The sequence below is a fragment of the Cucurbita pepo genome, chromosome LG03 (genome assembly GCF_002806865.2).
Source record: "Cucurbita pepo subsp. pepo cultivar mu-cu-16 chromosome LG03, ASM280686v2, whole genome shotgun sequence".
NCBI lineage: Eukaryota > Viridiplantae > Streptophyta > Magnoliopsida > Cucurbitales > Cucurbitaceae > Cucurbita > Cucurbita pepo.
The window spans coordinates 11670077-11774331 of NC_036640.1; the positions used below are offsets into that span (position 1 = coordinate 11670077).

The following is a 104255-nucleotide window of genomic DNA, read 5'->3' on the forward strand; positions in this document are numbered from 1 at the left end:
GGGGGGGGGGAGAAGTTGAGGTATATGAGATTTAGGCTGGCTGACTCTGAAGAATGTGGAAATGCGAGGATAAGGCAATATTCTTCTTAATTCCTTATGAGCTGAAAGGAAGACTGATTTTTGCAGCCCCTTTTTTGAAAATAGAGATGGTTCAAACATTAGTCAAGGCCAAGTAAAACCATTAGCCAGGGGTAATATTGCCTTTTGCCTGTAAAACCATTAGCCAAGTACTTGACGGGAGTTGTTAGGTGGCAGTACTAGGAAGGAGCGACGTGTGGGGATGAGACAAGCAAATCTTTAGCTGAGGATCAAACAGACTCTAGTGTTTTTGGGTAGCCCAAGCTTCTCAAATATTTGGAGATCATTCTGCTTCAGTCCTGTTATTCTCCAGTTCACTTTTGCGAACTAGTGTAGAAGTTTATGTTGTCTTATTTTCGCACCTCATTTGCATTTAATTATGCAACTATGTTCGCAAGTTGTCATGATGTCGATAACTGGATGATATTCATTCTTTCCTTTGGTTGCAGGAAGTGGATATTTGGTCGTTTGGATGTCTGTTATTGGAACTGTTGACCTTGCGAATTCCATACTTGGGACTTACAGAATTGCAAATCTTCGATCAACTTCAGGTTTCTTCTATTCTTGATTTAGATTCCCATGTCCCAGGACCATTTAAAAAGAATTTGGCACAGCATGCTTGAATCTCTCACCTTTTTTTGAAAGTGAAGTTGTCATTTAGATTCAATATTTAAAGGTGTAGGATGTTCCCTGATCAATAATTGTTTTCTCAATCTGAGCAGATGGGCAAACGACCAGAATTGATAGGTGAGCTTGAGGCATTGGCCCCAGAATAGTTAGGCTCACAGATTGATTTAGGATACAGTGGCCAAGTAATCAGATAGAATATCTAATTGTAATGTATTTAAAATCCACCATGGCTCAAGAGAAATTTAACTCCGTCCAATCTATTGATGGGAGCTTTCTCCAAACCTCCGAAAAAAGCATGAAAAAAAAAAAGCTCGATTAGTATGATCCCTCCATAACCTCAGGATGAAAGGGACGATCTCGTAGCTCTTGGTCTATGAAGATAATCATTAGGTGTTTTGTCTTATTAGACTCCAGAATGAAAGAGACGATCTCGTAGTTCTTGGTATGTGAATATATATTGTTAGGTGCTTTGCCTTATTAACCTTATTAGACAAGAAGGAAGAATCACAATATTGTGATGTTGATAGAACTTGAGGTTGCTTGAAATCTTCATTAGTTGTACCTCATCATTATCAATTATTTTGACCATGCTTTCTTCGACTGTCCTTGAAAAGGCGAGTTGCATTGACATGCTTTCTTCAACTGTCCATGAGAAGCGAGTTGCATTGACATTTTAGCTTTATGTAGGTTCCTTGAAGTCCATGCGGATATGTTCATATCATAACATTCATGTTCCCTCATTCAGTCCTCTTATCTCCCTTCATTTGGTAGGTCTCCAAGTGTTGTACAATTAAGTAGGAGTAGCCTGAGATTGTTTATTCAAATCATTACCTTCTCATCTCTCATAAGATGATGCTAGGACATAGTTGGGTTATGGATCGAGATGGATATGGATTAAATAACCCAACGAGTTCAAACAAACTTGAAACTTGATAAGCATTGGCATTGGCATTGGCATTGTTAAATTAGAGTTTAAAGCACTTGGGATCACATGGAGTTGGCAGGCAGGCTCCATCACTGTGGTGTAATGCCAATCCACATCAAAACATTTGGCTGAAAAAAGAGAAAGGTGGCCGACTTTTCTTTACAACAAGCATTAAACTGACACACAGAGAGTATTCTGAATAGGAATCTTGAGGCTGAGGGTACCCTAAATGTTAGGTAGGACTGAAGGCCTCAAATTGTTTAATAAAAGGCTATGATAATAGTGCATCATTATTCTATGTGTAAGAAAAAAAAAAAAAAAAAAAAAAAGGCTTGGGTTTTGCCATTGCCTCCTCGAAGCACACAGTCCAGTCTGTTGACAAGGGAAAGGACCACTGTATTTGCGTACAAAAAAAAACCCCTTATTCCTGCGACACCCAGCATTAAGAAAATGACCCTCTACGTCCTAGCCTCCATAGGTTTTGTTGGGAATCCCCTTTCATTTTTATTCCTTCATTCTGATTCCCTTTCTCCTTTCACACTCCCTTAAAGTTCACAATAACTTTTATGTCCAAAATGCCACTAATCAAACCACTTCATCATTTATTGTCTCTACAAATGGTTGGTACAATGTCTTGTAAGCTTCCATATTTTGGATCAACTTTTTGCTATTTTTAAAACCTATTTATTAAGCATTTTAATCTCATAATTCCTTTTATTTTAATCTAATTATTGTACTGAAAAAGAAACATGCTTTTATTTTTAATCATCAACTTTTACTTTAATCATCATACAATCAAATTGATTACACTAATTTCATAAAAGAAAAATATATTGACTTTGTTCAATTCTTGAGTTTTTTACTTTTTATCTTTTGAAAAATGTAAATTTTTTTAAATCTTAGTATTTACATAGTAAAAAATGGTATAGAGAGATAGTGGAATAAAATAGTAAAGGGTGTAAGTTGTAGGTGTGGCTATTAAAGGTAAAGGGATCTGTGAGATCCATTGTTCCGATTTGGCGTGCCTATGCATCAAAATATGTACCCAAGATATAAAGAAATTGGGAAATATTGGGATCTTGAACCTCTTCTATTTCGTATTCTGGAAACTCGTAATGGGCCCAGGCCCACAATCAAATAACTTATGCTACCCCCTCACTTGCACTTCACTAGTTTTTCTTTTTTTCTTTATTTTTATGAAAATTAAAATTAAGTGACACAAAATCAATAATACTGTGCTCGAGGGGGAGGTGTTGGATGAATGTGTCCCACATCAATTAATTTATGAAATGGTTGTGGGTTTATAATCAAATAATACACCCTCCATTGGTGTGAGGCCTTTTGGAGAAGCTCAAAGCAAATCCATGAGAGCCTATGCTCAAAGTGGACAATATCATACAATTGTGGAGAGTCGTGTTCGAAATTTTTATAAAATTGAGACCGGGACATGGCAACGGCTTGTCTTTTAAGATTGCCCATTATTGAATGCCTCCTTTTTGAAACAAATCATGATAGGAATCCTTCCCCCAAAAAGTAAGGGTTATGAGCTATGGTTTAATATACAATAATAGCCTTTACAAGTTTATCTTCATATTATTAATTCTTTAAAATAGTTTTTTTTTTTAAACAAAAGTAAAAAAACCAATCCTCTTTACTACAAAAGAATATGAATCAGAATAAAAATTTCCATTCCCTTTAATGCTATTTTTTTTAAAATATTAATACTTAAAAGCTTTCTTAACTTTCTCAAATAATGCTCAGCATCTCATTGAGGTATCTTCGTTAGAAGTATGCAAGCAAGTCTCTCGACACCTTGTCGACAGGTGGACCCTATGACAGCAAGAAAAGACGATCTTGTACTATACTCCAGTGATCTCTTTCCTATTGAGGCACGCAAACTCTCATCGTATCCCTAATTACATTTCAAAAATTAAAAGGGGAAGTCTATTCATTCATCAGCTCCTTTCGTAGATCGGTCAATTATTAATAATGCTCTGGTCTTATCTTTTCCTAGCTTGAGTTTAGAATGTCCCATAATTCTTAATCTAATTTTTGATTAACAGTTTATAATAAACATTAATGATAATTACATTTTGATTTGGATTAATTTTCATTTAAGATATAGACTGAAAAGAAGAAGGTAGGTTCTAGAGTAGTGCATGCAGTAACAGTTACTATTAAAGTAATTGCATTAATTACTTCCCACATCACCTTTCCCCTTGATCTTTAAATAAAAACCCCTCTTTTGCTTTTACATCCTAATTTTACCATGATTGTGACTCTGTTTATGAATATATGTGTATATATATATATATATATATATATTATATAAAAAGATGCATTATCCTTCTACCCTACAAATTTACTACAAAAATAATAAACATATTCTTAAAGCTACTCTTTCATAAACCTTTTCTATCTATAACTTATGCTTTCCATTTATATTCGCGTGGGATTAAAAAATTCAAAAAATAAATCAAACGTCTTTAATTAATTAAAATATTGTATGTTTTGGCTCGTTATGTATCACCATCAACCTTACGGTTTTAAAATGAGCCTAGTGAGAGGTTTCCACACTCTTATAACAAATGATCTAATGTGCGATTTCACAATCCACCCCTTGGAGGCTAGCGTCTTGTCTGACTCTGATACCATTTGTAATAGCTCAAACTCATCGCTAACGATTTTAAAATACGCCTACTAAAGGAAGGTGTTATTGGCATGGTGAAAGGGTGGTATCTGTATTGTTTTTGGTGTTTGGATTGTTGTGTGAAAGAAGGTTTGGTTAATGGTGAATTAGTGTAATTAATCAGTTGCTCAGTCTGTGTGTGAAAGCTAGAGAGAGAAAGAGTAAAAGAGGCAAAATAGGGTTGAAAGGCTAATTAATGCAGAAACGCCCACTAAGCCCTTCTGCAAAAGAGCTGACCTGCATGAGGTGTAGTCTTGGCGTGATAATATTCAATTTACACCCACTTGGGGTTACAAACTTTCAACAAGGGACCACCCTTTTTTATTAATTTTTTTTTTTTTGTTTTATTTTATTTTATTTTATTTTATTTTATTTTATTTTATTTTTCTTCTTCTATTTATACCCATTTTCTTCCACCTCTTGCTTCTCCATCCCAAACCCTAGAATTAATCTGGGTTTTCTCATTTCGCCCGCCCTTCCAATTATGGTGAACCACTACCAGTTGAAGCTGCCAGCATGATCTTAACTTTTCTCTCCTTTTTTTTGTTTTGTTTTCATGGTTGAGGAAAGATCAGATCATATGGCAGTTTCACCTGTTGTTGCTTTGCCTTCTCATCCACAACGGAACCCGCAATCCCTAAAAATTAGCCCTAATTTTCACCTCATTGACCTTCCGTTTGGTTCGATCCCCTTCATAATTGAGGTATGTGATCCTTTTTCTTGTTTCTTTCTAGTCGATTATGATTAAAATTCCTTTTCACTGTTGGATTCATCTGTATTCTTTGTATATCTGGCAGAAATTAGGGTTTGTGATTCCTCCAAAGCTTCTGATCATGGCGGCGGGTTTATCTTTAAGCTCTTTCCAGCTAGGTCTGATATGAGTAAGATTTAACTTCGCCATAAGCATTTTCTCTTTTTCCTTCTCATTATTGGATTTTGATTCGGTCTGAGTTGGTTGAAGAAAAAGAAAGGGTGTTTTTCTGAAGGAAAGATTCTGCAAGAGTGACCCTAATTATTAAGATTTCTGGAGTTGCTATTTGTCTGTTTCATATTGTTTTTGGGATTGATGCCCTCCAGTATTTTCACATGTTCTGAATTTCTCTCTTTGGTCTCTTTAAGAGAGAGAGAGAGAGAGAGAAACAGAAGAAATTGAGCATTAACTATCCTTCTGCAAAGAACTGGATGATAAGTCATAATATAGCACCAGTTTTAACGGCTTTAAAACAACTGTTCACCAAACTCATGATCCCGGCATATCTCAATACATAAAGGTAAGCCTAAAGCCTGTGATTAAGAAGATGACAGACACCTTTTGGATTGGATTTCATTACCATCTTAATTAATTACCTTAATCCTTTTCAATTAGTGTCCTAAATCCTAATGATCGATCCATTTACTCTCTTATTTTTGGTATGAGTCTGTAAGGGGGTTGAACGAGGATTTGTCCATGCAGAGAAGTTTGATAGTGATGAGTAGTAGGCACAGGGTTTTGTAGATGCCATTTCAGGCTGCCTACGAAAAGTAGCCCTCTGAAGCAAAACTTGATTCTTCTTTTTGCACCCTTAGGTTTCACAAAAGAGAGGTATATTGGTGAATAGTGTGAGCAGGACAAGGGTTGTTTTTATTTACCACTTTTTTCCTTCCCTTCCTTGGTACTGTTTGGAAGTCCATGTTGCATAGTGTATGTACTTCTACAAAAATATCTTACTTGGGAACATGAATGGAGTACAATTTCTTACAATTTCTTCAACTTTCATAGTCAAAAATCCATTGCAGAGGCCATTTGCCATTTAATGAACCATCTCAAACTTGAAAACTCTCTATTTAGTTGAATTCACAAAATGAATAGACATATTGAATCAGCTATGAAAGTCAATTCTCACTTGAAAATCGTGAGTTTAGGATTAAACAAACTCATGTGTACAATTAAGATGGACTTTCTAGAGGAGTTAAAAAGTTCAAGCAAACTGAAGTTATGTGCTCTTGATCGTGTTGGTGGTGACGAGTCCATATATACTACCTCTCCATTAAGTGTCCATGAAAATATCAAATATCATACACATTTTTAGAAGAAAAAAAAAAGACTGAAACCAAAAAAAGTTGATAAAAATTAAGAAAATATATGTATTTCATATTCCTTGAATAAGGTACAATATATCATCCTGTGTATATATATATGATATCTAAAAGTGTGCATGATATTTTATAATATGTTGAAGATTAATACCAAATACTACAACTTATGAATTTATGAATGCGTCTATAAATAATTTGTTTTAGTTCCTGAATTCCACTAGCTGATTTAAGTTTGGTTTAAGTAGAGTCCAAATAGTACTTAATACCTTTAATAAGTCTTAAAGTCAATATCAAATGTTAGTTTATGATTAATTTTTCCCATAAGAAGTTTCCTCTCTTTAGCTTTCTTGTCATGAATTTGAAAACCTCTAAACTTGCACCACTTATTGGACTTATTGATATTGTAACTCTAGTCTCTTAAATATAAGAGTCCTCGTAAACGCTTTGGATATGTAAGCTCCTAGGATAGGTAAGCTCCTAATTCACAAATGTTAAAACTGTCTAATCAATGCAACGGTTGGAAATTTGATATATTGATATAACAACCTTAATGAGAATAAGACTGATCATAACAACCTTAATGAGAATAAGACTTCTAGATCTAAGTAAATCCAACTCAAAGGTTTGAATTACTTGGGCAATCTAATTACTTACGCAATCTAAGTAAATCTAACAATAAGAAATCACCCAAGGTTTGAATTATTTAGTTGTTAGAAATCACCCAAAGGTTTGAATTATTTAGGCAANTTCAGAATAATTATTATGTAAAATGTAAAAAGTAAATAAAAAATCTTAATATACATTATTGAAACATTATAATTCTAAATTATCTTCTATCCAAATATGTAACCATTTAATTTTAATTCTAAATTATCTTCTATCCAATCATATTGGGTTCATAACATTTTCTCTTACCAAGTTTTCTATAATTATTTTCTCCAAAGTGTGGTTAATTGCAATACAAACTAGGTGTAGCATTGATAACTTTTGTTTGAGTTGGTTAACTTGTGGGTGAGTGTGAATGTCGTTATAATTACTTCATGAGTTTTTATAATAGTACAAGTCCAGTTTTTGTAATAGTGGAAAAGTCCACTACAAGCAGATATTATTTCTTTTTTTTACTTTTCCTTTTATACTTTCTCTCAATGTTTTTAAAACGTGTCTTTTATGGAGAGGTTTCCACATCCTTATAAACAATGTCAAGTTCTCCTCCCCAACTGAAGTGGGACCTCACAAGTTCTCCTCCCCAACTGATGAGGTGGGACCTCACAATTCACCCTCTCAAAGCCCAACATCTTCGCTAGCACTCATTTCCTTCTCCAATCCATGTGGGCCCCTCCTCTCCAAATCCACCTCATTTCAGGTCCCAACGTCTTTGCTAGTACACCATCTTGTGTCCGCCCCCCTTCAAGCCTCAGCCTCCTCACTGACACATCGCTACCGCTGGCAGATATTATCTTATTTAAGCTTCCCCTCAAAAATTTTAAAACGTATTAAAAAGCTCGAGGGAAAATTCAAAAGAAAATCTCAAGGAAAACAATATTTATTAGCTATGAACAGTCGACTTCAAAGTATTTGGAAAATCAGAGAGCAATCGTTGTTCCTGATGGCAGTCCCAGACAACGTTAAGTTCTTGAAGAGATATCAAAGCAAAAATAAGTAGATGTGGGCGTCTAGACAGGTTAGATGTCTAAAAGTTGATGACGGGATTGCGACCGTAGAGCTCAACTTTTAGCCGGAAATGTTGAACGGTTCATGTTTACACATCGAGGGGGTATAATTCGGGCACTCAGCCAAGTTTGTGAGACAGAAATTTCTAACACATCTATACTGATTCATTATGGAAAAAAACAGCTCTTTACAAATGTGGGTGAGAAGAGAACCTGTCATCTATGGCTTGATTTTGACACTTAGTGCAGCACTAAACCCAAGTAAAACTCTTCACCAACTAACCAACTCTACATTTACTCCACAACTAAAATCATCAACCTATATTTGTAACACATGTGAACCCACACATTGATGATGATGATGATTCATTTACAAAGGAACATAATGCAGAGCAACAGGAAGAGTCAAGTTTCCTGTCATAGCTCGAGCTCTGACTACGACCCTCTCCTTTGTTGCTGGTTCCGATTTCTAGCAGTAAAACATTACTCTTTTCACATTTTCCTTCAGAGCTGGCAAAGGTCGAACCCCAGTCTCTCCAGTAGCGCGTGTGCTCTTGGAAGAACGACCAGCTGAGCCATTCTCCTGCATCTCTGGCTCCATGTAGAATCGAGCTCGGAATGCAGCTAAATGTGCATAGTATGCTGGAGGAACTGTATGAATGCCAAAACTAGCAACTTCAGAACATCGAATATGTATCAATAAAATCTGAGTCGAAATCATGAACAGAAAAACTAATAAAATAAAGCTGGCTTACCAACAGAAACCGAACGTGTACACCTTGCATACGTGTAGCAAAGATTGTTCGTTAATGACTGAATTCCATCAGGAGTAAAATTGTTTTCATCCCAAAGAACATGATAATGTGCTGGCCGACTTGTCCCCTGCAACAAAATGAAAGAACAAAATGAGCTTTGTCTGAATCAAGACTATGAACTAATAGTTCAATTCAAAATACCAGGAGGGACGAGGTCAATACCTGAATTCCAGCATGGCTACAGAGATAGAAATCAAATTCTGTTGGGTGACATATTTTGGAGTCAACTACGGTGCCTGAAACACGATGAAAAACGAAGAAACGAAACTACGAGATTAACAACTCAACTCCCACATCAGAGACAGGATAAGTGATCGAGTAACACGGATAGAACAGTACCAGGTAAAATGTTCCCACTCTTGTCTGTGCTACTTCTATCCCGATAGTTGTTGGCAAACAATCGTGTGTGGTGTCGTTTTTGAACGACAATGAACGTTACGGGTGGTTGGTAATTCGGTTCTAAAGAAGCGCATGCCTATAACAAAAGGGTGCTAATTATTAAAAACATGGTCACAAACAAAAACAAAGAGGCTGAGAATTCATCAACTCTTACCTTCCTGATTGCATCCAACTCATAAAGTAATACTTGGTAGAATTGTCCTTCACTTACGCCATCCCTGGAAAGACAGCTAGCATGTGTAAACTTCACAAATAATGGGTACAAATGGAAGCAAAACACTAATTTAGGTATCCATGCCGTCAAAATTACATGAAAGATGGAAGTGGTTACCTGTAAAATATTATTCTGAGAGGCTTCTGCCCTGTTGCTTTCCTAAAGGAAACCAGAAGATCCCTGTGACAACAATCGGCACTGTATACGTTAATATTCGACTCGACGAAGAGTTTACGCTCGATGTATAAGTTAACATAATCTAGAACGAACAAGATCTCACCTGATCATGCCACCACTGACAGTACCACGGACAGGATCCTGCCAAGTTTTGTACAAATCTTGTATAAGTTCTTGTCTATGAGCCTGAGCACATACTAGTCCAGCATATTTAGTCACTTCAGGCCAATCCTGGGAGGCTACTACCTGCGCATTGGATTCAACTTCCATTAGTAAGACAACCAGAAATGTGGAATGAAGACGAGTTCGATTTTATCAGTAACTAGGAGACTGTACAGCAGCTATTGAAGGGCTGGAATCTTCGCCGTTCTCTGGATGGGTCACGTCGGCTCCAAATATTATTGTTGGTATGTCACTCACAAGCGGTATCCTGCAGCTGATAGCATCTAGAAGAACAGTGTTTCTACCACCCATCTGGAAAGCAAACAGCATACGTTAGAATCCTAAGTGATTGGATGGTTTTCGTAATTGGATAAGTAAAGCGCGATCGAGTCCTTCAGACCAGACAAGCAGTTCCCCGATATTACAGGAGTGTCGGTTCCACTTTCATCCAAAAGATGGAGAAGATAAGACTCATATTTGTACAAGATTATGGAGCAGAATCATACCTTGACATTGATCTTCAGTGACACATTAGCAAGGTACTGCTTACTAATCTTGAAAACGTGTTTCGTAAGACAGCATTGTGATATTAAACCAAGATCGGTTTCACAAATTCGCTTAAGGTCACCTACAAATCAGAGAAAAATATCACTACTGACGGTCTACTTCATTTTCTGATCGATTTATTAGAAAAATAAGGGTATCAGCTCACCGTAAAGTGACCCGTTATTGTCAGGTAAAATAGCTAATAAAAGCTCTAACTCTTTCCCTTTAGTCTTGTTCATGGAGGCATGATAAACATGCTTCAAAGCTTTCTCTACCTGGTCTGGCCTGGCATTGTATATTGGAATAACAGGTTCTGGATTGAATTCCTATAATATAATCACATTGTGAGTCAATGAAATAAAACATCTTAATCTTGAAGAATCAAGAATGAACCAGCGCCAATATACCATTCCCGACACTTGACACATTTGAGCAAGTTCGGAACAAAACCCACGAGCAACACTTTCTTGTACACTCCTAGAGAAGTTGATGCACGCCCACCGATTAACAGTCATTCCATTAATCATTTTCTGCATTAAAACAAACTCATATAATAAGCTGGTGTTCAAGTAAATTAATGAACTGAGATATATCTAATAAGGCCATACCTTGTTCATCATATTCCATTGGCCAACTTGAGGCAAGCAATCCTTCTCTTTTCCAGTATCATGATATTTGAGCTGCATGGGTTCATCGTGAAATTGATGTCAGGGTAAGCAAGACAAGACTATTCATTAACTTAGTGAATAACATGGAATTTGAAGGGGAAATGCATACCCAGGGAGGAGGGAGGATTCTAGCTTCAACAGAAGCCAGCTTTTCACTGATTTTAATCCCGAACTCCTTGGCATAAGGATCCATATCATAAGCATTATGTTGAACAGTCTACCAAAGTTTGAAGGGACAAGACAAGAAACTGTTATTCAGACAATCAGATAAAGATCCAAGACATAATGTAACGAATTTATTGCAATATACTTTGTGTAAACTAACTAATGGACATGCTTTCTTTCAGACATCAATCACTAGACCGTTTTATAGTAATAGCCAACAATAAAATTCAAGTTACTAGCTCTCAAAAAGATTCGAATAATACCTGCAAAATGTCATTTTCTCGATCCCTCGGTCTTTGACACGTGACTTTTAGAAGTGCAGTTATTTGCTTCTCATTCAATCTCTTTGTATATCTTTGCCCCCCAACAATTTTGCAGGCCTGCAAACGCAAGTGTTCAACAAGATTTGACCCGAACTTCAGTGTTTAAATGTCATTTAGAGGGATTCAATAAGGCCTAGAATGATTTTTACTATAATCATAACAGGGGAAGGATTAAAAAGTACCTCCATTGGCAAGTAATTCGCCTTCTTCTGGTTTCCTACTTGAAGGCAAGGGAGATGTGCGTGTTGAATGGTGAAGCCATACATCTCTTGGAAGTATTCAACAACTGATTTCATGGTTGAGTTGTCATCAACAGGAAATCTGACAAAGGAGTGTATCATTAGCAATGCACACATGAACAACAGGTAGATATTGCAAGCACATATTTACGAATTTACAAGCTTACACTAATTCTCGTGTAGGTTGTGAAGTCAGACCCGAAACCCGATATTTCCGCCTTACATTTCCCCGGTGTGTTACTTCAACTTTCACCCCCCTAAGAGCCTTTTTAATCTGTTTTGTGTTCCAAGTTAAATTACACTCAAGAACGACGATGAGACAGGAAAATCACACAATTAGATAAAGATACGCACCTTTACTCGATCAGCGTCAGACAATGGCCGGGACAATACATCTTTCCCTAGTAGCTGAGCAACGAACTCAAGGACAGGGAGAGGCTCAATGAATGCAGCTGAAGCCATATCTATTAACAAAAGAATGAAAAGAATACTAAGATAAATCTCTTCAAGTAAAATAGATAAAAATTGCAGTACAAAGCTTCAATAGTAAGTTTCTATGTACCAATATTCAGAGACAGTCCCATTTGAGTGGGTCTTATACTTTGGTAAAACCCACACCATGACTCTAGCCCATCACCGAGCCGCTGAGGTGATCTAATATCAGGAGAAAAGAAGGATCTCCCTATAGGACAGTACCTACACGATATACAACTACGATGAGCAAAACAGAACTTCAAGTATGAGCATGTCGTTATACGAAAATCATAACAAATAAACACGATCGATTTTGAACCTTTTGGATGACAACTCTCTCAATACAATATCCAGTATTTGAAGAGCTTCTTGTGGAGCATCGGCACGCTTACCCGCCAGAAACTGACCCAAATGGTGTAAATTTGCACGAGCAACAAACCTAAGAATCACTTTATATTCCCTCTCCCTCCTGAATTTTTGTTTAAAGTTCACAATTGTATTAGTTGAATGAGATGAAAACAAAGCCCATAAGTTGAAAGCTTTAGGTTGGATAAGTTTGATAATGAAGAGATACAATACAAGAAATTGACAAGACAGGAAGTAAAAGTAATGAAATTGAAGAGGGAGCAGAGAAAAAACAAAGGCAGTGTTAGAAGCGTAAATTCTTACTTGGGACCACTGACTCCATCTTCTTCATCCACAAGCTTGACGTTAAACTCTTTCCATACAAAAGGAAGCTCACCAGCTGTATACAGACTCTTTCTGCCATCATAAGCTGGTAATCTTTTACCCAGCTCAGAATCTCTGTATAATCTCACCAATTCAGCCATGATGGCTCTGTTCACAGTTCTTGATGCCACTTCAGGAGTAATTGTGACCTGTAGAACCCCACACCCAACGGCGGGAAAACAAAAATCAATAAATAAATGAAAAAGGGGAAGAAAAGTAACAAGTCAAGCAGACAAAAAGAACAAAAATGAAGCTATTTACGTTGAGAAAAGGACATGACGAAAAGAGAAAATTATTCATTTTCATCTGCGATACAACAGCAAATAGCCCCCCCTCCCCAGTTGTTAAGGAACAAATAAAACATATGTCTGCTGCTGTAAGCACATGGAACTAGAACGCAGAGGGGAAAATAAACACTGTTAAGCTCATCGTTTGCTTACATCATATTGATTCAAATCTTTGTCTGGTAACTCTGCGAAGAAATGGTTTGCTTTCACAATACATTTTGTCCCAACTTGTCCGAATCCAGGCCTTGGGGCAAAACTCAAGGACTTGCTTGAATTTCGATAACCCATTTCCATTCCACAAATGTTACCACCATTTGGATTAGTACTTGCCACCAGAGCTCCGGCGTTAAATTCCGGTTCATCTGGTTTACGCGCCACTGTGCAGGGCCGAGAACTGGGTCTCATGTAAACTTCCCCCTGATCGGATTTCCGGCCGCCTCTGCTTCTTCTCCTGCCTCTGTTTTTGCTCGGAGGAGAAGATGGGTTTCGACATTTGATGGTTTGATGTTCCAGATTCGGCGGGCCTTTGCCATTTTGGGTTGATTTTTGAGGTTTTTGAACAGAGTTCTGCAAGTGGGTTTTGATTACAAGGTGCTGCTCGGAGCTCTCTTTCATTTGCCGTACTGGCATGGTGGGTTTCTTTTACCGTCTGAAAAATCCACTCGCAATGTCACAAGAACTCGTTTAGAATGAGCTAAAAGCTTCACGAAATGGTGAACATGAAGTTTCTTCACAGTCACGTTTACTATGAACTCATCTTCCCTCTTCTTCACGGATTGAAGACGTCATCCCACTGCGGAGGGGAAAAAAAAGAACCCAGAAGAGGAAAATTGCATGTCAGCAAAAATATGACGAAAAATTCTTCAAAAGGTTAAAACAACAGAGACAATGATACAGAGAAATACATTCATTGTTTCATACGCAAAGTAAAGTTGAAAGCGGGATAAAACTTTGGCCGTTTCTTCTGCATTTTCAAGGATTACTATTCCTTTGATTAAAAAACAAAACCCCCCAAATTGTAAAACCATTGTTTCAGCATATATATATATATCCCTGAAGAAAACATGTTCAAAGCAATTCAACCAAACAAACGTTTCATTTTAAACACACCCAGAAAAAACCCCATCCTAAATGCAAGGAGAAGAGTTCAAAAAATGTAAACGAAATTTCAAAACCCAGATCTTGTTTGGCAGCCCAGCGTCCAAACCTGGAACGAAATTTCCATTAAGGCAAGACAAAAAATAAACCGTGTGGAAACCCAGAGCGGGAATACCCATAAGACAAACCCAGTTTCCATAGTCCTGTCTGTCTATTAGAAACGAAAATCTCGATAGGGATGATGAGTAAACCCAAGCAGATACAAACGCAAGAGGAGTATATATAAAAGAAACACGAAATGGTATTAAAAGGAAGAGGAAGATATGGAAGTCGGGGAAGTGGCAGAGACAGAATACAAACATCCAGAAGAAAACAAAAATCAAGAACAAATCCAAAGACAAGGAATAAACATTGAAAAGGGTAGTAAAATCACTATCCATCCGATACCCAAAGATTTAATGATGTAAAAAAGGGCAGGCCCCATTCAATGCCCGCGAGAAGAACCAGTGAAGAAGAGGCAGAAACCCAGAATTTCAGAACACAAAAACACTAAGAAAAAAACTCACCCAACATCAATCCAATCCAATCCACTCAAATCCAATCAAGCAGCGAGGTTTCAAAAGTCGAAGAACCCAAAAACAAGACAGAAAAACAGAGGGAAATGGGGTTAATGTGAAAGAAGAAGAAGAAGAAGAAGAAGAAGAGAAAGGGCGTGGAGAAAGAGAGATGATGATGAAGAAGAAGCTTTATACACGCATGCAAGGAGGCTTTTGGTGTTTTCTTTATCACGTGTAAAAGGGTTAAGAGGCCCCTGCCCCCCCACACCATCCATCCTTTCTCTTTCCCTTAAAAAAAATTACTCTGTTTCTCTATCCTCCAATTCGGTTCTGTTCTGATCGCGCAGCCTCGGGGACGTACCACATACCATAAATTAAAGGGCATTAGAGAGAGAAAGAGAGAGTCCAAAAGAGACTACTGAGTATTTATAAAAGCAATCATACACAGAAGAAGAATAATTCGAACTTGCAGTCCTCTCTCCTGCTCTGCTTCCTCTTCTCTCTCCTTCTCTCTCTCTTTTCAATTTTGTTGAGACCCTTTTCCCTATGCAATTGTTAATTGGTAAAGCCCCCCTAAAAAATCAATCTTTTTAAGGTAGCTAACTACACTCTCATGGCGTCTACCTCAATTCCCCAACTCTCCACCACCCCTTCCCCTGCCGTTTCTTCCCCCCCTTGTAACGCTCCCTTCCCATGCTCTTCTTTCTTTCCCTCTACTTTCTCCCCCTTTTCTGTTTTTACCTTCACCAGATTCCTATTTCATTAGAATCCACGTTTCTTTATGATTTTTCAACAATCCATCTCAATTCAATGCTCTATTAAGTAGAGATTTAGTTGTCTGAATGAATGACAGCAAAGGACGATTAGATTGTGTTGTTGAATTCTAGTCAAATTCACGTTGAGGTAATTAATTGTATAGCTAAACATGCTCATACCAATATTGCACGGTGCCCCCACACACTCAATGTTGAAGCTAGTGCTTGAATTAAAATGGTTTCGAGCCGAGTTAAGCTAGGATAGTATCATCCTTCATCTATTGTCATTACCCGTTAATTGAACAAGATTGAGACACCCGTTAATTGAACAAGATTGCATGTCTCAATCTGATTACGCTACCCTCTTTAGAGGTCTCACCGACACCTAGTTCTACGAGTAGTCTAACATAATTGAAATTGCAAATTCTAGTTTTCTTTTTCAATACCATTACCATCTATTCATAATATTGAAGTTGAACAACGTGGAGTTAAGTATTATTTTGTTCAATCAACGGGTAGAAAGAAACGGGAGCAGAACGAGGAAAATGGAACGGGAAGTAGGAGATTACGTCTGTGGATGAGGTGGACAAAGAAGACGGGGTGGCGGTGTAGGAAGAGGAGTAGTGATTGTGTANGGGGGGGGGGGGGGGGTGAAGAAGGGGTCCTACAGGCCACGTGTCCAGATTATGCAATGAGCACTCATTAAATTTTGGAGGGTTGTGATTGCTTGTGGGATGGTAGATGAGATGATTACTACGGTTGACGATTTGATAGCCATTCATTCGCAGTGCAGCGCTGCGCTTGGGTGTATGCAAGCTCACACGCAATCATTCGTATCCATTAGGTTCCATAAGCCTGCCACGTCATACCCTATTTTCCTTTTCAAATTTACCATCTGTCTAGCCGTTATTGTATAAAATTTTAAATTTATGTACACAAAATTAACTTAAAAAAAGGGTTTATACAATACAAATTTAACATAAAAGGGTTTAGGACCACAAAAGAAAACGGCTTTAAATGCTTTAGTCACACGAATCTACTTTGAATCCAAACCTCACCCCACGCCATCTATTTAAAAAAAGTGGATCCAAAGCTTCAAATCAACCCCAAAAGAGACAAAAGGTGATGACTAGGATATGGATTAGGGGATAGCCTCTTCCTTCAAATTCATTCCAGTTTATTTTCTAGTGGAGCAAACTATAATAGAGAGATTCAAACATTTGACCTTACTTGCACAGAACCACTAGGATATGCAATAAATGCGGGAAATGATGAACCCACGGTCGAAAAAAGAAAGAGGAGAGAAGAGGGGGTTGGGTGGGAGAGGGATGGGGTTGTTTTGTTGTAGTTTGTGTTGGTTTTTGTTTGTGGGTATATTGGATTGGGGGGAGGAAGGAAGGAGGATGGGCAATATTTGTTTGGTTTTGGGGTTGGGATTTGTTATTCTCCTCCATCATCCAAGTTAATCAAATCAATACCTTATTTGGTTGTTTGTTTAGCACAAAAAAGAAGGAATAATAAGGGTGGGTGGGGGGAGAAAGAGTGAGAGTTTCCCAAGTAAAGTGTGGAGTTTTGAAGCATTTGGTGCTCAAAAGGAAACACATAATTAAAGGTGTGTGCGTGTGGTGTGGGGCCTAAGTTCCCACGTCCATTTCTTTTCTTTTCTTTTCTTGGGTGCTACTCCCACACAATGCATTGTGTTCCTCCCCCCTACCCAAACTAAACATTACACTCTCCTACTCTACTGCATTGGGTTTGGGTTCGACTCCTCCCCACTTCCATAAACAACTTACAATTTTCTTTTTTTTAGGGTTCAATTAAAAACAAAGCCTCCGTGGTTTCTGGTAAGAAAGTGGTGGAGTGGATTTGTTTTTATTTTATTTTATTATTATTTATTTATTTTTTGGAGGGTCAAAGGGGGAAATATAAAAGAAAATGAAGGTAAAAGCGTAAAGGAATGGCCCAAGGAATTAAATAAGAATGTGGCGAAGCTCCATATAATATCCCACACATGACCCCAATTAATTCCTTGTTTTCGNTTTAAAAAAAGTGGATCCAAAGCTTCAAATCAACCCCAAAAGAGACAAAAGGTGATGACTAGGATATGGATTAGGGGATAGCCTCTTCCTTCAAATTCATTCCAGTTTATTTTCTAGTGGAGCAAACTATAATAGAGAGATTCAAACATTTGACCTTACTTGCACAGAACCACTAGGATATGCAATAAATGCGGGAAATGATGAACCCACGGTCGAAAAAAGAAAGAGGAGAGAAGAGGGGGTTGGGTGGGAGAGGGATGGGGTTGTTTTGTTGTAGTTTGTGTTGGTTTTTGTTTGTGGGTATATTGGATTGGGGGGAGGAAGGAAGGAGGATGGGCAATATTTGTTTGGTTTTGGGGTTGGGATTTGTTATTCTCCTCCATCATCCAAGTTAATCAAATCAATACCTTATTTGGTTGTTTGTTTAGCACAAAAAAGAAGGAATAATAAGGGTGGGTGGGGGGAGAAAGAGTGAGAGTTTCCCAAGTAAAGTGTGGAGTTTTGAAGCATTTGGTGCTCAAAAGGAAACACATAATTAAAGGTGTGTGCGTGTGGTGTGGGGCCTAAGTTCCCACGTCCATTTCTTTTCTTTTCTTTTCTTGGGTGCTACTCCCACACAATGCATTGTGTTCCTCCCCCCTACCCAAACTAAACATTACACTCTCCTACTCTACTGCATTGGGTTTGGGTTCGACTCCTCCCCACTTCCATAAACAACTTACAATTTTCTTTTTTTTAGGGTTCAATTAAAAACAAAGCCTCCGTGGTTTCTGGTAAGAAAGTGGTGGAGTGGATTTGTTTTTATTTTATTTTATTATTATTTATTTATTTTTTGGAGGGTCAAAGGGGGAAATATAAAAGAAAATGAAGGTAAAAGCGTAAAGGAATGGCCCAAGGAATTAAATAAGAATGTGGCGAAGCTCCATATAATATCCCACACATGACCCCAATTAATTCCTTGTTTTCGATTTCTTTAAGATTTTTATTTTTTATTTTTTTATTTTCTTTTATTTTAATGCTTGAGCGAGGTGGTGCACGCGTGTGATATATCCTCTTTTACCGAGCCATTTCAGTTCTCTCTCTCTCTCATGTTTTAAAACTTCTCCCTAATAACTCAATTATCCCGTCCAACCAACCTAATATCAAACTTATTATGGCTTACCAACTCACTGTTAGTAGATATTGTCCTCTTACGTGTTTGTTAAGAAAAAAAATTTCATACCTTTATAAAAAATGTTTTGATTCCTTTCTCCAATCGATGTGAAATCTCACAATCGACCCCCTTTGACACATTGCCCAACGTCAACGCTGGCACACTGCCCAATCTCCACTCCCCTATGGGAGTTATTGTTCTCGCTAGCACACCGCATGGTGTCTGTCTCTAATACCCAAACTGTTACAACCCAAGCCACGGCTAATTTGAGCTTTTCACTTTTGGACTTCACCTCAAGATTTTTTAACACATGTATGCTATTCCACACTCTTGTAAAAAAATGTTTCGTTCTCATCTCAAACTAATGTGAGATCTCACAATCTCCCATTTTGAAGCTCAACGTTCTTGTTGGTACTTGTTTCCCTTTCCAATCAATGTGTGATCTTTTAGTATCATGTTAACTGTACAATCACCCGACATTAGTTAGAAAGAGAAAATAGCATAGAAAAATAAGTAAAATGAGTACATAAAAGTCCATTATATTATGGATTTTAGTTACGGGAGTATTAACAAGGGATAAAAGTTATTATGTTATATAACAATTTAATATTGAAATGTAAAGTATGAAAAGGTATTAGAAAGATAATTGGTTTATGAAAAGTAAAGTAAATATTGAACGTGAAAGCTGAAAAGGAAACAAGAATTGATTAAGTTAAATGGGAGTGAATAAAGATTAAAGGGGGTAAAAAAAGGAAGGATAAAAAGCCCTAACCTTTTATAATTATTAATTAACCACCCACTCACCCACCCTGCAAAGTGCAAAGCCCCCCTCCTTTTCTTCTTACTTTAAAATTACTCTCTAAAATTACAATTTTACTGTAACTCAACATTAAAATATCTTCCCTTTACTTTAACGTCAGTTGGTGTATAATTTCGACACGTGGATGCATGGATTATGGTAATTTTAAAGTGAATTGTTGGATTAAAATGGATAATTATTATTTAATAAAAATGAAATGTAATTTAAAAAAAAAAAGAAAAAAAAAAGGAATTAGTAAAATAGGGTGATAGGGCTGTTTAGAATTGTACCATAAATAAAGCAAACTAGAATCTTTCCTTCAGTTTCATGCCCTACTCTGAGTCTGTACAAATTACCCCCCAACGCATTAAAACGACGCCGTTTCACTTACTCCTGAATTCTGTCAGTCCTCTTTTTCTTTTCTTTTTTAATATATTACCCATTACTAACGGTGAAAAATAAATTATTTTCTCAATATTTCAAGCTTGTAGTTTAATTTAACAAATTAATTAAAATTAAAAAAAAGTTAATGGAATTGAAAAACAGTGAAAAAAAATGATTGAGATACAAGGTTTGGTCAGTTTTATTGTGTGTTANAAAAAAAAAAAAAAAAAAAAAGAGAGAAGGGCTTCCTTTTTTGACTGCCTCTGTCTCCTCTTTAGACCATTCTTTTCTTTTTTGATTCTCTATCATTATTCAACCCACTCCTCTCCTACCATTTTCTATCTCTTCTTTCTTCTTATTACTTTCAAACCGTTCACGTTGTATTCGTACGAGGATCAAAACTTAGTATTGAATAATTTGTTTGAGGATCAAAACTTAGTATTGAATAATTTGTTTAATTAAGTGTGTAAATGTGAGATCCTACTTCGGTTCGAGAGTGGAACAAAACATTCTTTATAACAGTGTGAAAACATTCATACACAAACCTTTTGGGAAAGCCTAAAGAGAATAATATTTGCTACCGGTCGACTTAAGTTGATACAAATGGACTGAGCCATGTGTTAGTGAAGACGCTGGACCCTGAAGGGGGTGGATTGTGAGATCACACATCGATTGTAGAAAAAATTAAGTGGTAGCGAGAATGCTAGGTGGGATTGTGAAATCTCACATCAATTGGAGAGTTAGCGAGGATGTTGAGTGGGATTGTGAGATCGCACATTAGTTGAAGGGAGGAGCGAAACATTGTTTATAAAGGTGTGTAATTCTTTTCATAACAAATGCATTTTAAAAACCTTGAAAAAAAGTCTGAAAGTGAAAGGCAAAAAGTTAATATCTGACAGTGATAGATTTAGACTTTCCTTGAATTCCCAGATTTAGAATGAATTGCAGTTAAAACATGGTTGAGTGGTAACTGTCACTCAAAAAGTAAAAAGAGCATTTGACAATCTCCCAAAGATGTGGTGCATTATAAGCGATATGGGAAACATATAANAAAGAAAATAAAAAAAGTTGTCAATAATTAAAAAAAAATAAAAATAAAGGTGTCTCACTATTGCCATCTTTTTGTCATAGTATTTGGATTTGCCACTTTTTAAAAATCACCTTTTTAAATCTCTTTTTATCCACATTTTCTTGTTTCTCATCAACTAAATTCTTAATATAAACATGTTTAAGCTGCTTAAAATATTTTAACATTTTCAATTATTTTGAATCATTTATTTATAATATGATTAAAAATAAATTTGTTTTATTTTTTTGAAGAGAGAGAGAAAGGGAGAGAATAGAAACAATCACTATTCCATTGAAAAGAAAAGGGGAAAATTCCGAAAAATTTATAAAATAATAATTAAAAACACATTAAATTTTTTTGAGGATGATGATGATAATGAAAATGATATTTGACCAAAAAAGAAAAATGGAGGGGCATTGATTGAAGGGCATTTATGTCTTTTAGGACATTATTTGAGCTCTTTTTCAAAACTTTGGGCATGTTGCCATCAAAAGGCACCAAAACACTTTAATCCTTCACCCGAAAAGCAAAACGGTCAGAACTCCCAAAAAATATATATATATATATATATATAAATAGAAAAAGAGAATGGCCAACATGAACAAAGTACTTTGCCATCCTTCCCTTTAATCATCACTCATCCAAACCCCACATAAAATGTGGACCATCCCCAACAAAAGATAAATTAAACAACAACAAGTGTAGGGGTACTTTCGTCTTTTCATCTTCCAAGAAAGTTCCCATAAAAATAAAAATAAAAATAAAATTTGTCTTTTATTGTCTTCTTGTTGTTGGGCCCCATTCCAAACTCCATGTGGACCCCATGTAATCTCCCGAACTTCCTTCCTATCCGTACGATTTTGAAAATAAATAAAACCACTAAAATAATTACAATAATAATAATAAGAGCAAAAAATAAAAAAGTAATGATAAAGTTTAATTTTTTATGGGGGGGAAAAAAAATATGTAACATGATTATGTTAAAAAGTGGATAAAACTTAGAAAGGGGGGATTTATTGGTATTGATATTGGGGTATGAGCTTATGACTTTAACTTTAAGGAGAAAAAAAAAAAAAAAAAAAAAAAAAGAGAGAAGGGCTTCCTTTTTTGACTGCCTCTGTCTCCTCTTTAGACCATTCTTTTCTTTTTTGATTCTCTATCATTATTCAACCCACTCCTCTCCTACCATTTTCTATCTCTTCTTTCTTCTTATTACTTTCAAACCGTTCACGTTGTATTCGTACGAGGATCAAAACTTAGTATTGAATAATTTGTTTGAGGATCAAAACTTAGTATTGAATAATTTGTTTAATTAAGTGTGTAAATGTGAGATCCTACTTCGGTTCGAGAGTGGAACAAAACATTCTTTATAACAGTGTGAAAACATTCATACACAAACCTTTTGGGAAAGCCTAAAGAGAATAATATTTGCTACCGGTCGACTTAAGTTGATACAAATGGACTGAGCCATGTGTTAGTGAAGACGCTGGACCCTGAAGGGGGTGGATTGTGAGATCACACATCGATTGTAGAAAAAATTAAGTGGTAGCGAGAATGCTAGGTGGGATTGTGAAATCTCACATCAATTGGAGAGTTAGCGAGGATGTTGAGTGGGATTGTGAGATCGCACATTAGTTGAAGGGAGGAGCGAAACATTGTTTATAAAGGTGTGTAATTCTTTTCATAACAAATGCATTTTAAAAACCTTGAAAAAAAGTCTGAAAGTGAAAGGCAAAAAGTTAATATCTGACAGTGATAGATTTAGACTTTCCTTGAATTCCCAGATTTAGAATGAATTGCAGTTAAAACATGGTTGAGTGGTAACTGTCACTCAAAAAGTAAAAAGAGCATTTGACAATCTCCCAAAGATGTGGTGCATTATAAGCGATATGGGAAACATATAAGGAACATTAATTATAAATAATTGTATATTAAAAAAATAAAATAAGCACATGTATTACTAATTATTTTGTGGACCTAAGAAAAATGATGCAACTTAGCAACTACTATGATCGTGAATCAAAAATTGACCATAATAACATCATTCACACGCATCCAAACCACTCATATTAATCATTTCACAACTCACCTCTTTTGGGGGCTACCATTCTCGTTGGCACACCACCATGTATCTAACTTTGATACCATTTGTAACCGCGCATCCTTCAACCAATGTGATCTCACAATCCACCTCTTTTATGAGCCAGCGTCATCGCTGACACATCGTCTGGTGCCTAGCTCTGATACCATTTGTAACACCCCAATATGATATCACAATCCACCTCCCTTGAGGGCAAGTGTCATCGATGGTATATCGTTTGGTGCCTAGCTCTAATATCATTTGCAGCAGTCTAAGCTTACCACTAGCATATATTATCCACTTTGGCCCTTTACGTATCAATTAGCATATATTGTTCGCTTTTATCCATTACGTATTGCTATCAGCCTCATAGTTTTAAAACGTGCCTACTAGGAAAATGTTTCCACACTTTTATAGCGAATGCTTCGTTTTTTCTCTCCAACTAATACAAGATCTACAAATTTGTTTGTATCAATTTTTGTTTATAATATTAAGAGCAAAGAAAGGATCACATATAAAAGGTCCTATAAGGTCGTGGACATCATTATTAAAAAAAAAAATTGAAAAATGTATGATGACAAGGGATTGGGTTTGATAATTACAAATAAAAATATTTTGGTGGCACTCGATTTTCACAAAAAGAAAGGATCGGATCGACAAGAATTATAAAATAATAATAAAAAAACAATCGAGTAAAAAGATTTTCCCATAACGAATGATCATGGTGCAAAATTTTTTTCATAAGATTGTAAGACGGCATATCATGAATCGAACAAAAAGATCTTTCTCAAAATACTACTCGTTTTTTTTTTCAACACAATTAATGCCCTTATAATTACGTTCCTCCCAACTAGATGCTTCATGTTAACAAAATTTTCTCAGAGTAGTCGAGTGATTCCCTTTTCTACGTTACTCGGGTAAATGGTACCATCAAGAATCCTCCTCTATTTGGATACACTAATATCTTGTTTAATGTGAACCGTTAGCACATGACCTTATCAATATTGTTTTATTTTATTTGTTTTAGTAGTTTTACATTTGGAAACCATCAATCCATCAAGTCGTGATACTGCATCCCTACGAACTCGAGAATCAATTGCAGACCCTTTTCATCCTAGCATGAAAAATATGAAATGTTTATTCGTTGAACAAAGATAAGCATGTTCATTGCGATTTCACCCTTCCTCATTCTATTCCACAGACGATCAGTGAAAGAAATAGGTAACTTTGACGTACATGTCATCTAATGCAACCAAACAATTGTGTTGTGAAAATGATTGATGCTCGTGATCGTATAACTAGTAAATATCTAAATTATGTATACCACAAACCAGATAAGACAACTAATGGCCTAATTTGATGTGAAAAGCAAGATAATTAGTGTTCTATCCTAAGATGATAGTTAAATAATAATTCTAACCAGAATAGTGTTTGATATTGGGAGGGAGTAGTGACTATCAATATGTCTATTAGATTGTGGTTTTCGATAGAAGCTTCAACAACAAATTTGTTTTTTTCTTGAGAAATTAAAAAAAATAATTAAATGAAAACAAATTAGATAAGCTTTTTCGGGGGGGTTTTTATTGATTGAATGGAATATTGAAGTAAATCCCTAATAAAAATTGGAAAAGAAACATGATGGGCCTGGCCCAAAGTATTGATGGGCTTTGACTCAAACTCCATAAGGAAAGAATCTGCAACAGTCTTGAAGCCCATGTCCTGGTTTGGAGTTGGATATCAACCCAACCCAATCCAATCCAATAAATATTAAGCGTGGGGCTGCAGGCTTTTTGATTCGGACCAATTTTACGAAATTGTGTAAATATTAAGCGCAAGATTTGCTATAAACAAAAAAGAATAAAAAACAAGGTGTTTTTTAGGTTAATGGATTTCGAATTTAGCCAACAAAAACAAGTTCAATTTGAAAAAAAAAAAAAAATTCTAATAAAAAATTTCGATTTAGTGCTTAATAATTTCCTCTATTACCAATTTTGTATATTAATTTTTTTAAATATTCAAAATTTATAAATAATTATAGATACCTATCTCTTATCATTTAACTTACATGTATTAATGTAACAGTTCAAGCGTACTACTAACAAATATTGTATTTGTATACCTTAGCCTATTACGTATTGTTCTCTGTCTCACGATTTTAAAACGTATCTACTATGAAGAGATTTTCACATCTTTATAAAAAATGTTTCGTTCATCTGTCCAATTGATGTGTGATCTCACAATCTACCCCTCTGAGGCCTAGTGTTACCCCTTTGAGGCCCAGCGTCGTTGCTGTATGAATCTAATACCACTTAATAACATAAACCCGCAATTAATAGATATTATCTACCTTGGCACGATATATATTGCCGTCAACCTTACTGTTTTAGAATGCGTATATTAAAAAAAGTTTCGACATCATTAGAAGGAATATTTAGTTCCTCTCTATAGAGTGAAATCTAAAAGATAAGAACTACCATGAGACTTTCTGCCCACGGCAGAGAACAAGAGGGATGAGTGATGATCGATCTACCTCCTCAGTATTGCATCAGTATTGCATCGGTGGACCAATTTGGGAAACTTGAAACCAAAAATTCCGAAGAAACGAAGATGTCCAGGTTCATCCTCCCAACCAAAAGAGGGAGAATATTTACTAGGAATCTTCATCATCCCCCTTTTGTATCTTTTGTTGGTTGGATCATTATAAATTCATATCCCATCGTACCAATTCAAAAAACATTGCAGAATCCTCCTCTGATTCCCCTTTTTGTTTCTTTTTCTCTCCCACTTTCTACCCCCTCAGCTTAATCTTCTCCTATTTCAGCTGAATTTTCATTAATCTCGCTTTGAAGCCTTCGTCTCCATCTCTAACGGCGTCCATGGCGACTGGTTTCATCAAAACCCCATCTCCATTTCATTTTATTCAGAGAACTTCCTACACCCATTTGGGCGCTCCGATTACAGTCTCCATTGCTGGCAGCTCCAAGGCGAAGAAGACCCATCTCCCGCTCCGGGTTTCGATGGGTTTGATTGAACCGGACGGCGGAAGGCTGGTGGAGCTTCTGGTTGAGGAGCCTCTGCGGGATCTGAAGAAGAAGGAAGCCTTATCCTTGCCCGCGATCCAGCTTACGAGCATCGACATTCAGTGGGTTCATGTGCTCAGCGAAGGATGGGCCAGTCCTCTTACTGGATTCATGAGAGAATCCGAGTTCCTCCAAACGCTTCATTTCAATTCCCTCAGGCTTCCAGATGGGTCTGTGGCGAACATGTCAGTGCCCATTGTTCTCGCCATTGACGATGCCCAAAAGCACCGCATCGGGGACTCCACCAGTGTGGCTCTCATTGACGCCAAGAACAACAACCCCATTGCTATTCTGAAGGAGTAAGATTTTCTCCACTTTTGTTCAGTGTTCATTCTGGAAAATTTTATGGTTCCGATGAATCTCTCTGGCATTGGTAAACCCATCGTGTGGTTTTTAATTTTATGTTTGGATGATAAAAAAAAAAAATTCTAATAAAAAATTTCGATTTAGTGCTTAATAATTTCCTCTATTACCAATTTTGTATATTAATTTTTTTAAATATTCAAAATTTATAAATAATTATAGATACCTATCTCTTATCATTTAACTTACATGTATTAATGTAACAGTTCAAGCGTACTACTAACAAATATTGTATTTGTATACCTTAGCCTATTACGTATTGTTCTCTGTCTCACGATTTTAAAACGTATCTACTATGAAGAGATTTTCACATCTTTATAAAAAATGTTTCGTTCATCTGTCCAATTGATGTGTGATCTCACAATCTACCCCTCTGAGGCCTAGTGTTACCCCTTTGAGGCCCAGCGTCGTTGCTGTATGAATCTAATACCACTTAATAACATAAACCCGCAATTAATAGATATTATCTACCTTGGCACGATATATATTGCCGTCAACCTTACTGTTTTAGAATGCGTATATTAAAAAAAGTTTCGACATCATTAGAAGGAATATTTAGTTCCTCTCTATAGAGTGAAATCTAAAAGATAAGAACTACCATGAGACTTTCTGCCCACGGCAGAGAACAAGAGGGATGAGTGATGATCGATCTACCTCCTCAGTATTGCATCAGTATTGCATCGGTGGACCAATTTGGGAAACTTGAAACCAAAAATTCCGAAGAAACGAAGATGTCCAGGTTCATCCTCCCAACCAAAAGAGGGAGAATATTTACTAGGAATCTTCATCATCCCCCTTTTGTATCTTTTGTTGGTTGGATCATTATAAATTCATATCCCATCGTACCAATTCAAAAAACATTGCAGAATCCTCCTCTGATTCCCCTTTTTGTTTCTTTTTCTCTCCCACTTTCTACCCCCTCAGCTTAATCTTCTCCTATTTCAGCTGAATTTTCATTAATCTCGCTTTGAAGCCTTCGTCTCCATCTCTAACGGCGTCCATGGCGACTGGTTTCATCAAAACCCCATCTCCATTTCATTTTATTCAGAGAACTTCCTACACCCATTTGGGCGCTCCGATTACAGTCTCCATTGCTGGCAGCTCCAAGGCGAAGAAGACCCATCTCCCGCTCCGGGTTTCGATGGGTTTGATTGAACCGGACGGCGGAAGGCTGGTGGAGCTTCTGGTTGAGGAGCCTCTGCGGGATCTGAAGAAGAAGGAAGCCTTATCCTTGCCCGCGATCCAGCTTACGAGCATCGACATTCAGTGGGTTCATGTGCTCAGCGAAGGATGGGCCAGTCCTCTTACTGGATTCATGAGAGAATCCGAGTTCCTCCAAACGCTTCATTTCAATTCCCTCAGGCTTCCAGATGGGTCTGTGGCGAACATGTCAGTGCCCATTGTTCTCGCCATTGACGATGCCCAAAAGCACCGCATCGGGGACTCCACCAGTGTGGCTCTCATTGACGCCAAGAACAACAACCCCATTGCTATTCTGAAGGAGTAAGATTTTCTCCACTTTTGTTCAGTGTTCATTCTGGAAAATTTTATGGTTCCGATGAATCTCTCTGGCATTGGTAAACCCATCGTGTGGTTTTTAATTTTATGTTTGGATGAATCAGTATTGAGATCTACAAGCACCCTAAAGAAGAAAGGATAGCAAGAACCTGGGGCACCACAGCCCCTGGGCTCCCTTATGTTGATCGTGCTATAACCAATGTTGGTAATTGGCTGATAGGAGGTGACTTAGAGGTTATAGAGCCAATCAAGTACCACGATGGCCTCGATCGATTCCGACAGTCGCCTGCAGAACTACGGGAGGAATTCACCCGGCGAAATGCAGATGCAGTGTTTGCTTTCCAACTGCGAAACCCAGTACATAATGGGCATGCATTACTAATGACTGATACTCGCCGTCGACTGCTTGATATGGGATACAAGAACCCCATTTTGTTGCTTCATCCTTTGGGTGGCTACACCAAGGCCGATGATGTTCCACTTAGTTGGCGAATGAAGCAACACGAGAAGGTACCTAATTGTAAACCATCTTTCCTAGGCTTTTTGTTGATTGGATATGGAAAGATCTAAACTTTAAGAACTGGGTCTATTTTACTACCAGGTGCTGGAGGATGGTGTTCTTGATCCAGAGACAACAGTGGTCTCCATATTTCCATCTCCAATGCACTATGCAGGGCCAACAGAGGTGCAGTGGCATGCAAAGGCAAGGATCAACGCAGGAGCCAACTTTTACATTGTTGGACGTGACCCAGCTGGAATGGGTCATCCTACGGAGAAAAGAGATTTGTATGATGCAGAGCATGGGAAGAAAGTGTTGAGCATGGCACCTGGACTAGAGCGGCTAAACATCCTTCCTTTCAGAGTAATAAGCTTTATTTAGAATGCCATGCCATCAACTCACTTAGATAGAGGAGTTACTAATCTATCTATTATGTTACACATTCAGGTTGCTGCTTATGATAAAACTCAGGGCAAGATGGCCTTCTTTGACCCCTCTAGAGCTCAGGATTTCCTTTTCATATCCGGCACCAAGGTAATTGCCTGCGCATATCTATAGTGATTTGTTTTATAATGAAAAACAAGAAAAAGAAAACCAATGTTTGGATGGTGCAGATGAGAGGACTAGCAAAGAATAAAGAGAGCCCACCTGAAGGATTTATGTGCCCAGGTGGATGGAAGGTGCTGGTTGAATACTATGAAAGTTTGGTACCTGCTAGCAGCAATGGCAGACTTCCTGAACCTGAACCTGTTCTGGCGTAGGCTTAGGCTGTTGTGCCCGTCACATGATTTGCCTCGCTTTGTAAATTCAGATGCCCTCATTACATCTTTAGATTTGTACAACACAGCATATTGTATAGAGTTTGCTTGAGATGGGTTTACCGAATGTTGTCCTTATATTATTCTGATCCTTTACAGGTTTTGTTTCAAGTAGATGAAAAGTTCATGGATAATTACAAGGTTGTGGATGAAAACTTTATTAACGAGGAAAAAGCAGAACAGTCCAATGATTCGACTTTTAAAGCTGTAATAGACAGGTAGAGAACTACATGCAAAATTACTAAGATATTATGAACTCCGCCTCCCAAATGATGGAGTTCAGTTCAGCCACCTTCCATCAGCCTAAGGATTAAAGCTCAAGAAATCTTGATCAATACAATAATATAGCAATTGCAGTTCTAGTTAGGCGACCCATTCACCTTTAAATATAGAGAATATGATGAAAAGTACATGTGGCGAATTGAATTTGTTAATGAAAAACGCAGCAAGAAGGCGCTTTACCCAAGAAATCGCAGCTCCAGTTATGTCCAGTTTGGATATACCCCTGCTTTCAGGTTGCCGCTACCCCAGCCTACAAACAATACTTAAAAAACAGTATAAATTTTAGTTGCAAAAGCACAATCATGATGACAGATCGTTCATGTGCTCATATGAGTAGCAGACTGTTGAACTTTATGTGCTAAACAAAATCTTGAAGGCTATAAGGTTGACGATCACTAAGTACCAGTGTCAGAGAGGAATAATAGAATTTGAACATCTCTGTTGTAGACAACTTCTAGTATTCTAGAGTCTTATTCAGCGTACTTTCCCATTCCTTGCATTAGATGAGCAGAAACTTGTAAAGACTACGGAGTTAAAGAGTAATCAGCATGAGTTGCTCCACATTACAGCTGAATCACTAGTAGAAGATAGCAACAAATCCCCAGTAGAAGATAGCAACAAATCCCCAGAGGACTGCAAGGATGCTTTGGAATTGAGTTTGAACAACACTTACGATTCAGCAGATTCTACCATGGAAGATTCAGAGGAAACCAGCAATATGGATCAAGTTATTGATACAGGCCGAGATACTAATACGGAAAATGATGGAGATAAGGGAAAGGATGCCATTGTCCTAATGGACAAAGAAAAATCAACTGATGCGGATTGTAATGGTTCAGAGCCAGACACAGACGTGGAGAAGAAAAATGGTGATCTAATAGAGCCAAGGCCATGCCATGAATATACAATGCCAGATGCCAAAAAAGTTGATACTAAAGATAAAGAACCTGCGACCGAATTGATACGTCATAATTTTTCGTGTTTACCACCGGAAGAATCTATGCAAGTTCCTGAGAGTGAAGACAGATTCACGGATCCCAATTAAGAGAAGAATATTTGGGAACTGAAACAGTCATTGAAGACAATATTGCAACTCAATTTAAGATTTCAAATGCGATCCAAGTGGAATGTACCACGATTGGATCACACTCCAGGAGCAATGCAGAAGAAACTGAAGTTTCTACTGGATTTGTAGCCAAGAACAAGAACCAGAACGAGGCTCCTGGAGAGGATTGCGAGGATCCAGATGGAGAATATTTGGAAATTTCTGAACAAGGTATGGACACTTTATATTTATCTATTGGAGATTGCAAGCATAAGAATGAGGAGATAGGAAAGACGACGGGAATTTCAACAAACAATGAACATGAAGCGGAAAGACAAGAACCAGATGAAAGCCTATTTGAATCACCAGTTCCATTCCCCACATTCGGAGGAGAAAATCAAGAATCACCAAGAAGAACGAGCAAGGAATGAAATTCCGACAGTTCAATTGGTGATATCGAGACGCGTAAATCACCTCGCTTCAATACAGATATCCAAAGCGAAGGAAAGACAGGAGAAACAGAGAAAAGTTCATTGCTATTCCAAATGAATACAGTCGAAGACTCGCCAAACTTGCATAAGATTAGCTTCACAAAGCCAATGGAGAAACGAATAGGGAAGTTGGGAAGAAGCGATTCAGAGAAACTGAGACCTTCTTTTCCAGGGCTCGCGAAAGAAAAAGAAGAATCGAGGATGGAATTAAAAGCCATGGATCAAAATAACTTAGCAGCAATGTCTCTAAGGTAGCGAAAGACTTACCACCGCCATTGCCGATTCGTAAAGGGAAGCGTAGAACCAAATCCCTAATTTTTGGGACCCGCATCTGCTGTGCTACTGCAATCAATCGAATGGATTTTGTCGACAAGATTCACAACCAGCATTCGAGTTTCTGAATTGTTTACTTCCCATGATTTCTTCTTCTTCTTCTTCTTCTTCTTCTTCTTCTTTTCTTTTTCAGTTGCGTTTCAGGCGCGAACGACGGCATGATACACTTGTACTTCATTCTTGCACTTGTTAGTCGTTAGTTGAGATTGTTGATTATAAAACTAAAAAAAAATAAAAAAATTAAAAAAAAAACTGTTTCGAAGGCTGATGGGAGGATGAGAGTCTCACGTACTAATTTAGGGAGTGATCATGTTTTTATCATCATCAAGAAATACTTTATTTATGCTCAAATATCCTATGCTGGACATTTTTAATGTAGACGGAGTGAAAAGAGTTTAATAAAAATAAATTGTTTTAAACATATAAGAGGGATTAAAGCAAGATGAACAGTAAAAAAATTGTTACTAAGAATAAAGAGGGGATTACATTGATGAACAAGTGGGCTAAAAGGGGCAAAAAGTACAAATTAATAACTATGCAAGGAGCAGGAAATTAATGAAATTATATGAAAATAAATGAATTTTAGAAATCCCTTTGTTTTTCTTGGGACCGTTGATTAAAAAAGGCTACTTGAATCTATCATCCAACGGTCATCATCATCTTGACGAATTCTTCAAAATTGACCTGACCATCACCGTCCAGATCGGCTTCTTTGATCATCTGCTCCACTTCATCATCGGTCAGCTTCTCCCCGAGGTTGATCATCACGTGCCTCAGCTGCAGTTCATTGACAAAATTAAATTAAAAAAAAAAAAAGCAAAAAAGCATCAATATTTTTTTCCAGCCGTTAGATTCTTCACACCCCCAAAAGTCAACGAATAATCCCACCATTTAATTTTTTATATTACCCATCTTCTTTAATCCAGTGCGGACAGGTACATGGTACACAACGTACTACACATACGGTACACTGTACTCCCATTTCACAAATATTTTATAATTTATCACAAGAAATTTATTTATTAAATATTAAATAATATTACAACTTTTGACCAAATATAGATATTTTTCGAGTATTTATTATATTTTAATCAATTATAAACAAATTTGAAAAAAAAAAAAAAAAAAAAAAAAAATGTACCTCCGTAGCTGAGATGTATCCGTTTTGATCTTTGTCGAACACTTTGAAAGCCTCTTTCAGCTCTTCTTCCGCATCAGTNAAGATTCAAACATTTTGACTTCGAAATTGTCGGAACGACATGTCGTGAATTCGTTAGTTTGGTCGTGTGGTCTCAAACCTTGATTTTCTTGGCCATCAAATTGAGAAACTCAGCGAATTCGATTGTTCCATTGCCGTCGGCGTCGACCTCATTAATCATGTCCTGAAGCTCCTCCTCCGTCGGATTCTGATCCAACGACCGGATCACCGTCGCCAATTCCTCGATAGTAATGCACCCTACAAAATTTCAAATTCCTGTTCAGTTTCAAAACGCTCTGTAAACGGAATCAGAAAAGGGGGGCTCACCATCGCCGTCCTTGTCGAAGAGACAAAAGGCTTCCTTAAACTCCACGATCTGTTCTTCACTCAGTACTTCCGCCATGTTTTTTTTTTTCCTTCGACAGAAAATTTTCTCGGGAAACAAACAGAAAGAGAGGGAAAGGGAGAAGAAACAGAGGAGGAGGGTTGGGAAAATTTGGGGAATGGCGGAATGTGAGCTGGGTTTATGTAGAATTCCGAGGCTGTGAATTGAGAAAATAATAATTATTTTTTTTTTATATATTAGAAAAATAAAACATTCCAATTTAATAATAACAAAGCTAATATTAAGAGTCAAATTTAGCTGAAGAATTCCGTCATTCATCACCACCTTTACAAAAAGGAAATTTTTAAATAATTTCTTAATATCAAATTGCTCTAAAATAATATAAAACCTCCCCTAAATTTGTAAATTTTGTATTTTTAAAATAAATGACAAAATTTAAGAACAGAATTTTTACGTGTTTTTAAATTATAATTTTTTTTTAAAAAAAATGGTGAGATATTTTGAAAAGTAAAATAATATAATATTTAATTATATTAGGGTTAGTTAAAGGGTGGAGGGAAGGTTGGAGAGAAAAAAAATGACAGCTGTGAGGGTTGAAGGAGAGGGGACAAATGGAAAGGCCAACATTGAAAAAGGAGAAAACTTGTGCATTGGAAGATGTGCAGTGAGCAGCAGAATCCTTCAACCCCACCCAACACGCTGCATTGCCTTGCCTTGCCTTCCCCTGCCCCTTTGCTTGCTTCCCACACACACATTTTCATATAATCTATACCATCAAAATCTTCGATTCCATTTTCATTTGACTTATTCAAAAAAAAATTCTCCACAATAGTATGATATTGTCCACTTTAATCATAAGTTCTCATGGCTTTGCGAAAGCTAAAAAAAATAATTAAAAAATAGAGTTGAATCGTACATGTACTTAATTTGGATAATCACACAAATAAAAAGAAAAGATGTATAATGAGTGTGATTCATGGAATCATAGGGATTGGAGGAGACAGATCAGGGCAGGAAGAAAATTAAATTTTTAAAAAAAAAAATTAATTCAAAAAATGAAAAACATTAAATGAGAGTATGGCTGGAGACGCGGTTTCTGGGTGTACGAAATTGGATAATTTGTATATATATATATATTTTTTTTTTTAATATGAAGTGGGAGGAATTAACACGTGTACACGTGACAGACTTTTGGCGCAGTTCAAAGTTTGGACTTTGAAGGTTCAAAAGAGGAAGACGGAAAACACACGACGCGGTAATGGGAATTTAATTTCCAATTGACTAAAATTCAAACCCCTAAATTAATTAATATTTTTTTTGTTGGGACGTTGACTATTTGACTCTCCCTCCAATTGGGCTTCACAATAATATAGGCCCAAAGTAAGGCCCAAAATAAGGATACTGTGGCTGCCGGCGGCGCAACGTGTGGCAAGATCATCGTATAATTTTAGGTTACTTTTGTGGGGGGTACTGTTGCGTCTCATGCTTTACTCACTTTTTCATTTAATCATTTTTTTCTCACTTTTACCTCCTTCAAATCATTACCAATAATACTAATCTATTATTTTTATTATTATTTTTTTGTCTTTTTAGCATTTTAAATAAAACTACAACACTGTCAAGCGTGCTAATAAAACCATTAACTTTATTATTACTGTTTTTTTAAACATCAACTTTATTGACTATTCAACAAAAGAATCTTTAATTATAATAAGATTACACCAACTATTCACAAATCATGATATCAAAGATGAGCGATTATTAATAATATTTTGGGTGAATTCTATATTTTTTTCGAAACACAGTCCCAAAGTCACAATGTCACCTTGGCTAGAGTCGACTAGGTCGAGACTTTGGTGGTGAGCATGTAACACTCGAGTAAATGAGAAGTAGATGAATGAATCAATGTAGGGCGATCTTGATGATTAAGAAAGTTAGAATGATGGGTGTCTTTCCTTTCTTCTTAATGAGACTTGAGATGAATTGTATAGTTGTTTGAACAAACTGAGACCGGTAGCTGGTGGAGGAGTGTTGAGGAACAAACAAGAACACAACAAAACTATGTTTTGAATTCATATAAATTAGGATCTGGCACTAGTTTAGAACAAAATTATAGAGAATTTATGGTTGAAGGAATGATATAATATAGTGATTCAGATATTTATTTGTTGATCACGATTCATTCAAAGGAGTAAAGCGTGGGTGGGGTTCACTGTAATTCGGCGAAATCCCAATAGAAGTGAGACAAAGCAGACAGCCTACGAGAATCATGAAAAAGCAGACAAACTTTTGTTCTTAAAACAACCACACACATCCATTTGAACAATTTCACCTTCTTTTTCCTCTTTCAACCCTCACGCACAAGAAGCCAAAATCAAGATATAAAGCACACAAAAACCCCAGCTCCGTCCTTCTCCCCTCTTTCACTTCCATTATTCAGATCCTTCTTTTCCTTGATTTATGGGGTACCCATGGAAATTTCTGGGTCTATCTTCTTTTCTTCTTTAATTCTCTCTTTTCTCATTCATTCCTCTGTTTTTCTCTGCTACTACTAGAATCTTAGGGTTTTGGGTTTGAGTTGTTAAATTAGTCATGGCGGAGGCTGCTGTTCCCATTGCCCACCGGATTCAGTCGTTATCCGCTGTGGATGCCGTCGGAAAACATAGGTTGCTGGCGGAAATGAAGCGGCTCGAGCAAGAGGCTAGGTTTCTAGAGGTGGTGATTCTTTTTTACTTTTTGTTCTTTCTCTGTTCTGTTTTTACATGTTTGGTTGCTTCCAAGAACTTTTAATTTCAATTGAAGTAGGACATTAGTGAGATAATTTGATGGGTTTGGCTCAAAATGGTCGATTTTTGTTTCTGGGGAGGGGAGGATTTTGCTGGGACAATGATGAACAAACAAAGGAACAGAATGAAACTGGTATTTCTCTGTTGCAGGAAGAGCTGGAGCAGCTGGAAAAATTGGACAAGGCGTCGGCATCCTGTAAAGAGTAAGTTGAATTTGGTAATGAATTTTTCATTCTTTGTTCCATGAAAAATGCCAACTTTTTGAAGGCTTTGTTTATACATTGAATCTGAATATAATATAATACCAGGCTGTTGGGCTGTGTAGAAATGAGATCAGACCCTCTACTTCCAGAGTATGCTTCTTCTTACTCTATAAACATTTCCTGATTCATTTCCCATCTTTAAAATCATGATCTGATTCATTTTGGTTTGGTTTTTTGCCAGAACTCTTGCCCCGGTGAATCCAGCTTGGGATCGATGGTTCGAAGGCCCGAAAGACTCGAATCGATGCCATTGTCGATGCAGATGCTGGATTTTGTAACCATTCTGGTTTCCACAGAGTGAATTTGAATTTGAAAGCTCTCATGAGAAGACGATGTTTGGCAAGCTCAAGACTCACCCATTTCTCCTTAACAGAGCTTTCACATTACACATTAATGTTGGGTTTGCCAATTGGTATAGAATCCAAAAAGTACTTTCAGAATGAACATATGAAGTATTTAAAAATATTATTTTCTAAATCTTCGTGACGTTCAAGTACTGCAGCAGGTTGAATAGTTTTTTTCTTTTTGAAATTTTCGAAAAATAAATAATTGAACCTATTATCACCAGAACTTTTCGCAATCTCTTTTGCTGCACACAATCCACGGCAATTTTAAATGTATTATAATCTTATCGACAACATTTTAAGGGCAGAAAAACAGGTAATCTTTTAACAAAATCCATATGAACCCTTCCGTCTCATTTGGAATGACACTAGGCAATTCTTTTATATGGCTCCATTTTTCAAAAAATTTAATACAACCCTTAAATCAAAATGGAATTAAACAGGATATATAAACTGCTCGACTTGTATAAGAAGAGATAAAGGGCGAGGAGTTTAACCACAAGATTACAAGAATGAATCTCACAAGCTGTGAGTTTTTCGTATCAACTAGTCGCTTTGCCGGTAACGTGCTGTGCAATCCATCCAAGACCATCGTATAGACCGTCTCCAGTGAGGGCAGAGCAGGCTTGAATGTGCCAGTCGTGATTCTTAATGCTGTGGAGTGAAAGAGCATCGGTGATTTCAACGGGAGTCATGGCATCCTTAAGATCCTGTTTGTTTGCAAAGACCAGCACCACAGATTGCTGAAGATCTTCATGACCGAGTAGTCTGAACAGCTCCTCCTTCATGATGGTGATTCTTGCTCTATCTGTGCTGTCTATCACAACAATCACTGCATGCGTTCCGCGGTAATATGTTGCCCATGATGTCCTAAGCCTGTCTTGCCCACCAAGATCCCATACCTAGAGAAAAAAAATTGCCAAATGGAACATGTTTAGTTGAGGGAAAAGCTCAGTTTCACATTCCATAAAAGGAACAAAGACGGGTTTTGTGCAAAGTTCCCTATGTAAATGGATTATCTAAATATCTACTTTTCCAACACGTACTCTGGTTTCTACTATCCTAATAAACCAGCCCAATTTCTGAGGAAACCACACGCAGATCACAAACATCAACCCAATATTTCCCTTCAGAAAGACTGCAAATTGTGGGGGGGTTTTGGGAAGTTCCCAGTTAAACGCTCATAAAAAGCCAGGATAAATCTCATGCTTCGGCTGGGCTTTTCACAGGACTAGACTTCCCGAAGATAAAAAAAGGGAATACGTTGCTTTATTCAAGAACTACTTTGGGACTTCACACGCAAGGTATCAGGTTTACAGACAACACACGAATTCCCATATCTTGCATCACATTTTCTTTTCTAGGTCAATCTTTTGCATCAACCAAATACACAAACTCGCAATTTCACGTGACAACTAAACATTCAACTAGCCGGAGGATTCAAAGATCACAGTGCGAAACTATACAAAACCAATACTCAAATAGAATACTACAGTGAAATTGATGGAGGAGAAGAATCCCCAATGGGTGGAATATAATGAACAACAAACAGGGAGCATCCATAAAAAAATAGAATAATAAGAAGGCAAAGTAAAAGTAAATTGATATAGATTGACTGCACCTCGAATCGAATGTTCTTGTACACAAGCTCTTCAACATTGCTTCCCACGGTAGGATGGGTAGTAACAACCTCTCCCAAGTGCAATTTGTAAAGAGTCGTCGTCTTTCCCGCATTATCCAACCCAACCACCACGATCTTGTATTCTTTTGCCGGAAATAACATGAACCAGAATCTCGACATGAAAGCCCCCATCGAATCCCACAGGAAAAGACCGACAAATCGCCTAAATATCCAAACAAAGAAAAACATAAATTCCTCATCAACAAAAACATAGAAGTCAAATACATGGAATTTGTTGGCGAAAACGATTGGAATCGCCTAGAAATTAAAACTAGACGAGAAGACCCGGAGGGATGGAAAAATTGCAGATCCAGATCAGAATTGCTTCAGAAAACAAAAAGGGCAGAAATTGAAAAGACAGTAACCGAACCTGATTAAATCGATACGGGAAATCCGATATGGAAGAGTGAAGTGCAGGAGCTTTACAGAAGGAACCGATGTAGAAGCCAAAGAGAAAACCCTAATCCGCGATTCAGAGATGAAATTTCTAGCTTCCGAAATAAAATGATAATATTCTTCCGCGCTAAGTTAAATGAGCTTTAAGCGAAGGTGGTGGACAGCAAGGATCATTTGATCCATTGTGGCGGCTGACGTGTCCATCTTTATGAGGGTAACGCCGTGTTTAGTTGGGTATAATATCCACAATCGGAAAACCACTCCATTAAGTTAGTTGTGTTCACCAAAAATCTGCAAGAAAATTATAATTTTATTTTAAAAAAATGAAGACTTAAATTTTGTTTTTTGTTTGGGCCTGAGTGGTTGGGCTGTTAAACTCGATCTTACATATTGGACCTAGATTATGTGGCCGAAGCCCAGCCCAACAAAAGAGAACCCGACCCGACTCCTTTATTCCGGAATAACTTAATGATTAAACCTAAACTTTTTTAAATAGTTAAATCATGATTAAGAAAGTATAAAACCTTATTAATCAGGAATAGCTTAATAATGGTAAACAATCAATGTTGTACATAATGGATTAATGATTTAGACCATAATAATTATTGTTTTCTTTTTGTTTTAAAATTTTATTCCACATTTAAAAAATAAAAAGAAAAAGAAAAGGAGATTCTTTTTCCAAGAGGAAAATGAAAATAAAATAAAATAAAGTGGGATTTATTTTGGATTGTTAGAGGAATAGAGCAACCAAACTCTGCTGGTTATATAAAGAACACAATTTATAATAAAAGAAAAAGAAAAAAGACAAACCCTAGGACAAAACAATCGCATCGTCTCATATGCACTAGACCAAGCTTAAGTTGTGGGGATCTCGAGTGAAAAAAACATTCAAACCCCACTATTTCAAGTCTCATGATCTGTTCTTATATCTTGAATTTGATTCGAACTATTCATCTTTTAGATGATAATTAATCTATTTATCTACTGAGCTATGTTCAAATTGATATTATCTCATCTCTTTTTTATCCTTCTAAAGTAATTAATACCTCTACTCCGACGTAATTAATCTATTTTTTAAAAACCTATTTTAATTTTTTTTTAAAAAAAAAAAATTAACACATTAAGTAGATTTCCTCATCAAACAACTTTATGTCTTCATCATTCATCATCACCCTCTCTTTTTCTCTCTTTTTTCGCATTTGATCATGTAAGCTTTTTGTTTGCTTCCACACCCAATTCTTACCTTGACACGACATAAATGATTTTCTAAATATTATATTTTATATCCTTCTTATAATATTACACGTTTGAGATAAGATTTCGCTAATTTTATTTTCTCGATTTGTAGACGATTGTATCACTTTGACCTCTAATTTCTTTTTGGTAATATATGACATGATTAGGTCCGAAAATATTAACATAAATAATAAATAATAGAATATGGTAGGATATAATTAAAGAATGTTGTGTTTTAGAACCATGATAGATGTGCTTAAAAAAATAGGGCTATTTAACAATCTTCATTAACCCTAAACCTAATTAAATTAAATCCATTAAATCATTATCATTTTAATCCTTTTGGTTAGAGTGGGCCCATCACCCATGTGGGTTAGGCCTAATAAAATATTTTGGATTTGTTTTTGAGAAATTAATCAATAAAATTAAGCATACACGAATTTACTTAAACAAGTATTTTTCAATTCTATGATTAAGAATGGATGGACTTTAGTAATCATAATTAACCATTTAAGCTAAATACTCTTAAAATCATACCCAAAAAAAAAAAACAAATTTAAACATAATTGAATTAATTTAGAGTTAAAAAATGTACATCCATAATTTTAAAAATAAATTAAAATGATGGAAAAAGGTAAAGGGGTATGGTAGGCCAACAGATTGAGAATAAAGTTGTAATAATATTAACCAATTGGGACTTTAATTTGGTTTTGGTGGTTGCAAGGAAAATGACTTTGTTTACTATATTTGGGGGTAGCTTCCATAGTGGGTAATCGGATCCTCAGCAACGTCGACGTTTTGAACTTTATGTCATTTTCAAATTTTATGTTCTTATAATCTTATATATTATCTCTTTATTTATTTCAACCTTATGATTGGTGGATTGGGTTTGAATTTTTCATAAAAATTAAAAATTAAATTTTATTAGGGTTTGATTTGATTTTGTCCAGTTTGAGCATAAGCTCTGTATTCTTTGTTTATAATCCAATACCTCCCCTCGAACCAAGTACGCCCGTTTCTGGCTTCCCAAAAGGTCTCGTACCAATGAAGATAGCATTACTTGTTTATAAACTCATGATCATTCCCTAAATTAGCCGATGTGGGCATCATCCAACATAGCAAAATAAGTAAGATTTAAAAAAAAAAAATATTTATAATTCGATAGGTGTGGTTTGATTTTTTGTTAATTAATGTTATTTATCAAAATTTGAGAAACTTGAAACACAATTCTCATAATAAAATCCACACATTACGAATGAATTCATCTTAAAAATGGAAATAAACCTAATTATGTTGCTCCACTCAAGTAGTTGGAATAGTTGAGTATAATAAAATAACCACAATGTTCTTTGCATACACAAGTATTATATAATTATTGAGGAAGTGTCTCCTACCACGAAAACTAGACATCTGTAGGCCCATTGGGCCCAATACTGAATTTGACAAAAGAAAAGAAAATTAATTAATGAATTAATTTCCTCCAACTGCGATGACTTCGATGGAAAATGACACTCATCTACTTGAAATAATGAATTAAATGAGCCACAATATTCGTGTGGATATGATATTTGTTACAAAAGATATGAAACAAAATACCCAGGTTTTATTTATTTGGAATTTATTTATTTATTTATTTATTGGGGGGGTTTTAAAAGAAATAAATAAAAAAAAAGAAAATAGAATGTGAAATAGAAGGCATCTGAAAGTGTCCAAAAGCTAATGACAAGGCCATGTTCCCAAAAGCTTTAAAAAGAGAGAATGATGAGTTTCAGAAAAAGAGTGAGAATTCAATAATTTCATTGCCCATCATCAAAACAACTTCACTAAAGTCGCATCCAAGCCTCTCTCCCCCTATTACACCCAAAATTCACCAATTTTCANAAAAAAAAAAAAAAAAAAAAAAAAAAAAAAAAAAAAAACATTCATTTAATTAGGTTTTATACCTTATTTTTGTGGAACCGGACCACGTACGGACCCATGTCTGGCGGTCCATGGTCATTAGGAACGTTGACCGCCACCTGGCTCTATACCCTACGTCCACCCATTTTCTTTAATAATTCCATTTTATTTTAACCATTATTTACCCCACCCATACCAAAACCATTATTTAAATGATTGGAATTTTTATAATTATAATTAAAAGGTTGATGGGGGTAGACCAACCGATAAATTTCCTCCTGGATCAGAGTTTTAAAATATTTGAATTTCTGTACTTATTTCATGATGAAAATGACTTTTCAACTGAATATTAAGAAAAACTTTATAAAATTTATTCAAAAATAAAATACCAATTTATTTATTAAAAAAATCTGTTTAAATATCTGAAGCTTTTATTTTTTTATTTTTTATTTTGTTATTTGTTACGATACACGAGATTGAATCCAGAATTTAATTTTTTTATTCGATAAAAAAAATTAATAGGAAGTTTATTTTCGAGATGGTAAATATTTTTGCGAACACCGTAAACTTTGCCCCGCTCTCGTCCCCCACTTCCTAAAAAAGAGAAAACTAAAATATATTAAGTTAAAATAAAAATAAAAAAGTGGGAAATTGCACATTTGCCACGATTGCTTTCGATATCCCCGGAAAACGAGGGGCATCTACCCGGTATTCCATATTAGTGGAGGGGTGTTTTTGGAATTTCACGTCGTTTTTCACCTCGGCTAGATTAATTAATTTAAAACAAATAAAAGAAAAAACTACCCACCACTTCATCCACGCGACACGTCTCGCCATCTGGCCCATGTCCATGTACCCAAACTGGGTGAAAGTGCAATAATTGTCACGCTAGCAAACTGCCAATTTCAGGATAATTACTGCCATGTAGGACTCCACGTGGCAAATATTATGTCCACTCAGCAACCCATCTTCTTCTATTTCCTTATAAAACCCCCGGCCCGGTTTTCTCCCACTCCATTACTCGCCCCCCTTTCAGGACCACCACTCTCCTTCACAAACCCACTCTCTCCGACCTTTCTCGAATCTCATCTTCTCCGGCGACCTCCTCATCGGAAGATGAATTTTCCGATCGCACTCCCATTCAGATCAGGACTTGCCGTTTTCTTCTGCAATCATCGTCGCCATGTTTTTTACGAAAAATCTCTGAGATAACCCTCCTCCCTTTTCCTTTCCCTATTTTCTCTACTTCCTTCTTGCTCCAGCATTTTTCCAGAAGTGTCTTCTCTTTCGGCCTTCGTATGTACATTTTTGCGGTGGTTTTTTCCCTTTCGATCGCTTCACGGCTATTCTGTGCGTGGAGTAGCTGACCAGTGGGCGTGGAGCGATTAGTGGAAGCGTGTCATTGATTCCGTTTTGTTCTTCATTTTTTGAGTCTAAAGTTTTAGAGTGGGAGATTCTGAATGTACATGCAACTATCTGGAGTTCATTTCTCTGATTTTTCTCTGTGATTTCGGTTTTGTGAATTTCAATGAACTCGAGCTGCACAGAGTAGAGATTTAGTAGGTGTAGTTTGGGAATTTCAGACCGGAGCAAATCTGTATTGCAATTTTTTTTCTCTTTTAAATTTCGGAACTTTCTCGACGGAGCAGAAAATTTTCTGTTTGTTTCTTTTCGGTAATGAAGATCCAACCGATTGATATCGATGTTCAGACGGTGAGAGAACAGGTTCGTCCTGAATCGGCCAAGCCTCTGTTAAAATCGCGACTGAGGCGGCTTTTCGATCGGCCGTTTCCGAGCGTTCTGAGAAGCTCTGCGGTTGAGAAACCGATTATTGTTGGTGAACCAGCTCAGTTTAGCAGCAAAGATGGAGGAGGAGGGACCGAGTTCGAGCCGAGCTCGGTTTGCTTAGATAAGATGGTGCAGAATTTCATCGAGGAGAGCAACGAGAAGCAACCGGCAGCTGTCAAGTATGGCCGCAATCCCTGCAATTGCTTCAACGGCAATAGCAATGACAGCTCCGACGATGAATTCGATGTATTTGCGTGTTTTGGTGAATCGATCACCTCCGGATCATCCGGTGGCGATGTATGTGATATCCTCAAGGTAATTTCTGAGCCGAAACTCCAAATTTCGGGATTCGAGCTTTTTCATAGTTTATTTGACAATCGACATTTTGTTGCAGGGTTTAATCCCTTGCACGAGCGTTACGGAGAGAAATCTCTTGGCAGATGCTTCGAAAATCATCGAAAAGCATAACAAAATTTATAAACGGAAAGACGATTTACGCAGAATCGTAACCGATTCCCTCTCATCTCTTGGTTACAGTTCTTCCATCTGCAAATCCAAATGGGAGAAATCCCCCTCCTTCCCAGCTGGTACAGAAAACTTCCCCCCTGTGCCCTAATTTTCTTTCTTCCCCAATTCTTAAATTCGATTTCGTTTCTGTTTGATTTTAGGTGAATACGAATACGTGGATGTGATTCTGAATGGAGAACGATTGCTGATAGACATCGATTTTAGATCCGAATTCGAGATTGCTCGTTCGACGGGAACATATAAAGCGATTCTTCAGACGCTACCGTACGTCTTCGTCGGGCAATCAGAACGTCTCAGACAAATTGTATCCATCGTATCGGAAGCCGCGAGCCAGAGCCTGAAGAAGAAAGGAATGCATTTTCCGCCATGGAGGAAAGCCGAGTACATGCTTGCTAAATGGCTCTCTCCTCCGATCAAAACCACTGACTCTCTCCCCAACGCTCCTCCGAGGGCCGAACCCGAAGAATCCAAAAACGACCCGCTGGCAACCGACACCGATTGCGGTGAATTCGAGTTGATTTTCGGCGAGGAATCGGTGTCAATCGAGTCCGCAACCACCAGCGATCCCGAATCGCTATCGCAGACGTTAATCTCCGGCGAAAATGAACCGGCAACGGGGAGCGGTTCTCCGTGGCAACCCCCTGCGATCAAGCCAAAGAGAATAGATAAAGGAGCTAAGATAGTCACCGGATTAGCTTCCCTTCTCAAAGAGAAATCTTGAGAACGAAAAAAAAATAAAAAAGTTTTGGTTTTTTTTTTTTTTTATTTCTGAAAAAAAAAAGTGTATAAATGAACATAAAAAAATATAATATAAATACCTTGATAATTATCTTCTTATTATTGGGTGATTTCTGAAATAAAATAATGAAAAGAAAAAAGAAACGAATATTTTAATAGAAGGAAATAGTTTGGTTTCCTGGGTGGGAAACAAACAATATCCCATTTTGTAGTGTAGAAAAGAAAATTAAGAATTTTGAAGGGGAGGTTTGGGAATAAAGGGAAAAATTGGGGGTATAAATGCAAAGAGAGAGAAATAGAATTGGTGAAGTCTGGAAGGGTGTGACGGTAAATGAACTCATAACAATTGCGTGATATTCTCTTCCCTCTTAGCCCCTCGCGTTTAAGCTTATTTCAAATTTAAAAAATTATGAAACTAATAATTGCAAATAATAATAATAATAATAATTAAAAAAAGGGAAACAAAGAAGGGTAATAATGTCATATGATTGTATGTGTGATGGTTTAAAGAAGGCGTGGGTTCGTTTCCTTTTTTCTTTAAATAAAAGAAAAGAAAAATGTTTTCGTCTTGAATAATTATAATAATAATTATTATTATTGTACGCAGTTGAAAGCAACCTTTCACCTACTTATTTTTTTATTATTTATTTATTTTTTATTTTTTTGGAGGTTGCTTGGGAAGGTGTAAACTTCATTTTTATCTATTATTCTCCTCACCCACACGATATCAGAATTTTATTTTTAAAATATAAAAAAAAAAAAATGAGAAAAAGGGAGTGAGAGATAAGGTGCGGGTGTTCTTTTTTTATTGTCCTGGTCTCTCACTTTTTCTCCTTTTTATTTTTTATTTCGTTTTGGATTATTTATTCCTTAGAATATGCTTTCTTCTTACTTTTATTTTTTTATTTTCGTATATTATATATATTTTTCTAATTTTTATAGATATTCATAGAACCTATATTAAATAAAATAATAATAGTAAATGTCCGAGGATTTGGGTAGCTTCCCATTCTCATCATTTTGGGCCGACTACAAAAGCATGTTGAGAAATGGGCTTATGAATTGGGCCTATATTTCTCGGACCTTACCAGTTTATTTCATTTGATTTGGTGGGTGAATTCACTCGCCAATTTAGTGCGCCCTAATTCGATTTCCAGCTCCCGATTCTCACAGGGTCGGACCGGATCGCTATCGCTGAATCACACCAAATTCACAGAGATCGGTATAGGCCATGCAGAAGAGAGAGCAGAACAAGTTGGGTGGCAATGTTGGTAGCGCATCTGCTCCTCCGGCTAAGCGAGGCCGTCCATTCGGCAGTGTAAACAGCAACGCTGCTGCTGCAGCCGCTGCGGCGGAGACCTTGGCTCCATCGGCACTTCTTGGCCCTTCTCTTCATATTCATACTTCCTTCGCGGGTCAGTTAATTGAAACCCCTTTCGTTTTCTCTTTTAGTTTCCTACTGGAAAATCAGCTCAAAGTTCATTAATTCTTCGAGTTTGTTGTCTAAGTTGAGATGTTTCTTTGATTAAGTCCCGTTTTTATCCTCAAATTTAATTGCTGGAGCAGATCAAAACAATAAAAGGATAGTGTTGGCTCTACAGAGTGGATTGAAGAGTGAATTGACATGGGCACTTAACACTCTCACTCTTCTCTCCTTCAAAGAGAAGGATGATATGCGTAGAGACTCCACTCCTCTGGCTAAAATTCCAGGCTTGCTCGATGCTCTTCTTCAAGTTGTATGTATTACATAACCTCTCAGTCATCTTCTCGCGCTTTCTTTTGTGATGAATAAATATGATGTCTAGCTTCCTATGGGGAATTTCATTGTCCTTCCGTATTCCATTTTTATCATGGATAGAAATTTGAAAGTGGCAAAATTAAAACTGCGAGTTCAAATAAATATCGTGATAAAGGGTATTATGATGTTATGTTACATCTTCCAGATTGATGATTGGCGTGATATAGCACTTCCAAAGGATCATGTAAAGAAGCAAAGGGTCAGAACATTAGGTGCTAATTCTTATATAACGGGATTTGGGAATGAATTTGAGGCTCTGGGCTCAAATGGGTATGCATAAAAGGATTGTTTGCCATCATTTCTTTATGGTTGCCCGGTTTACTGAATATTTATTCTAAAATAACTAATGCCTGGCAGCCTGAGACCTGGTTCTTCAGCTTCAGAGGCAACGGGTCATGCTCCCAAACCATCTCCTCGACATTGGTGGCTCGATGAAGATGGTCTATTTAATCGGGATGATGAAGGACGAGCAGAAAGACAGCAATGTGCTGTTTCCGCTTCAAATATCCTCCGAAATTTTTCTTTCATGCCAGAGAATGAATCCATTATGGCTCAACATCGACATACTCTGGAAACAGTGTTTCAATGTGTAGAAGATCATATTACAGGTGGGAAGTTCATGACCCTAATGACCAGTGCTTTTAGAATTTGATGGCATGACCCTCTCTAATGGAATAACTGATTTAAAGCGTTTCTTGTGTAGTAGTTGAAGTTTAAAGTGCTGAATATGTGTATGTTTGTCTGAATTACATCTGAAGGCTTTAATTGTTGACAGAGGATGAAGAGCTTGTCACAAATGCACTAGAGACAATTGTGAATTTAGCCCCGCTCCTTGATCTTCGTATCTTTAGCTCATCAAAGCCGTCCTACATCAAAATAACGTTAGACTTCGATCTACGACTGATCTTTTAGGCTCACCTGAATGATGATTTCTTGCTAACAAGTTTGCTTCATACTTTTCTACAGAGAAAAACGTGCAGTTGAAGCTATCATGGGAATGCTGGGATCTGCAGTCAAAGTTTGGCACTGTGCTGCTGCAGAATTACTTGGACGATTGATAATAAATCCCGATAATGAGCCGTTCCTTCTCCCCTTCGCCCCCCAGGTTTGTTTCTGATAAACCTATTATGTAGCTCCCTGTCTTCTGTTGTGTTATGCATGATAGACCGTAAAATGTTTTTGTTGAATTTTATTAGATTCACAAGCGCTTAGTTGACCTTATGAGCATCCCAGCTTTGGACGCACAAGCAGCAGCTGTTGGTGCTCTGTATAACCTTGTCGAAGTTAATATGGACTGCAGAATAAAGCTGGCAAGCGAACGATGGTAATTATTTTCCTTGGCCTTTCTAGAGATAACCATTTGAGCTGCATTAGATACTGAAACATTTTTCTGTTTTTCCCTCGAAGGGCAATCGATCGACTTCTTAAAGTTATCAAGACCCCTCATCCAGTTCCAGAAATATGCAGGAAAGCAGCAATGATATTGGAGAGTCTTGTATCTGAGCCACAGAACAGGGGTTTGCTCCTAGCATATGAAAACGCATTTGCAGAAATACTATTCTCAGATGGAAGATATTCAGATACATTCGCTAGGATATTGTATGAACTAACATCCAGACCAAACAATAAAGTTGCTGCTGCACAAGGTGTATGGGGCATGTGATCACAAGTATCATTCATTCGCTCGGGATTACTCAACTAGTACTCGTAATCGATCAAGCTAAGGACACACGACCACATCGTTGCTGCATGTAAATATATCAGCATATTGGCTTATCAGCGATTAAAAGTCGACTAATTTTCGATCATCGAAGTCTGTATTTCTCAGTCTGTACTGCTTATGTAGAACAACTAATGGCATCCAATATGAACAATGGGTATTTGAGAAGGTTACAAGAAAAGACACAAAGTCATCCGGAAATAAAATACATTAAATTTAAAATTTAAAAGAAAAGAAAAGAATTTGTTCTTGTTTTTCAAGCTTTATGGATGTGGGCCACTCTGGGCACCTCCACTGGGAACTCGTGAATCTCATCCATCCAAGGGTTCTTCTCCTTGGAGGGATCGACGGTCCTCAACGCCCGCCAAACCGCGCTGTTGCACTTGAAACCCGACCCGAATGCGATCTGCCACGTCCGATCCCCTTTCCGGATCCTCCCCTTCGCTTCACAGTAAGCCAACTCGTACCACAGCGAACTGCTCGAAGTGTTCCCGAATCTATTCAGCGTCATTCTCGACGGCTCCATATGCCACTCGCTCAAATCCAGATTCTTCTCCAGTTCATCCAGCACCGCCCGCCCTCCGGCGTGGATGCAGAAATGCTCGAACGCCAGCTTGAAATCCGGGATGTACGGCTTGATTTTCATTTTAAAGATCTTTTTCGCCACCAGCGTTGCGAAGAACAGGAGCTGCTCTGACATTGGAAGCACCAAAGGACCGAGAGTGGTGATGTTCGTCTTTAGGGCTTCGCCAGCCACAGCCATTAGGTCTTTCGACAGGCGGACACCGACGCGGCCGGTGTCATCTTCTTGCTGGAAAACGCAATTGTAGCATTTGTCGTCAGAGCCCTTGTGCGTTCGTACGGTGTGAATGAGTTGGTACTTTGAACGGCGGCGGTCGGCAGGGCGGTTAGAGAGCAAGATGGCGGCGCCGCCCATCCGGAAGAGGCAATTTGATACCAGCATGGATCGATCGTTGCCGAAGTACCAATTTAGCGTGATGTTCTCCATGCTCACCACCAGAGCGTACGAATTTGGGTGCGCCTGTTCAAGAAATCATAATTTAATCTCAAATTCAAGACAAATTTGTTATGGATTAGATTAAATTTATTTTTATATAGAAATTACAATAAAATATATACAAAAACCCTAAATAGCAAGTGCCCTAACCTTATTCAATTTTGGACACAACTTTGACTTTACCACATTAATTACATTACACTAAATAAATTCATACAATTTTCTTTCATTTTATATATAGAAATTCACAAAAGCATTATTTAGATTTAAGGGGGGGAAAAACCTGCAAGAGATGTTTGGCAAGATCAATGGAGATGAGTCCAGCGCTGCAGCCCATGCCACCAAGATTATAGCTCAAAATGTTACCTCTAAGCTTATAGTGATTAACAATCATGGCGGACAAAGAGGGTGTGGGATTAAACAAGCTACAATTCACCACCAGAATCCCAATGTCCTTAGCCTTCACACCCGTCTTCTCCAAAAGCTCATCAATGGCACCAAACATAACCGCCTCCGCCTCCTTCCTGGCCTCCTCCATGCACGGATTCGGCGGCACCCTCATCACGGCCTCGGGCAAGTAAGTCTTCTCCCCTAAACCAGACCGCTCGAGGATCTTCTTCTGGAACCCCAAATTCTCCTCTGTAAAACTCCCAGTGAGCTCTGATTTCTGCAGAAACATGCCTCTGTCACACGTCCTGTCCGGGTGGGGCTTGTAGCAGGCGAAATTGAGGAGGTAAACCTTTCTGGGTCGGGTCATGACATAAAGGGTAGCCAGAAAAACCATGAGAGAAGAACAGAGTGTTACAGAGAGGAGATTTGAGTTCAAGTGGTTCCAGAGATGGAGTAAGTCGTGGAGTTGGAAGGTGGAGAGATGGGCGGAGGCGGCGGCGAGTAAGGGGAGCAAGAGAAGGTACATGGCGTTGGAGATTAGGTAATGGTAGCCGAGTTTGACATATTTGAGGCGGACGGATAAGAGGAAATTGGGGAGCCTCCGGTCAGCCATTGATGAAGATTGAAGAAAGCAATTGAGTTTTGAAAGGAAAGCGTGGGGGGAAATGGGAAGGGAAAGGGGGGATTTAAAAGGGAAGGGAATGAACAGAGAGAAGTTGGAGGATGCAACCACCCCAACGAACTTTTAATTGTGAACCAGGCCGGGCATTCAATTTGCCAACTCGCAAACCACTGGCTCACTCTTTCACAACTTTACCCCATCTTTCCAAAATCATAATCATAACCATTACGTCTCCCGTTTCGTGTTTCATATCCACTCTTTCGAATGTGAATGTTACCGTCTAATTTCACCACCCACAAATATTATCCTCTTTATACTATCAACTTTCTCCCAAAGTTCTAAAGGGAGGTTTCCGCTTCGTTTTTCTCACCTATCAATGTGGGATCTCAGTAAAATTCGAAGAGACTCACTTATCACTTAAAGCTTTGTGTTTTATTATTACTTAGAGTCCTTCAAATCAAATTCTTGCAATAGAACATGTTGAGGATCATTATAAGACAAGAGTTTATGTTCAAAGTATTGGAGTGAACAATATCATACCATTCGTTGTTACTAATAAGACATGTTTTAGGACAATGACGTAATGGTTAAGACCTTCAATCTAGAAGCTCTGCTTGCAAAAATTTCGCACGAGGAATAGAAAAAGTAATACCTTTCTAATATTTGACGTATATCATTGTGGTGTTACAATTACCATCTTTAAAATTTTTACTTTTTTGTACGGACAATATTGAATAATAATAGAGTTTCAAATTTATGAAATTACTATAATTGAACTCTATTATTATAACTTTGATTTCGTCATCAGTTAAGTTTATTCAACGTTAAAAAGTTGGTGACAAATGTATTTGGAACAAAACGAAAATAAATAATATTCAAGACATAAATTATAATTAAAATTGAGGCTCTATTTTTGTCCAACTGTGTATAAATGACGTGGCGAAAATCTAATGGCCAAAACACTACGCGTCGCCCATCGGACGGTAAACGTGGAAGTGGGTTGCCAATCCGAGAGATTTAATTCGCAAGCAATTACTATTTTTTTAAAAAAACATTTCATTCATTTTATACTTAAATCATTATTTTTGTTAATGTAATATTAAAAATACAATATTTACTCTATAAGATAAGCCCCGAAGTAAATAAAGTAATAATCATAAAATAAAATCATTTTAATTCATTTAAAAAAGTCTAAGATATTTCCTTCGACAATTATGATTTAGAACCTAACTTTACTGATTGGAACATATATTATATTTATCTGAACTAAAAATGAATTAATTTACTATAATTAAGACATGCAAATTAAAATCCACCTAAAATTAATAGATATAGGGTTGATAGTAATTAAAATGGGTATGACTTTTTAGAATGAGTAGCCAACCCATTTACTTAGGGTAGGGTGGGAAAATATTTATGGTACTACGAGTGTGATTATGGAAGATTTAAACAGAGCGTGGAATCCCATACAACATAAAGGCAGTTGGGTTAGAGTTGCCGAATCAAATACGTAGACTTTGTTCCATAACATATTTACGTGTCATAGTAATAAGTTGTAAGTAAGTACAACCCCCGTTTCATTGCTACTTCCTACTCTTATTATTAATTCATCTAAACTTCCAACTAATACCCTCACGTATTTATTATTCTTCCATACTCAATCTTCTCGTTTTGACTTCCACTAATTTGTCTACTTACTCAACAACATTTAGTTGATGAGGTTTAAGACGACCCAATAAATTTATAAAATTTATAGAGAAATAATTTAAAAAAAAAAAAGTTGGATAAGTTGGAGAAGAATTACAAAGTACACGAAATTTGTGTTTGTTCACACTATTTTATTATCTTCTAGAACTTTACTTACATGATTGTGAAGTTCCAACTACAATATTAGTATATATTTAAGGCCAACAAAAACATAGACTTTCAATTTTTTTTGGGATTTATGTTTACATTGGTATATATTAAACTTGGTTATCAATGGGTGTGTCGTTAATTTTTTTTGTAATTATTTATTTTATATTTTATTTAAATTGAATCGTTAATATTATCGAACAGATCACCATATAAATTATTATAATTTAACTTGTTTAAACACTTAATTGTCAATATTTGCTTTATTAGAATAATCAAACTTAACCTAAAATTGACGGACTAAGGAATAATTGGGTTTGACGGACTAATAACAGTAAATTTTGAATTTTTCCATTTCTATTTTCCTACGTTGTATTAATCGATACAAATATATATTTCTTAGTTTTTTTTTTTTTTTAGAGAAAAAAATTTATCATTTGAACTAATTTTACATAGAATTAAATCAAAATAGCTATAAATTATTATAGTCTATATTTTAAATATTTCTATCAATAGAGGAACATGAATTGTTTAATTTTATAAAAGGCTATTTAAAAAAAAGAAAAAAGAAAATAAGAGAATTAATTGACTGCCCAACACAACATTTACCTACTTTATAATTAATTTAAAATTAATGCAATATAAATAAAAATAGACGTATACCAGTTATCTTCCATCCACGTTATAATATAAGAAAATGAATGCTTAAAATTATAATTTGATATATTAGTTCGTGTATTATTAAATTATTCGGTTTGTAAAAAAATATTATTTAAGATTTAGTAAAATTAATTTTTTTTTTTACTATTTTAGTATTTCAAAGAGCCCATAGCTCAAAAATAAAATTATAATTAATTTTGAATTACTCGAATTAAATCCAAGATTTGGAAGCAAAATGACGTGGCACATGAAATAATCAAAAAGTGACACGTGGCATGACTGATTTTTCTTCTCCTCTTTTTTAGCTGTTTTTCCTTATTTATTTTAAAATTTAATCTCCACCATTCATTCTCTTAACCTTCATCTAATTGTCATTTTTTAATCCAACCTTTAATTTTTTTTTCTCATCCAATCAATCCCTACCGTCCATTCATTTTTACCCTAAATCCAATAGTTTAATTTCAATAATTTGACATTATTAAAGAAAAAACATAATTTAACACAATTTAAAAGTGTATTGGGCCTGCTCCAGTAATCGTCAATTTAGACCCAATTCAGTAATTAATTAATTATTCGTATTAATATATCAAACCGGACCCACAAAAACAATATATAATGAAATAAAATGTCTAAATAAAGTAGTGAATAAAATCCATAAATTAATATTCATATTTAAAAGACCGAAACAATTTTTTAGTCAAAAGTCAAGATCGCCCCCTCTAAATCGCAAACTCCATAAAACACGGCCATTAAATTAATAGTAAATTAAAATAATATCAAAACAATATTTTAACATTAATTAGGCAATAAAATTAATGGTTTGGCTTGAATTTTTCATTTGTCTCGTGTGAAAAATATTATATGAAACTGTCGAATATATAAATTAACTTATGTACACGTGGCAGAGGTCGTTGTGGCAATCAACGCCAAATCTAAAACTAATTAGGTAGAGGTTAACAAAACATCTAAGCATCATCTGCCACGTCCCTTATTTGTACAGCAAGGAAATGATTGGCTTTTCAATAATGACAAGTGGAATTTGTTGAAATTAGGGTGTTACTATTATTAACAAATACCCCACCTATTTTTAAATCTTATTTTTCTTGAATGTGACAATTAAAATCCTTTTAAAACCATGGTTTTGGCTGTGAATATGATATGCTTTTTTATATTTAATTATAATTATATGTGGTTGCTAGATGGGGACAACATTCACAATTCTTAGTTTAAACAAAATATCTTTCATTTTTTAAAAATCATAATTGTGACTAAATTAATTTTAAGACGACAAAAGAAATGTAAGATTATACAAAACTTAGTAAATAATAATTATATTTGTATTATTATTAATTTTAATGTACCTTTCGGATGGTATGAAAGAGCGTATATGTTTAAAAGACCCTCTGCCTCGCTCTGATTTGGCAAGTAGGTCAGCTCTTGCAATTTGCCAAATTGTCACCTAATTGCCAGCTTGGCAAGCTTCTGTTGCTGACGTGTAATTGTATTTACGCGCCCATTGGATCTCATTAAATTACTAAATTACTAAATTACTAATACGCCCTTCTCAGACTCTGATTTTGCTTTGTTCAGATATTTCTGTCATTTCAACTTTAATAAAATATTATGTTACTTTCAAAAAGTTAGTTATAAATAAATTATTGGACAATTTTTTAATAAAAATTAATTTAAAAAATTAGTTTTTTTTTTAAATCTTGAAAATAATATTTATCTTTGTATTTTATAATGATTTAGTTTATTTATTTTTAAATTTCGAATAACTTCTCCAATTTTAGTATACTTCATATATAAACTTTTAAATTTATAATAATTTATCTACCATTAAAAATATTGTTAAGATTTAGTTCAATATTTAGTTCTTATAGTATCTACCGTTAATTTAAAATATTGTTAAGATTTAGTTTAATAATATTTACCTTAGATTTAATGAAATTTCTAAATATTTTTATAAGTTATTAAAATGAAATTGTTATAAGATAAAAATTTGAAATAAAATATTTACAGGAAAGAAAGTGAATCAAATCAAAGATATTTTTATTTTTGAAATAAAGGAAGACAGCTAATCCCACAACCATTACGGAATATACATTATAGAAAGCTATTATAAAAGGCTAATCGTGCGTTCATTAAAACAAATACAATTCTTGATTTTCAAGGACTTTCGGCGGACAGTTCCGCCATGAAACCAGGGCTCCGGCCCACTCCGGCTGCAGTTCCGCGATCTGCCGGCACCACCCTTCTCGGGAAGTACGGCTTAGGCCGTCTTCTCGGCCGTGGAAGCTTCGCCAAAGTCTACCAAGCAGTTTCCTTAGCCGATAATTCCATCGTCGCCGTCAAAATTATCGACAAATCCAAAACCGTCGGCGCAACCCTTGAACGATGTATAGTCCGGGAGATCGCCGCCATGCGCCGACTCGATCACCACCCAAACATTCTGAAAATCCACGAAGTCATGGCCACCAAGTCCAAAATCTACCTGGTGGTCGAATTCGCCGCCGGAGGCGAACTCTTGGCGAAAATCTCCCGACGTGGACGTTTCACGGAAACCGTTGCTCGCCGGTACTTTCAACAACTCGTCTCGGCCCTGAAATTCTGCCATGAAAATGGCGTTGTTCACCGCGATGTGAAACCGCAGAATCTTTTGCTAGACGAACAGGGCAATTTGAAAATCTCCGATTTTGGACTCTCTGCTTTACCCGAAAAACTCAAAGATGAATTGCTTCACACGGCTTGCGGAACTCCGGCATACTCAGCGCCGGAGGTCATGATCCGACGCGGAAACAGGGGATATGACGGAGGAAAGGCGGACGCCTGGTCTTGTGGAGTGATTTTATTCGTAATGCTCTCTGGGTTTCTCCCTTTCGAGGAAAGTAACCTTGCGGCAATGTACAAGAAGATCCACCGTCGAGAATTTCAAATCCCTAAATGGATTTCGAAACCGGTCCGATTCTTAATTTATCACCTCCTCGATCCGAATCCCGAAACGAGGATGAGCATTGAGGCGCTAATGCAAAACCCTTGGTTCAAGAAATCGCTACCACGGAAACAGAGTAACGAGAGCCTGATGCAGTCGATGAAGAATTATCGATTGGGGAAAGAGAGGGGAATAGGGGAAATGAACGCGTTCGATATAATTTCGATGTCATCGGGGTTGGATTTATCGGGGCTGTTTGAAACGACGGAGAAGAGGGCGGAGAGGAGGTTTACGTCGAGGGCGACGGTGAGGGAGGTGGAAGAGAGGGTGAGGGAGATCGGCGGGGTGTTGGGGTATGAGGTGGAGGCGGTGGCTGTGGCGAAGGGAGGGGCGATCGGAATGGGGAAGGGGAGGGTGGTGGTGGTGGTGGAAGTGGTGGAGATGGCGGTGGCGCCGGTGACATTGACGATGGTGGAGGTGAGGGTGATAAAAGGAGGGGAGGAATTTGAAGAACTCCATTGGAGATGCTTTGAAGCTAAACTTGAAGGATTTGCTGTTCCATGGCAGATGAAATGTAATCTGTGAATCACCCCTTTAATTTTGTAAAGCTTTTTTGATCGTTGTTTTGTTAGTGTGTAAATTGGTTCACACTCAATATTTAAACAATCATATTAACGAATATTTCTTCCCAGAATTTCAAAAAACTTATTAATCATCCTTCCTCGCACTCATATCAATTAGAAACCTTAAAACATTTTTGTGTGATTCGATATCAATTGAAGAGTAGAACGACTTCGGAAATGAAGTGTCATCCAGTTATTTGTGTCCAAAAATCAGTTTGAAATTGAAAAAATTGTTCAAATTGTTCATGAGGGAGACTGTAACAACCTCCCTGAAGCATTTAAGAGGCCAAATAGTATAACATCTGTAGGGTTTTAAAATGCCAAATAGTACAATACCTGGGTAGTTAGGTTACAATTTTATCTGGGTAAATTAGGTTGTTAGAATGTTGTAATTTTAGTGTTTTCAAAAATAGGGTTGGGTTGTTGTAAGTATATAAAAATGTGAATCACGACCAATAAAAAAAAATATTGAGAATAAAATTTTCCTACAAATAAAGAAGTATTGAAAATAAAATAAAATATAAAAAAATAATATTAAGATATAATATCTAAAATATATTTAAAGAGTATTTAACACAGATTTTCATAAATCAATGGCATAAATGGGAAAGGGACAAGTTGATGAGAGGGACAGGCCTCGGAAAACGTTTGCAGACTCCAATAATAACATTTAACACAACTTTTTCTTTTTTTATTTTTTTATTTTTTTATGACATGACAATTAAACCAAATTTTGGCTGGTAATACTTTACCAACTTGGCAATGGAAATATTATTTTAAAACAGTCCAAATAAGACTTAAGCAGCAGGTTTGGAGGTACGTGGCAATTCCTAATTGGTCATGGTGCTATACGAGGTGTATCGACGACAACTCCAAAAAAATGGCGCTCTGCCTCTGTTCTTCTTCTTCTTCCCTCCCCGTTTTGGACTTCATTGACGGAGAAACTATGAACACTTGGGGGTTGACTTGACTTGACTTGACTTAACACGCACTCAAATTAATGGGGCATGGGTATGAATGGGAAGAAATTTTGCTGCAAAATTTCCAATGTTACTGTTTATATTAAGTGGATTGGAGAAACGTTTCCTCCACGGGAGAAAAATGAAAATCATTTTGATTATAAATACACATTGCAAATCAACCAAAACAATCTACAACAAAAATGGAACCACCCCCAATCCGCCATACCCTTACCTCCTCTCTACTCTTCTCCTTCTTCATCTTCCTCTTCCATCACTCTGCCGCTCAACCCCCCGACGCCGACGGCTACACCTGCTCCACCAATCAGACTGCCGACCCATGTCAGGCCTACGTCTTCTACCGCGCCGCCGCCCCCGGTTTTCTCGACTTGGCTACCATTGCTGACCTCTTCTGGGTTAGCCGCCTCCAAATTTCCCGCCCAAGCAATATCTCTGACTCCAACGCCACTTTCCCTCTCCTCTCCGGCCAGCCACTCTTCATTCCTATCAACTGCTCTTGCAAGTCCGTTAATGCTTCTGTCAGCATCTCTTATGCTAATCTCTCCTACAAAATCAACCATGGCGATAACTTCTGGCAAGTCTCCACCTTTAAGTTTCAGAATCTTACCACTTACCAATCAGTCGAAGTCGTCAATCCCACTCTCGTCGCGGTCGATCTCCCCATCGGTGTCGACGTCGTTTTCCCCATCTTTTGCAAGTGTCCCACTCACACGCAATCCCAAAATCGTGTTAATTTCATGGTCTCTTACGTGATTCAGCCCACCGATTCTCTGCCTTCGATAGCTTCGAGATTTGGGGTAGAGACGTCGGATATCACAGACGCGAATCGGCCCAACCCGGAGCCGTTCGAGACGATTTTCATCCCGGTGAGTCGTCTGCCCAATTTGACGCAGCCCATTGTGGTGTCGCCGTCTCCAGAGCAGGCCCCGGTCCCAGTGGTGGAGGGGAGAAACAGAGCAGTGACAGGGCTGACCATTGGGATTGGGATTGTGGGGTTTCTGCTGATCGTGGTGGTGGGTTTGTGGGTTTGTGGAGTGGGGAAGAGGAGGAGTAAGGAAAGGGAAATGGAGGAGGGAGTTGAGAAACAGAGAGTGCAGGACATTGGGGTTTGGATGGGGAAGGAGAAAGGGAAGCAAATGGAGGTGGATTTAATGGCGGATGTGTCGGATTGTTTGGATAAATACAGAGTGTTCAAAATTGAGGAGCTGAATGAGGCGACAGATGGGTTCAGCGAGAGTAGCTTGATCCAAGGGTCGGTTTATAAGGGGAGCATCGACGGAGTTGAGTACGCTATCAAGAAGATGAAGTGGAATGCCTATGAACAGCTCAAGATCTTGCAGAAGGTAACATTAGTAACATTATCACCATTTCAGACGTGAAAAAGTGGACCCTTAACTTTAGCTAATTGTTTGAATTTGGTTATTTTGATTGAAGATAAACCATGGTAATCTAGTGAAGCTCGAAGGGTTTTGCATTGACCCTGAAGATGCTACCTGCTACCTAATTTATGAACATGTAGAGAATGGTTCTCTTTATTCATGGCTACACGGAAGCCAAAGGCAGAAGCTGAACTGGAGAACGAGATTGAGGATTGTCATTGATGTCGCTAACGGGCTACTTTACATCCACGAGCACACGAGGCCGCAAGTCGTGCACAAAGACATAAAAAGCAGCAACATTCTGTTGGATGCAAGCATGAGGGCTAAGATAGCCAACTTTGGGCTGGCAAAGTCGGGGTACAATGCCATAACCATGCACATTGTTGGAACTCAAGGCTATATAGCACCCGAATACATAGCGGATGGAGTGGTGTCGACAAAGATGGACATCTTCTCATTCGGAGTTATTCTGCTCGAGCTGATCTCTGGGAAGGAGGCCATTGACGACGAAGGAGGGGTTCTATGGATGAGAGCGAGTACTGGATTTTCGGAAGGAAAGGAGAAGTTGGAAAGGTTGAGGAGTTGGGTTGATGAAGCGCTTTTCGAGCAATCGTGTCCAATGGAGAGTGTGATGGATGTGATGAATGTGGCTGTTAGTTGCTTGCAGAAGGACCCTACGAAGAGGCCGAGCATGGTCGAGGTGGTTTATGCGCTAAGCAAGAGCGACGATGCTGTGTTCGAGTTCTCTGATGATACTTTATCAGATCCTCCCTTAGCTGCTAGGTAGCCAAAGCCGTTGCCTACTATACAAAGGGACAAGCATATGCAATATACACAATATTAGAAGCTTTAAGAGTACAAGTTTTTTTTATCTGCCTCCCTTGAATGAAGGCAGTTTGAGAGTGAGATAAGATAGATGGCATGTAGATTAGTAAAGGAGTGACACCAAAATCATCCGGCTTAATAAGCGGCAATAAAATGGCTAAAGCACCACAACTTTAGAACCATTACGTTTCACTTCTTCAACCTAGAATAGTTCATCTTCATACGGATTCTTGACCATAACCAATATTGATGAAGGCAAATCCACGAACACGAACTGCATAGAGGATTGTTGAGAGTAATCACCTTGGCTAATTAAAAAGAAGATCAAAGTTTATTGAGAAGCCCAAAAACAAAGTCATAAGAGCTCGTACTCAAATGGGACAATATCATACAATTGTGGAAAATCGTTATTTCTATCATGGGTCATAGCCATGTGATAGTGTTGATGGTACCATTGCCAACCAATAGCCATAATAGATGAGTGGCGATTGAACCTCTCTATGACCCTTTTTCCAAAATGCTCCAAAAGAAAAGAAGACGAGGTATGTGTTAGAGGTCCCTCTTATCAGAAAAGAAGGAATAAATATTGTTCTCACCGGGAGGGAACAACCTAGGATCCACAAATCACCTGACCCTACATTCANGGGAGCAACCAAACCAACACGAGCAGGGGCTCCAACCTGCACAAGAACAGAAAACAAAAGAACAAAAAACGTACGGTAAAGCAGCGATCAGATTCTCTAAATTTAATATGCGAATCAACCGGCCATTTTCCATTTTCCTGTCTTCAGTCGTCCATCTTCCCTCCTTCAATTCCACCCTTCTCCAACACCCTTCTTCCATTACGAAGAATTTCACAAGAGCCAGATGTCTCTGAGTCAACGTCAATGCTCGTACTTCCGCCTTTCGCCGTCGCAACTGCCTCGATTCCGTCGGAGATTTTCGTTTTCGACTTCCAGGTACTTTCTATCCTATTTTCGCTTCTTTTCTTCTCTCCATTCTAACTTCCTTCACCGCGAGCTATCTCTGACTAACATGAACGCCATTCCACTTAATCGCTTGACTTTCCCGCGTAATTTGTGTACCGGTCGAACTGCTACCATTTTACTACCGATTGAAATTTAGTGTGTATTGGAAACTCCGCCCGACCTGTGATCATATAATCTTGGAGTGTAGAAGATGTGTTTGTCAAAAGTATTCCAATGGAGACTTTCTTTTCCTTTCTGTTTAATTTATTGCGTGATTATTTCTGTTTAACAGTTTCGCATCATTTTCCAACAGAACCTTGCCTTCTCACTTTTCGTGGACCGACCATTCCAATTTTAATGCTTGTCCTCTCGTGGTTTGTGGAGGTGAGTCTGTTGTAGATGGATATTGCGAAATGAATATCAATGCACAGTGAAGTTGCCTTTACGAGTACATATTCCATTTTAGGCTTTGAATAATTCGAGTTTTCAAGACAATCTGGTTTATTTCCCGCCATCAGTTTAACGGAAACGGTTATGTTTTTGATTTCATCGTTTCTTTCCATGTACTACATGGACTCCTGTGGAATAAATTGGTTAAGCTACCGTAAGACAACTACTTTTATTCATGTTGTGTACGAACCGGCATTGATCTATTGTTTTGCTTCTTATGCATTGAATACTGTAGATCCATCGCTTTTATTCTCCTGATGACGTTGATTCTATGGCAGGGACATGGGAGGTCTGTTCTCAAAGGAAACATGAGCGGGTACAGACTTCAATGTGTACAAGCAGCTCAAATGATCAGAATGCCAGTGTATATAGAATTAACCCACATAATTTTCCTCAGGTGACTGTTGGATGATAGGTTGAAAATTTGTTTTATCTTTTTGCTTGTGCATTAAGCGTACGATTGCCAACTTGCTTGATCTTACAAAATAACTGAGACGCAACAACCTTATGTAGTCTTGCCTTATACATCTAGATTGTGCTATATTATATCTGGAGAAATCAAATTTGGGCACATAATGGCCAATATTTGTGTGATCTGTACTGTCAGGTCTCCCTTTTCAACCATACATTACGGTTCGTTATATGCAAGCATCTGTATGTCTCGAGAGTTTTAAGAAACATTGCTGGGAGAGCAAGTTTGTGAATTTTGATACATTAGGAACTTTGATTTTTGAATGGTAAGCAATAATTACTATATGGCATAAGGGGCCAACAGTGACGATAAATTCCTAAAAACTTCAATAATTAGGGATGTTGGGCCGGTTTGGAATGACTTTCCAAGTGGTTTAAAAAGTGTTTTTGTGGGAAGAAAAAAAAATGTTTTTAAGTAGTTGGAAAGTCATTCCAAACTGGTCTGACATGTTAAACATCAAAGCTGTTTTTTCTCTTTTGTCATCTTGCTATGAGGCGAGTAGGGTATTCCTGTTAGAAGTTCTTTGAGGTAGACAGAGAAATTGTGAAATGAGGAAAGTAAGATGCATTGACTATTTACTACAACTGTCTATCTATTTCTAATATTCAATTTTTTTTTTTCTATGGAGATTTGCTTCTTAATTTTGTTCTTGGGGTCATGTTAAATGCTTAACTAATTTTCTTGTAAGCTTTGAATGAGTTTCCCCTTTGGGCATTTGTTGCCCGCTAATAGGATAAACTAAAAATCATTATTTTTTTTCCCTTTTTATCTCTTGCAATATAGAGAACTTGCTTATTACCTATGCCTTTAGTTCACAAAACTTGCTGATTTTCTGATAATTATGCACTGGAATTGTATCAGGGTACCCAAGCTAAAGTTGCAGTCAACGTTGTATTTGCAGCTTCCCTTTTCAGCCTGACACAACTTACCTCTGTTAAATTTATAGCCAAAACTGTCCTAGAGCGATTCCCTTGTATCATTCAAAATTTTGGGGCATTTAGCTTGCCATTTGCATGTGTATCTAATACGTTGAATAAACCGACACCCCTTCAGTTGGATATATACACGCCTGCATTTAGGGATATCAGATGGAGTTTTGCACGACTGATATACCTATTCAACATTCAACTTGAGAGAAACATTGGCACGTAAGTGAGGTGCATATTTGTTGCCCTTGTTCATATTTTGGGGAATGATTGTCACTCATCTGAATTGATGCTGTAGACTTCAAATGTGATGAAAGAAATAGATGAACTGCAAGAACCATGTATTCCATGATTGCATTGCATTACTCACCTTTTTTTCTCAGTAGAAATTCCTGTTCTTCAAGAATTGAGAAATCATCTAGTTTCGTTTTTTTTTACTATTATTTATTTATTTATTTTATTTTAAGGTTCCTAGTGGTGCTCCTTGTGGCATGCATCTCATTTATTTTGATCGGTGGTTTCCTGCTCTTCAAGCTCAGGTACTCTACTTTTATTCCTTTCTGCTAAGTACTAACCTGCAGCTTTAAATAGACTTCATGCTGTAAATGGTAAGATCTGATATATAGCGTATTTAACCCTTCCCAATGCAAGTCTTGAATAAGTGAAATATTCTGTTTTGTTTCCTGTGTTCAAAAGTGGAGAGTTAAAATGGAATGGGAGGGTTTTAGATTTGCTGGGGTATAACTATCTCCCCCAGTCCCCTCCAATCACTTTCCCTAACTTGTCAATTTTAGGGGGAAAAAGCTGCATTGATTTATGCAACAATTATACTAAAAAATAAAGATATGTGGGATCAGCAAAGACCTGTTGTGTTATAATTTTGTTTTGCTTTCTATTTTAAAATAAGAAATATGTTGTTTGAACAATTTATTTGTCTCTTTTCTTTTTTTTTTTTTTTTTTTAAATTTTAATAAGAAGATAATGACAGTCTAGTTTTACGTTATAATTTCTCTGAAAGTTAATTTTAATTACCTAATTACTTGAACTTTCAATCTGTTGCATACGTTTCAATTCTTGCAATCAATTGTTAGTTTGGTTCTTGTCTGTTAGTTCATTGATCCTTTCTACTTGCGATGCACATTCTTGTTTACAAATCTGGGAGTGTCTTGAACAGAGGTAGCACTCAATCTCTAGAGGACTGCTTATGGGAAGCATGGGCATGTCTATGTTCATCATCCACTCACTTGAAAGTATGCTGCATTTCCATATGAAGATCCTTGAGTTCTATTTTATTAATGATGAACTTCAACTGTTTTCTTAAAATTATTTGATAAGTATCTAAGAACTATTAATCTGACTCAGAAACATCTATATTTTGAACTAACAGCAAAGAACACGAGTTGAACGTGTTATAGGCTTCATTCTTGCCATATGGGGAATATTATTTTACTCTCGTCTACTCAGCACAATGACAGAACAGTTTAGGGTAAGCCTAATGACAAAAAAACAGAAGAAAAAGTAGGTGTTTACTGAAGCTAATTTCCGTACACTTACTACTTATGCTTGTTTGGACAGCATAACATGCAAAGGCTGAGGGAAGGTGCACAAGTGCAAGTTCTGGAGTCTGATCACATCATCATTTGTGGTGTCAATAGTCATTTGACTTTTATTCTGAAGCAGCTAAACAAATACCATGAGTTTGCTGTTCGCTTAGGCACTGCAACTGCTAGGTAACTGTTGCTCCTCCTGTCATAGAGTCTATGTCAACATCAAGTTGTTATAAGCATTGGCAAGTACAGTTTCTTTTTGGTCTATGTTTTCAGGAGACAGAGAATTCTTCTCATGTCTGATCTTCCAAGGAAACAAATGGACAAGTTAGCTGATAATATTGCGAAAGATCTTTACCACATTGATGTTCTTACGAAGAGGTAACTATGATGACGTTATTTTCTTTCTTAATGATAATTGCAGACAGAAAATATTTGCTCTCTTTTTTGGATCTGCATATGGAGTTACCTTATTCGATTTATTTTCCCGAAGGAAGCGAAGTTACTAAATTTTTTTCTCTATTGGCCCGATTTATCTTTGGTCTCATCTAACTCCATTAAGTTGGTGGTTTCACAGTTGTAGTCTCAGCTTAACAAAATCATTTGAAAGAGCTGCTGCCTCTATGGCACGAGCGGTTATTATACTGCCAACAAAAGCAGACCGGTAAGAAAGTTTTCAGCTATAAGTATATTTCTTTGTCTTCGTGTACTGTTGTTTTATTGAGCGGTTTTCTTGTCTTACATATTATCTTTTTTTTTCTCTGACCTTGTAGAACTTGTCTTTATTTATCAAAGTTAATGATTTCTTTGTAAATGCTACTGAACTTTAGTAGTTGGCTCTAAAGTTGATGCAATCTTTATGAAATGTTGATCTAGATTAATAATATTATGGAGTGGGGATGACTATTCTGATTTTCATAAATTGTAATCACGAGTAGGCAATTGCTTATGACCTTTAAATAATAGTTTCATCAAGTTGCAAGAACATCACTCCTTTCAACGAAGTTGAAGTTCGTACAATGAATATTTTTTTTGGAAGTGATAAAAGATGCATAATTTAGCATTTCCAATGCTCGAGTAGTTTTGTCCTTTTAAACATGTATGCGAATTATTTTCATACTACTTTTATTATTTTAATTTCTTCAAGTATTTCATGGTTCCTTTATTCTATTTATGAGATAGACAAATCTGATAACTTCTCCTTGTTCCTTCCACTGTCCTCCATTGGATATTGAGGTGAATTTGCCCTTATGTAGGTTTCTCAACCATCCTTGGTTTTTTTATAATTGTGGTGATATAGGAAGTAATCATTGTTCACCGTTATTGAATACTTATCCTGGAGACTTTTAAAAAGAAAGCTATTTTTACAGCCAATTGAAGAAAAAAGGTGTCTTGGGTATGTAGTGAGGGTGAGTCCTACTAAATAGAGCTTTTGTTTTTCATTCAGTTAACATTAAGTGTAGTTGAAATTGAGATATTGACCAGTATAGTCTGTAGGATCACTTATTTTGCTTTTGAATAGGAGAAATAAATCTTGGAATTATGGATTAACTAAAGCGTATTGCACACAAGTTTATTAGGTATGAAGTTGATACAGATGCATTTCTCTCTGTTCTTGCCCTTCAACCCATTGCAAATATGGACTCCATCCCAACTATTGTTGAGGTATGCTACCAATAAATAACAATTTGATCAGTTTATCAAATTTCAACTATGAATAGCTGAATCTGAACCTTTTCTTTATGAATTCAGGTTTCTAGTTCCAATACATGCGAGCTCTTGAAGTCGGTCACAGGACTGAAAGTAGAGCCGGTGGAGAATGTTGCCTATAAATTATTTGTCCAATGTTCTCGACAGAAGGGGCTCATAAAAATTTACCGGCACTTGTTGAACTATCGAAGTACGTGACAAATTTATAGTTATCTTAATTACATAAGAAAGTGTAGGGAGAAACTTCTTTCCTGGAACAACTGAAAGAAACATTGAGAAAAGAAACTTCCATCTTCTCATTCAAGTGTTGTCACAAAGGACGACTAACTGAATCACAATAAAGGGAGTAAAAGACTAGATGCTCACAATATTTAGAAACTTGTTCTTGAATTTCTAGGCCTTTCAGTTTCCAGTCTAATCAAATTTGTAATGCTGTGCTATTGCAGAAAATGTATTCAATCTATTCAGTTCTCCCCGTTTTGTTGGTCTAAATTATAAAGAAATACGCCAAGGATTTCATGAGGTACTTATTCATCAGCTAAGATTTCTCTCCCCATTCCCTTTCCTTTTTGCTGAATGGGTATTTCTACAGGCAGTTGTTTGTGGTATCTATAGAAATGGGAAGATACACTTCCATCCAAATGATGATGAGATTCTGTGGCAAAATGACAAGGTATGAATAATAGTCATCCAAACGCTGATTCATATCTCTCTTTTTTTAAAAAGAAAAAAGATAAGGGAAAAAAAGAAGCAGCATTTAGTTTTGATGGTCCTAGTCTGAAATTCGATCAAATTGCTTTGTGTTGCTCTTTCAGGCATATTATCTCAAGCACCAATTTTTTTTTTAATTCAAGTTTCAGCGCTGAAATAAAATTTTGATTTTAGTTGGTTATAAATAAATCAGTATCTGCGCAAAATTGCTTTTAGAAGTATGTTATGTTACACTTCTCACTCTGTTCTTAGACTCATGCCAACCATCCAAAGAACAAAAACCAATGGTTTAAAATGCTTGTATGTGATGTGCTTGTAATTTTTCAAGACATGATAGGCTCCATTTTCTCTGATAGAAAGGTAGGGTGGGTGTCGCTGAAGGCAATAATCTTGATACTGCCCTTCTTTAGACTCGCAACATTGATTACATATTAATTGCTAGACGTGGACAAAAGAATTATAATGCTATGGACTAATTGCGTTTATATGGTGATCTGATAAATTCTCAAGTAGTTTGCTTTGAAGGAAACAGCTTCGTTCGATACATTTTCTCAGTTGAAGTTGAGCATCTCTCATTACTTAATTATCTTCTGATGTAGATTTTGTTCATTGCACCTCTCCTTGGTGGACATAAGGGAATGGATGGTCATTCAAATGAGACCAATGGAGGAAGTAATGCCATTAAAAAGCTGGAAAGTATTAAAAACAATAATATAGGTTTACAGAAATCTCTGGAAACAAATGGAATGGGATTTGAGAATATCATCAAACATCCAACAAAACCTTCTTTCAAGGTAATATTTAAGTGATCTGTTTGTATTATCAACAAGCCAGTAAGCATGGTAGCTAATGTTTACATTGCACACAGGCTTCAAAGTGGACCGTGGGACCAAGAGAATGCATACTTTTGCTTGGTTGGCGCCCAGATGTTGTAGATATGATTGAAGAATATGATAACTATCTTGGACCTGGTAGTGTATTGGTAAAGCTCTTCTCTGTATTAATTTTCTTCATTTTTGCTAGACTAGAAATCTTTGTATTAGATCTTGACTCCAGTGTATCACTTTTGCATAAGAATATGATGTGCTCTGCATTACAACAGTTCATGCATTATAGTCACTAGTCATGATCTTATGAAAAAAAAGATGCCTTGATTACAGTGTAGATTCATTGAAATATATCCCCATTTAGCTTCGCATCTCCACTTGAATGGAGGCAAAAGCTTCAATGAATTTTCTGGATAAAAAATAGCTCACATAATGGAAATTGGATCTCTATTGAAAGTGACGACACCTGGGTTCTTAGGAATGTGAAGTTTTTGTGTCATGATGTGATGCATTCAACTCCTGATTAGCGTCGTTGGGCTTGAAGAACCAGTTTTATACATCTATACTTTTGGTCATATGTCGCACGAATGTGGTTGTTGGACCATAATTGTGAGCTCTTGTGTATATGCAGGAAATTTTAGCAGATGCATCATTTGAAGAACGAAAGAAGGCTAATAAAGCTGTCGACCACAAGAAGTTAAAAAATGTCAGAGTTTCTCACAGGGTACTTACGATTGTCTTAATTGAATGAAGATAAGTATAGCCTTGTAGAGCATTTTAATTCTTTCTTTAAGCCTCCTTCCATAATTTTGTACCTCTTTTTTGTATGATGTAGATTGGAAATCCCATGGACTATGATACCTTAGAGGAAACCTTAACAAATATTAAGAGTTCTTTCAGTAAAAATGAAGATGTTCCTTTATCTATTGCGGTGATATCCGACAGAGAATCGCTTCTTGGGGGTATGGATATCAAAACTATCTTATGTCTTTTTTAGCTTGTGTAATGTTTCTGTGTGTTAATTACCTGAAGATGGATTGGATTAATTTGCAACTTTTCAGATCCATCTAGGGCAGACAAAAACTCGGTATATACTCTTCTCCTTGCTGAAAGTATCTGTAAAAAGCACGGAGTTAAGGTATTTGTTGTTTATACCAAAGTAATATTATCAATAGCACAATCTTCTTATAAATACTATTCATCAATCCTTTGACATAATACATTTATGGAAAGCTCGATCATATTATATCATAGGCGGTCTTTTTGTGTATTTTCTGGAGAAAGTGCGGTCTATAACATGACAATTTATCTCAGGTACAAAATCTTGTTGCGGAGATTGTTGACTCCAAATTGGGAAAACAAGTAAATGCTTCGTTTTGAAATTTTCATGTACAGCATTTTTAGGATATTCAAATATGGACGTAACTGTTACAACGTATGCAGATAACCAGAATAAAACCTTCCCTGACATACATTGCAGCAGAGGAAATAATGAGTCTTGTCACTGCTCAAGGTCTGAAAATGCATTGGACCTCTTTGAGATTGTTAGTGCTAGTGACGTCCTAATTCAAGGATATATTTTTGTGGCACAGTGGCAGAGAATAGTGAGCTGAATGAAGTATGGAAAGATATTTTAAATGCCGAGGGTGATGAAATTTATGTGAAGGTACATCTCTATTTCTTTGTCCACGTTACCTTTTATAGCTATGAACGTTGAGGTAAAACGACCGGGTTGAAAGTACAATTCTTTCCCTAGTTGAATTTTTTTGGTCTCGTGATTAGATGACTAAATAAAAATAAATGCGAAGTATAGTAACAGAGTATTAGGCTCAAGTTAAAGATGCTCATCTGTATAACCGTTTGTGACATAATTGCCTCATGGTTTACATATCTTCTTGACACAGGATATCAGTGGCTACATGAAACAAGGAGAGGATCTCTCATTTTCAGAACTTACCGAAAGAGCAAATCTAAAGCAAGAAGTTGCCATTGGCTATGTTAAAGACAATAGGAAGGTAAGAATGGTAGTTGAATAATGGAGAGAAATGTAGGTTACAAATCTGATGCATTATTGTGGTTAATGCAGGTAATCAATCCAATACCCAAGTCCGAACCGCTTTCTCTCCAATTGACAGATTCGTTAATTGTTATATCAGAGCGTGAATGACGAAAAAAGAGGTTCTCTTCCATCTCTACTTGTGACGTTATGTTCATATACACAATCAACATATAATTTTTTTCTCCCCCCATAGGTATAGAACAGAAGAAAGTACCACACACGAAATTGTCAAAATATTGTAAATAGTCTCCTTACATGTGAATCATAGTGCTTCAAATATTAGATCATAGTGTAGAATTCCTTTTGAAGAACATGTTCCTTTTGTAAATAGTCTCCTAAAATCTTAATACCCACGGAATGGTGGGTTACTTTTTATGATTTCAAGGGACAGAAGTTGTTTTATTCTGTAACCCAAATGAATCTGACCATCTTAACAATACTTTGAATTAGGAGTCTTAATTAATTAATTAATGGTGTCGGATAAATGAACTTAATTTAATCTGCAGACAGACAACATATTATAATTACATTAAAACGGAACAGATTTGTCTGAGATTCCCACATAAAAAAGACCTCGGAAGGCTCATCTTTTTATTAATCAGCTTAGGAATCAGAATCACATTCAGTGCATTCTGCAATTTCAGTATAGAAAAAACTAAAATATGAATAATTCCATGAAGAATCAGAAAGTAATTGTAGAGAGTGCTTGTCTTTTGGTCTCCAATCCAAATTCAGAGTATTAAATTTGAAAGAGAGATTTTTTTTTACAAACTTCAAAAAATATGCTCGTTGCTCGATAAGATTTGCTGAAAATATTAATATATATTAATAAATATAAACTTTTAATTGGTGGGTTTTCTTATGGAGTGGCTCAAATTTTTACAATAAATGCTGGGATTTGTTTGGTTTCAATTCAATATATATTATACTTTTTTCTCTTTTTCTTTTTTTAAAAATGCGCCAGACAGACCCCAAAAAGGTTTCTACTTTTATTTTTTTTTAAATCTATTTTCAAAAATAAAAAAACAAAAAATTAAATAGCAAATCTTTTTTATAAACACTATTTTCACATATAATTTTTTTTGTCGGCTTATTATTTAAAAAGTAAAACTTAAAACGTTAGAAAAAAATTATTTATATTTTCGGAATTGGACCAAAAATTTTAACTTTTACAAAGAAAAAAGAAAAAAAAAAAGGATACTTATAATCATATTAAAATTAATTTTTTTTTTCTTATATAGAAAAGAAAAGAAAAAGAAAAAGAAAAAGAAAAAGAAAAAAGGCAATGTGTTGGATGCTGTTTTATTACAATCATTAATCCATGTGTGTGAGCTGTGGCTGTTTTATTGTTTTATTATTTTATTATTTTATACCAAACTTCATCTTTCTTCTACAAAACCCTAATTCTCAATAACTAATCCAAGCTTCAAAATCTATGTTTGCACTAATAAAACATAAAATGAGTTATACATATATTTTACCATTATAATTAATTTTCATGAAACTAAAAAAATAAAAAATACTTTAATACGTGAAAAATCATTAAAATTTACATTAGTTTCCTTTTCTATTAATAATTCCCAATCAACCTCATAAATTTACATATTAAAAAACAATTGACTCTCTCATCCATTTTGTTTGTTTTCTCAAACAAAGTCTTCAATCCATGTTAGCTAGAAATTAATGATGAAAATAAACTAAATTTTGTTGAGAATTATTATAAGGAGTGGAAGATCATGGGTTGATAAGTGAGGAATACTATCTCCATGGGTGGTACGAGGCCTTTTGGGGAAGCATAAAGCAAAGCCACGAGAGTTTGTGCTAAAGTGGACAATATCACACAGACTAGTGATTCCTAACATAGTATTAGAGTCATACCCTAAACTTAGGAATGACAATAGAATCCTCAAATATCGAACAAAGAATTGCTTGAAAGTGTAGTCAAAAGTGACTAAAGTGTCGAATAAAAGATGTACTTTGTTCGAGGGTTTCAGAGAAAGGAGTCGAGGGGAGGTTATTCGAGAGCTCCATAAGTTTTAAGAGACTTTTAATGTTCCATAAGTTTTAAGAGACTTTTAATGTACTAGGTGGTGAAAGCTTATGTCCACTTACCATTGTGGATTGAAAAAATCAAAGATTAAGATTGAAGGATGTAATAAAAAGAAGATATGATTGCTTGATTTTTGATACACAAAAATTCATATCATATAATCAATAATAATAATAATCAAAACAAATCATTTCTGGTCTCTGCAGATAATGATATTGGGATCAAAAGAATGATCAAAATGCAGGAAGAACGATGAAGATGATTCATCAAATCATCCCCCAAACACCTAATTTTCTCTGCAAAATCTTGTTTTTCCCCCAAATCCCAACTGGGTTTTCTCTGCAAAATCAAATCATCTTCTTCCTCGAGATCCCAAGCCCAGATTTTCCTTCTCTCATTGTAATTCAAAGCTTCCTGCCTCTGATGATTTCTTCTTCTTTTTCTTCAATTTTTCATGCAACACATCCTAATCCCTTCGCTTCCGATCCCTTCATGATTCTTAAGCGCTTGCAGGACGACATAAACATTCTGTATATCAAAAACCCATATGGAATGTCAGATCAATTCACACAAATTTCTACTTTTAAACCAACATTTTGAAGATCATAAGAAAAGAAAAAAAAAAACCAAGGAACTTACTCCCATGGGACATCTCCGACCAGCATCCAGTCACCATCTTTATCCTCATAAGTTGGAACATATTCAGACCCTTTATAGCCTTCTCTCTCGGAGTATTCACCTGAAATGGAAAAGGAATAAAGATCAAAACTTTATTATTAATTATCTCATTAACAGTTTATATAATATGTGAAAAAGGAAAATAAATTAGAATAATACATACCGACTCTGAACTTGAACATGTCTTGTAAAGTTTGGAGAAGCTCAGGGTAACCTTTGTATAAACAGAGGTCAATTTTCCTCAAGTAAGGAGCTCCGTCCATGCTTACTTTCACATAATTTCCACTACTCTCCTGTGCCGCCGTTGCCACCGCCGTCTTCTTTGATTGAAGGGTGTTCCTTCTAAACGATTGAACCGGCGGCCACCCCACAATCTGAGCCCTACACCACATACCCAAAACAAAATTAATAACCAATAATCTAATTAATTACAAGTTCTCAATCAAAATTTGTAATTTTGGCCTTTTGGGTTTGGTTTGTATATGAAGAACGTACTTGGTGGGAGGTGGGGTTTGGAGGGTGGAATCAGAGGAAACAGAGATGTTTGAAGCAGATGAGCTTTGGTTGGATTCCGGTAGTAATGGTCTTTTGTTGTTGATGATTCTGAGAGATTGAGGTTGTTCTTGGCTGTTGTTGTTGTTGTTGTCGTCGTCGTCGGCGCCGGGGGGTCCAAGGCGGAGCTCGGTGGCGTCGAGGTTGAGGCAATTTTGAAACGCCATTGTTGCAAAGTTTGAATTTTTAATGAAGGGAATAGAATGGAAGGGGGAGGGAAGTGGTTGTATCTTATAGAGAAGGCTTCAAAGCAAAAGGGTATGGCTTAGAAAGAAGAATAAAATGAATAAAATTAATAATAATAATTATTACTTTTAAAAGTTTGAAAATGGGACAGAGGCAAAGGAAGCTGTCGGTAGCAATTGCAGCAACTTTGAGGCAATGTGTCCGTGAAGACAGGGGACAAGGGTGGGACAAGGCCGCGTCTGCCCACGATGACAATGGACGGCTATGATTTGTTTTGTGATATGGGTAAGGAGAGATCTTGGGCGTTGGATTGTAGAGCATCCCCACGTGAAGAGGGCTTCCCCACATGCATGGTTGGATTTTAGGTCTCGCCTTTATTGGAAAACTACCCTTTTTTTTTTCTTTTTTTTTTCCTTTATTTTTTAATTAAAAAAATTCAAAGAATATTTATGTAACTAATGTTATGTTATGCTAAAGGGTGGAATGATTTAGTAAAATGCATATTGTTTTGTTTTGATCCATTCTATATTACTAAACTAATAGGGTTAGGGTAACTATGAAACTCGTGAATGAACAAAAATCTCAATAATTTTGGATATTCATGGATTTAAAACAAAAAAAAAAAAATCAAAAAGAATATTAGAGGTTGAGGTTGATCATATAGTTACGCCAAATGTTTTGCATGTGGTAGGGAAAGGACAAGGGTGTCTATTCGCCATTTTTTCAATGGCCCGACATGCTGACTTGCTATGTCTTCTCTTCTCGTTCTTTGAACTAAGTAGTTTGGGGAACAAAGTATAAAACCTCTTCTTAATAGACGCGTTTTATTGAATAAATTTGAAGGTTTGGTTAAAAAAAAGGGGAAACAAAGGGAATGAAACAAACTTGTTTAGAGTTGTGTAAGCTGTTTCACCATTGTTGGGCATGCCCATATCTGCCATTAAGCTTCAGAAAAGGAAAAGGAAAAGGCAAAAGGCAAAAGAAAGGGAAAAAATTGTGTGGCAAAGCAAGAGGAGAGAGTAGGCATCAGATTAAATGTGATAGCTTTACACCTGTGTTGTGTGGATGGTGAGCTAAAAGCATGGCACTTGCTCCAAACACAACATCCTGGGAATTAAATATGAATTAGATTTTGGTCAATTTTGAAGGTTTGGTAGTTAGGTTGGGCAGAGTTTCCTTCATCCATCCATGTATCACTTTCATATGCATTCAAATTTGTGTACCTACCACTACTACTACTACTACTACTCATCCTTTTTCATATCTCATATCTTACTTTAACATTACACCATTTGAGTTATATAATAATATCTCCCTCTTTCTCAATCTTCAAATCAAGTGCTACAAAGTTTAGTGCTTTACTCTTTCTAATACCCTAAAAGAAAACAAAGAGGTACAAAAAGGGGAAGAACCCAACAAAAAGGGATCAGGGTTTGTAGTTTTAACACACAAAACACTCATGCAAACCATCACAAAGCATGTCTTCTCTACCTAAATAAGCCTACCGCTGGAGATGTTGGGTGAGGTTGCATGATGTTGGATGTGTAGCGGTCTGAGATGGAATTTGAAGAACTTAAAAGCGGGTCCCACAGAGAATGACGAAGCCACACGGGATGTAAGATGGGACCCCACCGCATGGTGTAACATCCCATTCATTAACTGGGACTTGCTTGGAACCCGCATGCCTACTCATTTCTACAAGACACGTTAACCAAATCCAGTCCCTAATAATAATAATATTAATAATCAAATAACAATAATTGATGTCTTTTTTTTTCTTATTATTATTATTTTTAATTTCCAAAAATCCATTTTTCATTATTTTCTATAGATTGATGAAACTATGAAGCATTATGTTCCGTCAATTCATTTATTTATTTCATAAAACAATTTATTATTTTAAAAACCTTTTTATACTTAATTTTACCAATTCAAATATTTGGGCCGGGCCTCAACAAAATTGGGCTCAACCGTCCCAAAAGCCCAAATACGATGTCGGTTGGGGTTCTCTGAAAACAGATCTGCCAGTTGTCATTATCAAACAGGAATGAAAGAGCACAACTCATGTTTCCAATTATGTTAAAAAGATTCGATGAATTTGACGTTGCCGCCGCCATAAGGACCAATTCCATTTCGCCACCATTACTTCAATTTCCACATTCTTATATATATAATATAAGATTGAATGAGATCCAAACTATATATTAATTTTTTTATACAAATATGAATATAACTATATATTATATCAGTTTGGTTCGAATAATAAATAGTGGGAATGGGAGGGGTATAAAAGCAATTATAAGAAAATGGAGAGTTAGAGTATATTGACTATAGCACTGAAAGAAAGCAAAGGGTGTCCGAATCAGCCCCACCCACGGTACCATTGTCTCAACTTCTACCAACATTTGGAATATATTGTTATGGTGCCTCCAGATTCTTTCTTATTAATTTTCCATCCCTACACAATTTTTCATTTATTATTTGCCCCCTCCTCATTCAATTAACCCCATAATACAATTTAATGTACCATTATTAATATCTTTTTTAGACTGTGTATCTCTTAATTCTTCAAAAGATATACGTGTAAGTATGGTTAAGAAGTCATTCATATCAGACTTATTAGAAAGAGAAATATGGTTAGTTATAAGCACAGCTACGACTTTGAGTTGAGAGAGCGACGTTGACATAGCAAGTTACAAATGTTTCCTTTTCTCTCTCTTCTTAGATGTGACATGTCTCTAACTCACCACCATATTCTCTCGACCCGTCTTTAATCCTTTATTTCTTGTGGTGATTCGAGACCCTGTTGAAAAAAACAAACGCGCTTTTGTCAAAAAGTACTGAAGCTATTGAGAGTTTTGGTGGAGTTGTGTGTAGGTGATTAATGGTTGACTAATTGAAGGGAGCAAAACCATGTTACTGGCTCCCTCAAAAACCAACCACAAGTTGCCCAAATAAGATCACATATGTAAGGGTCATACGATCAACATCTTGTGTTTGTCCACGTGGCGAAATCCCAGTAGTGAGGAGCTTGATAAGACATGCACATGCAGCCACACGCTACACAAACTTCCACGCACCTTAATATTATTGCATTGCCTATATTATTTCTCTCCTCTAACCTCGACCCAATTTGCAAGAGAGAGAGAGAGAGAGAAAGTGGGAAGGGAAACAAAAAAGCTTTCAAATTTTCCACGGAGGTTAGCCGGAAAGTTGTCAACATGCTGGAAACTGATCTCTGTCTCGGGCTACCCGGCGGCGGCGGTGGCGGCGGCGGCGGAGGAGGAGAGCCTGAGACTCCTAAAGCTAATGGAAAAAGAGGGTTCTCTGAGACCGTTGATCTGAAACTCAATATCCAATCTGAGCCACTTGCTACCGTCGATCTGACTCCACAGAATATGAAGAATAATAATAATACTTCAACTGATGAGAAGAGTCTTACCTCCAAAGATCCTGCTAAGCCACCTGCCAAGTATGTTTATAGGTTACGATCTTTTTTTTTTTTTTAATTAACAAATTATTGATAGTATACGGGTTAATATTTTAGGGCACAAGCCGTGGGATGGCCACCGGTGCGATCCTACCGAAAGAATGTCATGGCTCAAAAGAGCCCTGACGGTGGTTCGGCTATGTTTGTGAAAGTTTGTATGGATGGTGCACCATATCTGCGAAAGGTGGACTTGAAGATGTACAAAAGCTATCAAGAGCTCTCGAATGCGTTGGCCAAGATGTTCAGCTCCTTTACTATGGCAGGTTAGTAATTTACAACCGGTTGAGAATACGAATGAAAAGATTAGGTTAAATTTAGTGTATGGTTTAATAAATATTATAGGACATTTTTTTAGATAATTGTATAATGAATTAGGTTAGATCTGGGAACACAAGGATCTTTGATGCGAGAATATGTGGGATCATTTGGAATCATTAACAAAGGCATATTACAGCCTAGCTACTAGCTACCCTTTATTGTTTCTTATGATAATCATTGTATGTTTTGAATTAAATATTTTAATCACCAAAGTTTCAGCTTTTTTTTATTTTTGGTGTTAATGATAATGTTAATAAAAATAAAGGTGACTATGGGGCCCAAGGGATGATAGACTTCATCAACGAAAGTAAGTTGATGGATCTTCTAAACAGCTCTGAATATGTGCCGACCTATGAAGATAAGGATGGTGATTGGATGCTCGTGGGAGATGTTCCATGGGAGTAAGTTCTTATTTTAACCCAATCTTCAGCACCCATTATTTTTCTAGATCCATCTGGTCGTCCTAATTATATTTTATTACTATAGGATGTTTGTTGATTCATGCAAGCGATTAAGGATAACAAAGGGGTCAGAAGCTATTGGGCTCGGTATGTATATTTCGAAATTTGATTAATGTAAAAAGAATAATTGATTTGATGATGATGAATGGTTTATAAGTGTGATGGAAATGAATTTCAGCCCCAAGAGCGATGGAGAAGTGCAAAAGCAGAAGCTGAAGAGGTGGTGGGTGGCGGCATGATTTGGTCGATCCATGATGAAGCAACAAAGGAGGGGGCAACACAGATGGATCATATTTGATNTTTTTTTTTTTTTTTTTTTTTTTTTTTTTTTTTTTTTAATTTTAAATGTTATGGTTCGTATATAGATATTAAAAGAGATTTGGGACATTAATTAATTTGTAATAGCCAACAAGAAAAAGAAAAAATAAACTGTCTTACCCTGTCTGGCTGTTTGTTTGAATTGCTTTGTTTATCACAAAAAAACTTTGTTTTTATGCCTTTCTCTTGCTGTTATATATATATATATATATATATATTAATTTTTGTGTTGGTTGTTTGTTAAAAATTATTATTATTATTATTATTTATTTATTTATTTATTTAAATTTCTTTTGGGGAACATGAGCATGTGGATGCTTTTTGAAGATGTTTAATATATTATGAGTTTTATATAAGTTTAGTTGTTTATACCTATTATTTTGGTGGAATTAAAAAATAGCAATAAATAGTTTGGTAGTATTTTCCAATATATAAATATGAAAATTAAATGGCTAAAGAATGAGTCCATTTCCTTCCATCTCTTTGATTTCTCTTGGATCTAAATACTGAGTATAAAATTATTTATTAGATGAAAAATAGCATTTTTAATTTAATTTAATTCACACAAGTGGAGAAAATATTGTAATAATTTGATCAGTATTTTATGGCATGCTTACAAAGAAGGAAATGTACGCAATAAATATAAATGTGAGCTTATTGAATATATATCTCTATAAATATGATATGTAACGTTTTATATTATAAAGATTAATAATTTATGTTATAATGGTTACCTAGTTTTTTATTCTCCTTTTGTATCTCTCCCTTGTCTTATGCCAAAGAATTCGAATCATGTCCTGCATCGATTCAATGTCTTTATTTATTTATTCTAAAAATAAATATTCCAACTTGGAATAGAAGTCATAAATGTCAAACCATTTTTAAATATTAATCAATCCTTTAGAAGGAAGTCTTCCGATCACTCATAATTACCAACAAAAAACAATATAAAAGGAAAAACAATAAAAGCTTACACGTGTTTTTGTTTCAGATGTGATAGTTTCATGATCAAGAGCCTTAAATTTCTTCCTTCTCTCTCAATAAAATTAGATAAAATAAAAAGAGTATTAATTATTGGGTATAAATAAATATATAAATTATTAAAAGGCTTTGAGAAATAAGAATGGTGTAAATGGTGAAGAAGGAAATAGCGGCGAGAAATGATGAAAGGAGGAGGAGAGTGGGAGGCGGAGCGCACGTTACATACAACAACGTCGTCCAGAAAGAAAAACCAAAACAGACATTCCCTAAACAAAAGGCCAACTCGTTCGTTACCCACGAGAAAAACACTCCTAATCCTAATATTTCCCCTTTTTTTTCTTATAACAATCACACAACAAAAGCCAACCAAAACGCTTGCGGTTAGAGATCATCCAGCACCGGCAAATGGCGACGGCGACGGTGAAAGTAGAGACTGAGAAGTTGATGGGTTGCTTGACATGCCCTCTTTGCAACAACTTGTTCACTGATGCTACCACCATATCTGAATGCCTGCACACATGTAATTACTCTACTTTTACTTTATGATTCCTATATTCTGATGTTGTGTATAATGTTGGGTTTCAGTTTGCAGGGATTGTATCTATGAGAAGATAACCGAGGAGGAGTTAGAGGGTTGTCCTGTGTGCAACACAAATCTAGGGGGTGTGCCTTTGGAGAAACTCAGGTACCGTGTGACCTAAAATACAATCATTGGAATGTGTTTTTCCAATCGGTAAAGATCCAATTTTTACACCTACTATGCAGGGCAGACCACACAATGGATGATCTGAGGGAAAAGACATTCCCTTGCCAACGAAGGAAGGAGAAGGCACCTGAAACAACACAGTCTGCTGTTTCATTGCCTACCAAAAGAAAAGAGAGATCACTCTCTTCCTTAGACATCGACAACACAAATATGATTTCTCACTCTGCAGCGAAAATCCCGAAAGCTAAAGCACAAGAGAACCTCGTGCAACAATGTCTTTCCAACATGATTCCCCAAAGAAAACTCATCTTTGTTCAAAATAAGCAGAACAATACCCAAGTAATGGAAAGGGAAACTGATGATTTTAATCGAAAAGAAGAAGCAACTGCAACAAGTTCAAATGATTGTAATATACAAGATACTGTTGTCAAGCCAGAGCCAATCCAGAATGATGATAATTATTGCAAGGTTCAAGAGCATAGTCACAAGCCAATAATGGAAAGAGTTGAAAGAGGACTATCTTTTGGAACTTCGGGTTCCATTGAACATGGAAACTTGCAGGACGTTTCATGGGAAAGAAGATTATCCAGCAGCACTGGATCCTATGATCAGACTGTAGGTGACATTGGTGTAGAGAAACGATGCAATACGTTCTCAAATCCAATATGGTTTGCGCTAGTTGCTTCTGATCACCAGTGAGATTAATAGCTTTAGAACAAGAAGAATAATAGTTCTGTTCATTTTTCTACTCCTGCAACTGACCAAACATTGATATGTACTTGTAAATGCCTTTACCAGGGAAGGAAATCAGCCTTTGCCTCAGATCTCCTCAAACTACTTGAGGGTCAGGTTAGTTCTATTTCCTACATTAATAGAGCCAATTTGATAATAAGCAAAGCAATTGCCCCGCCCCCTTTCTGGCATATTTCTAGTAGATTAATAAGTTTATAGTTCGGTGTTCCTTTTGATCTTCAACACACAGCGATGGCTGTATACCCGTGTCATTTATCCAGAAATATCTTGCGAAGAAACTGGGACTTGCCAGTGAGATTGAGGTAACAACCCATCTTCTCCCTCTTAGTTATATTAGCTTTGAAAGATCTAAAAAGATTCTACACATATCACTTAATGATAAGAAAGCAGTGTAGGCATTCGTGTCAAAATGAACTGAACTCTATGCACGGTTCAAACATTCAAGAAGCAGAGTGAGTATATAACTGTCAAGTAACGACATTTCCTAAATATTTACAGGTGGAGATCTCATTTAAGGGCCATCCAGTGAGCTCCACATTGCATCTGCACGACCTCGTAGAACTGTGGCGACAGACAACCACAAAAATAGAACTAATACAGATATCTGTGGGCAGCTCAGCCAAGGATTTTGTGATGGTTCTATCTTATGGTCGAAAGAGTTGTCACTCTGGACAATTCCCAAATATTTGTGCTCACCTAGAGAATGATGTTCAACAAGAGATCAAATAGAGACATGTTTTATGCATCGTCTCATAAATTTCCCTCTTAAACTACAGGCCATAATTTAGAGGGTCAACTTCTTTCTTCTTCATTCAAATGAGACAACAAGGTCAACTAATCGAAACAGACTCGAACATACAATACGAGTAAAACTCACATTTGGGTCTCATGATATCCTTCCAACTCAATATTTCTTAAATGATAAGCATGCTCATTCATAGAAAAAGGAAACTAAGGGAAGAATTTCATGTGACCAAAGGCCAATCGAAGAGCAAGGATTTGTTGGCTCAACAATCCCATTCAGTAGCTAATTTAGCTTCTACAAATGCAGGGGGAATCATACAACAATGGTAACATCCCAAGCGACTAATTTCAATTCAATCACATAGCGTGTTAATTAAGAGCGTATTGAAGGCTCCATTAGATCAAACTCTCAACAAGACACTCCAACCAAGTAAAAAGAACAATAATGCGCAAGATTTTGAGCTTAATAAACATGAATACTTTTCTGCAATTCATTGAGTTTTGCAATGTACATTTCATCCAACAAGACCAGTATACAGACCAGCAAACTGTCAAACTTCTATATGTAAACCAATTGGGAAAAAAAAAAAAAGAAAACAGAACTTCAAATGGTTAAATAGTGAGACAAACCCACACATTCAATCAGAAGCCGCTATAATCACCTCTTGGACTATCCAAGAGGGCATCCCCAAAAGGGTCCTGCAAATCTCCAACAATATCCTCCGTAGCCCTCAAAGCCGCATGCAAGCAGACCACCACCGCCCCAATTGCAAGCGAAATCAGCACATTCACAAAAACGCCCACCAGCGCCAATCCAGTAGTCAATCCAAGAATGATGACCAAAACCAAATCGTCCAAGTCAAAACCAAAAACCCTAAGTGGGTCGTTGCGAGAGAAGTAAAGGAAGAACCAGGCAGCAAAGACGAGGAACAAGACAATCATTGAAAATGGATGGTAGATGAGGCCAAGTAAGACGAGGAGCAAGAGGAGAAGACAGTAATTGGAAAGGAAACGGATCAAGTTCTGAGACATTCGAGTCGTAGCGTTGGAGAGGGAAGAAGGAAGGCTAAGAGCAGATGGGTCTAAGAATTCCCGCCATGGGTGGCGAGTGGCGATGACGGATCGACCAGCTTCCTTGAAAGTGACGGCAAATTCAGCGGCAGACATTGGCATAGAACCCTGGAAGCTTTTTGCCGGAGCTCCAATGAATGGTAATGAAGTCAAGAAAAAGAGAAACGCAAAGAAGCGGAAGATCCGAAGCTTAAATCTTTAGTCCCACGACTCCCGCCTTCTTCCCTTTGATTCTCGAATAAGAACAATATGAGGTTGAGCGAAAGCAATGGAAAAAATAGTGTCAAATTAAATTTTAAAAAAGAAGAAAAAATGTATAAAAGGGCAGTTGACGGGCAGTCTGGAAAAGGTTCAACAGCTCTAACCAATCTGTTTAACAATTTAATCTTAATATTTCTAATTTTGTATTCTTAAAAAAAGAAAAACTAATTAGGACATTCAGAAAAATAAAAGAAGATTTCTGTTGCTTTATTTGGATATTCCACAAGAATCTTGAATTATCATTGCCATGAAGAACAACAAACAGGAAGACAAAGAAAGAGGGGAAGAAATGAGCAAGGCGTGTAAGAATATATTACATTGCAACATTCCCAACTTTGTGGGTTTGTGTTCTAAATTTACAAGTCAAACTCGTCGGAGTCGGACGATGAAATGGGTCCAAGTGAGGTGTTACCTTCTAAGCTAGCAAGCATCACAAACTCCTTTTTGATGCATCCTCTTTTCTCTAACCATCTCACACCAAGCACACTGAACCGTACAACGACATCATTTCCAATCGTTGCAGATTGGGTGCTCGAGAAGACAGGATTTTCACCTCCAACATAATGGTAGGTTGGCATTTTACGAGCTGAAAGAAACACGTACTTGATCGGTCCACATTTTAAGAGTAATCCACGCCGAAATATGTGACGAACAACTCCATGCAAGATCTCTCCCTCCAAAGGCAAAAAGGTTCGGCAACTAAAGGTAATGGGGAATGAAACACATTGTGACTCAGACTCATTCTTGACCTCTCCCTTCCCTATGCTCTTCAAGCTAGTAACAGCAAGAAAATAACCATGGTCTTTGCTGGCCTTCTCCTTCAAGAGGTTTTCTAATAGACATGTTATAATGTACCTCTGCAAGTTGACACCATCTCTCTTTTCCTTTTCCACCGTGACTTCCACATCTCTCACTAGTTCCACTTCACAAAACATTTCCCAGATCTGATAAAGTTCAAGAAAAACAACAGAGGTGTTTAGAGCATTTCCCAATCTACATCTTATAAGAGATTGGAAATTTGTTGGCATCGGGAAACTAATCAGAAAAATCTTAAGAACACTTGAGCCACCTAAATTGCTTTCTTAGACTATCTGATAAATACGCAACCATTAAACCGTGTAAACCCATCCACTTGGAGAAAGTGTTTCAGACTGAGATTTTTGAGTCATACCTCCAACCATCACTTGGAGGATAAAGATGAAATAAATCAAAGAAGGAAACATTTGCTTCACATTGGCCTCTAACATTAGTGCTACGAAAAGAACATAAAATAAAAGGTCAACAATGTCCTTGAACTGGAAAATAAAAGAATTCCCAAATTCTTTGAGAACCCCCTTCAGATGAGTCGTTAATAGTAAACATTAAATCTAGTTGCAAAACTGGTGGAGTATTTTAGGAGCACCTAGAAGGATTCCAAACCGATATTAGGAACTTGAGCTTCCATTAAGTACTAACAACTGTTAAGAAAATGAAAATTCTAACAAAGATAGCAGAGTGGTTGGTCATTCTGTAAATTCCCGAAGGAAGAGTGACAAATGATCAAAGGATCCACCCGATTATGCTCGGCGATTTACGCATTTCAAGATTAAACCAATCCAGTGAAAACATTTCATGGCAACTAACCTAAATCCGACTCTCTGTTCACGAACTGACCACAAAAAGAGTTTAATGCGTCCGAGCAGCACAAATAGGAAGTATCAACAATCGCCACTCGATCACAATCCCCAACTAATTCCAGTGGTCTCAACATCCAAACAGAGGATCGAATCAAGAATCAAACAGCATAGAAAAAAACACAGGGACTACTTCAAACGCCAGACAAACGAAACGCCTAAAAATTCAACAATCCTACAATTACAGGAGACCAGAACCGAGTACAGATCCCGAATACAAAATTCAGACACTCTTGAAAATCAAAATATGATGCGAACTACCTACTGCAGCACCTATAAGAGAAGGGCGGAAGTAAGGAGGAATTAGTTACCTGTTACGAAAAATCAAGAGCAGCGGAGGCGGAGAAGGAGGAGGAGGGGCGGCGGCGGCAAGAATTAGGAAGAAATTGGGCGCGCATTACGAACTGTGGCCATGTTGTGATTGGTGAAAAGCATTGCAGTGGATAAGTGAGGGCTGATGGTTTTGCCATATTTTATAGGAACAAAAATATGGATCTTGGAAATGGAAGCTGCTCCGTTACTTACTTTTCGTCCCTTCTCCGATATGATCAATGACGTGTACTATAAAATATAAATCCTACTACTTTTTTTCTTTTTAATTAGATTACTTTATTTTATTAGTTCTTTTTAAGATAGTTAAAGAAATTTTAAAATATAAATTTAAGGCATATTATTAACGATTAAAAACTTGAAAATTATTTAATACATGTATTAAGGAATGAAAATTAAATAAAAGATAGTTTATACAATTTTATAATATAGTTTTCTTTTCTATTAAATATTTATAATTTAAATTTATATAATTTTATTAAATTCATTTATTTGAGAGTAATTAAAAATTAACTTTAAATTAAACTGGCACAAATTTACCATTTCTATAAATAAATAAAAAGCATGAATCCTTTAGATGATATTAGCGAATTATTTCTTTATAATAAGTGAATATGTTCTATCTATTTATTAAATAAAATAAAAAACGTGTGAATTAAAAGGAACTTTGACTAAAAAAAAAATTAAAAATTATTGCAGAAAAAGTAAGGAGAAAACTGAATTGTATCTAACTCGTGGTATATCATCCCTTGTGTCAATTCAAACTAAAAAAGAACTTCAACAGTTAAAAATGTTTTGAAGTTAATAGCTTAATCGTGTACTAAGATGATAGATTACGATTGTTTGTATGATTTTTCATGTTCTTTACACAAAATTTGACACTCAATTTAGAGTACACATATTTGATGTTCTTTACCCTATTTTGGCCCTGAATTTAGATTACACTTTCGACGGCGGCGGCGAACCGGAAGGTGTCTTGGGCTTTTGCGAGAAAGAAAAAAAACGTCATCGCCATGGGTAATTTTGGACACACAGTTGGTTTTCGACCCAAAATCCCATTGAACCACAGCAAGTTCGCAGCTTCCATTATCTGATTTTACATTTCTCTCTGCTTGGTTCGTGGTCTGGCAAGCAATTATGCTTCTGTAATCCGCGATGGCTCTAATACACAGTCGTTTATGCCAAGCCACGAACTTCTTCGATACATTTCAAACTTCCTTCCCTGAATTCCATGGCTCTCGCGTTTTCCTCAAGTACGGTTCGTCGATTGTCTTCACAAAGCGCTCTTTCTGCTCTCCGTTTTATGCTTTTACGACCGATACATGTACGAATCGAATTCTATATGGGAGTTTAAGCACGCGAACACCCATTTCCAGATATGATTTGAGGAGGAATTTCTGTCGTGCTAATTGGATAGATAGGTGGAACGAAACCGCGAAACAAAATCGTCCAAAACCACCTCGCGCCGTGTTGGACTATCCCAGTAGCGATGACAATGAAGTTTCGATTTCACGTTCAGATTTTTCGAAGAGTTATAGAGGTGGTAGTAGTAGGATTGATGATGATGGAAGAGGGGGAAGTACAATGGAGAAGATTGTGAGAAAATTGAAGAAATTTGGGTACATGGACGATGAGAATAAAGAGAAGGGGCAAGAGAGAGCCGCCATTGAAAAGGGGTCCGTGGAGGACATATTCTATGTTGAGGAAGGAATGTTGCCTAATACTCGAGGTGGGTTTTCTAAGGAGTCTCCATTGGGAGTCGAGGGCATGTTTGGAAGTAATGGAGAGGCTAGATTTCCATGGGAGAAGCCAAAAGAAAGGGAATATGCAGATGGGGTTTCAACAAGGAGAAGGAGCATGGCATCTTTGGCAGAATTGACTCTTCCTGAGTCAGAATTGAGAAGGCTGAGGAACTTGACATTCATGAAAAAGCACAAGATGAAGATAGGCGGTGGAGGAGTGACTCAGGCTGTTGTGGATATCATTCATGAAAAATGGAAATCTTCTGAGATTGTGAGGCTTAAAATTGAAGGTCCTCCTGCGCTTAACATGAAAAGGATGCACGAGATATTGGAGGTATGCTTTCTATGCAGTTCCTTTAGTTGTTTGTTCATGAAATTCCTGGCATTTGTAAAATACTTGCTATTTGATTTCCAAACTCATAATATTATCTTAGTGAATGAAGTAGTTATATAAGATATTGATGTATAAACCAGGGGGAAACTAGCATGGCACCATAAGGAAGGGCCGCCTTGCTTCCAAAGTTCCCTTCCTAGTATAGCCTGGATATGAGCTTATTAATCCAATCTGTGTGTTTTTATTATGCTTTCTGTGCAATTGTTGTTGCTGAAACAACTGTTTGAGAGCCATGTCTTTGTGAGGCACAGCCAACAAAGAAAATATGAAACTATATATGATTTTCCTTTTCTGACATGCTTCCATCTGCTCTGGATAAACAGACCAAACAGGCCTATTTTGAACGTTATGTTCATGATTGGATGTTCGGATAAGTTTTTGGAACGTTTTGGCGCAAGCTTGATCTAAGCTCATTCGGAACGATCTAAAATTACCTGCTAGCTTATTTGTGTGCACATTTTGATTGATTATGTTCACAAACTTCTTATTAGATATTATTGTTTGGTTGCTAAAGATGTGATCATTTATCTTGTCCTATTTGTTCTTTTAACAGAGAAAAACTGGTGGACTGGTTATTTGGAGGTCAGGAACTTCATTGTCTCTATATAGAGGTGTAAGCTATGAGCTTCCTGAAGCACCACAATTTAACAAATGGATTTACAAGAGAAATGAGATCACTCCTTTTCCTGAAATGGATGTCAGTACAATAGTTCCTTCCGAATATTCTTCTCACAGTAATGTACACGAGCCACGACAAAAAGGAGCAGAAACTTCGACAGAGGGTGAACAGGGCAGCGAACAATTGACAGAAGTACAAGTGAATTATGAGGATGAAGTAGACAAATTACTGGATGGTTTGGGTCCAAGATACACAGACTGGTCAGGATTGGATCCTTTACCGGTGGATGCAGATATGCTCCCGGGAGTAGTTCCTGATTACAAACCTCCATTTAGAATTCTTCCCTATGGAGTGAGATCTTCTCTTGGAGTGAAGGAGGCTACAGCCTTGAGAAGACTTGCCAGAAGACTTCCTCCTCATTTTGCACTAGGTATGTTTTTGATTGTTTATGCTACTTGGCAACATCTGCTGCGGGTGATGATGTTTTTCGTGTATACAGGCCGAAACAGGCAGCTTCAAGGTTTGGCCATCGCAATGGCTAAATTGTGGGAACGAAGTTCAATTGCGAAAATTGCACTGAAACGAGGTGTGCAGCTAACTACTAGTGAGAGAATGGCTGAAGAGATCAAGGTAACGTTTATTTTTATGGATGAACCACATTACATTAAATTGAGCAGATAAATTGAGTGTTTAAGTGGTTGATGTAGAAATTGACAGGAGGCATGCTTCTGTCAAGAAACAAAGACTTTCTGGTATTCTATAGGGGAAAGAATTTCTTGTCACCTGAGGTCACTGAAGCTTTGTTAGAAAGGGAGAGGTTGGCAAAGTCTCTACAAGATGAAGAAGAACAGGCAAGGTTGAAAGCATCAGCCCTGGTGGTTCCTGGCATTGAGAAAACAGAGCAATCTGGCACTGCTGGTTCTCTAGAGGAAACACTAGATGCTGATGCTAAATGGGGAAAGCAGCTGGACGACCAGCACAAGGAAAAAGTAATGCGGGACGCCGAACGATTGAGACACGCCGACCTTGTTAGGAAGCTGGAACGGAAGCTTGCTATTGTGAGTTTCTTAAAATTTGGGTTAATTGCTTTTACTTCATCTAGAATTCTTCTCTTGATATATGAACATACCTGTTTCTCTAGGCTGAAAGAAAGTTGGTGAAAGCTGAACGAGCGTTATCTAAGGTAGAAGCGTTTATGACACCAGCTCAGCGGCAGGCAGAACCTGATAGCATAACTGAGGAGGAAAGGTTTATGTTTCGTAAGCTTGGTCTACGAATGAAAGCTTTCTTGCTTCTAGGTAAAACAACTCCCTCAACCACATTCAATTTATTCAGAATCTGCGATCACTCACTCGAATGGTTTTATTTCAGGTCGTCGTGAAGTTTTCGATGGTACGGTGGAGAACATGCACTTGCATTGGAAGTATCGTGAATTGGTGAAGATCATGATCAAAGCTAATTCCTTTGACCATGTCAAAAAGATAGCTTTGCAACTGGAAGCTGAGAGTGGGGGTGTCCTAGTTTCTATTGACAAAGTCTCCAAATCGTATGCAATAATCGTTTATCGAGGGAAGGATTATCAACGACCTTCTTTGCTGAGACCCAAGAATCTTTTGACAAAGAGGAAGGCTCTAGCACGGTCGATCGAGCTTCAAAGGCACAAGGTGCAACATTTAAATCCCCTCGTTAATATGAACCTGTCGATAAAGACCGAAGTAAACATTTACTAAATTTTGGTTTTCTTATTGCGCTTGTGAAACAGGCTTTGCTGAGACATATATCAGCAGTGCAGAGTAGCGTGGACAAACTAAGATCTGAAATCGTAAGTCTCTTGCAGGTGCAGGAAGGAATTATTTGAACTCTCTGATTGTTTGAGTGATACCTAATATGATATGTTCTTATGTGAAAAGGAACAAATGGAGACGGTGAAAGACAGAGGGGATGAAGTATTATACAATACACTGGATTCTGCTTATCCTACTGACAATGATACGGAGGTCTTTAACTTCACAGGCTACGTTTCTACTATTTTAGTCTGTCTAATCTGTTCAGGTCTAAGCTCATGTTTGTTTCCTTTGTTGTAGGAAGAAGACTTCGATACATATATGGAGGCATATGGCTCGGATAGTGATGCTGAAGATCAAGAGAATATCATGGCTGCCCACGATTACTTGGAAGGGGATTTTCCACATGGAATCCAGGTACAAGAATCTGAGGTTGAATCGGAGTGAGGTGGCTGAATCACACGTATAAACATATCGAACGATCCATGATTGACCCAATATGAATGAAAAAGATTTTAGTTGATAAATCATGCTATGGATCGAGCTAGTTGATTCGAGTAGGTGTATGCGTAAATCGAACTAAATTTTGGTTAAAATATTATATAATCCTTGTGTAGTTAACCTTGATCATATTTAGGCCAAACTAATTTGATAATCACTCTATGGGTCAAATATCAATCTCATTTGATTAATCCTCCGAATAAATAACAAAATTAAACCATGATAGTGCTAAGAAAAATAAACCTACACAAATAAAATTATTTTTAAGTTCCAATAGATTCAAATCTTTCAAATCTGTGTCTACTGTCACATTAGTCAACGTGAATATAATCAGAATCAACTTATGAGTCAAACTCAAATCTCTACCTCAAAATAGTATTTTACATGTTATAAAAAAAGATAACAAGAATATGATGATTTAAATTAATACAAATTTCCCCTAAAACTTAGTGCATCATTAAAATAGTATTTCATCAACAGTGGGTGAATTTTCTGGAACTTGAGCTGGAAGCATTTGAATGTTTTAAGTTGAACCAAACAATTTAGATACCCAACACAGTTCAATTAATAAATAGATGATGGCTCCTTATTTTGGAGTTCAAGCCTAATATAAAAATCTACTAATGACTAATATGTACCTATCAACAGAAGTGAACATATAGGAACAGCATCCTCCAACAACGCCGCTAGGAACAATCGAAAACAAAGAACCTTAAAGAACATACCCAGAGGCATCCCACGATGAGCTTAAGCATTCTTATTAAAAACAACTAGAAGCCTTTGAACAAAGAACCTACGTCTGAACCATCAAAATTATCTCATTGTTCATGAAAATTAAATTCCAGTCAAAAAGTAGCTAAAATGAAATAATGTAGAAAAAAAAATAAGTATCCATAAAACTTGAAGAGAAGCGGAGTACACTTCCAAGACTGAAACGGTATACTCTTTTCACTTCAGAGGAATGAACCTCGACGAGTGAGTAGCACCAATACCAGGTCGACCATGCTTAACAGGCTTGTATGATATAGAAAACTCAGCTAGGTAATGGCCAATCATCTCCGGTTTGATTTCAACCTGATTGAAGGTCTTCCCATTGTAAACTCCAATGATACTTCCAATCATTTCAGGAACTATGATCATGTTTCGAAGGTGGGTTCTAACCGGTTCTGGCTTCTCACCCGGTGGTGCCTCGCGTTTCTGTTGACATAGGGGAAAAAACATGTGAGATTGATATCACATTGTTCAAGCCATTAACCCATGAAGCATAACCAGTAAGCAGTAACATTGTAGAAGACAGGTAAAGAGAAATTCACCAGCAGGCAGAAGACAATGGGGAAGAATCAAATTAGTCATAATTATCTTAAACTGGGATTCTTGAATTATAAGAATCATGTAGGAGATTTTCATTCAATATCACCGCTGATTCAAAATTGAATTACTGAAAAAGAAGAGAATTGCTCAAATAATGGGAATTCCATGCGAACCTTGCGCTTGAACAATATCTGAGTTGGCAACCATCCATATTAAACACCAAATTTTCACAAGGCCGATGCGCTAGGGATATTATATGCGTTTACCATCTAAAAATGTCCTGTATTATGGGGTAATCACAGTACGAGATTCTGTAATACACACTCGACTCAAGTTTAGTAGTTAAAGGAAAAACACCAAATTTCTTTCCAAAACCACTCGACCAATATCAACCAACAAAAATATCCAACCCACTGAATGGATAATATCAACTATGTTAATGTGGAGCTCTAATCTTCTATCTAGTATACTCATATCCAACTAGACACGCACGCAACAAAATTGGCGAAAGTAATCACGTAAATCAGAATTATATTTTCAAAAAAAGAAAGGTTGAAATTTACTTTTCCAGTTAAAAAATGGATCAGATTCGAAAAGAAACAAGAAGTGTAGCAATTACCGCTTTACGGAGCTTCTTGATCAGAGCCATTGGCTTCCTTGTCAGACCCCTCCGGAACCTGAAACAGAAGATTCAGGAAAAGAGTCAAAACCAGCAAATAAATCGTTCCAAAAGATAACCACATATCATTCGAACTACCTTCTGCGAGCCCTGGCAGTGAAGAGCTTGACGAGCTCGTCGGTGGACATGTCGAGGAGAGCATCCAAGTCGACTCCACGGAAACTGAACTTCTTGAACGTCCTCTTCTTCGGCACTGCTCCTGCCGCCGTCACATCGGGATTATCGTCCGCCTACGAACACGAAATTCAGGTCAGATGTCGTACACACAAACTACATAACTGGATACAGGGAATTTTTCGAGCCTTACCATGGTTGGAGTTCAGAAATCAGAAGAAGCCCGAGGCCGAGTGCAAATGGCGATTCTGGCCGCTAGGGTTTTGAGTAGACTGCAAATGGCGATTAAGATGATATATAAACTCTGAAGCCCTGAATTGCAATTATATTTGCACAAAAGGACCAACTTTCGCCCCAAATCTGGTACATTGGGCTCGTAAATAGTCTCCCATCAAAGAAAATGGGCCGAGTTGATTGAAACAACTGAAGCCCAGAAAACAAAATCACTTTCTTTTCGGGGAAATGGCCCTTTTACTGATCCAGGAATGATGGTACGTTTATAATAGAGGAATCCTATCTCAATACTATCTCCGTTGGAATGAGAACTTTGGTAGAAGCCAACAGCAAAGTTATGCTTAACACTCAAAGTTGACAATATTATATCATCGGGAGATTCTGATATTAGAGCTCCTTTTGAGCTATGAAATCATGTCACACTATCAAATCGAAGTCAATTTTGGTCGGTTGGTTCAGTTTGTCGCCTTGGGCTTTAATCATAACTTTGAACAAAAAAAATCAATAGAATCTCCACCCACAGATAATGTTGTCTTCTTCGTTAATATCAGATCATATATTCATTTGGGGTGACCCATAAGGTCTGTCTCACATAGTTTCAACATTCTTCTAAACCAATGAATGGCAAAAAAAGAAGCCGACAAATGGGTCGAACAGAATCAAAACGAAAAGAAAACAGAAGTCTTGCGTTTGATAGATTAACCAAAACTGCAAATGCTTCTTCTTTCAAAAAAAGTGAACATTATCTATCATCATTACTATAGCTTCACTTCAAAATTTACAACTATTTCACTGTACAATTTCATTAGAGATTCTTCTTGAACTCTCTAGCTTTTTAATCTCAGATCTCAGCTGTTTCTGAGAATGGACCCTCGAAGGGGTTGGAGCGATTTCCTTCCAGATGGCCTCGGGTTCAGAAAATTGGCTCGGGTTCGGGTATAGCTCGTAAACCGATTCTGCATCAGGGTTCAAATTGCTCAACGTTGACAAACACGCATTCGCTTCTGAGTCAAACATCTGAAATGGGTCATCGCCCTCTTTTCTATGGATCAACTGTGAATTTGGAAGCACGTTGAAAATAATTAATACATTTGCAATTTCATATTAACGTTCAAGATTCGATGAATAAATGTAACATACCTTAGGTGGTTTGCCAAAGGAATTGGTGGAATAGAGTCTGACACTATCAACAACTTTGGAGTATTTTGGAAAAGCATTAGCAAATCTCTTGTGGGATTGCAACTGTGAATTCACCCGCACAGCTCTTCCCATCATTATGGCTCTCCTGTTCGAATCATTAAAAGCTTTAGTACAACCATGGTGGTTTAAGATGTGCAATACTAAAGCTCCAAAAGTTTGAGTTATATTCTCACCTTATTCCTCTAACAACAGCTAGATGAGCATCACAAACAACTCCAACTAGCTCTATTCTATATGGCATTCTATTTTGCATCTCTCCATGCTCCTTCCTCAATTCCTCCTCTTCTTCTTCACTCACAGGCTCCCAGTAATTCTCTGTGACTTTGTCGCTCTCTACCTTGTACCCAACTCCCATTCGATATCGACGCTTGTGAATATTTCGTGCCATTTCAATTGTCTGCATGACGTATGGCTCCCATGACAGAGTGCTGTCCAATATCACGTCCCGTCCCTCATTTAACGCTGTAACCAGCAACGAAGATGCAGCATCAATTGATGGCTGGTGTACCTGTTGTGATTTATCATGTAGTTAGTTAGCTTGTTCATAGAAACAATTAGAGCTGGGCTGAAGAGGAGAGACACTCACTAATTCGGCTGTCTGAAGCATGTCGTCGTGATAGCCCATCGAGCTGATGGCTTTGTAGATAACATCAGTCTCTTTGAAGGCATCTGCCTCAACCATCACTCTGTTTGTTTTTGCTTCCAACCAGAAAGGCCTGCATAATTAGCAACTGTTTATCAACAAACTTTGTTCTAAAAGTTCTTAAACGTTTCGCCAAACGAGTGAGATTCAATATCGGTAATACGCACTCTTTAAGAATGTCTTTGAGGACAGTACTCTTGCCAGCCCCCATGCCACCACCCATAAGAAGAAGCACAGGGCTTCTCTTTCTTTGAGACAATTGCGGCGTTGCGTGGGAGCATTTTGACTCGCCCTTAGATGAAGCACATCCAATCTTCTTCATCTCCTCCACCAAAGTAGAGAACACCCTTGTCACTTTCAGATCCTTACTCACCCTATCGAATCTCTGCTTCCTATAAAAACAGCCAGAAACCAGAAAAAAAAGGGACAAAAAGACTCAGAATCTTCATTTATTGAAGCTATTTAGTAGATCTTAATCCTACAAGTAAGATGCATCATGATGGTTCAAAACTCAGTAGCCAAATTTGACTTATCGAGCAAATTGACATAGATGAAAAGAAAATCACCTAGTCGCTGCCACCACAAGATCCTTCAGCTTCTTGTGCTCGGAGTCAACACCCAAAACCTATCATTAAATCCACCGTAAATTAAGGGATATACTGAAATTCTAAAATCGTGTTGACTTTTTTTGGATGGGGGGTGGATTTTTGAATATTACCTGAGTAATCATCAAGGAAGCTTGGCTCCAATGGAATGCGAAATAGCTCAAGATGCATTGATCAAATTCATCCATTAATTTAACATACAGAGATTCTCCGTCGGCTTCACTCGCGAAATATGCATAAATTTCTTCTTCACACCCTTTCGTTTTCCTCAAATAGTTGTTTGCTAACTTGCAGAGTTGAGGACAATCATCTGCATCTGAAATCCCTAATTGCCTCGCTGCAAAAATAATAGGGTTAGATTTTTCGTTCTACACAGAACTAATTGAGTAGATGGTAATGGCAGAAAATTTTACCAACATAATGCGAAAATCTCTCCAAGAAATCAACGCGGCCGGACTCCGTCCTATGTAGATGCGGAATCAACTTTTGATTGTTGATCACAGCCTTCGAAGTCCGCCGGAAATGTCGACTCCCGGCGGCGGGGACGCCTCCGACAAACGAAGTATTAAGATAGTGCGACGATGTAATGACCTTCCCGAAGCCGCCATCTAACCACAGAGCAATCAGCAAAAGAGCTAAATCTCCAACGTTCGGTGAATTTCAAAGATCAAAATCAATAAATTGCTGGGAAAATAGCTTTGATTTACCTTCGTGCTTCATGATGAAAAATTCTCAAAAAGCGAAGAGATCGGAGGGAGAAGGTGAGGAGGATCTTTGATTGTTTGTCCTCTCGGCTTTGATGGTGTTTGAATTTGGAGGTTCACAATTATATAAGCTCCACTGATTTGAGAAGTACGTGGGTCAGACTCTCTCATTCTGTATACGAGTCTGAGAATTCAACAGAGAACTTAATCCTATAAAATATTCGGTTGAAATTCAGTACCTCCAAATTTTTTAAATTAGTTAAATAATAATAATAATAAATTCACCAGCCCATATAAATATTCAAATTTTATGAAAAATTATAAATTATATTTAGAAAAATAAGTGAAAACTTTGGGCAAATATGCCGTCTCAAATTTTATCCTCGTCTCAATATCTTTATTTTAATTAAAAGAAATACACTCAATTATAAATTTGAAGCTCATCCGTTAAAGATGTGTTTGTCATGTGTTCCGCTTTTCTTAATCATCAAATATTTGATAATAGATGCTTCATAGATATAATTCTAATTTATAATTTAATAACAACTAAGTATTCTGAAGTTGACCATTTAAGTTTAACCATTTAAAAGATTAAATATTCTATTTTAAAATATATTAAATAGGGAAAAGATGGCACAATTTATTAAGACAAAGTCAGCTGTAACTTTTTTCCTGTAAGATTAAACCGTTCTAGACAAAGGACAATAGTTACCCTCGAATCTCAACTCTGTAAAGTGAGTGATGATTTAGTTCCCTTTTCTAGTATTTTTCTTTCATAATTTTATACGATCGAGGAGAAATTTAAATTTCAAAATTTTTAAATAATAAATACAATAGGCTTAATTTGACAAGTAAGTCAGATAAACATATTACCATGTATTCTCCGTTCATAAATAGTGATAAAATTGATAGAAAAAAAAAAAACCTACATGAATCAATACCGACGACAATAATTAAAGGTAGGAGACATAACATTTGGATAAAATTTTAAATTAGTCGAGCATTTTAACAACTGAATTAATAAGTATATGATTATTATTATTTGAGTTAAAAGTGAAATTTTATTTATTTTTACTTCAAATTATCTCTTTATTATTACAAGTCGGAGCATTGACTCGACTCGAAGTGGGACAGAGTGCGGCTACTTCATTTCGAGGACCATTGGATAAAGTTGTTCGTGTTGGATGATGAAAGTCTTATATCGGCTAATTTAGGGAATGATCATGACTTTAAAAAAAAAAAAAAAAAAAAAAAACTCTCCTCATTGGAGTGAGGCCTTTTGGGAAGTCAAAAGCAAAACCATGAGAGTTTATACTCAAAGTGAACAATATCATACAATTATGGAGAGTCGTGTTCGTCTAACACTTCGAACATTAATTAAATATAGATTTTTGAATAAAGTGTTATTAGAAGGGTGGAAAGGTTAGAAAGCAAGAAAAAAATAAAAAATAAAAAAAACGGTTTGACCGGTGGAATTTGGGTTCAAAGTCAACAAAGACCGGAATTCATGAAACTTCCTTGTAATTACTGGTACTGCGCGCCATATATATATATATTGCCGGAAAAAGGAACCATTCTCCAAGAAAACGTGGCTTATTATAAAAAAAGTCAATGAAGTTCTGGTAATTTTCCAGCTCACCATTTTTTTTTTTAAATATAAATATTCGTCGCGTATACGTGCAAAAATGAATTATTTTTTTCGTATAAAAGTTGGATTTTATTTCCTTTCTGTTTATTTGTATGCTCATTCTCGTGCTTTAATTATTGAATTATCTTAATCATTATGTTAAGTATATTGGATTTGGAGATCTCATAAAATTATTTAATACACCATTCTTACAGCAATTTTTAATCACAAAATCGGAAACGTTTTATCAACGTTTCTGATTGTAATTAATATATATATATATATATATATATATATTTTTTTTTTTTAAATGTTAGATTTTTCATATATTTGCTCAAATTATTTAAAAAAAACATTTCTAGAAATAGACTCTGTCAAATAAAAAATAAATATAAAATAAACCCAAAAAATATCAGTATTTCTATTTGAAAGTTCCAATGCGGATTGAGGAATATTAAAATCGAATTAATTAGAATTTGTGTTCTATGGTCATCATATTCTTTGTCTCCATTTTTAATAATTATCTTAATTAATTTTTTATTTTACCATTAGTCGGGAAAATTTGAACCCATTTTTATATTTTTAAACTTTATTAATTAATTACATTTAATAAATATCATTACCACCTACTAAATATCATCTACATTTGATATAATATAATGAATTTAAATTTATTTCGAAGAATAAGATATTAAGTATCTAAAAAAAATTTGATAGTTAACTTTATGTCATATTTTAATTAATTTTTTTTATATTAATTTAACCTAATTTGGTAGGAAGTTATTTTCTTCAAAAAAAAAAAAAAAAAAATTGCAATTTTGTCAAGTTTCTAAACTCATAATCACTCTTCTTTAGGTATAGCATTGAATTAATGGCAAAAGTAATGCAACTAAGTTATTATGGTTGTCTTTGTCAATCAAATTTGATCTTCTTTTTCTTTTTCATTTCCACCGTGAAAAATGTTTTAAAAAATTGTAATTGAATCTTTAAAGTAAAGTTTATATCAAACTTAAAAATTAATTATTATTATTATATCTATAAAGTGATATTTATAAATTTAGTCTCTCAAAAATTTATTGATTTATTAAATTCATTAGAAAAGAAATTGAATTAATTATTGAAATTTGTAAAGCATAAAATTAAAATAATCACATTATAAATGAATGGATAAACCCAAAGGAAAAAAGTGGAAGGTAGTGCTTGTCTAGGTCTAACCCACTTCCAATAATAGCACCCCCTTTTTTTTTTTGCAATGCAACTTTACCTTTTTTTTTTTCAATAAATGTAGAAGTCACGTTTATTTATTTATTTTCTTTTTGAATCAGTAATGGACTTTATTTTGAATGATTCGAAAAGATATTTAAATAATCATTTTCACTTTTAATCGAAATTATTTTTACATGGGTAAGTCTGATATCAACTTAAATAATAAGCCAGCTAAATATATAAATATAATATAAGCATTTTAATTTTGTAAGAAGTATAGATTTAATTTTAATTTTTTTAATAATTTTCTAAAAATATTCATTAATATTAACATTTTATTGATATTTTCATCCACAATTCTATAAAATTGAGGTCTTTACGTTAAGCTTTATGTTAAACTTTAACCAACATTGTTTGACATGGAAAAAAGAAAGCATTAAATTCGTAATCTTTGAGAAGTAATAATAGACAATGTGAATGTTTGTCTACATTTTGGCTACAATTATGGTGAAGGATTCGAGTTGAGTGCATTTCTCCCCACTCTCTAAAGTCTTTAGTGCTATTGGTTGATATCAATTTGAGGAATGTGTTTACTTTCGTGCTATCATCATCAATGACTTTATACCCTAATTTTTCATTGTTCTAATTCACCTAATAGAATTACCTTATTAATAATATATATTTAATAACTGAATAACATAGTCTTAAACCTTTTCAAACACACCCAACACTAATTTAAGAAATTGTGTGAAATCGTTTCCGAAAAAGGGGAAAAAGAAAAAAAGGAATTGGAGTCAATAAAAACGAAAAAAATAATATAATACACGAAAGTTCGTTGCAATTATTTCCGTCAATTAGGTCATTTCCAAATCAACACGGCCCATTAAAAGTAAAAGGGTCAACGGTGCAATTTTCCTCCCATATCAATTATGAACACATGCACAAATTCATTATTATTTGGCATTCAAAATCCCAAATTTTGATTATTATTATTATTATTTTTTAATTTCAACCAAGATCTGACCCATAGCTCCATTGTTAGGGTTGGAAACGGCATTCACATGCAATATGGTGAGACACATCCTTTCAAACAGTAAAATAAAAAAAAATATATTCATGGCTTTGAAGTCCACTTCCCATTTGGAAAGTGTTGAGTGTGTAGTACTTTTCTATACACAACCCATGTATGCGTACATGAGCCCTCCAAACAAACTAGTATGTATATCCCTTGAGCTTGGGTCATTGGGCTAGAACACTCTCACGCTACTAGATGCACATGACATATATAAATGCATAAAATCCCATGACATAAAGAGCCTACGAGACATGCATACATAATACTTGTCATATCTTGCCTGCATAATTTCTTCCTATCTCGTAAACATGAAATGAACGTAATTCAACACATGACATAGAGAAAAAAAATTGTGAGCCATTTCATAACTGAATTATTATTTAAGAAAACAATACAGCTAAAATGTGTAAGAAATGCTGATAGAAAAAGCCAAATATAAAACAGTAGACAAAAAAGTAAGCATCTTAACAACAAACCTTTAAGGCGGCTATGCTTCAATAATTTGAATATAAAGGTGTGACAATACATGTCGACCTTAAAAGAAAAAGTGGCAAAAACTTGTCCCATTATCACGAGTTACCATAAAGTTGGAAGACTGCCTTTCATGAAATCCAACCAGACAGCATCACTGACACACCCATATAGATAACAAAGTTAAACAATTTGGTATCTGGTATCTGTTTGTTTCATTGGACACTGTTTAATTGAATTTCAAGCTGTAGGTATGGGATGGTATGGTAATAATTCTATGTACAGTTTTAACACAGACTGAATTTGTGCAACGTAACTTCAACCATTGTGCTTGTTTATAGACCCAACTCCTTTTTCTTTTTCACTTTGGCTCTTAAATCTGCGGCCAGAGGAAGAACTCTGCTGCCATCCTTCGAAGCTGTACACCACCATGCCTTCAGCTCATCCTGCAAGACAGTCAAGTTGGGTTTGTTTTAATAGCCTCAAGAAATCATCTCATTTTTCTACTTCTCATCTTGGCTGTTTTAATTCGAACAGTATAATATGGGAAGGTGGACATAAATTGAAACCCAGAAATAAGTTTCGAGAACCAGGATTGACCGAACTCGTATGAGTTCGAATCACTGGAAGAAATAAGCTTCTGGGTAAAGACTATAGCATCGGACTTCAACGGCTAGAACTATTGAAGCCTTTCTATAACGTCCAAAAATTGTCATTTATTGTAATAGCCCAAGCTCAAGCAGATATTGTCTACTTTTGGCTTCCCTTCAAGGTTTTAAAACGCGTCTACTAGGGAGAGGTTTCTACTTTTGGCTTCCCTTCAAGGTTTTAAAATGCGTCTATTGGGGAGAGGTTTCCACACTCTTATAAGATATGTTTCGTTCCCCTCTCCAACCAATGTAGGATCTCACAATCCACCCCCTTACGAGTTCAAATCACAAAAAGAAATAAGCTTCAGGGCAAAGACTACTAGGGAGAGGTTTCTACTTTTGGCTTCCCTTCAAGGTTTTAAAATGCGTCTACTGGGGAAAGGTTTCCACACTCTTATAAGAAATGTTTCGTTCCCCTCTCCAACCAACGTAGGATCTCACAATCCACCCCTTACGAGTTCAAATCACAAAAAGAAATAAGCTTCAGGGCAAAGACTACAGCATTGGACTTCAACGGCTAGAACTATTGAAGCCTTATGTAACGTCCAGAAATTGTGGGATCTCACAATCCACCCACTTGGGGGCCAGTGTCCTCGCTGGCACACCATTCGGTGCTTGGCTCTGGTACCATTTGTAACCGCCCAAGCCCAAGCCCACCTCAGTTACAAAAAGGGTATAGGTTTATTATACCTCAAGAAAATCATGGTTGGAAATGTATTGGGTCTGAACTTGGCATTCCACCCCTCGAACTATAACAGAAATAGAATTTTTTGTGAGTTGTGCACCTGGAAATACATGGACATGAAAATTTCAGAAGAAATTAGAAGAGAATTAATGGTGTATTAGAAAGTAAGGGATAAAAAAAGGTCAATCTATGACAGCAGAAGCTTGCATGATAGTAAGTCAAGCAGGTTTATAGGCATTTTACCCTTTATGCAAGCCACATGGTACCCAGTTCCCCCAAGTCCTTCTTCCCACTTCCCGAGCCGAATACGCAAGAAAAAACCATCAAGAAGTGACAGTGACATGTGGGAGTTCATACACCTGGTGGCGATGCAATAGAGAAATGATAAGTTCTAGGAAAAATGCACTCTCTAATAAGAAAAATGAGATTCCATGTATGATCATTTTGGGAATTGAAGAACAAGTTCAGAACATTCTTCAGTTAAGTGATATCCATGCAGGATTGCCGGTGGATAAAACACATCACAGTAGCCAGCAGGGGAGTGTCAAAAAACTCAAAACCAATAAGAAGAACCTTAAATATCAAAAGGAAATACGTGTAAACAGAAACCTTGCTCAAGCATCTTGAGAACAAAGAAATAAAGATAAGCAAACATATGATTAAGCTTAATCACAGATAATTTTATGGCCCATAATAGCTCAATTTAATACTTAAATGTCTAAAACAGTTGGATCCAATATGTTGTGTTCGCTTTGTAAAGATGTTAAAATAAGACTTTAAATGCAGAAATGCGAAGATCTTAGTTACTAAGGCTCGAACACCCATAATTGTTCCTACTTACTTGAGAATATTGCTTCGAGACAGTCGAAGTTTTTTTACTGCTTTGAAGACCACTTGTGGTATAGTGGAATTCGGCTTGTCAACAACAAAGCTGTCGACATGGACCATCTTACTTCCTTTCGAACTTTTCTCTGGAGATCTTTGAATAACACATTTTGGAATCGACATTGCTGCAGACTTCACTTCTTCAGTGACTTTGCAATCAGGTCTATGATCAGTTTCAATATTGGGATCATCAGTATCATCTAGCATAGATGCAACACTGTTCTTTTTTCTATCCTCAACGTGTTGGGGTTTTGCACTTAAACCAATCCCAGAAGCAAGTTGGAGCTCACCAGTATCGTAACAATCAGCCAAAGACGCATGGGACAAAGTTGGCTGTTGACCTCTCGAGGCAGCAAGTGGGCACGCAATAGCCCAGTGATTGAGCTGAAAGCACCGTATGCACGAACAAGGGGGATCTACTGTTTCATTACACAACCTGATATTTCTTGAAAGATCCTCAATTTCTCTTTCTGTAATTTCAGAACAATTATGTAGACTATGACCTCTTGTGCCACAAAAGAAACAGGTCACGGTTTCATTTCCCACATTTACAGTCAAATCTGACGGTATGATGTGTTTGAATGCACCTAATCTCTTAGCAAAGACAGAAGCCATCGCCTCTGGACTTCTTACTTTAGGAGAACGTAAAACAGATTTGAACTTACTAATGGATTTCTGCTCATTATGGCTTTTGAACTCCTTATGACCAGGAGAAGCCTCAGAACTAGCTGTATTACGTTGTTCCTTACTAACAGCAGTGTCCAAGTCATCCATGGAATGATGACCAATTTGATTTTGAGGGCAAGGAATCAGTCCAGGACTGTGCATGGAACATTGGGAATCATCCTTGGTATTTAGGTTGCAAGTTTCTGGGTTTGCCATAACCCCAGAGGTTTTTGCGGCTAAACGGGAAATCCACAAGCTTTTGAGAGGATCACTTGTATTACCAGCAGAATGGTTAACCTTTCCACATGGTAGATCGCAGTCAACATTCTCTGTACTGTTGGACTTGCATTTATCCAAAGCAGAGTGGTGGATAACTTCACCTGTTCCAGCACCACTTACAAGATTGCATGAATTCAAGTTCTCCTCAGACTTGGTTTTATGACTTGGATGACTGCCACAAGAAATTTCAGGTGAATTCTTCAGTTGAATTAGTATGGTTGGTTCATTTCCAGATAAAAACTCTGTCTCATTCTCATTGTTTAGCAGACGTTGTTTGCCAAATTTATCAGACTCTCCAAAACATGCTATTGGAGTTGCATTAAGATCACAACTGTTTTTAATCATTTCAATCTCCTTAGCTTCTTGTTTGGTTGCACTAGGCGCTCCGTCCTCACCTCTCGTGATTGGATCATACAAGGACCGGAAGATAGATTGGAAACCAATGCCACCGACCCCAGGAGTATTAATCTTCTTGTCCATCAGTTCTTCATTTAGGCCTCTATGTTCAACATCAGGTTTTGCAAGGGTAAGGTCAAGAGAAGGTGCCTCCTCTTGTATTGACTCTGAGAATCCTTTCACCATGTTAGATATCCAGTTCATGAAAGAGCTGTCTTGACCTAAGTTCGACGTTGGACCAGAAGCATTATCGTCTTGCATTTTGGCTCTTTTGTTCCCAACAATTAAGTGTTGCTCAAAGCCCCATCGCCTCTTCGAAGTTGCAAGAAAAGCACTGTTACAGCTTTCAACACTTCCGTAGCTGTTGTCTTCATTGTTCAACATTCTTCCATGAACATTACCATCCGACAGAGCCTTTTCCTTGCCTTTCCTTTGTATCCAATGCATACCACCGTTACTTGGAGAAGCTGAATCACCCGTGTCTTTGCAATTGTCTTTACCATCTGGCTGGTTACTGCCTCTCACTTCATGGGAAGAATCCACCACTGTCACTAAAATTTTACTTCCCTCAAACCCACCGATTTTATCATTTATATTTAGTACGTCATTTTCTGCAGATGATTCCAGTTTCCCCAAAAAAGTTGGATGAGAGACAGTAGGATCAAACACATTCAAGGGTTGAAGAACACCCTTTCCTGCGGTACTATTATGACCTTCATTTATGTCTCCACCATTTGGATCCATATCTAACAAGTCATGCTGCACTTTATCAAGCTCAGGTTCACCTTGCTTCATTGATACTTCATTTATTCTGTTCACACATACTGCAAGAGAGATTAAGTCAATAAAATTTCAAACATGAAGATGAAATAGAAGAACCAACTATTTGATAAACGCAACACGAAGGTTTTCCAATGAATATATTTTTTACATGGAGAGACGAATTAGAGCATGAAAATGAAATATTCAAGCAAATATGTTTCCGATCAATAGAATAAACTGCATTGGTCTCAGCATACCTGGCAAGTATGAGCAGTCATTTTTCCCAACTGTCAATACTTCGTTCACCAGAATGTTTCCTGCATCAGTTATATCCACTCCAGTTGCTTGTAGATCTTCCTGTTTAGAACATACAACAGATACTGCTGCCCTGCAAACTGTTTCGTTTGCAAGGTTTCCCACCCCTGGAAGGTAAGTGCATCAGAACTGGGAAAAGACTCGAGGAACAAGAATATAATTGGGCAGAAAGAGATATCAAGCATATTAAACAAAATATGATGAAAGATGCAGTATGATCCACTTGGATTCGTAAAACTTTCGCGTAGTGTATATTTAAACAACTATCAGCTAAAATATACCTTTCTGTAGTTTATGCATATGTGCTTCGCTTGTCATGCAGGCAGCATCATCAGAACTGGTATTATTTGAAGTTTGTTTACCCTCAGATATATTCTTCAATTGACTCTCTGCTTGTGAAATAGTAATAGTTCTATTATCAAGTAAATTATTGGAAGTAGATTTCCCTGCTATTACACTTCGTGGCAGTACAAAACTTGCGTTATTGGCTGCTGCATCCCACAAGATCGGAGTTTTTCTATTATTGAAGCTGGAATTCGCGCATCTAAGGCTCAAACCTTCGTGTGGAGACCAAACTAGTTCAGACAGGGAGTCGGTGGTAACATATTTCACATCCACCATTGAACCTGCATTTGCACCTACACCTAATTTGTTGGTCAATCTTCCCTGAATGCATTGGTCTGTGTGACCCAACCCAAGTCCTAAATCCGTCCCCGGTTCAATGCTTTTATAGTCCTCATTCATCTTCAGTGCAATACCTCAATTATCCGCTCTGCAATTGGGCTCACATTAGTTGTGTTTTGTTGCACCTTTTTTTTTTTTTTTTTTTTTTT

General features: G+C 36.7%; 19 protein-coding genes, 1 long non-coding RNA gene and 2 pseudogenes across 26 annotated transcripts in view; 13 read left to right on the forward strand and 9 right to left on the reverse strand.

Moving 5' to 3' along the window:
* LOC111790294 overlaps positions 1 to 1274 on the forward strand; it is a 4415-nt pseudogene extending 3141 nt beyond the window's left edge.
* A 3494-nt stretch (positions 1275 to 4768) lies between these two features.
* On the forward strand, positions 4769 to 6072 carry LOC111790514. The gene is made up of 2 exons (XR_002814479.1): positions 4769 to 5025; positions 5120 to 6072. It is a non-coding gene; the product is annotated as an uncharacterized LOC111790514 (long non-coding RNA).
* Positions 6073 to 8140: 2068 nt separating this feature from the next.
* LOC111790468 (protein argonaute 10-like) lies at positions 8141 to 15283 on the reverse strand. Its single transcript, XM_023671374.1, has 22 exons — positions 14931 to 15283; positions 13420 to 14059; positions 12920 to 13128; positions 12570 to 12719; positions 12339 to 12472; positions 12131 to 12240; positions 11944 to 12050; positions 11720 to 11858; positions 11478 to 11594; positions 11159 to 11266; positions 10990 to 11061; positions 10789 to 10911; positions 10548 to 10707; positions 10342 to 10463; positions 10010 to 10147; positions 9777 to 9919; positions 9614 to 9676; positions 9437 to 9500; positions 9223 to 9358; positions 9046 to 9119; positions 8824 to 8950; positions 8141 to 8719 (listed from the first exon to the last, which is right to left on the reverse strand). Exons 2-22 carry the CDS (start codon positions 13894 to 13896, stop codon positions 8538 to 8540), a joined length of 2955 nt encoding a protein of 984 aa, XP_023527142.1. The 5' UTR covers positions 13897 to 14059; positions 14931 to 15283; the 3' UTR covers positions 8141 to 8537.
* Positions 15284 to 25756: 10473 nt separating this feature from the next.
* Positions 25757 to 29642, forward strand: LOC111790482 (ATP sulfurylase 1, chloroplastic-like). 2 transcript variants are annotated; one of them, XM_023671400.1, is made up of 5 exons: positions 25757 to 26579; positions 28266 to 28671; positions 28763 to 29023; positions 29108 to 29194; positions 29275 to 29642. In XM_023671400.1, the coding sequence occupies exons 1-5, from the start codon at positions 26077 to 26079 to the stop codon at positions 29419 to 29421; spliced, it is 1404 nt and encodes a 467-aa protein (XP_023527168.1). In that variant the 5' UTR covers positions 25757 to 26076; the 3' UTR covers positions 29422 to 29642. The 2 variants fall into 2 exon arrangements, with proteins under 2 accessions (XP_023527168.1, XP_023527167.1); XM_023671399.1 differs by lacking the exon at positions 25757 to 26579 and adding an exon at positions 27328 to 28146.
* On the forward strand, positions 29545 to 31789 carry LOC111790295 (annotated as a pseudogene).
* A 283-nt stretch (positions 31790 to 32072) lies between these two features.
* Positions 32073 to 33303, reverse strand: LOC111790512 (calmodulin-like protein 11). Its single transcript, XM_023671434.1, has 4 exons — positions 33155 to 33303; positions 32928 to 33085; positions 32771 to 32851; positions 32073 to 32406 (listed from the first exon to the last, which is right to left on the reverse strand). The coding sequence occupies exons 1-4, from the start codon at positions 33228 to 33230 to the stop codon at positions 32269 to 32271; spliced, it is 453 nt and encodes a 150-aa protein (XP_023527202.1). The 5' UTR covers positions 33231 to 33303; the 3' UTR covers positions 32073 to 32268.
* A 2204-nt stretch (positions 33304 to 35507) lies between these two features.
* LOC111790511 (guanine nucleotide-binding protein subunit gamma 2-like) lies at positions 35508 to 36718 on the forward strand. The gene is made up of 4 exons (XM_023671433.1): positions 35508 to 35888; positions 36110 to 36162; positions 36268 to 36312; positions 36404 to 36718. Exons 1-4 carry the CDS (start codon positions 35766 to 35768, stop codon positions 36498 to 36500), a joined length of 318 nt encoding a protein of 105 aa, XP_023527201.1. The 5' UTR covers positions 35508 to 35765; the 3' UTR covers positions 36501 to 36718.
* Positions 36719 to 36919: 201 nt separating this feature from the next.
* LOC111790506 (ADP-ribosylation factor-like protein 5) lies at positions 36920 to 38831 on the reverse strand. The gene is made up of 3 exons (XM_023671428.1): positions 38618 to 38831; positions 38188 to 38410; positions 36920 to 37468 (listed from the first exon to the last, which is right to left on the reverse strand). Exons 2-3 carry the CDS (start codon positions 38377 to 38379, stop codon positions 37109 to 37111), a joined length of 552 nt encoding a protein of 183 aa, XP_023527196.1. The 5' UTR covers positions 38380 to 38410; positions 38618 to 38831; the 3' UTR covers positions 36920 to 37108.
* Positions 38832 to 42788: 3957 nt separating this feature from the next.
* LOC111790488 lies at positions 42789 to 44865 on the forward strand. Its single transcript, XM_023671407.1, has 3 exons — positions 42789 to 43881; positions 43961 to 44153; positions 44235 to 44865. The coding sequence occupies exons 1-3, from the start codon at positions 43456 to 43458 to the stop codon at positions 44813 to 44815; spliced, it is 1200 nt and encodes a 399-aa protein (XP_023527175.1). The 5' UTR covers positions 42789 to 43455; the 3' UTR covers positions 44816 to 44865.
* Positions 44866 to 46063: 1198 nt separating this feature from the next.
* On the forward strand, positions 46064 to 48518 carry LOC111790485 (armadillo repeat-containing protein LFR-like). Its single transcript, XM_023671403.1, has 8 exons — positions 46064 to 46247; positions 46399 to 46568; positions 46776 to 46900; positions 46988 to 47238; positions 47406 to 47511; positions 47597 to 47735; positions 47827 to 47954; positions 48038 to 48518. Exons 1-8 carry the CDS (start codon positions 46064 to 46066, stop codon positions 48291 to 48293), a joined length of 1359 nt encoding a protein of 452 aa, XP_023527171.1. The 3' UTR covers positions 48294 to 48518.
* LOC111790480 (3-ketoacyl-CoA synthase 11-like) lies at positions 48473 to 50400 on the reverse strand. The gene is made up of 2 exons (XM_023671393.1): positions 49652 to 50400; positions 48473 to 49392 (listed from the first exon to the last, which is right to left on the reverse strand). The coding sequence occupies exons 1-2, from the start codon at positions 50369 to 50371 to the stop codon at positions 48607 to 48609; spliced, it is 1506 nt and encodes a 501-aa protein (XP_023527161.1). The 5' UTR covers positions 50372 to 50400; the 3' UTR covers positions 48473 to 48606.
* Positions 50401 to 55017: 4617 nt separating this feature from the next.
* LOC111790486 (CBL-interacting serine/threonine-protein kinase 7-like) lies at positions 55018 to 56520 on the forward strand. Its single transcript, XM_023671405.1, has one exon. The coding sequence runs from the start codon at positions 55092 to 55094 to the stop codon at positions 56409 to 56411; it is 1320 nt and encodes a 439-aa protein (XP_023527173.1). The 5' UTR covers positions 55018 to 55091; the 3' UTR covers positions 56412 to 56520.
* An 880-nt stretch (positions 56521 to 57400) lies between these two features.
* Positions 57401 to 59815, forward strand: LOC111790474 (serine/threonine receptor-like kinase NFP). Its single transcript, XM_023671384.1, has 2 exons — positions 57401 to 58772; positions 58864 to 59815. Exons 1-2 carry the CDS (start codon positions 57612 to 57614, stop codon positions 59593 to 59595), a joined length of 1893 nt encoding a protein of 630 aa, XP_023527152.1. The 5' UTR covers positions 57401 to 57611; the 3' UTR covers positions 59596 to 59815.
* A 578-nt stretch (positions 59816 to 60393) lies between these two features.
* On the forward strand, positions 60394 to 69713 carry LOC111790470 (putative ion channel POLLUX-like 2). Of its 3 annotated transcripts, none has more exons than XM_023671379.1 (24): positions 60394 to 60592; positions 60894 to 60985; positions 61330 to 61448; positions 62385 to 62671; positions 62917 to 62988; positions 63624 to 63699; positions 63837 to 63935; positions 64025 to 64179; positions 64273 to 64377; positions 64574 to 64660; positions 65577 to 65661; positions 65749 to 65896; positions 66153 to 66229; positions 66299 to 66379; positions 67017 to 67211; positions 67286 to 67399; positions 67876 to 67968; positions 68080 to 68206; positions 68306 to 68382; positions 68559 to 68606; positions 68688 to 68757; positions 68837 to 68910; positions 69149 to 69259; positions 69331 to 69713. In XM_023671379.1, exons 1-24 carry the CDS (start codon positions 60501 to 60503, stop codon positions 69409 to 69411), a joined length of 2565 nt encoding a protein of 854 aa, XP_023527147.1. In that variant the 5' UTR covers positions 60394 to 60500; the 3' UTR covers positions 69412 to 69713. The 3 variants fall into 3 exon arrangements, with proteins under 3 accessions (XP_023527147.1, XP_023527144.1, XP_023527148.1); XM_023671376.1 differs by having other exon boundaries at positions 61330 to 61415; XM_023671380.1 differs by having other exon boundaries at positions 60915 to 60985.
* A 1743-nt stretch (positions 69714 to 71456) lies between these two features.
* On the reverse strand, positions 71457 to 72827 carry LOC111790501 (auxin-responsive protein IAA4-like). The gene is made up of 4 exons (XM_023671421.1): positions 72527 to 72827; positions 72195 to 72412; positions 71993 to 72092; positions 71457 to 71881 (listed from the first exon to the last, which is right to left on the reverse strand). The coding sequence occupies exons 1-4, from the start codon at positions 72748 to 72750 to the stop codon at positions 71806 to 71808; spliced, it is 618 nt and encodes a 205-aa protein (XP_023527189.1). The 5' UTR covers positions 72751 to 72827; the 3' UTR covers positions 71457 to 71805.
* A 2983-nt stretch (positions 72828 to 75810) lies between these two features.
* On the forward strand, positions 75811 to 77337 carry LOC111790296 (auxin-responsive protein IAA14-like). The gene is made up of 5 exons (XM_023671157.1): positions 75811 to 76241; positions 76317 to 76522; positions 76843 to 76978; positions 77064 to 77125; positions 77217 to 77337. The coding sequence occupies exons 1-5, from the start codon at positions 75811 to 75813 to the stop codon at positions 77252 to 77254; spliced, it is 873 nt and encodes a 290-aa protein (XP_023526925.1). The 3' UTR covers positions 77255 to 77337.
* Positions 77338 to 78444: 1107 nt separating this feature from the next.
* Positions 78445 to 80916, forward strand: LOC111791506 (E3 ubiquitin protein ligase DRIP2-like). Its single transcript, XM_023672882.1, has 6 exons — positions 78445 to 78857; positions 78923 to 79022; positions 79103 to 79738; positions 79842 to 79892; positions 80026 to 80098; positions 80295 to 80916. Exons 1-6 carry the CDS (start codon positions 78743 to 78745, stop codon positions 80523 to 80525), a joined length of 1206 nt encoding a protein of 401 aa, XP_023528650.1. The 5' UTR covers positions 78445 to 78742; the 3' UTR covers positions 80526 to 80916.
* Positions 80917 to 80995: 79 nt separating this feature from the next.
* LOC111791507 (PRA1 family protein D-like) lies at positions 80996 to 84066 on the reverse strand. 2 transcript variants are annotated; one of them, XM_023672884.1, is made up of 2 exons: positions 83857 to 84066; positions 80996 to 81836 (listed from the first exon to the last, which is right to left on the reverse strand). In XM_023672884.1, exon 2 carries the CDS (start codon positions 81711 to 81713, stop codon positions 81183 to 81185), a length of 531 nt encoding a protein of 176 aa, XP_023528652.1. In that variant the 5' UTR covers positions 81714 to 81836; positions 83857 to 84066; the 3' UTR covers positions 80996 to 81182. The 2 variants fall into 2 exon arrangements, with proteins under 2 accessions (XP_023528652.1, XP_023528651.1); XM_023672883.1 differs by lacking the exon at positions 80996 to 81836 and adding an exon at positions 82059 to 82816 and having other exon boundaries at positions 83857 to 84012.
* A 693-nt stretch (positions 84067 to 84759) lies between these two features.
* On the forward strand, positions 84760 to 89069 carry LOC111791111 (CRM-domain containing factor CFM3A, chloroplastic/mitochondrial-like). The gene is made up of 9 exons (XM_023672324.1): positions 84760 to 85951; positions 86565 to 87060; positions 87130 to 87260; positions 87338 to 87688; positions 87772 to 87928; positions 88002 to 88294; positions 88393 to 88452; positions 88541 to 88627; positions 88715 to 89069. The coding sequence occupies exons 1-9, from the start codon at positions 85031 to 85033 to the stop codon at positions 88859 to 88861; spliced, it is 2643 nt and encodes an 880-aa protein (XP_023528092.1). The 5' UTR covers positions 84760 to 85030; the 3' UTR covers positions 88862 to 89069.
* A 580-nt stretch (positions 89070 to 89649) lies between these two features.
* LOC111789702 (40S ribosomal protein S15-4-like) lies at positions 89650 to 91335 on the reverse strand. Its single transcript, XM_023670362.1, has 4 exons — positions 91213 to 91335; positions 90984 to 91135; positions 90846 to 90903; positions 89650 to 90112 (listed from the first exon to the last, which is right to left on the reverse strand). Exons 1-4 carry the CDS (start codon positions 91213 to 91215, stop codon positions 89864 to 89866), a joined length of 462 nt encoding a protein of 153 aa, XP_023526130.1. The 5' UTR covers positions 91216 to 91335; the 3' UTR covers positions 89650 to 89863.
* A 459-nt stretch (positions 91336 to 91794) lies between these two features.
* Positions 91795 to 94583, reverse strand: LOC111789938. The gene is made up of 9 exons (XM_023670673.1): positions 94409 to 94583; positions 94115 to 94309; positions 93815 to 94038; positions 93663 to 93721; positions 93264 to 93488; positions 93040 to 93169; positions 92627 to 92961; positions 92394 to 92538; positions 91795 to 92306 (listed from the first exon to the last, which is right to left on the reverse strand). The coding sequence occupies exons 1-9, from the start codon at positions 94419 to 94421 to the stop codon at positions 92043 to 92045; spliced, it is 1590 nt and encodes a 529-aa protein (XP_023526441.1). The 5' UTR covers positions 94422 to 94583; the 3' UTR covers positions 91795 to 92042.
* A 4194-nt stretch (positions 94584 to 98777) lies between these two features.
* The window catches only part of LOC111791275, a 7339-nt gene continuing 1861 nt past the window's right edge, over positions 98778 to 104255 (reverse strand). For 2 of the 3 annotated variants that reach the window (XM_023672551.1, XM_023672553.1), the window contains 6 exons: positions 103704 to 104194; positions 103365 to 103529; positions 100961 to 103169; positions 100363 to 100478; positions 100125 to 100219; positions 98778 to 99230 (listed from right to left, as the gene is read on the reverse strand). In XM_023672551.1, the coding sequence (XP_023528319.1) occupies positions 99120 to 99230; positions 100125 to 100219; positions 100363 to 100478; positions 100961 to 103169; positions 103365 to 103529; positions 103704 to 104166 (3159 nt within the window). In that variant the 5' untranslated portion in view covers positions 104167 to 104194 and the 3' untranslated portion in view covers positions 98778 to 99119. Of the gene's footprint in view, positions 99231 to 100124; positions 100220 to 100362; positions 100479 to 100960; positions 103170 to 103364; positions 103530 to 103703; positions 104232 to 104255 lie in introns of all 3 variants that reach the window. The other variant, XM_023672554.1, reaches the window with a different exon arrangement.

Coding starts and splice junctions, on each gene's coding strand:
- LOC111790468 (XM_023671374.1), bottom strand. CDS start 13,896: ATGCCAGTACGGCAAATGAAAGAGAGCTCCGAGCAGCACCTTGTAATC. Junction 11,595..11,719: donor CGAATTACTTGCCAATGGAG/GTACTTTTTAAT, acceptor TTGCGTTTGCAG/GCCTGCAAAATTGTTGGGGG. Junction 11,062..11,158: donor GAATCCTCCCTCCTCCCTGG/GTATGCATTTCC, acceptor GAACCCATGCAG/CTCAAATATCATGATACTGG.
- LOC111790482 (XM_023671400.1), top strand. CDS start 26,077: ATGGCGACTGGTTTCATCAAAACCCCATCTCCATTTCATTTTATTCAG. Junction 26,580..28,265: donor CCCATTGCTATTCTGAAGGA/GTAAGATTTTCT, acceptor TGGATGAATCAG/TATTGAGATCTACAAGCACC. Junction 29,195..29,274: donor TTTTCATATCCGGCACCAAG/GTAATTGCCTGC, acceptor TGGATGGTGCAG/ATGAGAGGACTAGCAAAGAA.
- LOC111790511 (XM_023671433.1), top strand. CDS start 35,766: ATGGCGGAGGCTGCTGTTCCCATTGCCCACCGGATTCAGTCGTTATCC. Junction 35,889..36,109: donor AAGAGGCTAGGTTTCTAGAG/GTGGTGATTCTT, acceptor TCTCTGTTGCAG/GAAGAGCTGGAGCAGCTGGA. Junction 36,313..36,403: donor TCAGACCCTCTACTTCCAGA/GTATGCTTCTTC, acceptor GTTTTTTGCCAG/AACTCTTGCCCCGGTGAATC.
- LOC111790506 (XM_023671428.1), bottom strand. CDS start 38,379: ATGGGGGCTTTCATGTCGAGATTCTGGTTCATGTTATTTCCGGCAAAA. Junction 37,469..38,187: donor ACAAGAACATTCGATTCGAG/GTGCAGTCAATC, acceptor TTTTTTCTCTAG/GTATGGGATCTTGGTGGGCA.
- LOC111790488 (XM_023671407.1), top strand. CDS start 43,456: ATGAAGATCCAACCGATTGATATCGATGTTCAGACGGTGAGAGAACAG. Junction 43,882..43,960: donor ATGTATGTGATATCCTCAAG/GTAATTTCTGAG, acceptor ATTTTGTTGCAG/GGTTTAATCCCTTGCACGAG. Junction 44,154..44,234: donor ATCCCCCTCCTTCCCAGCTG/GTACAGAAAACT, acceptor GTTTGATTTTAG/GTGAATACGAATACGTGGAT.
- LOC111790485 (XM_023671403.1), top strand. CDS start 46,064: ATGCAGAAGAGAGAGCAGAACAAGTTGGGTGGCAATGTTGGTAGCGCA. Junction 46,569..46,775: donor TCGATGCTCTTCTTCAAGTT/GTATGTATTACA, acceptor TACATCTTCCAG/ATTGATGATTGGCGTGATAT. Junction 47,955..48,037: donor AAGCTGGCAAGCGAACGATG/GTAATTATTTTC, acceptor TTTCCCTCGAAG/GGCAATCGATCGACTTCTTA.
- LOC111790480 (XM_023671393.1), bottom strand. CDS start 50,371: ATGGCTGACCGGAGGCTCCCCAATTTCCTCTTATCCGTCCGCCTCAAA. Junction 49,393..49,651: donor TTGCCAAACATCTCTTGCAG/GTTTTTCCCCCC, acceptor TTTCTTGAACAG/GCGCACCCAAATTCGTACGC.
- LOC111790486 (XM_023671405.1), top strand. CDS start 55,092: ATGAAACCAGGGCTCCGGCCCACTCCGGCTGCAGTTCCGCGATCTGCC.
- LOC111790474 (XM_023671384.1), top strand. CDS start 57,612: ATGGAACCACCCCCAATCCGCCATACCCTTACCTCCTCTCTACTCTTC. Junction 58,773..58,863: donor AGCTCAAGATCTTGCAGAAG/GTAACATTAGTA, acceptor TTTTGATTGAAG/ATAAACCATGGTAATCTAGT.
- LOC111790470 (XM_023671379.1), top strand. CDS start 60,501: ATGTCTCTGAGTCAACGTCAATGCTCGTACTTCCGCCTTTCGCCGTCG. Junction 60,986..61,329: donor TCCTCTCGTGGTTTGTGGAG/GTGAGTCTGTTG, acceptor ATTCTATGGCAG/GGACATGGGAGGTCTGTTCT. Junction 62,672..62,916: donor CTTGAGAGAAACATTGGCAC/GTAAGTGAGGTG, acceptor TTTTATTTTAAG/GTTCCTAGTGGTGCTCCTTG.
- LOC111790501 (XM_023671421.1), bottom strand. CDS start 72,750: ATGGCGTTTCAAAATTGCCTCAACCTCGACGCCACCGAGCTCCGCCTT. Junction 72,413..72,526: donor CAAACCCCACCTCCCACCAA/GTACGTTCTTCA, acceptor TATGTGGTGTAG/GGCTCAGATTGTGGGGTGGC. Junction 72,093..72,194: donor CATGTTCAAGTTCAGAGTCG/GTATGTATTATT, acceptor TTTCCATTTCAG/GTGAATACTCCGAGAGAGAA.
- LOC111790296 (XM_023671157.1), top strand. CDS start 75,811: ATGCACATGCAGCCACACGCTACACAAACTTCCACGCACCTTAATATT. Junction 76,242..76,316: donor CCTGCTAAGCCACCTGCCAA/GTATGTTTATAG, acceptor TTAATATTTTAG/GGCACAAGCCGTGGGATGGC. Junction 76,979..77,063: donor GTGGGAGATGTTCCATGGGA/GTAAGTTCTTAT, acceptor TTATTACTATAG/GATGTTTGTTGATTCATGCA.
- LOC111791506 (XM_023672882.1), top strand. CDS start 78,743: ATGGCGACGGCGACGGTGAAAGTAGAGACTGAGAAGTTGATGGGTTGC. Junction 79,739..79,841: donor CTAGTTGCTTCTGATCACCA/GTGAGATTAATA, acceptor TGCCTTTACCAG/GGAAGGAAATCAGCCTTTGC. Junction 80,099..80,294: donor GACTTGCCAGTGAGATTGAG/GTAACAACCCAT, acceptor AAATATTTACAG/GTGGAGATCTCATTTAAGGG.
- LOC111791507 (XM_023672883.1), bottom strand. CDS start 82,807: ATGTTTTGTGAAGTGGAACTAGTGAGAGATGTGGAAGTCACGGTGGAA.
- LOC111791111 (XM_023672324.1), top strand. CDS start 85,031: ATGGCTCTAATACACAGTCGTTTATGCCAAGCCACGAACTTCTTCGAT. Junction 87,929..88,001: donor GAAAGCTTTCTTGCTTCTAG/GTAAAACAACTC, acceptor GTTTTATTTCAG/GTCGTCGTGAAGTTTTCGAT. Junction 88,628..88,714: donor CTACTGACAATGATACGGAG/GTCTTTAACTTC, acceptor CCTTTGTTGTAG/GAAGAAGACTTCGATACATA.
- LOC111789702 (XM_023670362.1), bottom strand. Junction 90,904..90,983: donor ACTGCCAGGGCTCGCAGAAG/GTAGTTCGAATG, acceptor CTTCTGTTTCAG/GTTCCGGAGGGGTCTGACAA. Junction 90,113..90,845: donor TCAAGAAGCTCCGTAAAGCG/GTAATTGCTACA, acceptor CTATGTCAACAG/AAACGCGAGGCACCACCGGG.
- LOC111789938 (XM_023670673.1), bottom strand. Junction 93,489..93,662: donor CTTGTGGTGGCAGCGACTAG/GTGATTTTCTTT, acceptor CTGTTTTTATAG/GAAGCAGAGATTCGATAGGG. Junction 92,307..92,393: donor CCTTTGGCAAACCACCTAAG/GTATGTTACATT, acceptor CCAAATTCACAG/TTGATCCATAGAAAAGAGGG.